Genomic DNA, 144,179 nt, shown 5'->3' with positions numbered 1-144,179 from the left:
CTTCCTGCTAGCTTGTTCTATTAAGCACCAGATTGTCATTTGTACTAAGGCCTTGTTACACCATTTTGGGAGTATACAAGGTCCTTAATGTAATTTACATAATATCCACTGAGGGACGCTTAGGGTATGTCTCTAATGCAATCACAGTTTGAGTAGACACACCTCAGCTAGCTTTAATCTAGCTAGCCTGGATTCTAGAACAGCAGCAGTGTAGGCAGTATAAGCCTAGGTATCTAAGGGTTAATTCGTGCTGAAGCAGAAACTGCTGTGGCTTCACTGCTCCAATATAGATTAAACCTACCTCAAGTATGTCTACATAAGCTGCAGTCACACTCTCTGATTGCAGTATAAACATACCCTGGCTATCAGTGTTAATATCCCCAGATATGTCCACTACCCACTGTCATTAACACACCCTAACAAAATAGATACACCAAACAAAACACAAATTCACTTGTAAAACAGGATGCCCCAATAATCCTTCCAACAAATACACTATTACAAATATTCATATATAAATTCCTGACCCCTTAGTATTTTCCATGAATTGTTTCCAGTAGTTCTCTCCTGTCTCCAATGTTAGGAGTCAATTCCAGACTGCATCTTGGGGTATGTCTACACTGCAATAAAACACCCGCAGCTGGCCCATGTCAGCTGATTTGGGCTCGTAGGGCTCAGGTTATGGGGTTGTAAAACTGCAGTGTAGATGAGCCCCTGGGATCCCGCTAATGGGGTGGTTATTTAATTGCAGTGTAAACATACCATAGCCTAGGAAGCAATTGTTATCCAGCCATTTGTCCTCTTTTTGGGAGCACTGTCCTCTCAAACCATAAATACAAATGCCTTTTTCACTGTTTATCCAATCCACAGCCAGTGTGCCTTTTTTGATTAAAAGTTCATTAGATCAGAATCCTCATTAGCGAGGATTTCTCATGAGGTATTCAACAGAATGACCATTTTTTCCCTATTACCAGATCTCACCAAGTTCAGCTTTCAAACACAGATGCATTCTGCCATTATTGGGCCTGGTCTACACTAGAAAATTAGATCAGCATAACTACATTGCTCCGGGGTGTGAAAAATCCACACTCTTGAGTGGCATAGTTAAACCGACCTAAGTCTCCGTGTAGAAAAGGCTAGGTTGACAGAAGCTACTGCCTCTAAGGGAGCTGGATTACCTATGCCAACATCCCTCCAGGACTGAAAGCTAGTTTAGTCCCTTTGCGGAGTAGCAGCCACTTGCCCTCCCTTCCAAGAAATCTTATTAATTCTTTCCTCCCCTTGCTGTGTGTGTGGGGGGAGGGGGGAGAAAGCTAGTTTAGTCCCCTTGCGGAGTAGCAGGAAATCTTATTAATTCTTTCCTCCCCCTTGCTGTGTGGTGTGTGGGGGGGGGGGGGAAACACCCTGTCACATGCCCTAATCATATATTTTCCTCCAATCATTATACTTTAATACCTTTCACACAAAATTACATAATTCACGTATGCTTGACTTTCAGATTCTCCCCATGCACCTTTACATGGATAGTAACATGTAGAGTTACACATACACCGTGTGGTGTTTGAGATGGAGGGCCTAATTAAACTCAGCTAATTTTACACCAGTGTAACGCCACTGATTGATGGGCCTCTCTGTTGAGAATGCTTGAGCTACACTCTCTGCATCTAGGTGGGGAGGCCAAGGTGGTGTCATGTCATGTCATCTTTCTAGCCCTTGCTGTTGGACTCAATTGGGAGCCAAAGGAACTTCTGTGATACCCGCCTCCCTGATGTCAGTGTAGGGGCAAGATTTGTGGGGAAGAGAGGGACATTTGCAGGACTTCCCTTTACACCACTGATTCCTGTCTACCATACTGACCATTTGGGACTACTGGCAGTGTGTCCAACTAAATTATTCCCTGTGCAAAACTGGCTGAGTTTAGGGGACTACAAAGATAGCCTTTGCATCTCCCCACCTGAGCTGTGCTGTGCACTTCAGAGCTGGAACTGCCCAACAGGACCATGATACATGTATGTTGAGTCCCCATAAAACCAGCCAACAAAAAGCTTAATTATGGAGACATTTATCTACAGAAAGCAGATTTTTAACTATCCACATTTAGCACTTGGATACGAGATTATTTGTGACATTGCAGATTACAGCTATCGTAATCCATAGCCTGTGAACTCTTGTTAGTAGTCCATAGGCAAATACGAATGTGTCAGAGTACTTTTTTTTTTTTTTTTTTTTTTTTTTTTTTAAGGTTAATGTGCTAGAGAATTGTCAACAGTTAATATCTAAATCCCTCTGCTGTTGCTGTTTCCCCTGGGTCTGCTCCTGTTCAGGTTGGCAGGAGTCTTGGTTTATTTTCAGCAGGAGAAAGTTTGAGCCCTCAAATAATGCTTTTATAAACTGCGTTGACAAGTACAAGAGTTAAGTGGAACCTTAGGCAGGTTTTATAAAAATTCCAGAGTATTTTATAAGATGAGGACCAATGGTTCTGTTTTAGGCACCTATTCTGGTGTGAAAATTTGGTGCCCATGAAATTGAAGGGTTAAAACAATGGTTACTGTGAGTTGATGGCGTCAGGCTTCCATATATGGTTTTGACAACACATGTCACTCCCAACCTGGTACCTGTCCAGTACTGATTGACTCTGATGTGGAATCTTAGAGTTGTGTTGAATTGTGTGATGGCTCTTTGATGTGATCAGATGTTCTGTAAGGATTAGGACAACATCACCAAATTCATTTCAACTCAAGAGCTGGTTACTGGTTTCTGAGTGACAAGGTGAGTGGGCTAATAAATAGGACCAACTTTTGTTGGTGAGAGAGACAAGTTTTTGAGCTTGGTTTATGAGTATAATACATTGGGGTATCCAGGCAAATCCTGCTACTAGGTGGCGGGAGTTGGTGCCCATAGACTGATTTCTGATAGCTGATCCAGTGTAAAAATACTCATTATGACAATGATGAAGTCATTTACCTGTTCACGCCATTACCATCTGTCCTGGCCTCCTTTATTTAAGAGCACAGGCTTTAACTTGACTGAGGCTATGTCTACACTGCAGCACTAATTCGAATGAGCTTAATTCGAATTACAGAAAGCGATTTATAGAAAGCGCTGCAGACTGTCCACACTACAGTGTTTGTGCTGGTTTCTTGCATCCACACTGGCCCGCCTTAATTCGAATTAGAAAGCAGTGCAATATGGGAAGCTATCCCACAGTGCAACTAACCATAGAAACTGTTGTGACGAGTGTCATCATCCCAGGATGCAGCGCTGCTTCCCCCACCCTCTTCCCCCACTCCCAAACAAACAGGAAAAGGATTTTCATGCTTTTTTTTACTCCCCCAATTGCCATTGCTGCAGGCACATGGAGCCAGCTGAACTATCCTCTCATTTTGTTCTGACAAGTCAGTCAGTATATTAATACAGTGATACAAATGTTTCCATTTCACTGGTGGAAAGCATGATATAATGTATCCACATGTAGCACTGTGAATACACTCTTAAGAAAGTATCAATTTCCATGGTTGGCCACTGAAACAATGTAGCAAAGAATTTCCTCTCACTGTAGGCATTTAAAACGCATTCACCACGCTGGGAGAGGGGTGGGTGGTGAAATCTTTCAAAGGGACAAACTTTAAAGGGCTAAACTTTCAAAGGGAAAAACTGCAAAGGGCTTGCTGGGCAGTTAAAATGCATTCATCACGCAGGGAGGGGGGTGGGTGGTGAAATCTTTCAAACCGTTAAAGAGGCATACTGCAAAGGGCTTGGTGTGTGTGTGTATGTGGGGGGGGGGGGGTGATTGCAGCTTGGATTTTAAACCCATTCACCGCAGGAAATGAAGATTTAAATCTTCCCAGGGCTGCTTTGGGGGAGGGTACTGAAATGGGGCATCATGGGATACAGTCTGGAGGCCAATTAATTCGAATTAAGTCCCATTGCGTCCACACTCACACTAATGCGAATTAACTGATGCACTTCAGGAGCTAATCCACTTGCATAGGTGGTTTTATTAATTCGATTTTAAAGGATCCTTAATTCGAATTAACAATGCGCAAGTGTAGACGCAGGAGTAATTAATTCGAATTAAGGGACTTAATTCAAATTAAGCCACTAGTGTAGACCAGGCCTATGGCTGTGTGCACATGAGCCTGCATGCACTTAGGGGTTATAAGAATACAGGTTTCAATTTTGAAAACCATGCAACTAAAATTAAGATTCTTTTCTCAGGAAATACAAAGAGTTCAATAATATGGGCAGGAGCATGCTCTTTGGTTAACCAACGAGAGTTTTACCCAGGACTTTCGTTTGACCAAGATAGGGACCAAAGTTGTAACAATTTTGAAAATGGTACTGTGTGCTTAAATTTTAATTGTATTTAATTGTAGGGGGAGATTTTCAAAAGTACCCAAGGGATTTAGGATCACCGGAGAACTAATCATGTTACATGTCATAACATTTAGTCACCATGATATATTTCCTTGAAGTGGATCAGTGACATCCCATTGTCAGAAATGATACATGTGAAAAAGCACTCAGTATAAATCTCTGAAGGACTGCACAAATTCTTTCAGAGGCAGAGGTTTTGACACAAAGTTCTTTCCCGTCAAGAAACATGTGGAGTGGTGTATAGAATGGGCAGAGAGAGAGAACTCCAAATCAAGAGTAAAAGGCATATGCTGCTGTTATAGATGTTACCTAGCTATGGCAGTATGCCACACATATGCCCTCATATAAAGATATTCTGTTTATTTGCTTAGTACAAATTTTAATGGTCATGTTAACTTTAAGATACTGAATTAATTAGTCCTAGGTTTTATTAAAATAAGTAGGAAACATACAGAATGTGCCATACACAAAAATCACTCATTTTTCAGTAAGTATTTTTAGTTCTATTAGCTTAACATAGGCTCAAGGAGAGTGCAAAATTGAATTGAATATGAGTATCTGTATACACACAGTGATATGCACAGTTCCCCTGAGCCTCAGCTTTGGCTAAAGCGTGTTCAGTGCCCCTCAGGGGGTGGTGTGACGGTGGATTGAAGCCATCTGTACGCTCGCCTAAACCCTAGGCCATTCCGGTGTTTGGTTTGCCCCTGGTGCACGTTAGCTGGTCTAGTTTCCAATAGCTGCCCAGAATCTCAAGAGGCCATTCCAGTAATGGGGGATTGCTGGGACATAAGGACACTGTGGCCGTTCCCCCTTTCATCCCAATACACCCTCTACTGCAGTGCCTGTGAAGGGGGCAGCTCAGAAGCCACTATAGTGGCTTTATGCTGCCTAAGTGTTCCTCTGTGCAGGGAGGTTCCTCCTGGGGTCTGATCAGCTGTGAGCAGCACAAAACCAGCCCCACCTGCTATGGGATTAGAGCTGTAATATGTTAATGTGAAGACTTTTTCCAAGTAATCTTTACCATCTGGTGTCTCCCACTAGTGTTAATATTAATAATTTATAGGTCTTCTCTTAATACCACAGAGGAAGCAGAATACTAAACCCTAATATAGAAACAGCAAGAGGTTTGTTTTTTAAAAAAGAAGCTGATATAACCATATGGGATAGCCTAGGAAAGGGTAATAATTGTGGATTTTTTTGTTTAGTTTTTAAAAAGCCTTCACTGAAAAAACAATGCAAGAGGCTAATATTGCTATTGTTCCTCTATTGCCTGTTTAGACTACAGAAACAAGATATGTTTGTCTATTTGGTTCACCAGTGCAGTTCATGTAAAGAACATGTACAAAGTATATGCTAACAGTATAAGTATTACAGGGAGTAGTTCTTGCTGGGCAAAAAACTAAAATCAGTCATTATCATGTGTAAGTTGCATCTGAACTGAAGTAGTATAGTAATTTTACCAATTCAAGCCAGCAGAATCTTCTCTCTATAGTTAATCTTGATTTCCTCAGAGACCAAATATGCAAATCGTCAAATGAGATCTGCAATAAACATTGCAATCATAAGGAAGCAGTAAGCTATAGTTCTAAACATTCAAATCAGCCTTTTCTGCCCATGCAGAACTTCAGTTTATTCCTTTAGTAATAGGATTAATAACATTCACCATTCACACCATCCTTTGTACTTTTCACATGAATCATTTTAGCCATTTCATAGAGGGACAAGGTGGGTTATTTGTCCTAGTCAAAAACTATGGCAATAATGCACAAAATGAACTAAGGAAAGAATTCATGATGAAAATGAACAACTGGAAGATTGCTAATCAAACAGTATGTGCTGTAGCTACAAGAAGCTAGACATATGAAGTGTGTGGGAGGCCCTGTGCTTCTAAACTGGAAAAAACCCCAAAAACTTGAGGATAAACAAGTAACAGTAAAGGAATAAGTCCCTCTCAACAGAGACTTACCAGAGGATAAACAACTAAAGGAATAAAGAACCTGTGAAGTTCAGAAATGTGTATGAACTTCATGAAACATAACTCCACTAAGAAATGCAAAGCTCTGACAGACTGCCCTTGATTTCTTTTAATAACACTTGAAGGTCAGATACATAGCTGTTCCTGGAAATCCTAAAAAGATTTCCAGGGGATGGTTCCAAAAGTTAGAAAGAAACTGCCCTATACTTTATTGCGCAACACAGATCTATTGACTAAAATATATCATATTACTTCCTACAGCTTACTCAGGCACACTTATTATAAAAGGGTTTCACATTCAAGCAAGCAGCACGTAGTAGTCATATGCAAACAGGCTTGTAGATGCTGGACACAGAACAGCCTCAGGAAGGTCACAGAGGTCAAGCTGATTACCTCCTCTGGCTTTGGCAAGCTCAGGGCTCAGCGGGGTTACCCAAGTTCACAACAGCTATTGACATTCAGCTGCATTGCTTACTCATTACCAGATCAGCAGGGGACTGTCTGGGTCTAAACTTAACCCTTTTAATGCCATGATATTTTTTTAAAGGAACACACTTTAAGGTACTTACAGCACTACAGTGCATATTTACCTGGGAGGCTAGTGCTGAAAAGAAAGCAGCAAACTGCCTGCATTGTAAGTAGCAACATATCTTTTCCCTTCAATTTGGCTCATAAGTAACACAGTCACTTCCAAGTGAAAGTTTGAAAGAAGAATGCAGGAGACATAACCAATTTAACAACAATAAGAAAACAAACCAGAAAATCAAAATTAAAACCATTTGACGTTTTCATGTTGATAAAAACATGAATAATATGAGATGCACATTTCAAGTTGAAAGAATACATCCCATCACAAAGAACAATTTCAGATGACCCTGAGCCACTGAGTGACTTAAAAGACCTGTGTCTTGTTGCTGTCCATGATTTTGCAATATCACAACTCTCTCAATATTTGGTGTTTTTCTTAAAGCCCCAACTCCTGATTAAGTGGGAACCTCAGCTTTTTTTTAAAAAAAAAAAATTAAAGTAAGTTTCTAGCCCTTATGGATGCAGAGAGAAAAACTTGAAAATGTGAACCACAAAGGCTAGGAAACCAGAAAGCAAATTAAAAATACCCCAAACTTGATTTTTAAATGAATGACATTTAAGTCATTCATGATTTTTGGGAGGGAGGTGAAGGATTAATTCCTGACATTTGGATGCTTGGGGTTGGCAATACTGCATCTACATTATCTCACTGGCATCATATAAATCCACCTCAAGGAATATTTGTTTTATACCACACTTCCTAAGAAATAAAAGTAGAATCAAAAGTAGTTCTGTAACATTGTAATAAAAAATGCTATTTCCCCTTCCCACCAAGTCAAAGACGCTTCTACAAAGAGAGGCAGGCTGTACCATTTTGTCAGAACTATGGACAGATAGTCAATAGCAGGTATGTGGAATGCGCATACTACTCATTTATTTCAGCTTTCCCTGTAACTATATTTCATATCTGATTTAATTTGGAACATTTAATTCAGATATCAGAATTCAGTGGAAATGAATTTCAAACAAAGCTTTAAATATTATCTCAGTGTTGATGGTTTTTTATATATATCCCAAAGAATGCTAAGTGCTTTACAGACACACACAAGAGACAAGGGCCTTACCCCAGCAGCTTATAATAAAAAATGAAATTGATAGGAAAGTGATGGAAGAAGGAATACAACAAAAAAGACAAGTGAAGAAGTTTAGCTTGTATGTGGTTAGTGCTGTAACTTATCTTTATTATCATTATTAATTTCTAAAGTCCAAAGAGTGGGAGGTAGAGTATATAGGTCACTTCTAAGTATTGTTTCAAGGAGGCATAGGTGAAAGCTTGCTGGACTTAGTCAAGGAACAAGTTCTAGGTTTATAGCACCTCATAGAATATAAGCAGATGAAAGTGGGAGAAGGGCACAAATGAGATGGTTAGTCAAGTGGTTTGGGCAGAGCAATGGGAAGATGAAATGAGATAGGTAGAGGTATAGCAAGAACTAAGTAATACAGGGCATTGAAGGCAATGATGAAGAACTTAAATTTGATGCGAAGGGTCAGAGAAGGGACTTGAAGAGGGACTGGGTATGACCCCAGAAGTAAGTAAAATAGGTGGTACTTTGGGTGGACTGAGGTAGAAGTGATTAGAACCTCAACAGTTGTTTGATAGAGACAATAGAGAAGAGCAGACAGATGTTGTAGAAGAGAAAGAACTGGCAAGACTTAGAGATAGTATCAACATGGAGGGGAAAAGGAGAAAGGAAGGTGGTTGAGAAGGACATTTTCACTCTTTGGTATGTTGAATTAGTATTGGCAGAGGGCCATTCAGGAAGCTTTTTCAGAGTGAGAGGCAGCTGGAGATGCAAACTGTTAGTCTGAATAGCAGGGGAGACGTGAAGATAAAGTAGTAGACTCATGAGCCATCACTTTAGAGGTTGCAGCTGAAGCTATGCAACCAGATGAGGTTGCCTAAGTATAGATAGTGGAAAGGAGAGGAAGCTCAGAGAGATACCTATGAAGAGTGGGAAGCAGGAGTGGACACTCCAAAAGAGTGGACATGAAAAAAGACAAGAAAAGTACAGGGTTTCTGAAGACTAGAGAAGAACCAGCTTGCAGGAGGAGGAGTGTGCTGTCAGACTGAGAAAGATGTAAAGGAGGCTTTCAGATTTGGCCATGGAGACATAATTGATGATTTTGGAATGAGACGTCAGTGCAGTGGAGAAGGCTGAAAGTAGAATGTGGGGGATCAAGGAGAGAGTAAGCAAATTGGGAGCAGATTGTATATTCAATATATTTGGTGGCAAGAAGAAGAAAATGTATGGGTTGGCAATGGAAGATGTAGTTGGGATCAAATGAAAGTTTTTGGATGATAGAGGAAATGATAGTGTGTTTCTAAACAAGTGAAGAGAGAGAGTAGTTGAAGATGATGGAGCGGGAGGTTGTAAGGTATTGATTTCAATGGGAGTTAGAAACTTAAATATCTCTTGAAGATCTTGTTTACACAGGGAAATTGATCAGAGTAGCTCCTCATCTGGACACTTTATTCTGGAATAAAAATCACTTTATTCCAGAATAAATACTTTACCTTGGAAGTGCACTAGTTATTCTGAAATAAAAGTGACTGACTGGTTCTAGAATAGAGTGTTCACAGAACAGCTGTTGTAGATTAGCTTTCTTTGCAGTAGTTATTGAGGTCAATTTCCCCATGTAAACCAGTCCTAAGAGAAATCAGGAGTTGGAAGAAGACAGGACAGAGGGGTTAGTGGATAACATCAGGAGAAATATGCCCCACTCTCTGGCTCTGAAGTAGGAGAAGAGAGCTCTCAGGGGAAATAAAAAGAAAGAGAAAAGAAATGCTCACATGAGTTTGTATCAATTTTCTTTGTAAAGATATAGGGAAATGATAGTAGTAATGTTCAGTGATCCTCAGACAGCTAACTCCCACAGAAAATCAATGGGAATTAGGCACCTAAAAATACTGAGGATCAAGGCCTCAGTGCTTAAATTGCTTGCAAGAGCTCTGGTTCAACTGGCTGTTTACAACAAGAGCTTTACCACGCTTTGCCCAAACTCTATCTGGGAAGTTTAGCCCTTAAAGGCACAGTCCTCAGTACCACAACAGGAAATTGGGAGAGGGTTTAAGAAGAAGCAGCAAATTTGTCAGAGCTAGAAATGGGTAACCGACTCAAAATAATTGTACAAATTCAAATTTTATAATGAATCCTGCTTTGGCCATTCTCACAACCCTTTAAGGTTCTCATCTGTGAATATCTGAGTGACCAAGTTTTACTGTATAAATGTTCAGAGAAAACAAATTTCAAGGTCACATGCACAAGAGTTCTTAGAAACTGAATTTTAAATTTTCCCACACACGTATTTGTGTGGGATGTGCTTGTGCACTCATCCAGACAAGGAATAGAAACATAGATGTGTGGCTTGTCTGACCAATCCTCTTTAAGCACACAGCTTGAATTTAGAATATTTGTGAATTAGCCATAGAATTTTAAAAAATGTTTTTTTCCTAATAAATTCGAATAATAAAAAGTTTGAGGAAATGTACAGACAGAAAATTATTCATTTGACATTAATTATAAGTCAGGACTAAATTAGGATTGTAAGCTCTTTGGGGCAGATACTGTCGCTTTGTTCTGTGTTTGTACAGTTCCTAGCACAATGGGGCGCTGGCCTTCTCCTGGAGCATTACAATACTACCAATAATGATTATTAGGCAGAAGAAGCAAAGCTGCTAGTATCACACTCTTAGAATATCACAACATAAGTTAGACATGTCATTATTTCTCCTGTGCAAACAGATTGCAGGTAGCTAAAAGGAATCACATCTATCATTGAAAGATACTACTGGACAGGGGTGTGCACACAACTCTAGTAATTAGGAAAAGGATGTCTGTTTTTCAGAGCTCCAGATATGGATAGCACTTGTAACCACAAATGGAAAGAGAAATCAAATGGAAAGAATAATTGAACTATTAAACTAGTCCTCAGTAGACACTCAGTTAACAGCCTATAGTGACAAAGTTCTGCTGTGGGCATGTAATGAATGCCCCAGCATTATTATTAATCTGGTCATAGTTGTAAGTTACTGAAGGAAAGGATAGATGGAGGAAATGGGCAGGGCTGTAATTGGGGTGATAGTTGGCCTCTTTGAAGCAAATGTTTAATTAAAGAGAATCTATTACATCGGCAAACTGAGATTTTTTTAAAAGAAATAGCTGTTTTGGATATGAAGAAACACTGTTCCCTTTTGATGCAGTGAACAGATGCCTATTCTCAAACAGCGGAAACCTGAAAGGAGCACTCTGGCTGAGATTCCAAACGTAGCCTGTTTAACATTCTGTGAAGCCTTCTTCTGCATTATTCTTTATTTCCTGAATCCTGAAGAAAACCTGTTCACAATCTACAAGGAATGCACAGCCCACTAGCTACATTTTCAGTGTTGGCAAAACACAACAAACATAGTCCAGCTGCTTCATTAAACATCCCAGAGCTGAGTCAGTTACTCCTAGGTCATCAGAAACCAGCCTGTGCCGGTTACATTCCCAGGTCTTAAATGGAGTATCTGTAATTATGATTTTTAATGTTATGTTTATGATATTAGAGTTGGTCTTACTCTCACCAAGCACATCTACACTTAGTTCATGCAAGAACCTGTCATACTACACCATTAGAATGGAGCCAGAGCCAGAGCTATGCTATAATTATAAGTGAGTCAGTTACAACAGAGTTGACTCTTGAACTGGTTGCAAAACAGTTCTTAATGTTTTTGTGTAGCTGGGATCTTAGGTATGTTCCTGAGCAATTCTAAAAACCTTAGGCATGTCTTGGTTTTAAACTACATTAATTCCTGATTAAGCTCTTTCCTTATTAGGATATATAGGAAATGGTCCAAATTTACTGTTCACTAACATAACATACATGAGGCCTACCCTAAACAAGATCTTTGAATGCCAAATAGTTCCAAACACTGTTTCACACCTGTTTGCTTTCCTTCCTTCCCCCCACCTCTTGTTTGTATGTTTGCTACTTCCTGGCATTCTTATCATGTTGTAATAAATCACCTCTCCCAGACTGGATATTATCATCTGAGTTAAGATGTTGATGCTTAGATACTGAGTTGGATAAGATTAGCCAGTCCTCGATAATCAAGCCTCTTAATAGGGAAATACATGTAAATAGGTCAGTTAATCTCACATATCAGGAGCCATCTATGCTACAATTGCAATAGAGCTACAGTCTGGGCGTGAATTGTTTTCCAAATAAAACTTCATTTAAATCACTGAAGTATTGCAATATACTTCATTACATTATACTTTAACTATTGTGCTTTAAGTTTCTAGGTTGGTTGTTTGGATTTCTTTAATTGTAATCAAATACATTTTTCTTTTGACATTATGCTGGTATAAAGTGATACTACATTTTCAGCACAAGGTGCATGGAATTAGGTGTACCATCCTATTAGAATTAAACAGGTCTGCACATCAGATCCACTGCCCACTGAGCTGAAAACGTAGCACTTATTCCTAACTTTGGCTAGGTGCCTTTCTTGATATTTAAAACGTTTTATTGGAGAAAATGTTTAAGCAAAAAACAATAAAGCAACAGTCAAGGTTTAAAAAGCGCAGTAATACAGCATCCGGGGATGATATGCAGTTTAAAATACTACAAAATGATCTGTTAGTGAGTTAATCCGATTTGAAAATAAGAAACTGCATGTGCACAGTCACAGTTTTTTCCTTCTGTTGAAGCCTTTTATGTTTTTCATTAGTTATTTATGTTACGTGAATGTCTGGAGGTCCCCGGTGACTCCCCCTTGTGCTAGGTGCCATAAAAACATATAGCATGTACAATCCCTGACCCAAAGAGATGTCAGTCTATATAGACAAAGTAGATAGGGTGGAAGGGAAAACAGACACAGAGAAATGAAGTGACTTACCCACAGTCATACAGTAGGCATGGAGCTCTTGACTTCCCGCCTAATTTCCTAACTACTAAACAACTAAACTTTGGTGCCTCTCAGTTGCTTTTGTGCCCTACAACAATGCAAAATTTTGACATCCATTACTGATTAAATACATAACATTACAATCTGGTTTTAGCAATACTTAGCTATGAACAATCTGCCTCAAAGGAAAGCCAGTGGGGCCTAATGGATTGCGCACTGGACTGCGATTTAGAAGACCCACTTCTATTACTGCCTTTGCTACTAGCCTGCTAGGTGACCTCAGGCAAGTCACTTAACTTTAGTTTCCATATCTATAAAATGGGATTAATGACAGTGACCTACTTTGTAAAGTACTTAGAGATCTAATGATGAAAAGCACTACATGAGAGCTATGAATTATGTATTATTAGTAATGTATTTTCATCAGATAACCATTTATTGACAGGGCACACATACTAGATACACATTCTCCTATGTACCTTTATTTGGCTGGTAGTCTGGAAACTGCCGGCATTTAATGGGTGAAGTCAGGGTAGTTTTTAAAGTCGCTTATTTGTATTTAGTTCAACCCAGTTATCTCTGTCACACTTCAGGGCAACTGCGCCTGTATTCCTCCTCTGTGGTCCCTCAAGGGCACCCACTCTAGGTTCTTAGCTCCTCAGCCGTTGCCTCTCTTGAGTGGAGACTCACCGCTCTGTCCCTCCTGACCAGGGTTTCTTCAGACTGCACAGTTCCCTGCCTACCTAGTGATGTTCCCATTAAGCTAGACTACCTGGACAGGCCAGCATCTGCACTTTGTTTTCCCTTCAAAAGCATATGAATAGCATAACTGCCAGCTTTGTAAGTTACCACACAGCTTTATAGAAGTAAGCACATTTATTCTTAAGGTGAAAGCATTATAGAGAAAACATTAAAAATTCCTACATGCATGCTAAAAGCTTATCAGAGCTTGATCATCAGTCTTATGGGACCGCAGTAGGCCAAAGTACTTCCAACCCATCCCAGGGGGCTTGAACAGAAGGCTCTAATTTTACTAATTTCACAGCCAGTTATTCCCTTTTGAGATACATTAGTACCATGGCAACATTGATAACACAATCGTCACAAAAGGCAAAAATCATCAGATATGTAAGGGGTTCTCATTGCTACAAGGTTATGCAGCTGATGGAATCTGTGGTGATGGTCTCCAAGCTTTTTCCTAGTCTTCCTTTTATATCTAGGACCGTTTTCAATTTTCCATGCCCCAAAGTGCAGCCCAGTCGCCAGTCAAATCTCTTATTAAAACACACTACTTTTATAAAATGTTTTGAAAGAAACTACTGTCATATATATGCATATTATAGCTATCTGTTTTAAGCACTTAAACATAGATATCAAAACTTAAATCTATGGTATATGGGATGGTGTGGTATAAGGATTTTATTGCATTACTAATGTGTTATAAAGCCATGGATTAGTAGAACTGGTTTAAAAAAGAACAGAAAAATTGTGGAAAAGTCATCATTTTTTCTTTTGTCAAATTTTTCAAAAATTTTAAATTCAGAAAAAGTTGACCGGCTCTAGTAATGAGTTATGCAGGTCAAGAAGATCTTGTCCCTTTCACCAACAGAAGTTGATCCAATAAAAGATATTACCTCACCCATCTTGTTTCTCTAATATCCTGGGACCGACACAACTACAACAACACTTCAAACAATTGAACAAGGTAAGATTTCGAATTTTGTTGTCTGAAAAGGAAACTCCACAATATCAAGAAAAAGGAAGCCAAACTAAATAGCAACATCTACTTCCTGAGCAAATGGAAAAAATAAAATGTAATCCACATATAACTCAGCATCTATAATCCCCCAGTCACTACACACAACTCTAAAACAGTTCTGCAGAAGGACTGGGAAAAAAATGAAGAATTGTCACCTGCACCTTTCATACTCCAGAAAGGACCACCTCAAATAAGAAATCATCACATATTTCCACACACTGGAAGGAAAAAAATCAGGAAACCAATCTGATGATCATGCAAGAACAATGCAAAAACAAAAAGTGAAACCAACCACAACAGCTCCATAACCCACAGACCGTCACCTCTGAGAGACACAGTGATCTCCAGACCCATCACATGGACATAACATAACTCCTTAACATCATTAAGTTATCAAGACTACTCCTAACTGGAGCTGAATGATCTGAATTATCTCTAAAAGGGACTGAACTTCTGCCTACCATGACCCCTAATACCATATTAACATGTGGAGAACCTGAAGAATTATTTCACTGACTCAAAAGAATTCTTTCACAACAAAGATGACACCACCCACTACAACCATGTCCCCACTGACAGTCATAAACAAAAAAAGAATCATTTGACTGGACACCTCACTGTGGATGAAACCACACACTTGATCATTACATTGATGGCTTCAGGGGAAAATAATCATCTGTGAAATCGTTAAAAAACCAACATAATCCAATCGTTAAAAAACCAACATAATCTCTCCACTGCTGAGAGGATAGTTATATAACATCTGTGAAATCCAGCCACCAAATAGTGATCAAACCAGCAGAGAAAGGGGAGGCCATCATAGTCCTTGGCTGTGATGACTATATAAACAAGGCCAACTGATAACTCCCCGACACTACCTACTATAAAGAACTTCAAGAAAAACTCTACACCTTCATCCCCCACAAACCCACCCGTGGAACCTTCTACGTAGAATCATAGAGGATTAGGGTTAGAAGGGACCTCAGTAGGTCACCTAGCCCAATCCCCTGCTCAAAGTAGGATCCACCCCAACTAAACCATCCCAGACAGGGTTTTGTCAAGCCAGGCCTTAAAAACCTCTAAAGATGGAGATTCCACCACCTCCCTAGGTAGCCCATTCCAGTGCTTCATCACCCTCCTAGTGAAAAACTTTTTCCTAATATCCAACCTACACCTCCCCCACTTGAGACCATTGCTCCTACTGCTGTTATCTACTATCACTGAGAACAGCCTAGTTCTATCCTCCCTGGAACCCCCTTTCAGGTAGTTAGAGGCTGCTATCAAATCCCCTCTCATTTTTCTCTTCTGCAAACTAAACAAGTCTAGTTCCCTCAGCCTCTCCTCATAAGTCCTGTGCTCCAGTCCCCTAATCATTTTTGTTGCCCTCCGCTGGACTCTTTCCAGTTTCTCCACATTCTTTCTGTAGTGAGGAGCCCAAAACTAGACATAGCACTCCAAATGAGGCCTCACCAGTGTTAAATAGAAAAGAATAATGACTTCCCTCAATCTGTTGGCAATGCTCCTATTAATGCAGCTCAATATGCCTTTAGCCTTCTTGTCAATAAGGGCACGCTGTTGACTCATATCTAGCTTCTTTTCCACTGTAACACCCAGGTCCTTTTTTACCAAACTGCTGCCTAACCAGTCGATCGTTAGTCTGTAGTAATGCACAGGATTCTTCCATCCTAAGTGCAGGACTCTGCACTTGCCCTTGTTGAACCTCATCAGATTTCTTTTGGCCCAATCCTCTAATTTGTGTAAGTCACTCTGTATCCTATCCCTGCCTTCCAGCATATCTACCACTTCCCCCCCGCCATCTTAGTGTCATCTGCAAACTTGCTGAGGGTGCAATCCACTCCATCCTTCAGATCATTAATGAAGATGTTGAACAAAACTGGCCCAGCACCGACCCCTGGGACATTCCACTTGTTACTGGCTGCCAACTAGACATCAAGCCGTTGATCACTACCCATTGAGCCCAATGATCTAGCCAGCTTTCTATCCATCTTATAGTGCATTCATCCAACCCATATTTCTTTAACTTGTTGATAAAAATACTGTGGGAGATTGTATCAAAAACTTTGCTAAAGTCAAGGTACATGCTTCAAAAATACACAAACAAGGGAGCCTATGCAGACCCATCGTATCTGGCCATGGCATTCTTACTAAAGGAATATGCAGACTCCTAGAAACCACCCTCACACCAGTCACCACACAAAGGGCCAGTTTCCTTCAGGATACAACCAACTTCCTCCAGAAACTCTGCAAAATTAACTATATCCTTCAGAACATCATCTTTGCCACATGGATGTCACCTTCCTATACACCAACATCCTTCATGATGTTGGCATCGCTGCTTGCCTCAACTATCTACACTCAACTATCAAATGTCTAATGGACACCATTTGATATCTACCCAAAACACATTGCCAAACTTATCCATTTCATCCTCATCCAGTACAATTTTACATTCAACAAAAAACACTTTGTGAAAATAATGGGAACAGTCATGGGCATCAGGTGGCTCCTCAATATGGCAACCTCTTCATGGGCCATGTTGACAAAGAATTTCTGGACAAATGCACCATGAAACTAGTGATATACCTGAGATACATCAATGATATTTTCATCCTCTAGACAGGCAACCTAAATTCCTTCACAGATTTCCATCACAACTTCAGCAACCACCACCCATCCATTAAAATCTCTCTAGAACACTCCTACATCAGCATCAACTTCTTGGACACCATGATCAGCTTCAACAATGGAACCCTACAGACAACTATATATAAGAAACACATAGATCATAGATCTAGTAATACCCCAAACACCCCAAGAAATCTGTTACGTACAGCCCACACTCAGATACCACAGAATATGTTCAGAGGAAAAAGTCCAGGATGTACACCTTAACATCCTTGGAGCCATCTTCACCAAACAAGGACACTCCACCAGAGAAGTTGATCACATTTTGGCATAGGCCACCCAAGAGAATCTGCTTCAATAAATTAAACAAAAAAAACACCAAAAATCCTCTGAATGCACACCCGACTTGCCACCGACCACCTCACACTGGAACTGATATAGGGATCATTAAACAATTACGGCCCATACTCGATGGGGACCTCATCCTGAAAGAAATGTTTCTCAACTCCCCAAGCTCATCAACAGAAGAAAGCTCCCCACAGACCAGGACACACCAAAACAAAATGGCACCAGACCCAGCCATAACAACAGATACAAAACCTACAGACATATCTCCAGTTCCACAATGATCAATACCCCCTCAATACAAGATCCATGGGTACTACGCATGCCTATCAAAACATGTGGTGTACCTAATACAGGGCATTAAAATGCCCATATAATAACTATGTGGGTGAAATGAGACAATCATTATACTCTTGGATGAATTCACATAGAAAAATGATAAAAGACAAAACACCATATCACCCATGGGAGAATAATTTTCACAGACCAATCACTTCATATCTGACCTTTTAGTTCTCATCCCCAAAGGCAACCTGCAGAACACCTTCAAAAGATGAGCCTGGGAGCTTAAATTCATAACTTTGCTAGATGCTAAAAGCCATGGACTCAATAAACATACACAATTTTTGACTCATTATATCAATTTGTAACCTACAAAACCTCCTTTGTCCAATGACTACAGAGGTGTACACTATCCACTTCACCTTGAATAGTTTCTTGCAACGTATGTTAACTCCTTACACTTAACAATCTGTTCCACCTTGTATTTAGCTGTGACACTCTGAGTACCTTTCCCAGATCTGAAAAAGAGCTCTGTGAAACTCGAAAGCTTGTCTCTTTCTCCAACAGAAGTTGATCCAATAAAAGATATTACCTCACCCACCTTGTCTATCCAAAATGATTGCCAGTAATAACTTTTATGCTGTACCATAGCATTTTGTACTATATATGCCAAAATATCAAAATATTTCAGAAGGAGTTTATTTATTTATAATATATTAATATATTTATTGGTGCTATTTTTCATATATCTTTGTGGTTAAGCCAGGCTGACTAATATCATGAATCCAATTGTAGGCAAATAACAAGTATAACTAATAATATTTTAGAAATCTGTAAGAATAAAATATTATATAAATCTATATTTTTTTCAACTTTAAGGTCTAGTAATTCGAGATCTTTCATGGTCATGAGCATTTGTTTTGCCAGAAAGCTGAGAAACTCCTCTTTCTGTTGATATGCTCTAGCTTTTTAACTGCTGCAATAAAAATGTATTCATTCAAATATACTGGGTTATAGAACCTAACTCTACTCTCCATCACAAAGTTGGAGTAACTTCACCAAAGTCAGTGGTCATTAATTATAGACACAATGTCATGACATACATATAGAATTATACCAGTATGAAAGCAACATAAGGAAGATCAGTCCCTTAATCTTGATCAAAAAAGGACCAGTACTGAAAAAATAAAGCTTTCCCTTCCCCGCCCCCATCCTATGCATCTACTCATCCTTCTCTCTTCCTAAAATATAGGAGAACAGATGGGCCTTCCTGAAAGTCAAATAACTTGGGCTTCAATGGACTGACAAGGGAAGCAAACTTAAACAGTCAAATACTGAAAACACTCTGCAATGCACAGCTTTAACATCAACTTTCCAACGTGACATTCACTAATAACTTAATGACAATTACAAGCTTAACATTATAGTTTTAGCCACTTTACATGCCGTTAGTCAAAAAAAAATTATTCAAAAGTTCTTACCTTATCAAAAGCACAAATGTTTACAATATATTTAATTATGACTTTAAAATACATACTCCACAGTGCACTACATGCTACTAAATACAGCTAAACACATATCATTTAAAGCTACCCATGAGGCCTAACCTCATAGCATCAGTATTGTTCTGAATACTGTCTATGGAAGTGAGGCTGACCAGAATAAAATAATTGGAACATGGATGGAAGTCAGTGAGACTACTTTTGTGAGTAACTTCACAAATGCATATAAGGGGTTCATAATCTGGTCCTGAAATTAGTTAAATGTATTTTCATAGGTATCTGTATAAAATGTTTTATAATATATTAATAGGTCCTCTGATGTGTGTGTTTAGGATGATAATACTATTGAACTGTGAGTGATTGTGTTAGCGTATTAGGCTCTTCTCCTGAAAAAAATCTGCCTCCAGTCAGCCCATGATGCCAGTCTCTATCACCCACTTGTTAAATTTTCAAATAAGTGCCTGCATGCTTTCTCCCATGCTGCCCCTCATGCTTGGGACGAGCTCCCCATAAACATCAGCAAAGATACCTCATTATCCTCTTTCTAATTCCTCCTCAAAACTCTTCTTTGCCATGATGCCTACAAAAAACTTGACACCAGTTAGGCCACTAGTGTATTGAGACCACTGCCTGCCATACTGACCACTATTGTCTCATTGTATTCCCCCGTGTATCTGTTTGTCTCTTGTTTTACACTTAGATTGTTAGCACTTTAGCGCAGAGACGATAGTGGTGTTTTGTGCTCATAACAGCACTTAGCACAATGGGGTCCTGGTTCATGACTAGGCCTCCTAGGAGTTACGGTAATATAAATAACAATGCATGTGCTTAACCTTATGCACGGTGACTAGGTATACTAACATCAATGAATGAAGTTAACACATGAGTTAATCTTTACAACAGTGTGGCCTTAGTGTGCTGGTGTTGAATAATGTGATGTCATGGGCTAACACTTGGAGAGAGTTGTTCACATGGGTGTGATTTCTTTCCTTTTTAGTTTTTGAATTGTGAGGAAATACACTTGTTCAACTTTATGTAAACAAAAATACTGGATAGAATCACTTTTTTGCTTTAAGTGCCTTAACTGGTATGAAGCACCAATAGTGCTACACATTTTGGAAATGTGTATAGTAAATAATAATAATTAATAATGCAATAATTTTCTCAGCAAAGTTTCCTGGTATAGTACTACAGTAAGATTTGTCAGTCTATAATTCTCAGGATCACCCTAATATCTATTTAAATTATAGATACAATATACTGTTAGCTCCCCTCCAAATCTCTCATCTAGTAGCTGTTTTGAATATAAAATTACATATGTTTAATAGCTCAGCTATTTTGTTTAGTTCCTTCAGAACTTTCAGATGAATAGCTTCCAATCACACTGATTTATTGCAAATTAATTTGTCAAGATGTTTCTGCATTTTTTTATACACTCTGACAATAGTTCACCTTCACAACTGTAAGATAGGTAGTTCTGCACTCTTTAAAATTATTTAGCATGTTTGCAATTTTTTTCTCCCCTTTGATTGGACTCTTTACTCTGCTAAACTAATAAAACCATGGACTATCCTGGGGTACCCTACTTCTTATATGCTCAAAGTATTTATTTGTTTGTCTCCTGGGGTATTTGTTCTTTAAATATCTTTTCAATCTCCATCTAATGCTGTGGTTGCCAAAATGTATGTTCTGATATATAGGTATCACTTTGAGCAGAATGAACTCCTGCACCTTGCTATTAAGCTAGAGATATTTTCCCCTCACCTTTTTGTCTCTGTTCTTTTCTTTTTGACTTGCATATACTGTGACTGTAATGACGTATGCTTAAGCATATTCCATAATAATTCAAGTGACTTTTACTTCCTAATTTTTCCCAGTGGAAAAATCCCAATTTAAAACAAAACAAAAAATGTTTAAAGTTTATTCTCACAGTACAGATTGATCTCCACTGGAAGGAGATGAGACTTATAGACCATTATCATTTGAAAGTCTAGCAGTGCTACAGGGTGAATTCTGCTGAACTCCTAACAAAAGACACTCCCAATCCCTGTAAAGGCAGTCAGACTTTCAGTGACAGAATGGAAGATTGTTTGCAGCTATGTTGGCCCTAGGATATTAGAGAGACAAGATGGGTAAAGTAATTATTTTTATAGGAGCAACTTCTCGTGGTAAAAGAAACCAGCTTTCAAGCTTTTAACTGGAGGAAGAATTCTGTGTGACAGGGACCCACTGAACTTCAACCAGTCACCCACTGAACTTCTTCTCATGGTCACTCATGCAATCTCAGCCAAACAACCCCAGCTCAGTCACCATTTCAATTATTTCACCACCCAGATTCTCCATCCCCTGTTGTTGTCCCACCTGACTGACTTGATCACGGACACTCCCCACCTGACATCCCCCAAATCACATCTTCCATCCTTCTGCTAGTGAAAGAGACAAGCTTTTGAGCTTACACTGTGTTAAGGCCTGGGTCTATATCAGATAGTAGTGGAAGTAAATTGAATGTTAACTAAAATGAAGCCTACCCTTCAGTCTGGAACAGGATCTTAGAAAGAGCTGGAGGTGTCTGTAGCACTTTCAAATTTGTCTTGAAGGAAGTGGCAGTGCAGAGGAATCAGACAGGAAAATCCTTCACACTGCTCCATGTTTTGTAGGCCCAGAGATCCAGACAACTTATTCTCTCCCTTTCCCCAATCCTCTTTCCCCACTAGACCTATCTGTCTCAACCCTGTTGACCTTTGGTGCCTCCAATTTATCACAGCCTTCTTTTCAAGCCATATGGGAAAGTACAGTGACCTAGTTGGGTACAGAGCTAGGTCACAGAATAGCCTAAACAAATTGGAGGATTGAGCCAAAAGAAATCTGATGAGGTTCAACAAAGACAAGTGCAAAGTCCTGCACTAAGGACGGAAGAATCCCATGCACAGCTACAGACTGGGGACCAACTGGCTAGGCAACAGTTCTGCACAAAAGGACCTGGGGGTTACAGTGGACAAGAAGCTGGATATGAGTTAACAGTGTGCCCTTATTGCCAAGAAGGCTAAAGGCATATTGGGCTGCATTAGTAGGAGCATTGCCAGCAGATGGAGGGAAGTGATTATTCTCCTCTGTTCGGCACCGGTGAGGCCTCATTTGGAATACTGTGTCCAGTTTTGGGGCCCCCACTACAGAAAGGATGTGGACAAATTGGAAAGAGTCCAGCGGAGGGCAACAAAAATGATTAGGGAACTGGAGCACATGATTTATGAGGAGAGGCTGAGGGAACTAGGCTTGTTTTGTCTGCGAAAGAGAAGAATGAGGGGGGTTTGATAGCAGCCTGTAACGACCTGAAAGGGAGGTTCCAGGGAGGATGGAGGTAGGTTGTTCTCAGTGGTGGCAGATGACAGAACAAGGAGTAATGGTCTCAAGTTGCAGTGGGGGGAGGTGTAGGTTGGATATTAGGAAAAAGTTTTCCACTAGGAGGGTGATGAAGCACTGGAATGGACTACCTAGGGAGGTGGTGGAATCTCCATCTTTTGAGGTTTTTAAGGCCTGACTTGACAAATCCCTGGCTGGGATGGTTTAGTTTGGGTTGGTCCTGCTTTGAGCAGAGGGTTGGACCTGATGATCTCCTGAGGTCCCTTCCAATGCTAATCTTCTATTATTCTATGATCCTAAGGTGATGGCCACAAGCACATTGTGATTGTACTCAGTTACTTTGTGAAGGAAGGGGAGCAATCCTGGGCTCCCTGCTCCCCACCTGGGCTCAGGCACAGGCTGCAAAGGCCCTCTCCTGCTGCCCTATAGTCTTCCAGGCATTGAACGTAGGTAGGAAATGGGCAAAAGAGCAGCAAAACCAGCTTCTTCCAACTATCTTGATGTGGCAGGTGGCTAGCAGGCACTGTAGAACAGCTGCTGCAGGGACTGACGAGGTAACTGTATGGAGTGCTTCTGGCTTACTCAGGAACTAGTAGGGTAACCAGATGTCCTGATTCTATATGGACAGTATTCAGGGCTTTTTCTTATATAGGTGCCTATTACCCCCTACCCCCTTTCCTGAATTTTCACAATTGCTGTCTGGTCACCCTAGGAACTAGCAGCAGTAGAGAGTGAGGCAGGGGAGTGAGATGGCATTGGAGAGGGGAAGCCTGCTATGGCCTTGTCATTGCAATGTGCCTGCTGAGAAGGGAGGAAGAATATTTTGTGGGAAAGAACATGAGGTGTGTGTGCATGTATATATAAGGCGGTGGAAGGAAGAGTCAGTGAAACTCATTTCCACTGCACACCACCTTCCATCATTCTTACATTTTGCAGTATTGCCAATATGAAGTGTTCAAAAATCATTAAACAGGCCCGCCCAGATCATGAAATTGGATTAAAAAGCTCAATTTTAAAAATAATAAATTTGGTTTCTTTTGAAACTAAACCTTCTGATGATTGACCCTTTAGGGTTTCCATTTTCAAGTTTTTTCTCTGAAACCATGAGAAACTTCACCATATAAAAAGAAACCAAAAAAAAAACCAAAACACAATTTCCATTGATGGTGATAGAAATTTATAGCTAGGTAAAATAAGAGAAGTGCTGCTGGAGAACTTATTAGAGTTTGACTTAAGGATATTTACTTTCTATATTTTGACATGGGAAGCTAACAATTGGTTCTTAAATGGCTATAAAGCTTTAACTTTTTGGATCTGTCCACTGTCATTAAATAATTGTCTGACCCCCTCCATTGTTTGATCCTCCAATAATTTCCTGTGGAAAAATTAAATAAAAATAGAAAAATGCTTAAAATCCTTACTTTTGCACAGCTATGAAAATTTAAATAGGTAAAAATGTTTTAAAATAAACATCAATGTTACCTGTCAAAATTATAAAAAATAAAAATTGAATTCTGCCAAGCCTACTGAAGTCATCACAAATATTGAGGCTTGTGACAAACTCACAAGAGTTGGCCCAGTAAATCCTGGAAGATAATTCCAAAGTTTTTAAAGTTCCTTTGTTGTTAGAAATTAAATGCAGTGAAGCCTGGGGGTTAGCACATTTGAGTGGGGCTGAGGAGACCTGGGCCCCATGGCTGGACTCAGCCATTGGCCTGCTGGGAGACCTTGGATAAGTCACTTTCTCTCTGTGCCTCATTTTTCCCATCTCAAAATGGGGATATTGGTATTTCATAAAATGTGTTGAGATCTACTGATGAAAAGTACTATATAAGAGCGAGGTGTTATTTTTTATTTATTATGTTACGGTCAGTTACCTGCATATATATGGCAAAAATGCACACCAGTGCACAGGACATCAGCACTGACTGCACCATTTCGCTAATGCTGAGAGCTGGTTTACCATGCTTTTGCATATGTGAGACTGATCTGCTGCTGCCCCTTTGTATATTTTTGCAACAGTAGGAGCTGGTTTCTTGCCTCCTATGCAATATGTAGTCTGAGGTTGGTGTATTCTTATTTTATTCCTCTCCCAACCATAGAATCAGAGCAAGATGGGTTTATTTATTTATTTATTTTGCAGGGGGGAAAGGAGCTATTATAGCCCGAGTCTGTACAACAGAAACTTGGGAAGTGTAAAATTTTCTGTTACTATAAGGTGTCAGCCCAACATCAAAGGAAGGGAGGTTTTATCATTAGAAAGATGAGCTGCAACAAATGAGACATTGTCAAAATTGTAACATTTGCTTTCAATACCATATCTAAAATCCTTCTTTGATGGACTTAAACTGTGAGAAGCAAGTGTTTATATTTTATCAGTGAAAAATACTTCTCTTATCATGAAATAGGAAAGAGCTGAACAATTTAACAGTGCTAACATAATGAATTAATTTGGTATTCATGGGAATACCACATGTGCTTTTGTAGGGGTTCTACTACCATTTTCACTTTCACTAATGGCCACTTATATGATACTGATTTTTCTCCAAAGCCACATAACGATCTATAATATTCCTGAATAATTGCACTTTAATTGGAAGTTAACAGGGTTGGCAACTCCCAGAAATATGTCAAAATAATTTTACTATTTTAAGTAGGAATTGAAATACTGTTAAAAGCCTTTAAGACACTCTAATATCTGTGTTGAAAATTCTACAAAACCAAGTTCTAAAATATATATTGCCCTCCCGCAAAAGGCAGCATGTTTTATGGTGGCTATTTCTTTGTGACCATGATTCTATTGTCTGCAGACGAATAAAGGCACCAACCAACATTAAGGAAAGGAGAAGACTCCCCCCACAAGACAGATGAACTTCCCTTTCTTTTCCAAAACTTGTGTTTTGGCTTTGTCTATATGGTGCAAAGAGACAAATATTAATTGTGGCTAATAGTGGCTTATCAGTTTGGTGGATAGCTTGAAAGAATATTCTTTATAGTAGATTTATTTATTTATTTGTTTGTTTTAAACTGCATTTATAAATTGTGGCATGAACAAAATAAGTTTAAAAATATCAAAACGGTTCCTGGAGGATAAACCCTGCTGAATTTTTCTGTAATAAGCATGCTAGATAGCCTAATATTTGCAGGATAATCCCACTTCAAGGATAGAATTAATGCATCTCACAAGGAGTTGTCATTATCCCAAGATGACTCCGGCTTTCTCTGAAGTGTGTGAGGAGCCAGCTTTGTAACACAGCGTAATGGTCCAATGGGAGACAGGCTTACCACAAAAGCCATGATTTGACCTCCTGATATGGAACTCAGCACACAGCTGGAAAGGGCTGCTTTTCTTTTACCTCCCTCTCCAGATTCAGTGGTAAAGGCTCGCTTCTGATCTCAGATCCACACTTCTGGAGCACTGTAATGTGAAACACTGGATAGATGAGGGTATGTCTACACTGCAGCTGGGAGCATGCCTCCCAGCCCAGATAGACAGACACATGCTAGCTCCACTCATGTAAGTGTGCTAAAAATAGCAGTGTGGATGTTGCAACACAGGTGGTGGCACAGGCTAGCCACCTGAGCTTGGACCCAGGGGATCAGGCAGACTTGTGTTCATGTGTCTAGCCCAAGATGCTGCCTGTGTTGCAATGCCCATACTACTATTTTTATCATGTGAACTCCAGAAGAGCTTGTGTGTGGCTGTCTACTCAGGCTGGGAGACTCATTCCCAGATGCCATATAATGTACCCTGAGTGTCAGTAGCACCAGTCCCTTTCCAGAGCTGTAGCTGTGCCAAGATACTGATATCTCTGAAGCACGCGCTGTTTATTAGGTATATGGCTGAGCTTTATATTGTCCAAACAGTCCTACATAGTATATGCAAAACTGGATTAGATGATACACATGTTTAGCCAGCTCCTTGGCCCCGTTCCGCTTGTTTTGTACTGCTTGTAAAACAAACAGCTGGAAATTCAAACTGATCTTCTCAACTGTGAATTCTCCAGGGGTGGAGTAGATCTGCATAACCATCTATGTCAGCTCTGTACTTGCATGCTGACATAAGGGGGATGGCAGAGAAAGGATGGCATGGCCAGTGCATGTCTGATTTCTAATGAGCTGCAGCTGTGAGATCAGCCCCTGAAATATGGGGCTGAAACTATTTCTTTTGTTTCACTTTTACAGTGCAAATATTTGTAATAAAAATAATATAAAGTGAGTACTGTACACTTTGTATACTGTGTTGTAATTGAAATCAATATATTTGAAAATGTAAAAAAAATCCAAAAATATTTATAATAAATTTAAATTGGTATTCTATTATTGTTTAACAGTGTGATTAAAACTGCGGTTAATCATGACTAATTTTTAAAATCTAGTTAATTTCTTTTGCATTAATTGCATGCATTAACTGCAATTAATTGACAGCCCTACTTTTCCAATGTATTAACAATAGAGCTGGGCAGGAAATGGTTTTCTCATTCTCTGAGAATTTCAGATTTCAAATATTTTCCTGTCCTGAATTGGGATGAAAAGTCAATCTTAAATTTTAACAAATCTATAACAGGAGGGGATGGGGAAAGAGGGCAATGAGTGAATCAGATCAATCAAAATGTTTGGTTTTGATTTTGACCTTTTGGTTCTTTTAACCGTCTTTAATGTAAATTAACTAACATTTTAAAATGCATACAGACTAACACGGCTATCCCTCTGAAATTTTAAAATGTAAAGTTGTTTTGAACCAAAAAAAACAAACAAACAAACCCAAAATGGGGCAATGTGACCATTTCAAAACTAAAAATGTCTAAAAAAATGTCTAATTAGGAGATTTGTCTAAAGCAACACTTTCCCATGAAAAGTTTCAGCTATATTTTTTGTCAGAAAATTCCTGACCAGTTCTAACTTATCAGCCACCAATGGTGACAAATTTTCACAGCTGCATGCAGAATATGGGAGGAAGACATAATTAATGTAACAGTCATGTAAAATATATGCTAACATCTGAAATGTAGAAAACTTATTTTGTCATTGAATGAAAAAAAAAAAAAAGGAATGTTAATGTGCTAATGGTCATTTTATTACATGGTATATTTAAATAATACCCAGAAAGGCTTGCCAAAAAAGTCACGCAATTAGTACTCAGCTCAACATTTTGAACTGAGTGCAATTTAACATTTTTTAACAAATTCAGTATTTCTTGACCTCAGGAGTTACTCTTATTGTTCTGCTTTTAACTCCTAATTAGCTTTCTCCCATAACACAGTCCTATAATAAAGCAGCAGCCATTACAGTCTCTGACAAATGATGCCGCCAGTGAAAACGAGAAAGTAGTAATAAAAAACAAGTTTAACATAACACACCAGAACTAAATCCCTAATGAAATATTACTCATAGAGATTTGTCTTATATTTCATACATCTTATGTCTCTGAGACATGTTAACTACATTCCCATGGAATTTAAAGTTGACTTCTGTTTGTTTTGTTTTAAATGAAATAACCCTACAGTTATGTGCTGAATGCTTCAAATAGCTGCAGGTAAAATGGGCATTCAGCAAAAAGCTTTCTTGAATGCAGCTAACTGTGAAGAGTAATAGGGATTAATTTAGCACTTTCTATGTATAGATCTCAAAACATCTCACAAGGGAAGAGACTTATCATTATCTCTCTTTCAGTCTGAAGCCTGACGGGGAGGGGATCCATGAAGCTGGCAGCAATTATTTTTAGCTAGCTTCTCTATTAGCTCGCTTTACAAAGGGAGATTGGAAAATGAGAAGTAATTGGTGAGACTGTTGCCATGGTGGGATGGTTTCTTTAGTACTGGATGGACTCTCTGTGTTCTAGGGAGGGTAGTAGGTTACCTTCTTCAGAGGAGGAGTTGATTGTCTATTAGCAGAGCTCCTAGATGATCCTTACTCTTTCACCATCCATCAAGGAGAAGGATCAGAGTCACAGGTGGTGATTCTGGGCACCATCAGTGCTTCCGATGCTCAGAATAGCATTTTCAGAATCTTCCTAATATTCTTAAACTCTTTCAGTACATGGGTCACCACAATTGTTGCATGCTTTTCTCCACTGGGTGCAGTCATGAGATTTGGTGCCTTAGGCCACCAGGTTCTTTCACAGAATAGACTCTGGTCATTTCAGGGTTTTCTATTCTTGGGGAAGCTACTGTAAAACAATCTAACAGATGCTGATTGATAGCCAGGTGGTGAAGATGGTTCTCCCTACTAGCTTTAACCTAAACAAGTTCAGTGCAGCCCCAGCAGCATGGGTTTGAGCAGAGATTTTTTTTCAGTTCCTTCAGGGTACTTACTTGGATGACTAGCCTGTGCTAAAGGCTAGGTTACCGTGGGCTCACTGCTACTGGTATTCATGCTAGGTAGACTAGCTGCAGTCCTCCCTCTGGTTGCAGGGAAGACATACATTTAGTATGCCTCCTGTTGGGCCTTCTATCTTTCTCTGGTAGATTGTGCCCTCAGCTCAAATTTCTGTCTTGCAAAATGAAACATTTACCCCTATAGGGTTTCAATATAGTAAACTCCAGGTATTGCTTCCTAGTGTATGCCCAACTTTTGTGTTTGTTCTGTACATGAGGTTCCCATTAACTTCAGTAGGAGTTCTGTACATAGATAGGCGGCCATTTGTCTGGTTTAAAACCAGACTGACCTGTTTTACTAATGTTTGTCCCCCATCCAGTACTGAGACAAAACCATATGTGGAAAATGGGGGATACCATAATGAAAAATGTGCTGCTCTGTCCATGCTGATGTAACCTCATGCACACCATGCATACAGGGCCATGCTGAGGGGGGCACAGTCACACCATTTCCAGAAGTACTTGAATGTCTGGTATTCCAGGAATGTGTGAGTGGCCACCCTATCCACAGATGATCTTTGGAATTGGATACTTAGGTCATATCAATATGGGGATCCTCAGGAAAATTAAGGCAAATCAACTAAAGGTACCAAGTCAATGCACATAACTTGATGCACATTAAACCCTCATATGGATTCTCCCATTCAGGAGTAAAATGGCTTCAGTTTGCTGTAATTTAATCCTCAGGATTTGGCCTATATTATAGCAAAATTACAGCAAAACTTTACAGCAAATGAACGCTTGGTCTACGGCAGCTTACATCAGCCTAACTCTGTAAGTGTCTACACTACAATGTTGCTCCTGCTGATGTAAGTTACCCACTACACAGACCTAATAACTCCACTTCCATGAGAGGCATAGTGCTTAGGTCGATGTAGCTAAGGTGACGCATTTCTTCTTCACCATTACCAACCAACTGCCACCAACTGTTCCTGGAACTGTCTGTTCAACATGATTTTCCTTATATTCTTTCAGGGGAATTACACCTAGAAAAAAAATCCTACTCACAAACCAGGTAAGTATTAATTTAATTCTCAGCAAAAGCAGGAACTGGTTCTTGTCATTTCAGGGAACATAATATTTAGCACTGAAATCTTTTACTACTGTTGTGTACATGTACAAAGCCACATTCAACCCATATTTATATTGCTGACATCTTTGGAGCAATACCAGTGAAGCCTGTGGTGTTTCTCTGGGTTGGAATTGTAAATGAGATCCAAATCTAGCCTGTATTTTAAGAGTTTATTATTATTATTAAAGTTTTTCTATTCATCTTTTAGAACCGTGTGCATTACACTAAACCATAGCAGCGCTAGGACTTGTAAAACTAGTTTTTAACTGTGAGTGTGATGGGGCATCTGCCCCACACTGGCCAGGAGTTAAAAGCAGCCCTAGGGAAGCTGCATGGGAGGCAGCCAATCGGAGAGAGGCTGGGAGGAACAGCCAATCAAAGGCCAGCAGGCCCATATAAAAAGAGCTGCAAAGCAGAGCAGAGCAGTTATTGCCTGGAGCTCAAAGAGGGAAGGCTGTGTCTCTCACAAGTTGAGAGGCCTGTGACACCTGAGACAGTGTTACTGCTAGGAGTGGGTGGTGGCAGGCAGAGAAGGTGTTAGGGCTGGGGGAAGTGGCCCAGGGAGAGAAATTTGAGGTGCAGCAGGAGGCTGCGATCCACGGGGTCCCTGGGCCAGGACTCAGAGTAGAGGGTGGGGTTGGGTCCCTTCTTTCCCCCCTCCTCCCCCTGCCCCACTTGCCACTGGGGAAGTGGTAGAATAAGTTGCTGCGGGTGCCACTGAGGAAGTGGTGAATGAGATACTACAGTAGCCACTAGGGAAAGTGGCTGGACTCTTGAGGAGCCAAACCTCCTCCAGAAGGGGGGGAATGCAGATACGGCTTGGCCAGAGGAACAAGTCATGAAGAAGATGCCGTGGGTCCTAACAGCTGCAGGAAGGGCCACAGGTGAACTGGGAAGAAGAGTGACATGTGCAGACCGGGGACATGGGCGCTGGCTCGAAGCTTAACCCCCAGACAGCTAGCAGGATGCACCAGTCTGGCGAATCACAGCGAGCCAAACCCCTACTCATGTGAGTAACCTTAAGTCATATAAATAGCACCACTTACTTCAGTGCGACTATTTCATTGGGGAGGGGTTACTTATGTATCGGGCCCTAGATCCTTCTAGGTAGAATTTTACCACCTCCCCGGGCTCTTAATGTTTTTTTGCAATGTCAGTTCTGAACAGGCTACTGCTTATCCCTGTGTCCAACATCCTGTACCTTGTGTTCCATGAGACCCAAATGCCCCTGTTTCAAAACAGAGTTCAAGCTGAGAAGTGATAACATTATCATATACAAAATGGGAGCGCTTAAAAACAAGGAAATGAATAGGCATTACAAATATTACACTGCCCACATAATAAACACATTCCTTTTAAGTACAAAAACATATTTTGTCACTGTAGTCTTAACTGACTCCCAAAACACTGTTCTTTCATCAATAAACTCAAAATATAAACACAAAACGCTTTTGTAAAACATGCATAAAATTACATGTGCAAACTAATGATCCACGTTGATCAACCTCAAGTGCAAGCCCCCATAAAATGTATACATAATTTTATCATAAACTAATAATGTTATATTTCTTCTGTTAAATTACATTTGCAGTATTAGTATCAAGAAATAATAAGTACTTCCCCAAATCTATTCTATGCTCAATTGACAAAATATACTAACATAATATTTCCCATTTAACAGTATCCATTAAAAGGAAGGACTAAGCCCACAACTGGTGTAAGTCAGCTGAATTCTGTTGAATGGAGCTATGCCTATTTACTCCAGCTGAAGTTCTGGCCCAAAATAGATACCAAAATTCAGCTAAAAATAATATATAATAAATCCAAACAATCTGAGTTAGAATTAAGTTTTTGGGGGGTTTTTTTTGTGTGGTGGACAAAATAAACATTTTGTATTTGAAAAGAATAAAGTCTGTGTATGTGGATAGCATTACAATGGTGTTTTTAATACTTTTAAGTTTTGAGTCAATTAAATAATGCAGTAAGTATACTTTTGCTAGTTAGCAACTAGAAGTTTAACTATTTGTCAGTTTTTCCAGACAGTCTGAGGAACACTTGGCTCAAGTTCAGATGGGGAGTAAAGGTGGCTTTGAGCCATCATTGTTCTCTCAGAATCCTGGGGCTGCTGACCTCTGATCTGGCCCCTGGAACTAGTAAAGCAACCTAAAGGCTGCTCTATCTTGCTTTCCCTTAAGATAGGAAAAAGAAGTCTGCCCAGGTGCCCTGGTCACACCCCATTTCCCAAGGTCATATCCCCTTTGCTAATATTTGGTAGGAGGTGTTGTGTAGGAGCTGCCAAAAATTGTCATAGGTAAGAGAATCCTCAAGTGCTTGAAGTAATCAGATCACTCCAGGGATTTGGGACTTGAGTTTTTTGGGGTGGGACTAATAATGAAAAGTTGCTTCTCAGCTGGATATTTCCATTTATTTTACACCTACTTCTGGAGTGAGAGCCAGATTAGTAGGCCCCAGGGGGGCTGAATGGAATATGAAGCTGAAGGCATTAAGTCAATTGCAAGAGTGACAACCCTCAGGGCAAGACGTAACTGATGATACATGTTGTATGTTCCTTCATCCCTGTGCTAAAATAGAGTTAATGAAAATAGTTGTTGGTTCCAAGCCCAGTAAACAAGGCTACCACATTATCCATTTCTAGACATTTTATAAATATAGGACTTGCTTAACGTAGATTGCTTGTACAGTTTTAGACATGTTCATAGGAGGGGAATTCAAGGTCAGCCGTCCTTGAAGGCTGTCCAAGTAATAAGTTGGCTATTTATAATGACTAGTCTGAGAGTTATAGTAGCCATAAGTTGTTAGACAGGTGGTTAATTGCTGCATGGCAAGGATACACCGAGGAGGTGCTGGTTCTGTAGCAGCATCTATAGAAGCAACACTATTCCCTTACTTTATATTTTATTTTATTGGCACTATTGTAGTTTCAGGCTTACCTAACAACTCCATACACTTCAAAGAAAGAAAAGAAAAATGAATTTCAATACAACTCCAGTTTTCAGAAGCTACAAAATGAATACAGTAGTTTAATATTTAATAAAACTTACTAATCAATTGACCCTCGTAGAGGTAGTGTGTTTGAAAAAGAGCAGTGTGGTGGATTTAATTGCATTGCCAGGAGTGCTACCTGCAGAAGCAATTCTTTATGCTGATACAACAAAACTAGCTTCACACTAGTTTCTTTGCATCTGTTCTTATATCTGAACATGAAAACATACAAATGTACATGGGAAGCTTATAGAAGCTGTAAGTACTGTAGACCTTTTGAGAGAATTATAACTATTTCATAAGTACAGATGTGTTGAATTCAGGCAAACTTCCCACAGGTAGAGAGAGAGAGCACCTGCTGCTCTCTTCCTCGGTAATTTTATCTATTAGTATTTAAGTTCTGTACTTCTTGTACTGTGCTGTAAGTGGATGATACAGCCTAGGATGAGGCCACTCACTCTGTGGAACAAACCTAAGGGCAGTTTCATCTCGATTTAGTATTGAAAAGTAAGCTGTGTTTGGTGAACAGAGACTCTTGGTGGTGCATGGGGAAAATTGGTTTTCTAGAGCTATTGCACATAATACTATTTACATTTTTAAACAAAACAAATCAAATGGATATCTGCAAGTTGCAGGTGACTTTAATCTATCTATGGGAAGTAGGAAAAGGGTACACTTTTTCCTTAGTTCCTATTAGGTGCCTTTCATTTCAAGAGTTCAAGACAAAATTCTGATGAGAGAAAACAATATGGAGATGAACAATAGCTGAATGTGTTACAAACATTGGCAAAAATTGAACAGTGCAAGACAGAAGTGATACAGCTCAGTGAGTAAGTCTCCTGAACAAGCTGCAGTTAATGGCAAATACCTGCTAATAGGGAATTAGAACAAGTGAGCCTTGAAGTCAGACATTGCTACGGTGTCCTAGGATAAAGTTGCAGCCTTTGTTGCAAATTGTACAAGGAAAACGAAGACCCTCAAACAAAATCTGAGTCATTACTTGTAAATGGCATGGGCATGGTGGACAGTAATACCAAGTTTCATCTTCAGAGGAGTCTCCTCAGTGCTTCTCTAAGTAATGGCTTGTTGGCTGACAAGGGTTAAACCAAACACACTTATCCTACATACTGTTCTACTCCTGTGGCTCGTTGACTGCTGTGGGATTCTAAACATTCATCTGTCTATGCAGAGCAGCTTACCTGTATGTGAGTTAACCAGGTGTTAAACTTGTAAGGATGTGTTTAGTGTTTAGACTCTGTAAAATGCTTTTAAGTTGCAGCATGTATTAATCTTACTTGTGATGTCTATACCCATGCTATATGGTAATGTCAAAGTTTTGATTTATAATTGTAAAAATGCCAGCTCTGAACTTCTGAATTCAGACAGGAGGAGAGGTTCCCCCCACCCATCCAGAAGGACTTTCAATACTAAATGGATCACTGTAGGGCAAAAAGTGTTTTGATTGCCTCTCCACCCTGAAGAAGTTATATGTGGGCACGCTCATCCCATCTGTTTGAACTCTGGGAGAAGGCCCAAGCATAGTTTTTTCAGGCCCAGTACAAACTTTTAACACGGACACTCTCCCGTAATGGGGGTTGTGGCCTGGGCCTGGTCCCCCAGGGCCTCTGGGCCCTGGTAAAGTGTACCCTTCCCCCCTCCCCATGTGGGGGTCCTGTCTTGGGGAAGAGCATATAAAGATGCTCACAAGAAGAAATAGTTATCTCTTTGCTGTTTGGACTCTTATAAGAAACAAAAGCACACATCCCCAGGGTCGACTGGGGTTAGCCCTAAGAAACATTCAATACTGACAGATTACTACATCCGTCACCTTTTGAAATCATAGACTGTAATTCATTTGTGCTTATATTTTGCCTGATTTAACCTGTAAATAACTCTCATTTCTTTTTCCTAGTTAATAAATTCTTAGTTTGTTACAAGATTGGCTACCAGCATTGTCTTTGGTGTATGGTCTAAGATACAAATTGCTCTGGAATAAGTGACTGGTCTCTTGGGCCTGGAAGCAGCCTGAATATTTTGTGATTTTTTTTTTTGGTGTAAGTGATCATTTATCACTAAGTCCATCTTGCGTGGGTGCAAGGTAGACTGGAGTGCCCAATAGGGTTTGTCTGTGACTTCAGGGTAAGACTGGTATATTGATCCAGGAGTTCACATTTGTTACTGTGTTGGTGAAATCTAATTATAAAGCACACCATCACTTTGGGGTGACTGCCCTACTTTTGACAGTCTGATTGAGGTGGACACTCATGGCCGTGAACCACTGCAGACAGCATGACAGACAGAATGGCAAAACCTGTTTGAATCTAAGGGCAAGTCCCTGACCAGTAGAGGCTAGGCATATTACAGTAGTGGTAGTATTTAGTCAGGTAAAAGACATTCTGCATATTTTAACATCATACTGGCTCATACACTCATGCATTGACTCATGCACTCAGACAATACTATCTGTCACAGTGAGTGTTGTTTAGACTCTTGGTCTGAATTATAAAGGCATTTATGGATGCATGTGTTTAGGAGAAGTTTTGACGCAGACTCAATGTCTATAGCAGAGCTCAATAATCAGAATTCTGACCAATTTAATGGACTAGACAGAGTGCAGAAGTGATGCAGTGAGACAGTGATTTAGCAGGATCCCTCTTAACATCCAAGAACACTAACATGCCTGAAAACAGGGAATACATTATTAATTAGTTAATGTTTGTAAAGCCCTTGGAAGATGGAAAGTGCCAAGTATTCTTCATTAGTTTTAGTAAATATATGCCTGGGCAGTCTGTGTAATAGAGTCAAAAGGTAGCAAGTTGACAAAATGCTTAGAAATGCTCAGTGTTTTAAAAATAGAGATATTAACAAGCAAAGAAGTGTTCGCACTGCTGGAGTAAATAGTGTGGTGATGTAGTTGGGTATCATTTGTTATCTACACAGGAACATAAAAACTTTTACAGGTATGGAAGAGTCAATGGGCCAATACAGAGCTGTCATTCAGGAGCACTAGGGATAACTTAGTGAGTAGGAGGGTTGCAAAATTGGCCTTGAGCTCCCCCTTCTATCCCCTCCAATTTGTGTTAGGCAGGCCCTCTGGTACCATTCAGAGCAGCCTAAAGGCTGCTGTAAGTTTTGCGGGGTGCCTTTGTGGTTGTAGTGAGGCTTGGGCCATACCTTCTATACCCCAAATACATCCTCTGCAGAAAGGGAAATTGATATTGGAGCTATTACTGCTGCTCCACACCACCAGAAAATCCCTGTAGGCAGGAGAAATTCTTCTATGACCAGTGTAAGGCAGCAATAGCTTTACAGTGCAAAACTACCTTTATGTAGCTGAGGCTCTGACTTTACGTCTCTGCCCTTAAAAACTTGTAGTTTAAAGGCTCCATGCAGAGGAATGGAAACAGTCATTTAAAATAGCAAGCTTTTGCCTTGTACTTATATTGCGAGAATGGGGGGAAAAGGTCCCTCCCCCTCCCCCGATCACTTCTTGCCAAGAATTGGGGGGTGAGAGGGTAGCTATCCACAGCATTGAAGGAAAAGCAGCACAAGCTGCTGTAGACTCTTGTCCTCCTTACTCATCCTCACATCCCCATCTATTCTTTTCCAGTCTCTCAAGAGGACAACAAACTGAGTTAAAGTCAAACTGTCAAACCCATATTGTTTGAGTGGGGTCAACGTCATGCCAAGAAAGTTCACCCATTCCATATTTCACTCAGTGAATGTTAATAAAATGTGCAGTTCTGCACTGATCATTAAAGATCCATGTATGGTTTAGGCAAGACTTAGAGAAACACTATTTAGGGCACTTCTACATTTTTGTAAAATTATTTTTATTGTGAGGGATTTCTTCATGCTAACAAGATCATAGCTATTTAGAAGCCCATACTCTTTTGCTCTTGCCCTTCACTTGAAGTGCAGTTCCCACTGTTTACATCATCATATTTAGACGTTTATGTTATCACATAGAGGATTGTGACTCTGGATGAGGGTTAGCCAGTAGGAGCAGAGAAGTCCACACCTATGCCAATGTCCTTGTAATCTTTAGCCATAGAAAAATTAAAAAACCACATCTATGTTTACACACCCTATTAAATTACCTCTAAGTGAAAAGGGAAAACATTTTCATACGGCATTTAGTGGGGCCAAGGCCTGTCATAAGCCATTCAAAAGGAAAGCCCATCTTATACCTTCCTAAATCATTTACTTTTTCAAAACATGACCTACTTGTGTGTCTGCCTTTTTCCACATACAGTCATTTGTATGCACAATTCTACGCTAGCCTCTGATCAAATGATAAAATAGACACAAGGCCAGATACTTAGCTGGTGTAAATTAGCTCCCTTAACTTCATTAGAGCTAAGCCATGCTGATTTACAGCAGCTGAGGATATGGCCCATACACTCCGTTTTATCTGCAAATCGAACACCAATGAATTTTGTGTCTAAATTTTATAACATGTGTAAGGGATATTGGAGTCAGTAGGAAAACACCTATTGACTTCACTGGGCTTTGGAGCAGGCCCATTGTGTGCAAATGGGAGACTGTGAGAAGTTGCATTCATACACATGAGGCCATGTCTACACTGTCGAGTGAAGTCGACTTACTTTAAGTTGACTTTCAGCAGCCGATTTTTAGAAGTCACAGCAGCGTGTATACACTACGCTGTTTGCGCAGGTCTCCTGCATTTACACTGACCCCTCTTAATTCGAATTTCAAAGCAGTGCAATGTGGGTTGCTATCCCACAGTGCAACTAGCCACGGTGGCTGTTGGGACGAGTGTCATTGTCCCATGATGCAACGCTGCTTTCCCCGCCCTTCTCCACCCCCTCCCCCAACAAATATGAAAAGGATTTTTGCGCCCTTTTTTTACTCCCCGCGCTCGCCATTGCTGCAGAAACATGGAGTCAGCTCAACTCTGCACTATTATTGTGAGCGTTACAAATACATCGCGGCTTATCATGGAGCATTTTCAAAGTAGAGCAAGAAGATGAAGCACAGACAACACTGATGCCACCGAGGCTGCCCTGCTACAAGCCATCGAGCAGAACAATTCCTGATTGCTGCAGGCTGTAACATGTCATCTGCAGCGTGTGGAGCGCCAGTTCTGGTGCAGGGAAACAAGCACAGACTGGTGGGACCGCATCGTTATGCAGCTGTGGGATGATGATCAGTGGCTGCAAACCTTTCGTATGCGAAAGGCAGCTTTCCTCGAACTGTGCTTGGAGCTGGCCCCGTCCCTGAAGCGCGTGAATATTCGCTTGAGACAAGCTCTGATGGTGGAGAAGAGAGTAGCCATTGCTCTGTGGAAGCTGGCAACCCCCGACTGTTACTGCTTGGTTGGTTATCAATTTGGAATTGGTAAATCTACAGTGGGCACCGCCGTGATTCAAATATGCAGGAGCGCTTTGCATTAGGGAAGCTTTGAAAACCAGGTTCTGCAATGAGATGCAGGACTGATTTCTGTTCCTGTATGTTGTTTGCCTTTGGTGAAACACCCCCCCTCCCCCCCGCATCGATATCTGTACCCACCAAATCCCTCCAGAACAAGATATGATTTAATAAAGAAACGTGTTGAAATGATGCAAAAGTTTATTTATGAACATTCAAGTCATGGAGAAAGGGGGAGTGTTAGCTTGCTGGCCAGCTGTCAGCGTGGCCGCTGCTGCTTTCTGCTTCCCTCCACCAGGGTGAAGGCGACCACGTACTGCAGCCTGGCCAGTCTCCTCCGAGACCAGCGGGGGAGGGGGTGGGCATCAAAGCCCTTGGTTGAGGAGCATTATGGAGCATATTTGTCCTGCCTCCACTCCTCCTGAAGCTCCACAAGCTGCCGCAGCATGTCTGCCTGGTCCCGCATGATTCGCAGCATTTCCTGCGTGGTGCTGCGATCACGCTCCATCATTTCTCTGCGACTCTCCCTGTCCATATTCTGGGACAAGGTCATCCTCCATGCTCTTTGCTGCGTCTCTGCGGCCGCTGAGGCGTTCGTGATCTCGCAAAACATGTCATCTCGTGGGGTTTTTTTCCTCTTTCTAATCTGCGTTAGTCTTTCCGCATTTCTTGAGGGTGGGGCCAAGGCCGAGGTGTCTATAGAATGAAAAAATAACAACAAGGTAGCCACTGTTAGCATAGGGAAGAAAATGATACAAGTGCAACAATGTAGACAATGATCCCCTGCTACAATATAGACAATACTCCCCAGGCAGTGCACAGGGCAAACACAGAGCCTCTTTCCATTCCTGACGTCCCAGAAGGGTCTGCTCGCTGTGCCATTACCGAGAGGATCTAAGGACAGCGTGGGGCGGGGCGGGGTGGGGGGGATACAGTCTCTGCTTAAACCAAATAAAAGGAATCAATGTGACTTGGTGGGACACTGCAATGGGGAATACAAAGGCACAGGGCATCTGCTGTATAGCTCTGGTATTTTAAACATGTGCTGTGCCCTTAGAGAGAAACTGTGGACAGGTTGGGGGGAGGGGAAGTCTCTGCAGGTATTTTAAACCCTTAGAGAGAGGAACTGCGGACAGCGTGTGGGGGCGGGGAAGTCTATGCTTAAAACAAAGATTTGCTGGACACAGCAGGGTACCAGCCGTGTTCCACCATGATGCAGGCTCCCTTGATTGCAGCAGGGCGTGGCAAAGTATCCTACCATGGAGCCCTCCCCTGAAAACTTTTCAAAGGATGGCAGATTAGATACATGAAAGTTTCCGTGAGATATCAACTGATGATAAACATAGCATTTCTCATCACATAAATAAACTGTTCCCTGGGTAACCCCGCAGTACAGTCACTGAAATGCCTGAAATCCCCTTCGTGCCCCTCCTCCCAATGTAAAAGGACAGAACTGCTCAGAAGAAAAAAAACCTCCCCAGATGTGCCTTCCCCGGGATCATTAGTGCTGTCTTGTGTGCTGCTGGACTGCTCAGGGGGTCAGGAATAAGTCCTGACTTTCAGGGAGGATGGACACCATGCTCTCATGCACCCTGCTCTCCTCAGCCGCCTCCTCCTCCTCCTCCATGGAGTCCTCATCATTGTCCATGGACTGTGACCTAGCAGAGGTATCAGTGCTGCGGTGCAGAACTGTGGTGGGATCGCCACTGAGAATTGCATGCAACTCATCATAGAAGTGGCATGTTTTGGGCGAGGAGCCAGGATGGCTGTTAGCTTTCCTGGCTTTCTGATATGACTGACGCAGATCCTTGATCTTCACGCGGCACTGCTGAACATCCCTCTGGTGTCCTTCTCCAACATGCCCTGGGATATCTTCCCATAAATGTCCAGATTCCTTTTGCTGGCTCTGAGCTGAGCCAGAATGGACTCCTCACCCCACAGCCCGATGAGATCTAAGACCTCTGGTCGACTCCATGCTGGAGCGCGTTTGGGCTTTGCAGTAGTCATGAGGAGTACAGTGACAAAGCTCTCTCCACGCTGGCAGCACAGGAAATGAAAGTTCAAATCTTCCCGTGGCTTGAGGGAAGGGGACATTTCCTGGTAGCGTGACCACAGAACAGCACAGCGCGACTGTCCAGAGCGGTCAAAACGAGGCATTGTGGGATACCTCCCGGAGGCCAATAAATTCGATTTAAGTGAAGTTGTGTCTACACTGATACTAAATCGAATTAACAAATTCAAATTAGGCGCTATGCCACTTGCAGAGGTGGTCTTATTAAGTTGATTTTCGACGCGACTAAATTCAAATTAACAGTAATGCCAGTGTAGATGCAGGTGTTAGGAGGTCGACGTAAGTGACTTTACCTCGACGTCAGTCGCCAGTGTAGACGAGGCCGAAGATTAGTTAGAGTCCCCTTTGAAAATGTGGAGCCATATCCTCAGCTGGAAGAAGTCAATGGAACTATATTGCTTTACACCCAGTGAGGATCTGGGCTCTAATATAGACCCTGATGCTTAAAGTTTCTCCATCCACGCAGACCCCTGGACCTGCACTGAGCCCCATTGACAACACTGGTGCTCTATACAGATGCAGGGAGTATGCCTGAATGGAGCTGCTTGCAGGAATGGGAGCATAATATTCACTACTGGAATGCAATCCTAAAGTTAGTCTAGTGTGGAGGACAAGCTCAGGAATAGATTTAAACAACAGAAGGTGGAAAGCTAGAGGCTTACTGAGTCTCTTTTTAGTAAAGTTACTATGTCCTTCATCACTAATTAGATCTGTTTTCAAACCATCCTTTTGCCACTATCAACACATTTTGCTTTAAAGAGATAGATATAAATATCATGACTTATTATCCTAACCCTCTGGGTTGAGAGCAAGAAATTATAAGCAAGGGAGCATTTGTCTCACTCTGGAAAGGATAAAATTAGTCCATTGTACTACTATTTGGAAACACAATTATTCATTTTATGAAGGAAAAAATTCTTTTCCAAATAGACTTAATTGCCAAAATAGCTTTATAGGAAATGATAATAACAGCCTTTAATTATGAACCCCGCTTTTAAAAGAAAGCAGTCGTGCTTTGTTTTAGGGAGGAACTTTCATCATATTTTTTGGTAACTTAGAAATAACATTTTATTTTTGATCAGAAAAAAAATATATTCATTCAAACAAAATTTAATGAGACAAACCCTTTGGCCATTTCTAGCACAAACAGGTTTGCTTCTATGGAAAAATGCAAACTGATGCTAAATGGTAGGTCACAGGTCCTTAAGTCATTCTGAAGTTTTGTTTGATTGCTTCAATGCAAAGTCAAGCTGCAGTACTTGGACTAGAGTTCATAGAGAGAGAGGTTTTTATTTATAAGTTTAACTTTGGCTACAGTTACATTGAAACACAAATCACTTTTTTTTTGCTTTTTAACCTAAAGCTGCACTGCACTTCTTCTAGGTCCCAATCCTTACATTGATAACATGTGAGCAGCCTGCTGTGATACACTGGCAACACTGGGACCTCAGATTATCATTAACTATAAATGACAAGATCGGGGTTTTATGAGACAATGTGCCTTGAAACTAAGGGGTAAAATTTTCAGATGTGCCTAAATGACCTAGAGTTCCAGAGGGGTAGCCGTGTTAGTCTGTATACAGCAAAAACAACGAGAGTTCTGTAGCACTTTAAGGACTAACAAATTTAATTTCAGCAGACATAAGCTTTCCTGAGCTTCAGCTCACTTCCTCAGATTAAATGATCATTTCTACCAACTGCATCTGAGGAAGTGAGCAAAAGCTCATGAAAGCTTATGCCTCCTGAAATTCCATTTGTTAGTCTTTAAAGTGCTACAGAACTCTCGTTGTTTTTGCTAAATGACCTAATAACGTAAGTCCTATTTTCAAAAGTGATATAGGGACTGAGGCCCAGGTTTTAATGGTATTTAAGCATTGCTGTGCTCAGCTTTGCAACACCTAAGTTTGATTTTCAAGAAGGAAAGTCAGATCCCAGACTCCGAAGTGCCCTTTTGAATATGAAATGTAGGCCCCTTTGCAGCAATGCCTAAGTACCTTTAAAAATCTGGGCCTAAGGAGCTTTTGAAATTGAAGCTTAGGCTCCTAAGCCACTTAGGTGCTTATGAAAATTTGACCTGAGTGCTTTTATCCCTTTGCATTCACCATGAAGTTGAATTGACACATTCCACTTGTGCTAAAAATGAGCCTTGAATCTCTTAACAAATTGTGGATTTTATTTGATCTTTTTTTAAAACAGACGTGGGAACCAACATATTCTGAAAAATAACGTATCCTGCAGGAATTCATTGTTCAAAACTTCTCCATGTTTTGGGTTCATGGCAGATGTACACAGAGTTGTTTATCAGCAACTCAGGTGGGTTATGCGGTGGAATGCAGAATGTAAGGTCCTTGGAGCAGAGACTGTCTTTATTCTCCATTTGTACAGTACCTTGCACGATGGGGCTCTGCTCTATGAGTGGGGCTCATAAGTGCTTTCACAATACCAATTCTAGTAATGGTATTGGTAAGGTAATTAGTAATGGTAAGACTTGAAAATAACACTAGTCTGTTCCCCACCACCACCACCAAAGACACACTCCCTCCATTCTAATCAGCTCATCGAAGGAAAAGAAGAAAGTGGGAAGGAATGGATGGTTTTTGAGCACTTTATAATCCACCACAAGGCACCCAGAGAATTTGTGTGTTTCCTTGGTTATTTCTTTTGCATGATATCTGACACATCAGAAAGAACAAAAGACATTTGTGAGCCTAAGACAAAAGTAAAATGGCACTTGAAAATGATTCCTTGTGAAGGTTTATTTTGATTTTTTTTTACACGTGAGACTAGTCAAGCAGACAGGCTTATTGTGGTTTTGTAACAAAACTCAGTGACTTGAGAAAAACCATTGTCTTCCATTATCATTCGTGCTGCCAAAATTCATTAGGCTCAGGAACATCAACCAAACCATGTCCTAGAAGAGGACGCTATCTACACTATCACTGAGGAAATGTTAGCATAATGGGCTTCATGTCAGTATGTGGCTGACCAACCATTTACACCTGGTGGCAGGAGCAACTGAAAGGCAAAGTTTGTTGAACTGCAGTCTTTCTATGGTAGGATGAGATAGTCTCTTTGTAAGGCTGTATACAGTGTCTGCAGTAAAAGATTGTGATAAGACTTTAATTCAACCCGGCACATTCATTTCCTGGCTCCTTCAAGGAGCAGTGCATTCACTAATATGCTGGTGGTTGGTTGCCAGGATTTCCATTGAACGGCACATACAGCTGAGTGTGCCCTTTTAATGGGAGCTAAAACAGGCCCCTCAATCCCACAAAGCTCAGCTGTGCAGAATGGTAGAAAAAGTCACATAAGCTGCTTCAGAAAGTTAGCTCTTGATTCTGTCCAAGCTCCGCACAGGATTTGAGGGTGAAGTTTTGAGGGTGAAGTCAAATAATTTGCACCCTCCTGATTTGCACCCAGAGGCTGCCTGGGAACAGTTTGGCCACGGACATCGATTCAACAGCCTCAGGATTGCTCTGATTTATACTGGGGCCTGCTATTGCCCCTTTGTGCCTCTTTAATGGAAAGGGGATGGAAAATTGCTTTCATAGGTAGCTGAAAATTTCCCACAAGGGAATCCCTAGTTAGCATAAAGGTAATGTAGTGAGTTCTTCACAGCCCCCTCCTCATCCCCTGACAGAGGATATATGGAGGCCATATCCCAGGTGTGGGCAGAGCATGAGGGGGTTGCATGCACTCTCCTTGACCCTCCTGATTTGCTGTGTGGTTTCTACTGAGCATGCTCACACGGACTGAGCATATTCAGTAACACTGCTGAAGCTGGCTGCCCTCACTCTGCCTCCCACCCCACTATCGGCAGGTCCAGGCCATCTCTGCCTGAGACTGCTCTGTACTGTGCTGCTGGTCCCAGTGATCAGGGAGAAGGAAAGAAGGTGACATAGTGTTTCACTTCATTGCTACACAGAGATCAAGTCGCCATGTATATAAGGCATCCATTTGTGCTGGTCTAGCTCCTGAATAGGTTTTTTACCCCTTCAGAGGGAGCACAAGTTTCACTTTACATTCTCGAATTGACTCGCTTGGGTGGGGGAGACATTGGAGAAAAAAGGATTTGCAAACTCCAGCTGGTCTCGCACCCTCAGAAAAATACCATGGTTTGTGAGGGTCCCAAGGCATCAAACTCCATGATGCTCAACCACCCCCGGGGGCACCCAGATGCTACATGATTGGTGCTTTACACCAAAGGCAGAGACGGATGCATTGTGCTCAGATTTGAAAAGATTGCTCTGTTTGCCAGGGTAACCAGTAAAAAGTTAACATTTGCCAGCAACCACTACTGTAGAGCAACCATTGCCAAATATGACTTTTTAAGTGTCCACTGTATGTAAGTGGCTGTTTATTCAAGGGACATTTTCAGCAAGCAGCTCTCTTTTGGAAATAGACTGAAACAAGATATGAAAGGATTACGTCTCAAGATTTTAAAATCTTGCTGGCTTGGCTTCTGCCATTTTACAGTAAAGGAAATGTTAATGTGTAACAGAATTAACACTTAGGAGGGGCCTAGGATACTGTGCTTCATAGCCCAAAGGTTGCTATTCAAGACAGGTGTTTTCATCGTGCAATTTAAGCCTCAATAAATTACCTATCATTACACCTAATTTAACATTCTGAAGCTAATCATACAACAAGCTATCCTTTCATAAGAGCTATGCAACCTTACTTGGGCTTTAAGTTCTAATTATAAGATGAGGGTCCAACTGAAAATTTCAGCTGTAAACTAAATGACCTTCAATGACCATAGACTGGTGACTAATCTAAATAGATTTCCAGGCAAGAAGGGGGGGGGGGGGGGAGGAAACAACACCCAGCTCTAGTTTCCAGTCCCCAGAATTATCAGAGGAATAACAAAGACAAACAGAATGTAAAAAACAAATCATGACTCCAATGACCTTCATTCCTTTATCTCAGAAAGGGCAACAATAATCATCAAAACATTACCCATAGTTCAAGTTCAGCTTTGTTCTCCCTTGATACTGGTAAAGATAAGTATTCTGTACTTGTGCTATGTAAACAATTTATTCCACTTCAGTCGTGTTTTTCAGTTTTGAAAAAGTATCACCTAGAGCTGAAATTCCCAGTAAGACAGTATTTTGCAAGAGTTGTTTTTTGAGTGCCATCCAGACCTTATGGCTAGTTTCTGATCTTGGTTTACAGTGGTAAAAATCCACAGTAACTTTGGTTCAACCAAGATCATCTGGCCCACAATATGTTGCTTTAGACATTATAAATCCATAATATGTCAAGTTTGCAGTCCAAGACAAAACTTGTAACTTATGAGGCTGAAGGGATTCTAGAGACCCTAATGCCATAAACTTGCAACAATGAGAGGAACAAACCCAGAGATGAGAAAGTTCAATAGGAACAAAGGATAGACTCTTGGTTGGAGTTTTTGTGCCTTCCCCTCCTCACTGCTTACCACAAACATCATTTGCCATGTGTATGGGCCAGTTTTGACTAAGAAAATAGGAATTGCTTTACTAGATCAGACTATCATCCAGTATCATGTCACCAACAGCAGCCAGCGTAGGGAAGGTAGAAGAACCCTAAAGTAGATCGTTATTATAGAGTAGTTAGTAGAGTAGATAGTCGAAGAAAAATTTCTCCAAACCCTCAATAATTTGTAGCTGTCTTATGCCTTAAAGCAGAAATTCCGGATTTACCATCTCTATATCACTCATTCTTTTGTATACTTAATTTGTCCCCTCTTATTCACTTCCTCTCTAAGATAATCAATCCCATTCCTTTCAATATCTCTTCATGAGAGTTTTTTCATGCCCCTCATCATTTTTACCACCCATCTCTGAACCCCTTCTATTCCACCATACACTTTTTTGAGAAGGGGTGACCAGAACTGGACATGTGTGAAGGCATATTATTGATTTATATAATGTCATTATAATATTTTCCATATTATTCTTGCATTTTATAGGAAACATTAGAAGTGACAAAAAAGGTTTTGTTTTTAAATTAAGTAAAGCACCAATAGACTCTCCTGGCTCCCCCAGCATTCTTACAAAAAAAAAAAAAAAAAAAAAATTGAACTTACCTTGAACTTTGAAAATCTCCTTCCTTCTTTTTCATTAAAATATTGAGCTGCATTTCCTATGTCTCAAAACATAATAAGATTGGACATCCTGTGATGCACTGAATCAGTAAAAAAGCAGTTCTCAATGAGGGACACATGCAACATGAACAGTTAAGGAGATATTGAAGCAGTGACAAGTGTTTTAGAAGACTGCTGGGAATTTATTTTAAAAATTGGTCGTTTTTTGAGGCTAGATTCTGATACCTTCATTCACAGTGTCCAGCTTTTTACTCCTGTTGGCTTCAGTGAGCTTATCTGCAGAGAAAAGTGTCATTCAATGTAAGAGTGCAACAGGGTGTACCTGGCCTTTGTGGCTCCCCACAGGAGACCCCGCAGTCCTAGTCCACCCAGTCCCAGGAAGCAATGATGTGGGAGGAACAGAGCAGTGGAGTTGTATCATCCAGGCCTGCCTAGAGAGGCATCTCTGGAGACCTGCTCCTCCAAGGGCTAGAAGGGCTAGCATGAGACAATCAGGGCCCTGTTGCCCAGATAAAAGGAGCTGCCTGGCATAAGCAGGTTGGTTCCTTCCTGGGAGCAGAGGAGAGAAGACGGGGGTACCTCTCTGGCCAAAGACAGACAGATTTTATGTCAGGCTGAATTTACGTAGCTGGAATTGCAGAGAGAGAGAACTTGAGGACATTGACCCTGCGATACTCCAGAGATAAAAGGGCCCATTAGGAAGAGGCCCAGGGGTATAGCAGCAGAAGATTGAAGTTGAGCAATACATGGCTGCTGTGTATAGAGTCCTGGGTTGGAACCTGGAGTACTGGGCAGGCCTGGGTTCTCCACCGGCCGCAGATAAACTGGTGTAAATCTCCAAAGGGGACAGTGCTTACTTAGGAGCTTAAACAAAGGTCTGAATTTAAAAGGGGCAGAGCTGGGCTGAAGACTGTAGTGAGAGAAAATAAATTGTTTATTTGCTGGACTCTTTAATACCCCAAAAGGATTTATTTGGACTTTGTGACCTGCCAAGATCGATTGGCAGCCTGGAGAGTGCACTGGGGACGAGAAAAGGACTGTGGTACTGCAGGCACCCACTCTTTTGGAGGAGCTCAACAGGTGAGTTTCCCCATTACAAAGGGTATCAAGACAAAGCTTTTAATCTGATTCTAATATTGTCAGTATTTGCGCATGCTAGAGGTACCCTTGGAAATAAATAAGGAGATCCCACTTGGAACGTTTTCATCTCTGAAGTGGGGAAACAATGACAGTGGCCAAACTTTTTCTATCATACATCTCACAAACCATTCAACAGCACCTCAAACACAGCCAGAGGAAAAGGTTAAGCAGTCAGCATGAGACAGAGACAAGAACTTTGCCCTTCACCCTTCCCATAGTCTCGTCACCTTTCTTGGTTGTCAGTAAAGAGGTACTCGGTATTGTACTGGTTACTTTGATTCAGGTAACAGCGTCCATACTAAAAATGCAATACAGCTCTGAAGGGTTCTGAGAAATCCCCTGGTGGACTTCATGTTGTGTGACTAGTACATGCTATGATGTAAAGCTAATAGGCATCATGCAACTACACCTTATTTCTAAATATTAGTATAGTATTAATTATGAAAATTACTTACATGTATAGTTCCATTGATCCCCTTTCCTCAGATTCACTTCATTAATAAACTAATGAAGAATAAGATAAAATAATGTCCAGTCCTAACATTGTCATCAGGCTTAGCTGCACCTAGGACTCCTTGTTTAGGATGACTCAGCCTTCCTGCTAGGTCATCTTTGCCTCAGACATCTGTCATCACAACGCAAAGCTAAAGTCTGCTTCCTCCCTTTTTATTCCCAAAAATTGCAATGCCCTGCCTCCAGGATGAATATTATTGGCAGGTGGAATGAGGTGGAGCAAGCTACAGCACAGACCATTAATCCATTCCAGCCCAGATCCAATGTAGTATTTGACCACTCCATTGTATCTACTAAGAGACAAATATGGAAACACAATGAACAACCACATAATCAGATAAGGACAAGATCAGTGACAATTTGCCACATCAGGCACAGGAACTCCAGTACCTCATATTACGTATGTCAAAGCAATGATAAATACAAAGAACCCAAACAGAAAAACCTGTGGGTTTTAGGGAATGAGGCATTGCATTAGCAAATATCCATCATGTGAAACCACTTGCAGAAACTGCAAAAGGAAGAATCACTTTGCAAATGCCTACAACTGGTGAAATTCGACCTGGCCTGGCCAAAGTAAAGAGAGTCTCAGCAATGGCTGACAAACATGGGTATCGGCAAAGGACCTTGGAGAAGGACTGAAGTTTTGTACATCAGCAGGCAGAACAACTGGCAAATGGGATCAAAACTACAGATGAAAAATATCAGTGCTGCCAGCAAAATACTAGTAGGGATCCTAGGGCTTAAGGGCATAGCAAAGGACATATTAGTAGACAAGTGCAGAGACAAAGAGGCCAAAGCGATAGCAGACTATGACTGCAACCATACTGCTCAGCTCATGTGAGACAGAAATGTGAATGCAAAACTGTACACAAAAATAAAACTGTGCCTTACTTCAACACCAATCTTAGAACACCTGTAGACTTCTCAAAGCCAATTTTAACCCTGAGAAGATAAAAACTATTGTTACCCAGTGATGGTACACAAACCCTACAGTGGGCTGGAAGGGGTTAAAGGACACTAGTGAGCCCAGATAGTCCTGCCCCACCAGTCCTGCAGAGCATGCTTCAACTAGAGAAGGGGTTGAAAAGGGAGCAATGCAGCTAGAAGTGAGAGGCTGGGGAGAGGACAGACCTACCCATTAGGCTCATGACAAGGTTGCCAGAGAAGCCACTGAGAAGAGAGTAAGACTGTATGCTGAATCTGGTTGAGGATGACAGTTTGGTTACCATTTCTTTCTTTTCTTTTTTTTTTTTTTTCCCACCTTATCTGGGACTGAAAGCTAAGGGAGGAAAGCCATGGTAAGAAGTGACCCAGGGAGGGTAACTCAGAAGACACCTTTGGGGGCCAGGCATTGTTGATCTTCCTGGGACCCTAGATCAAAGACCAGTGGAGTGGGTGGGCCTGGTCTCCCCTACCACTGCTCCCGCTACAGGACGGCCTTGGAATACTTGTACTCCTCACCTCACCTCTGAGTGAAGGAGGGCCAGGACTGTAAGACTGACCCATGGGGAGGGGCATTAACCACTAGGCCACCTCACCCACCAAAGACTCTATTACATACCGCTTTTGATCTGAACTGTTACCCATAAATGTGGGGTCTTGCAGGTTGTTCCAATTAGGTTAAATCTGTTTTTCTGCTATCTTGCTTTCCCTTGCCCCATTTTACCCAAATCGATATTAAACAAAACTCTCAGTCCACATAGCTCTAATTCCCAGGCTGACTCATCTCTGCCTCTCTTTTAGCTGGGGGCTTCTAAAAAGGAACTTAATTGTTTCTTACAGCTGTCTCGAATGAAGGATGGCAGTTACACCCAACCTCTGCAATGACATTTTGCCCAACCCACAATCCTGTTAGACAAGTGCCTGATGCAAAGCCCACTGAAAGGCTTCCATTGATTTCTGTGGGCTTTGGACCAGGCCCTAAATGCCCAAGTTCACAGATGTCAATGCAATCAGCAAGTATGGACTCATGAGCTATCTAACAGAATGCCTCCCAAATCTCTTTTGGTATATGCAAACCTATGAGATGGTTAGTAGGCAAATATGCAGTCTGGACCTGGTCATCCCAATGTGGAGAAGCCTTTGCAGCCAACCATGTACCTTGAAATAGTATTGTATGAAAAAAATGGTATTTGACAATATGTGGATGAGTCAGGACTTGGAGAAACAGTTCTACAAAAGGGGCAGTTGCTAGTGTTTGTATCAGGACTTTTTCCCCAAGTGAAAAGGAGTGTAGAGTCACACCGAGGAAGGAGGACTTGTAATTGAAACTGGTAATTGCATTGGCATGTGAAAAAAAATGTGACCTAATTAAGTAAAGCAGAGAAAACATTTAAGTAGATGGAAACACAAACCACACCCTGTCTCCCTCACCAGTCAGTTCAATGGCTAAGCCAAAGTGGCTGTCAAAATAACTTCAAAATTTTTAAAACAAACCAGAACTATCTTGTATTTCCTGAGTCATATATTTTAAAATTCTCTTTAATACATTAGTAATAAATAGCTAGATAGTAGCTGAGCAACACTCTGTATTGCAGGAATACAAGACGTGTGGCATTATGTATATTATAAGACAATGAATTGTCTCCTCTGCACAAAGTTTTATACTTTGCCTGTTGACTTGAATCAGAAGTAGAAGATTGTAACAGAACTTCTATTTATAGGGAAAATATAAACCAACTTTCCTAATACTTTACATATGGTTTTATAACTATTATTGGATATAGTTTGGTTTCATAGGAAGTGTCTGTGTTTTTTTGCATATCTAAATAGTTTTGTTAGTATTCTGCAATAGTAAGAAAAATAATATTTGCTATTATAATGAAAATAAGCAGATTTTGAATATCTTACTTAACAAAATAAAATGGAGATTAAAAACCTGCACATTTACATAAGAATGAAATCACAAAGTATTTAAATTTACCATACAGTACAGTACATTTACCAAACAAAGTATTGTAAACAGACTTCAGTTTCAAATCCAGCATTTTTTGTTATAGGGAAAGATGAAGATATGTAATTTGAAACAGAGTAAGCAGAAGAGGAGGGACAGAATTAGCATCAAAACATAATAATTCATTCACAAAGATATAAAAGTTGCTTATATCCATTACAGTCAAGGATCCAACTGGGGAAAGATTTATGCATGTAATTCTTATTGGAATTAATAGGAGTTATCCATGCAAAACATCCTCTTAATCATTGGAAATCAAACCCTTTAGAATTATCTAGAAAAAGAGAGGATAGTGATGATTGTGATCTCCCTGGATTGAAGTAAATTTAGTACAAAGTGAAATATATATATTATACAATTAAATCACTTAAAAAACCCACTAGAATCGAAAATTCTGTGCTGGAAAATAGCTTAATCCTGGCACTTCATCCTGATCCATCCTAGAAGGAACCTCATTGATTGTTCAGCAGTTGCAAAAACAAGAAACCATTACAAGAGAAAGATCAATGTTAAAAAGTTATTGGAAAGGCCATAAACATATCTGTGTTTAAGTTTTTAAAAACAAGTGATCCATTAATTCACAAATATAACCTGATTACTGATGTAACAAATTTAGTTTTGATAAATGTCCTTGTAAACATTATCAACAGCTCAAATTTGATTTTGTTTGGAAAAGGGATGAAAAAAGCTGAACATAATGACAACCTATTAGACTATGCAGGCCTTATTTGAGAAAGTGTGTAGTAAGAATGACATACACATGGACATGGAAACCAAGAAGAGAAGGTGCAGGATAATGGAGATTTGTATTTGGAGTCATAACCAAGAGAAAGCGAGCAAGAGAGAGAGAGGAGTAGTATCTAAGTATAGGACAAAGGAAATAATCATATTAATGAATGTTTCCCTACATAATCTCTCTTTCGATTCCTGTTTGTTTCTTTATTCTATTTTTGCTTAAGCTCATTTCTGTTCAGGTTCCATTAATAATAATGAGCCTTGAATTAGTTTATGTATTCATTTACAAGGAGTGCTTTGATCAGATATGTAGTTGGAGCATTATTGTATATATTACAACATTAAGTAAAATAAAAGTTTAGCATCAGTAACATCTTTGTATCATTTCTCTATGCCACAGTTTTGTCAGTTCTATATATTGGTTTTTAGTGTACAGTTGTGTATGCTCCCCCCTTTTTTTTATCCAGCTGCAGCATAGTTTTGAATTCTGATGTACTAACACAACCTGCCCCTTAGCGTCTTGTTTCTCACAAACAGCCTGCCTTTCATACAAAGTGGTCCTGAGTCTTCTCTCATTTACATTAGTTGTACACCAGTGTAACACTGTTATCTTCCAATTACTTCCCATTTTTACAAGCATATGTCAGAGGAGTATCTGGCCCAGAAAGCAGAGAAAGTATACACATTCAGGGCTTGTGGTATGTCTCCATGGCATTTTGGAGCAAGGGAGTTGATTGCATGGGTGCTACAGGGCTCAAGCACTCACTGAAAAAAATAGGGGGGCTCAGCACCCACGAATCACAATGTGGGTGGCGGGTATAAGAGGCTCGGGGATGCTAAGCCTCCCCAAATGGGACAAGAAATGCCGGATGCGGCGCACCTCCCTTTGGAAGCGCGCCAGCCCATTGCCTTTTGACCACTGCTGCCGGAAGCGCCTAAGAAAGGGGGGGCCCACCTTATGCTCCACCTTACCAGTCTCAATGGGGTTTTAACTCAACCCATAACAAGGTTTCACTCAGCTCATAGCAATATTATTAATAAAATGCAGCATAATGGCAAACCATTCCCTTCAGTCTTATTCAGTCAAACTCAAATGTCAGAAATTCATTACTGAACATGCAATTAAAGGTGATCAGACCAAGATCTAAGCAGAAATTGACTAAAAATGTGGTAAGGAACCTTTATTTTATCCCATGCATATATGCAGATGCTTATAATGATAAAAGTGAAAAATCAGTTTAGCTCTGCATAGATAAAGAGATTGCTTTTGGCAGGCTAGATTAATGTGCCTGTCTATACTAGCAGAAGGAGAAGTGAGGAAAGGAAATAGATTGTATTCTGCTACATTTGAGATAGTGGAATATGATTTCTGGGTTGGCACATGGGCTAAGAATAATAACCACTGTAACAAACCATAAGCTGTTACCGTGTGATGTACAGTACTATCTAAAAGATTGATGCTTGTTAGGAATAATTAACCTAGTTCTTCATTGCCATGCACCATGTGTAATTACTGTTGTGTAAAGTGAGAGTATTACGCAACCAAATCAGAATGTTTAACAGACACTTTGCGTTTACTTTGCACTCATGTAAACAATGCCACAAGTTGTAGGGCAATGAAGAATTAAACTCTGAATTATGGTGGTGGTGTCCCAGGGTGGCTAGCCCCTTTGAAAGGGAGATGGATGCAACCCCATGTGTGTCACAATTAGCTCACCTCCCAGGTGGAAAAAATGTGCAAAGTCACATTCCAGGCAGGACATGTGGCTAAATCAGGCCTCTGGGTTGTAAATAAAAGAGTATTGTGGAGGGTTAAAGGGATACTACAGGTAGGAAGTCCTGGGAGTTGCTGCTTGGTATGGAGAAGGATGGTGTGAGCAGTGCTACTCAAAGGGCAGGTCTACGGTTACAGTGGTGTATAGGGACAGACACTGCACGCCCAGCTAGCACAGGTATAAATAGCAGTATAGATGGTGAGGCACTGATTAGGCAAAGAGAGTGTCCGTACACAGAACTCTAGGGTGGGGGTAATCAATTATTTTTTGTCAAGATCCAAATTTCTTGATCAAATTATAGTCCAGGTCCAGACTCCAGAGAAAATAATAAAAAAAAACCCAAGGAGAAAATAAAAAGATTTCAGGGTCCGTTCAAAAGCATCTGGGAGTCCGGATTTGGCCCATGGTCAGCCTGTTGACTACTCCTGCCCCAGGATATATACTCCACACAGCTCTCTACAAGCCCAGGCAGTGCCTCTCACATCTACACTGCTATTGTTAGTAGTGTACTGTCCCTCTGCCTCCCCTCTGCTGGAGCCTTTCCCCACTGAAGTGAAAAACTCTGGCAACAAGGAAAGGATCTGGGAAGGGACAGGCAGTAGTGGAAGGTTCTGGCAGTGGAGAGCGGCTGAAGTCTTTCCCCACTGCCTCCCCATGTCAGCCATTCACTGAGGTGTGTAGCTACATGTACCCTACACATCACGGCAAGGCAAAAGACTTCTTAGCTCCCAAGCCTAGCCTGGGGATAGCAGAAAGCCAATACCAACTAGAAAGGTTGGAGTGTAGGGAAAAAGTAGATGAAGGAAAACACTCAGCTGGACATTTTTATTTTTTAATTTTAAAATTTATGTTAATAAACAGGACCCCCCAAAAGGGGCTATTATTGGACATGTGAAAACCTTTGTGAGTTATTGGGAAGCCCCCAGGGGGAAACTGAGGCTGCAGCAAGCACAATTGGTGGTGCTTGACATGTAGAGAATCCTGATGGGCTAAATTATAGTGATCTTGAACAAGGGACAAGCATAAAACCTTTGGCACAGTCTGTCATTGGCAGGGTCTCTTTTTAATATTGCTGGAGCCAAGCCTGTGGTCATTAAACTGAAGAAAGAAATCGGAATTGACAAAAAGAAACAAAATCAGATTAATTAATAAAAGTGTTAGTATGTTTGGTATAGTACATAAAAACACTAAATTATTTTTTTATTAGTAGTATTCCTCTTTAAATTAAAAACACCTGATCAAGTTTTGCCTGAAAATTGTCCCTCCTTCCCTCCCCGAAAAAACATCTGAGAACGTTTTGGTATTGGCCAACTTGTTTTAATTTTAAAAGTTATGTTTTGTTTTGTTTTGTTTGTGTTTTAATATACTGTGACTCCTCATAGCTCTACTGAGGATAAACAAGGTGAAATTATGAAGGGAATCTAATTATATGGTAAAGGTCAATGGCAAGTTGTTTTAGGGCCTGGTTCTGACAAAGAGTCCCACTCTGTATTGTCACCATGGATTAACATAACACAAACTAACCTGTCAATTGGAAGGAAAATAGAAGAGAACACAAAAATACTTGTTAAAATAAAAATGAGGTTCTGGCTTAAACTACGAAGTCAAGGAAATGTAACAACATCCTTAGCTCTGCTCCTCTTTTATACTTTTATGGCAGGGTCACTAGATGGTTCTTATTTTTTTTTTTTTCTTAGTGTGTGAGCGAGTCTTTAGTCTTGGAACAAACTATTGAGTTATTGTTAGTTCTGTGATGTGCCTTCTCTGAGAGAGGCATGGCTAGCAGCAATGGAGTTTGGTCTATACTATACTATACTATACTATACTGACTATAGTCAGTCTAACTAGAGTCAATTCTTGGACAGAATTGCTCCCTATGAACAGGGCTATACAGGACTGAGATTCCTGAATGAAGGGATTGCCTGCATGCCAGATGTAGTCTCCTCTATTCCAGGACTGGTGCATATACGTAAATAAATCAAGTTACAGTAAGAATATATCCAGATTCCACATCACTGATTTCTCCTATGACTAGAAGCCAACCTGCAAAGCCTTGGACATCTGCTACCACTCAGCAGTGGGGTGAAAAAATGGTGACTGGGTTATTTCACATACTGTATCACGAGTTGCACATGCAATACCCAGGCAAGAAAGGGCTGTGGCAGTTCTAATTTCCTGGTTGCCTTAGAAGCATAATATTACTATATCATCCTTAATATTAAGAAAGCTATGGCTGAGATGACAATCTTACAAATCACAATCAACATGCTTAGGTAGTCAAAGCTCCAGCAGTTTGCAGCAGTAATTGTTTCTGATGGGGAAAGTGATAAACATGCTCCAATAAGGCCTAAACCTACATGTTTAACCATGTACATCAGCTCAGAGCTGAGGGTACAGGACAATAAAAGCTAAGTGAAAGATCTAACTTAGTGTTAAAATAGAATCGATAGCTATTGTACAATTATTTCTGAGTGACCTTAATGTAATCATGCTGTTTGGACGGGGGAGGGGAGGGGAAAGGCGTGTTAGTTGTAGTGATTTGAATTTGTAGTGATTTGAAAACACATACTTGTGCCTGAAGTGATTTGAGATGTCCACTGGTGAGATAAAATACCGCATATATTGTGACCTTTGATCTCTGCTACATAAATTTGAAACTGAAAGATATCTGAACCACCAAGTTTAAAATACTTCCCATGCATTTTCAGCTGTTGCTACTTATAAATGGTTTGCTATTGGAAATATCTTGTATAATACTTTTCTACTTACTAATTTCTCCGTTCTGCATGCCTAGTTGAAATTATAACTGTCTCACTAATACCCTAAATGTGGCTTCATAAAACACCATGAGGTTGACAAAGAAAAAAATCAACTCTTTTCATGACCTTTAACCATGAAGTGGTTGTACATTCTGTAATGATGGTGCGTAAGGCAGCAAGTGTGTCAAGCTGCATTTTAGTGCTGATATAGATTAACAAAATGCACAGCCCCTCTTTTTTTTAACCATTTAACTTGATCAGCTGCAAGATCCCTTCACTTTTTGAATTGCAGGAATTAGTATTCCTGTACCTTTCCAGTGACAGAAAAACATTTAGAACTAGTTGAAATTCTGTAGCAGATACAATAATTCATATGCATAATTATTTCATGTCAGCAATAGTGGTCAGATCTTCAGTTACTGTAAAAGAGTGGAGCTACATAAAGAGAGCTATATTCATAGATTGATAGATTCCAAGGCCAGAAGGGCCCACTGTAATAGTCTGACCTCCTGTATAACACAGGCCATAGAACTTCCCCAAACTAATTCCTAGAGCATAGCTTTTAAATAATATCCAATCTTGATTTTTAAAATTGTCAGTGATGGAGAATATTTTTAAATTTAATCATATTAAAATGCATATTTTTTGCTTACAACCAGTTTACCAAGAAATCCAGATGTCTCTGTGTAAGTCACCTATCCTTTTCTTTATTTACCATTCCCCCAATTTTTGTGTCGTCTGCAAACTTTACTGGTAATACATTTTTCTCAGAAAATTGATAAAAATGGTAAATAGCATAAGGCCAAGAACTGATACCTGTGGGACCCCACTAGAAACAGATCTGCTCAATGGTGATTTCCTGCTTACAGTTACATTTTGAGATCTTTCAGTTAGCCATCTTTTAATCCACTTAATGTGTGCCATGTTAATTTTGTATCATTTTAGATTTTTAATCAAAATGTCATCTGGTACCAAGTGAAAAGCCTTACAGAAATCTAAGTATATTAAATCAACAATATTATCTTTATCAACCAAACTTGTAATCTCACCAGAAGATGTCAGGTTAGTTTGACAGGATCAATTTTCCATAATCCCATGTTGATTAGCATTAATGATATTACCCTCCTTTAATTTTTTATGAATCGAATCCTGTATCATCTGCTCCATTATCTTGTCTGGGATAAATGTCAGACTGACATGCCTGTAAGTATGTGGGTCATCCCATTTACCCTTTTAAAATATTGGCACAAAATTTAGCTTTCTTCCAATTTTCTGGACCTTCCCTAGTATTCCATGACTTATTGAAAATCTACAATAAGGGTCCAGCAATCTCCTCAACCAAATCTTTTAAAATTCTTGGATTCAAATTATCCAAATCTGTTCATATAGTCGCTGCTGTTTAACATCCTCCTGAGATACCAGTGAAATGGAAAGACTATTATCATGTGATGTAAGCTATGTCAGATTTTTTTCCAAATACAGACAGTAATATTTATTGAACACTTCCACCTTTATTGCATTATTTGTTATCATTCTAACATTTCCATCTAGTAATGGCCAATACCATTGCTAGGATTCTTTTTGTTCCTAATATATTTTAAAAACTCCTTATTGTTTCTCATACATTTCTCCTTGTATTCCTTTGCTTTCCATATCAATTTTCTACAAATTATATTAATTTTATTATATATATATTTTATAGCTGCCTTCATTTCCCCTCTAAACCAGGTTGTATATTTTAACCGATATAGCTTTCTTCCTCGATTTTGGTATTGTAGCTTTTTGGGCATCTAGTAAAGTGTTTTAAATAAGTCCCAATTATCATTCACATTTTTTTCTGATTAAATTCTTCCTCCCATCTGATTTGGCTCATAATTGTTTTCATCTTTGAGAAATTGGCTTTTTTAAAGCACCAAGCATGTATATTGCTGATCTGGACTTTATTCTATTTGCTTGCGTTCAAGTCATGATTACTTGTGGCTAAGTTACCATTAATTTTTGGTTCTATGATCAGTTAGTCTTTATCTGTCAAGATGTGGTCTAATACAGAATTCCTCTAGGTCAGATGCAATGTTTTTTGGGTTAGGAAATTGTCATCTAGACTATTTAAAAATTCCAAGGATGTTTTAGTACTGGCAGCATGAGACCTCCAGCACAAAATGAAGTTCCTCAGATCATGCAGCTTTTCTTCCTACACATTGTATATAGGTGTATAATGAGTCACTCATCCTGTTCCCTAGTGTGATTTAGTGGTCTGTAGAAGACACCAACTAATACCCCATGTTGTGCTCTATTGTGATATTGATCCGTAAGCATTCAGCATCATTTTCTTCTGAGTTTTCAGTGATTCAGAAACAGGAAATGCCATTTTTGACACAGTGCCATTTCTCCCTCCCCTTTTGCCCACTCAATCCATCCTAAATAGGTTATAATTACTACTTTACTCTATACAAAGATCGGGCCCTTATCTTGATATGAAGCAGTTACGTCTACCAATTATTGTGTTTTCAGTTGTATTTGATGTCAGTGGAGCTACATTGATTTATTTAACTGAGGATCTGTCCCCATACATTTAGGATTTAATTTCCTCAAAGGACTTGCAGTGCAGAATAAAGTAAGGAAGAAGTAAAATAAAATAAGACAGGTACGTGAACTCCATTATCTATCAAATCAATGTACAATAAAATGAAACCATAACACATAAAACATTACTTCAATTATTCAATCAAACATGTTTTAAATTATTTTCCCACTGTTCTGTAGAACTAACTGCACAATCAAATAGGAGCTGGCAGAGTATAATTCTCATAGTTGGAGAAAAGAAGGTTAAAAACCACACCCATCTCTGACTATCTAATCTTGGAACATTTGGTTGATAATCTGAAATAAAACATAATGCCCCAGAGGAGATACATGTGGAAGTCAGCTCATTCAGATACTGTGGAACTGTTCCAACAAAGCAATCAAATATCTAACAAAATCTATAAAAAAAATCACATCTTTTGTGTACAGACAACCAGTCTAAACTGGATAAGGGTGAAAAAGCCTAATCCCATTTTTGTAGTTGTGACAAGGAACTGCTGAATTCTCCTCCTTCTACAAACACTGAGTGCAGTTTTAACTGAAGCTTATTAAAACCGAGTTTATTTAATCCAACCATAATAAATTCATGTGTCAAGATCACAGTTCATTTGTTCATCAGAAAACATTGAGACAATATAATCCACCTTGCTGAAAATGTAATGTTTTAAGAATGTTATCAACTGCTCCAAATATTTAACTCAGAATCTTTTGCTCAACATGCTTCATAGGATATACAACATAAGAGACATTAAAGGTCTGGTTTTCATCTCTCACCTGCAAAAGGCCTCTCCTAGACTTGGATTTGAAGGTGGGTTGTTAGAAAGTGTTAGCAGAACATTCTAAAAGTCTGGTGTAAAACAAGTCAGGATAGACTTTCACACATACTAAGCTGGTTAAACCTTGGCTACCCCAGAGCCTTTAATTTAGTTTAGCATAATGGCAATGTGATTTGTCTACACTAGACTTTGAAAGTTAGTTAGACTACATCTTTAAACCCAACTCTAGGCAAAGCCTAAACATGAAGTACCTCTACTGAGGACAATGGACCATATTCTCCTTTTACTGACAATATTTTATTGCAGTGTGACTTCAGTGAAGTTATTCCTGAGTTACATCTTTGCAAGTGAAAGGAGCGTCAGGCTTAACAAAGTTAAACTGATGAAAGTAACATGAGAACCAGTTCCTGAATGTCTAACACGCCACACATTAGTCACCAGTTTATTTGAAAACTGGTTCAGAAAGTGCTATGTCCTGTAGTTTAGCATGTTACATTGTAAAAGAAAAGAATCTGATCAAAAAGAAAATACTGACACAGGATCCCAGGCTAGATCCTTGGTTCTGGCAGAGTTCAGCTCAACATAGAACGTGAAGGGATGTGGCTATATGCCATCTTTACAGCCAATCATGCCCCTCAAGGTTTGGCCACCAAGTCAACTTAAAGCAGCCTTAGAGCTGTTCTATTTCCATCTGGCTGTGCTGACCCCCAAGTTGATCCAGCAAACTGGGGATTGCCAAAGAGACAGGGCTTGAGCCATGGCCCCATCACCCAGCCATGTCCCCTAAACATAGGAAATCCTTAAGTGGCTGTTTGAGACAGCTTGAAGTCTGGTTTGTGTCACTGGAAGAGCAGAAAGAAGGCTTAGCAGGGCCAGGCATCTACTCTCCTCTATTTAGATGACTAATCAATATGCTGGCATCAATCATTAAATAGATGAAGACACAGTGCCAAATTCTCCACTGCCTTTCAACTTTTTTAGCCATTTATACCTGTTCAAAATGGATATAAATTATATGACTAGTATCAATGAGTTGATAAATCTAATTTAGTAGCTGTTTACATCCACTTTACACAGGTGTAAAAGACCCAAGATGCAAGGTTGTGAAGAATAATAAGACCCTCAAGGAACTGAATGGAAACCTCTAATCTACAGATTTCAATTCAAACAACTTTGAAAACAATAAAATACCATGTCCTCATACACAAAATATATCAGAAACATAGATACCAAATAGAGGGCTGGATCATCTCCTCCCATATTAAAACACATAGAAGAGAGCTATAGATATCCCCCCCTTAATTATTTTCTGGGTGCTGGGTTTGCCCACCCACTCTAGCAGAGGCTGTGGGGCCTGCCTTTCCATCTGCCAAATGTCAGAGATCCACTGGACAGTGTCATCCATGTGGAGTCCCCATGCCTATCCAGTGACTCTGACCATTCCCATCTTCTCTTCTTTTCTCCTTGGTCATGGCAGCCCCTGGGATCTAAGAGAGGGCAGCCCAGTCCATGGAAAATATTATTTTTCTATCTAATCAACATGGACAATGTTTTTTCCACAAACCACCTTCCAGCCAAGCTGACCCCTTCCCCAGTGCAGAACTCAAACCTGTGGAACATGCTCTGTGGGGCCCACAAAAGCAGGGAGATGGTTCAGACAGACTGGGGAGGTGAGGAAATATCCCACCCATTTAATTTTAAAGCATAGTCTTGAATCTATGGTGCAGTGCAGCAGTATCATGAACGGTGGTGATACAAGGCATCATTATGGAAGACATCACACACAACTCTGTGGATTCATCCTGCCCTCCAGTATGATTGTACTCCCCAGTATATGTTGTAAACTCAGCAATGTTTTTATAATAGTTACTCGAATCAAATCTTTAGACTTCTATAGTGCTCTATTTTATTTAAAAAATATGATTGTAGATTCATTTGTTGTCTCTTTATATCCAACATGCATTGCTGAGTGTGTGGGCAAAAGGGGGTGATGAGCCCGCAAATATGCAGTATTTTTTACAATCACAGTAAATTTTCATTTTTATAATACAAGAAATATAAAAAAAATGAAACTAAGTCTTTAGGAATAAAGATTAAACCACTTCCCAAGAGAAAACAGAGTTTAAACAGATCAAAAATACTGAGGAGAAACATGGGGTGAAATCCTGACCCACTGAAGTCAATGGGGTTTTGTCATTGACTTGAATGAAGACAAAATTTCACCTATTGTGTTTTTTAAATTAAAAAAATATTTCTCCTGTAATGAAGCAAGAATTGTGGAGGGCTGGATGGTAGTTCTTTTTGTACTGGAAATACCAAAGCACCTTTCTTGAGGTACACACTTTTAAGTCTCAAATAATGGATGGTGCTTCTGAGTACAATTAGGAATGATGGGGGTAACATGCGAGTATTACAGTAGTGTATTTAAGAAAGCAGCATTCTGTGGTACCAATAGTCTACCACCTATTGGTACAAATAAAGAAATCTGGTTCAGAGTTTGTCATCCCAAGATAAGCCCCCATTCACCAAGACACTAATCGCATGTCTAACTTCAAGCATGTGAGTCCGCAATAGGAGTGGTCTTGTGCTGAAAGTCAAGCATTGGGCATTTTGCTGAATAGGGGCCAGAGTGTAAACTTCTTTTGGTTAAAATGGAAATTAATTTTGCTTTGACGCGCATTCTCCAGATTTGTGACCACACTTGGGTGTGTTCAGGTTTCCCCGTGGAATACTGCAGGAACATCAGCATTTCTGCTTTACTGCCGAGTGCCAGAGGTGCTCAGAGCTCAGCATGAACGCTCCGGAGTGACAGATTTGTCAGTCAGAATGGGAGTGTCATTCTCGATCAGCACATTCAATTCTCATTCCCATCAAGGGAAGCTGAGTGTGGGGATCATGGCCTTTTGTGATAATGATTCAGCTCCTTTCCTTTTATCTTGAAGCTGTATATTTTCACATACAATCACGATGTATAAAGACATCATTCAGTTTAAAGAGGTACCCAAAATGGTATAGATCACATTTTTTTTAAAAAAAGGTATAATATACCTTTTATAAATAGTGTAGTAGTTTAAAACCACAATAAAATTAGCTAATTTCAAGCTACAGGCTCCAGGACATTGTGTCTTGCCTCTGTGTGGGTACACAAGTAAGGGAGAATGAAATGACTGGGCCAAAGCTAGTCACACCTCCTGCTTCCGTGAGTACAACGGCTGCTTCTGACTAGCACCACTGCCTACACCAAAGAAGTAGGGATGTGACAGGGAGTGGTACATAGCTCAGCCCTTCTCCTTGCACTAGCCAGTGGAACTGAATGGGCCCCTGGGAGCTCACACTGCACCCTCTGAAAATATGTCAGAGCATTTGAGCCCCCTGGGATGTCAGAGAGGGACAGTGACTGCCTCAGGGTGGGACTGTGTATTGCGGGCAGAATGCAATCCTTGATGTGAATGGAATTATGAACATTTCATCTGACCTTCAGCATCAGGAAAGTCAGTAGATATCAGAAATATATTAGGAGATCTACACGCTGAAGATTTCTCATCTCTCTCTGACTTCTGGAAATACTTTAAAGGGAAAATATCATAGCTTGTTACAAATTTTGTGTTCCGTTTTCAATTACAGTAGCTGACAAACATTTAAAAGCTAAAAATGAGTAACTACTTTGATATAATGTAATATTCTTTACAAAAGATCACCTCAAATCTCATTCTGCTCAGTGTAGTTATCAGTTACTCTGCATGTCTCCTACTTGGCCATTTATCTTCAGTGTCTGTGTCCCTGATCTGTCTATTGGCATGTTGACAGGTAGGACAGATGGAAAACATGAAGAAGGATAAAAAAATCAAACTATGTATAAAAACTCATTCCATTATGCCACTGCTAAAATATTTATAATAAGAGAACTAAGTCTAATGTGCTCATTTTTTTAATAATAACATTAAAGAATTCATGTTTAATTAAAAGTGATATATAAATCATACTGTTTGCTATGGCTATTGACTGTGCTGTTCTCATTCTGCCAAACTTAATACAAAATTAATTGTTAATTTTCAAGCCAGAAGCTTTCTCTTCCCCATCATATATGCTGATTGTTTAGATCTGAGTCAGTGAAATATTACCATCATAATGCATGTTTCTCCCAAGATTGCCTTATAGATATTCTCCTCAATATTTAACCCCTTTTCTCATAAAGTGATCTGCATGAAGACATTTTTGAGCTGTGAAATGGACAAGTTTGGCATACTAGAAACCAGGGGCAGACCCTCAGCTGGTGTAAATCCATTATGCTGAGAGGTTTCAATAAAGAACAGTGCACTTAAAGAGAAAGTTTAAAAAATGGGGCCAGATCTTTATCTGGTGTAAACTGAAGACAGGGGAGCCGCAGTAGAGGATCTGGCCTCCATATATTTATTCCCTTTTAGCATGCATCGTTGTACAGTGAAAAAACTAAACATAAACCACGTGTCATTTCAGAGTACAAGTATTCAAATAAATTTTATCTAGTATTAACAACTATATGGCATTCCTAAGCATAGCAAAAGAAAATAACTCTTTTACTTACTCATATACAGGCCTCTTAAATATTAAATGAGCCATGCACTAAACTTTCCTTGTGTGAACGCGCTATGATATTTTAGACCTCTTTTGGAATCTAGGTTACTCTGACCTTGCATAAATGAATCTTGCATTTCACCAATTTTTCACATGCTTGTTCTGTCTTGGACAAAATCTCAGAATCAAATAATCACCAGCTCCAAAGTAGATGATGATTAACTTAGGGAGTTCTTGGCTTCATCTTCAAGAAGGTTAACATGACCTCAAATGACAGAGGAATATTATGGTTTTGTATTGTTGTATTTTTTTGCAGAGTTTTGTTATAATGGGTTCATTTAAGTGTGTTATTTTAAAGCTTCTCCAAATAAACATTTCTCTTTCACGGCTTCCTTTAGACTTCGTTGAACCAATCTCCAATCTTGCAATAATCATTGGGTTAGCTTTCCTGTCTCCATAGCGATACTGGGCCAAATTCTGCCTTCAGGCACACATCTCATTGACTTCAGTAGGAGTTCTGTTGAAGGCAGAATCTGGCTAACTATAAATTCTGTCCCCATTTTCACTGTAATTGCACCAATAGAAAAAGGGTGTCTTTTGAAACTTAGGAAGCAAGGAAATGAAGATACAAAGCCAAATACTGTTTTCAGTTACATGTGTGGCAATATGTTAACTTCAAAAGAATTATTCCACATCCTGATATAGGATTTTATTCTGCCCCCATTGAAGTCAATAGTAAAAGTCCCCATGACTTCAGTGGAGCAGTATTAGGGCCATAGTGAAAATTAGATCAGATCTTGGCTCACATATTTCATTTAGGGCCTGATCTGATGCTTCCTGATGTCAATCAAAATACTCATTGACATCAGTGGAAGTTAGATCATGTCCTTAAATAATTTAGGCCCTGATCCAACAAAGTACTTAGCCTTTGATTTAGCTAGTTACTTAAGCACAAACCTAATTTTAAGCATGTGAGTAGTTCCACTGAAGCCAATGGGACATAGTCATACATTTAAAATCAAGCACATACTTAAGTGCTTTCCTGGATCAGCACTTCACTGAAGAAATAGGAAAAAGAATGCAAAGGCCACCAGCTGCTTTCTATACTAATGAGCTTTTTAACAAATAAACATGAAGATACATTGAGATATTAAAGGGTTTGTGAATTTTACTATCCTGTTAGGTCTTTTCTTAATTGTAAATTATATGAAGGGAACTTTATTCTGCTCTGCTCACTTTCAATGCACATATAAAAATATGCAGTATTCCCAGTTCTTGTCATCTTGGAAACTGACATTGTTTTTTCTCTTCCTTTTTTATACACTAGGAAAAAAGAATACAAAATGTGAAAATAAACCCTTGGGGAAAAAACTTAGATTGTTTGACAGCTAACAGGTGCTATTTGGATTTGCAGTGTTGTTTGTGTAATATGACTGTCTAAAAATTGTTTAGTAACGTTGAAGTGCACTGCAATCCACTAATAGAAAATTCTTACGTGTGAAATCCATTGATAGTGGAGTAAAATGAGAGTCCCAGATCATAACAATGTCTTTATTATATGCCAGTTACAATTGTGGTTAGAGCAAACCTCCATTTATAAAATAATTTCCTGAAAAAAAGATGCTATTGGGGGATTCACTGTACAGTGTAATGTGTTTCTTGAGGCATCTGTATATGCTTGAGATATCCTGTAGGTCAAGAAATTGCAAAAGTTGTCAGATTCCTCAAAAAAAACCAAACCAATTTCCTTTTTAAACTTTTGCTGATATGAAACACACAGATTTCTGCATTTTTTTTCACTTTGTTTCTACTCGGTCCAGTTTTTCAACTAAATATAAAATGAAGCTCTAGTTTATATAAGGAAAACATCCTCTCCGACCTGAAAATACTATGTTATATTGCAGTGGTTCCCAACCTGTGTCCTGCCACTCCCTTCCGCTGGCTGCAGAACAGAGCCTAAGGACCCAGGCGGAGCATGTTGCCATGGGGCTACAAGAGTGGTGGTCTCTTTGCTGCAGCCCAGGGGATGGGAGATCAGCGCTCCCCTCCCCCTGACGGAAGCAGGGAGCACGGCAAAGCGCTCTGCCTGGTTCTCTAGGCACTGGGGTCCCTGCTGGAGCCAGAGGGAGGGAAGCACTAGTCTCCCATCCCATTGGCTGCAGACGGGAACCACTGCCTAGGGACCCAGGTGGAGCACACAGGGGTACAGGATGTGTGCGGTTTCCTTGCTGCCGCCAGGGGGACGGGAGATCCGCAAGGAGGCTGAACTCCTTCCGTCTGGCTGTAGTGGGAGGGAAGGGGGCTTCTGGCAGAGCAGCCAGGACCCACCATGCTTGAGGAGGGGCAGGACTCTCAAAATCAGTACCTTCTGGTTTAGTAAGTACAGGGCACCCACTGTGACTTAGCTGCCAGGCCATGTGCTTCAGTGTGCAGTGACAGTCACTCATCTACACTAGTGCTTTGTCTGTGAGTGTGTGACATATTCTGAGTAATCTGTAGGTATCAAATAGTGAATGTAAAAATGAGCACAGTTGCATAAAAATGTTTACTTTAAATATGTAGTGATTTGTAGTCCTTAATGGTGTGTACGTCAATACATTTTTTATGAGTTGATAGACTGGTGGCCCTTCAGGGTTGTAAAAATTATATTTGTGGACCTCGAGTCAAAAAGGTTGGGAACCGCTGTGCTATAGTAGTTCCAAGGAGTATTTGCTCTACTTAAGAGTCTGACATGGTGATGATGGTTTTTGTTGTTAAATGTATTTGTAGTGTGGTAGCACTGAGGATCCCCAGTCAAGGATTGGGCCCCATTTGTGCATTAAGACCCTATTTTTAGATATCTGAAGCCACCCATTTTTTTAAAAAGACAAAACTGCTGTGGCATGTAGAATCCTTCCTTGATTAGGTATCTAAAACAAAAGAAGAAGAAAAGGTTGAAGAAGAACAAAAAACGATAAAGACTAGAAGAGAGAAAAGGAGAAGTAGTAGTGGGAGAGGGGATAGAGAAAGAGGAAAATGAAATTTAAAAAAAATCCAACTGTTCAGATAGGAATCATGAAGGAAAATCAATCTACAGGCCATTAGTGGATTTGAGCTCTAATCCAGCAAAGCACAGAAGCGTGTGTTTAAACTTGGGAGCAGTTCTGTTGAAAGCAATGGGCTTGCTCATGAGTTTGGAATTATGCATGTGCTTAAATGCATTGCTGGATTGGGACTTTAATTTCAAACTCCTTGAAAAGCACTTTGGTGCTCTGACAATAAGCGCTGTTATAAAAATGTCAATTGATAGATCAGGTACATAAATAGATGTATCAGACAAGTTAAAAGTAACCAAACACATTTTTAAGCCAAAATTTTGCTAAAATTTTTTACCGCCACAGTCACTCGCCCCAAAACACATTTGGCAATGTTGCACCAAAAAAGAGTTTATTTAAAAAAAAATGTTCATGGAGGAGTCAGGATACTATTAGACTCTGCATGCCCTGAAATTGTTTATCCCGTTAGATTACACAAATTGAAGATTGTGACATGCTATGAGAGCAGTTTTCAGGAGCAAAGTAGCCTGTAAATATTTCCAGCAAATACACTTAACAGAAGTTTGTTAGCAAAATCAGTGTTTTGGATTCACAGAAATATTGGCAAGTGCTGTAATTTTGAAATGGTTTTGAGAAATGAAATGTTGCATGTGTGTAGGATACTAATCAATAGCAGAGGCCAAGTCCTTTTGCTATTTCTCAAACGAAAATACTTACAATCTGCAACTTAAAAAGTGCCATCTGTAACTGTAGCCACTGGAGTCAGTAGATATTAACCCCATCCATGTGACAGGGTTGTATAACCTTTTGGAACTCTCACCCATCTCATTGCCTGGCACCAGAAATAACGATCAGTCTCTTATGAGCAGTTGTGCTTGTCAGCTTCTTATTCCAGCCTCCAGTGTTGAAACTGAAGATTTTGCCTGTGAATTGATTTATAAGACAATATTAATAATAGGCATAGTCAGCATACACTGTAACATGGTACTGCATCCATAAAGAAACTTTGGGTCCTTTAACATAGCACTGTGATAAATTGGTCAAAGTAGCTGCAGCAGCAGCAGCAGAACTAAAGAATCCACACAGTCTGGAGGGCTAGAGACTTTTCACAGTCAATTGACAAAGAAACAAATCTGTCTTGGCCCTTTTGTTTCCTATCACTGAAGTGACAAAGTCCACAACCCCGCAGACACTGAGGGTATGTCTATACTGATGACAGCAAAGTCGCCACCGTCAGATGGATCTTTCTTGATCGATCGAGCGGTCAGTGTAGACCCGCTCAATTGATCAGGAACTCCACGCTTGTAAACCACCCCCTCAAGCTTCTCTGCATGGCTTGCGTAACTCCTGTTAACTGCCGCCAAATCTCCAGGTAAGTATAGACCAGGACTTATGCTCACAGTTTTGCACATGCTTATGAGCAGACCCATTGGCTTCGATGGAACTCCTGCATGTGTAAAGTGAAGCAAGTGCATAAGTGTCTGTAGGGTTGGGCCCTGAGGAACTTCATAAATCGAACACAAAATAATACTAAGTCTTGCCTCATTGGGAGGCTAACACTTTGAGGTGTCTTTTTTAAAGCATTAAGTACACCATCCAATACAGTATAATAAGTTTCCTAGTCCACTGGAATGACAAGCAATGGCTGCTCCACTGTGCCTCTATAAGATGGGGAAGCTTGCTTCAACTAGGTAGGAAGATCACACATCTCGTATCCTGAAGCATTTCAATGGTCCGATGCTTTTATATCCTGCACTCCCTGGAACACAAGTGCAAGCTGCCTAGGAGGATGTTAAATTTCTGCCACGTTGCCCCTGGAGATCCATCCATAATAGATTGCAGGCATTTAGTTTTGTCAAGTAGGCACTCCTCTATGGCAATATTGGCTTCTCTGATAGGAGTATTTGGCTGTATGAATGTGGTTATGTATCCTATATTGGATAGATCCCGTGTTGTGACCTCCCTTTAAGCCAGCTTTCATTTTACCTTTCTTAACTCTGTTTATCACATGGGCTGTCATATGTAGTTACCCGGATTAGTTCAGAACAGGTTTTTCAAGAGAGGATTGATTTGTTTAAAAAAAAAAAAAGGGGGGGGGGGAAAGATAGTGCATCACAGAATGACACAATGGGCCAAAGATGCTGCCCTCATTTAGCAAAATGCTCCATGAAAAAATTGCTCCCTTTGCATAAGATAATCCTTGTGCCCTATGGCCATTTAAACTCAGTCAGGAAAAAGTGAGGAACTGGGAAATCTATTAATTTGTTTTCCCATTGAAATCAACATTTTCTTCTAACTTTAATCCTACAGGGACGCAACACCATTTAACAAACAAATCCATATTAAGTGCATTTGCTGGAAATATTTACAGCATCATTTTGTTCCTGAAAATGACACTGATAATATATCACGGAGTTCAGTTTGTGTAATCTGACTGGGGTGAAGATCTAGTACGGGCTAAGAGTATCTTCCATAATGAACATTTTTTTAAAAATAATTACCCATTTGGCCCTTTCTAAAGGCAAAAATATTTGCTCTTCCAAGGTATTTTTATGAGTCTCAGAGAAAAATCATTTCTGGCAGAGATGATTTTGCAGTATCCACAGAGGAGTGATTCCATCAGAGACAGGGTAATCACCCAAAAACTCCTTTTAATTTGGTGACAGGCTTTTGTCAAGAAACTTTCAATATGTCTTTGAGATAAGTAATGGGATGTGGACGTAACCTACAGAGCAACTTGTCTGTAGAAGTAAGGATTCAATAACATGTTCTAGTTGTATTTTGGAATCAGAGAATCTAGAATCAGTTATTATACAAAGAGGACTTTGTCAGGTCAGAAATCAAGCAAAGATATGTATTTGTTATTCCAGTAGGTATTGTTGTTATTCCAATCATTCACGTTTGTTTTTTTAGTTGTTCTTCTCCCCTAAAGTGTATCTATACAACTGTAGTTTCATATAAAATGTCAGGGGTTTGTCCAGGAAGTAAACATGTCCTGCTGGTCAAATCTGTTTTTTTTTTTTTTTTTTTTGTAATGGTAACCCCACAGGTTGTTTGCTACTAGTACAGTATTTGTGCCAAGAGTTCCTTTATTAAACAGGGAGGTTAAAAGTTAGTCTTGCCTTGCAGCTGTTTTCAGTGAGCTTTGGCAAAAGTTCATCAGTGTATCCATAAACATACAGTGGCATTGCTATATAAGAACATTAATCAATGCTAGTTGCCTCATGATGACCTCAGAACAGTTTTGCATTGTGATTGTGAAAGGAGCTGCAAAGGAGCTCACATGTTCACATTCTTTGTTGGGTACTTTAAGCAGAACAGCTGTAAACATTATTTTGCTTCAGGTTTATTTTGTAAGTTCACTTTCACACTGAACATCCATTCAGCTGAAGACCCAACAATATCCTCATGACAGTATTTCTCCTCAAGAAAGTTACATGAAATGGTGTGAGGTAATACTGATTATTTTTTCTCTGTTTTAGAGAAGTTGTTAGATTCATTTTGTTATGTAAATGTTGTCCTGATACTATTATAAGAAGTGATGGGCTTCTTGTAAATGTGCAATAAAACAAGTAAAATAAATCTTGATGTATATATTTTGTGTGGTGATTATGAATCCAGATAATTGACTGCTTTTCCCTTGCAAAATGCAGGCACAAAAACCACAAATAAAACATTAGATAGTGACTTTTAACGTGACAGTAAAATAACTCTGTGAGGGCTTTCATGGCTACCAAAACCACACATGTACTGTATGGGTCACTCTTTTATTGGTAAAATAGAAATCTAATCAGAATTTATTATATTATTACTTCAAGTTTCTAAAGAAAGCTATAATCCACTACCCAGTTAGTAAGTTGTAGTGATATATTTTGAATAAAAATGCAGTAGGTTCTCAGAATACAGGTAAGTGAAATGCAGTACCCCTTCCAAGTCATACCACAAGACATGAGGGACATATCAGTACCTAGGCAGACAGATTAGACGGACAATTTTAAAGGTGAACATATTATTATTCTGTGGTTCTGATATAGATGGATAAAATCAAACCCCCCAATTTCCTGTGAAGGTGCTATCTCATCAAATAGATTCGATGGATCAAATGCATCACTGGTAGAAGTTGCACTCATCTTATGCCAGCAGTGTGTCTTTCATAATATGCCGATAAGCATTCAAGATTTTTCTTTTTAATTATTTGAAACAAAACACTTTCAACTCATTTTTAATTGGAATTTTTCTTTCTTCTGTGTGTGAAAGTGACATTTGTGCCCTAATATCACCCTACTCCTTTGAGCTCAAAGGTAATATCTTATTAGGAACAGCCTAGAATGACTTGCAAATCAAGCTAAATCAGCCAACATCTGTTCTTGTGGCAGAGTACACTACCTGTCTGGTTTTTGTAAACCCCCAGATAATTGATACACAGTCATCCAGCTAGAGCCAAACCCCACCACTTTTCTCCTAGGGAAAAGCCAGTTTTCCTGCCAGATCTGTGACATAGGAGTTAAAGAACTGGCAAGCTGACTTCAGCTGCAGCTCATTTGAATAGCTTTCTGATATAAGAAAGAGGCAAAGGAAGGTGGGCTACTGTGTTTGGAAATGATGGCTTGGGGAAAGTAGAAGGGTCTGGTTTGTATCTGAGGTAAATGAAAACTTTGTGTTTTCTGCTTTTATTTTGAAAAAGTGAGAGGTTGTTGTTGTCAGAGGGCAAACCCTGGAAAAGCAAAGAGAACTTAGTTTTGTTTCCCTGTTGACCTATCCTTACTGCATGTGAGGGGAAGCCCTTCTGTGGCAAGTAATGAAAATGGTACTGCTGTAAAAGTCAGGATATTGGTTTTAATGAGAAATGCTTAATTATTTGAATGGAAAAAAGATCTTCATAAATCTGGCCCAGTCCTGTCCATTGTCAGCAACGCATGACAAAGTGTGCCTCCTGCTCCTTCCTGATCAATAGCTTAATTCCAGCTCAGCTTCTCTGGCCTCTGCCACAAGTGCTCATGGGCAACGGCTATCAGGGTGGATGGAATGCTTTTGGGATGAAAGCACTCCACTCGCAGGTGTCATAGACTATCACTTAACCCTACACTTCAAACTGAAGTCTTTCTGTTTGCTCCTTTTGTGTTAATTTATTTTGCTATCTTCCTATAAAAACTAATCTTTGAGTGAAAGACTTTGCTGAATGCAACTGTTTTTTGTTTTCCTTCTCTTTCCCAGCAAGGGAATGGAATGAATTGGAAGCTAGTCTAAACATCAATTTGTGACCTAACCGTAAAGGTAGGATGGCAAATGAATTATTTATTTTTGGCAGTGCATTCATAATGCTGTATTAGACATCTCCAAATCTCTCATTTTTATATTCTCAATACTCGTTTAAACCAATTTGAAATTATTACCCATTGATATAACTCTGTAACTGGCTGTTTGCTAGTTTGCTTGGTTTTTAAACAGAAGAGCCAGGATTGTTTAGAGGGCACATCCAGGACTGGCCAGATAGTCTATGGGATTACATTTAAAACCGGTTAGAACTGAGGTGACCTTATCAAAAACTATGCTGTTGAACTTAGCTGACTTGGAAGGGCATGTTTCTGCCTGTAGCACTGAGCCAATTAGAAAGGTGAGGCAATAGAAGGATGGGTATAGTGCAAGTGTTTGCACTACCCTCCAGCCACAGATGCTTAGACTTCTACAATATCCAGGATTACAAGCTGTTTATCCTTCCTACATACCAATTAGAATGACCAGATGTCCTGATTTTATAGGGACAGTCCCGACATTTGGGGATTTTTCTTATATAGGTTCCTATTCCCCCCAGCCCTGTCTTCCCTGCTGGTCCCGATTTTTCACACTTGCTATCTGGTCACCCTAGTGTGTAGTGTAGTAAATCGAACAATTAATCTCTCTCTTAATTATACAAGAATTTGGTTGAGGCAAAGACAACTCATTCCACTTATGCTCATTGAAAGTTATCTGCTGTGAAGGATTAGCTGCCACACTGAACAGTATCAAAGCTCATGTTTCCAAACAAAGAGGTTAATTAGCTTTATAGAAAATACATGCATATAGCACATAGGGCTAACATTGGTTTTGTGAAGGCCCTGTGCTAGAGAAGCTAATGTTTCCTGTTTATTAGCTGTTTGACAATAATCTGTCCTTGACCAGTAATTATACTTGCAGAGCCAGTGCTAATATGTGTCATTATTATAACTGCTTAATGTGTCATTTACACCTGCAAAGAATTGATTCTGTTACCACAGAACACTCATGTAGTTGCTGTTCAGCTTTTTCTGTGTTGGCTTTGCTCTGTTTTCTAATTTTCATCAGCACTGTCACAGAAGAATTGATGGTCTTCCAATTATATAGTCAGCATGTTTCAAATGAGTGAAGGCCTGAATTCTGCTCCTGCTGCAATCAGGAGTTTTGGCAGTAGCTTCATGAGGAGGAGAAACATCATAATATGTGTGCATGTCTATAAAAGATAAACACATACACATATATCTACTGGAACATATGAATGCTAACAAACTTGCATTCTTGGAAATTGTGTGTGTGTGTGTGTATATATGTGTGTACACACATACACATAACATAATCCTTCTTCTGAAGCTGCTGACAAAACTCTTTACATCAGGATGGCAGAAATAGCATTCCATATGTTACTCCTCACAAAAATACATTAAAAGAACATTAGGGTTACAAAGCGAGGAAATGAAAATAATCAGGAAATGACAAAATTGCTGTTACCCATGTAACCTTAACTCTGCCTTTTGTAGTGATACTGGCACAGGACCATGGGTCAAACCAAGCTGTACTCTGCACAGTGTCAGAGATGTGAGAGCACCATGGAACTTTTAATGCATGATTGCAGGGTCCACACAGTGACTTAGTGAGCAGCAGTCCGGGGTGCTTACATTTATACCCCAGCTTGCCACGCGTGAACTTTGTGTGGGCAAACCCTTAATCGACCTTTTCTGTTCAGATGGATTAAGATTGTTTATTCTCTGACTGGAAGTGCACACCTTGTCCCTTTTAGTACCCCATCAGTTCCACTGGGTGAACTTGAAGCAAATACCCAGGATCTGGATGTCTTCTCGAAGTTCAAATGCATCAACTCCCCAAAGCTCTGGAAGCTCAGTGGTAGAGGGACTGAAAGATGCCAGGCCATTTTTTTGAGGTCAGTTAAAAAGAATTGCTGCCATCAAGCAACTTAACAAGCCTACCCTGTTTTTGTAATTCCAGTCCTTGGTCTTCGTAAGAATCACATTTTTTCTAAATAACTTGGGTCCCAGACAGAGGGGATACATATAACTAGATGAAAAGAGAAAGTGAACTGACATGGCAATACACTGCAATAAGACTATTTGAATATATGTATTTTAATGACCATTCTAAACCAGCAAATATTCAGTTAAATGGCAGGTGGGGGACGGGGAGAAAAGACATTTGGTTGTGAATGGCAACTTTTTTTTGTTGCTGAGAGAGAGAGAGTGTGTGTGTGTGTCTGGTGTTTAAATATCATTGGGTAATGATTGGCACAATTTTGCAGACATTTAAAAAATATGAGCTTATGATTGGATTTTCTTTACATTCCATTATTTTCTTTTTAGATTGTTTCAGTTCCACTGAACACGTTCACTGACATTTCCCTTTATTTGTGCTCAGACTTTTTGAGAAATATTTGTCTTTGTGAAAATTAATTGATAACATCATCTTTGTTCACAGCCTGCAAACAGCTCTCAACAGGATGCCTGAGAGCAGCCTTATAAGATATCCCACTACATCTCTGGTCACATATCTAATAAAATACCTCCTTCCTTACTCAAACTCTAGCCTGCATATGCAGCGTTATACTATGAAGCACAAAATGTTCTCTTCAAATATTATTACTCTGGGAGTGTCAACAATGCAATGAGCATTTTCCACACAGAAAACAAGACACAGTCCCTGCCCCAAATAGCTCACAGTCTAATAACAGACAGGCAAGGAGACAAAGGGGACCAGAAAGATAAAGGGATCTAATAAAGATCATGATGCTCTTAAGAGCTGATGGCTTCATGTGTCCCAAAGAGGCTTGCGTTATTAAAGAAGGATTGCATTTTAAAAGCCAAGGGTTATAAGGGAATGACATACAATAGAAGAGAATAGCAGTCTTTTGTTGGAGATAGTCTTCTAAGAGCACAACAATAAAAACCCTTAATATCTACTTACATTTTTGCAATTTGGAATGTGTCTATCATTAGCTCTACACAGTCAGCTTAATCACATTAGATCAAAGCTTTGGGGCTTCTTCAATTTTCATATCTCTCAAGTGTCCTGATTTAATTGAGACAGCCTGAGCTTTCATAGTAAATAAAAGTTGCAGATGTCCCCAGACCAGCAGGCGAATTCTCACTTTCTGCTATTCTTCCAGAGGGTATAAAGAGGTCTGATGTCACAGGGACATAGAAATGTCAGATACCACTCTGTCTAAATGCAAAGATATTTTAAGCTTGGCTGCTTGGTCAGAGAGGCTTATTCATTTACATTTCTATTTTCAGTTGATCAAAAGAAAAGAAAAGATTGCTTGGACTAAAGTACGCAAGATGCAGTTAATTCATTTTACTTCTCTCCTCTTCCATTGTACATTAGCAAACAATGCTGAATTGGAAGGGAAATGGAAGAGCACACCTTGTGTTATAGTATTGTCATCTCTATTTTTATCCACAAGCCCTGACAGGGCTTTTTTAAGTTGTTTGAAGCATGGACTCTCCTTAAATTCACAGCGTAAGCAGCTTGGGACAAGGACTTTCTTTTACTGTATGTTTATACAGCTCTGAGCACAAAGAAGTCCTGGAGCTGGTTGGGGCCTGGAGGGATTATTGCCCTACTAAAAGTAATAATAAAAATTTCTGGTACAGATAGAAATGTATCCTACTATATCTACATGCAGACAGAAGAAATACAAGTAACTGATTCAAGTTTAGTCAGATGTTATAAAACATTAGGATATCTTGCTCATATGTATGTTACTTGAGACAGGTCAGAGTTCTCTCAGTCTCCACTGAACTACACAATGTGTGGTCATGTCCATCTATGCAAAATATCAGATCACAATGGTAGCATTTCACCACCCACCTTCACTTTGCGTGGGTGTAAATGATTACACAAGGTGTAATGCAGTGAATAAGCCAAAGGTGTTTTTTTAGCTGACCACTTAACATTAGGCAATGTTATTAGAAAATTATTGTTTTGATTCTTACATTATTATCTGGTTCAAAAGTTCTAAATTTAGCCTTCAGATCTTACAAGCAGTTTTCAACAGTAGTTTTACCTGTATCTAGGAGTAATCATCTGTCATTCATGGATCTATGTGACTTCAGTGTATCAGAGTTTTACCATTCACTTCAGTGGAAACACAGTAAGGCCAATTCTGAATGTTTCTGAAAATCCCACTCCAAACTTCTTGTCCTCCAATTTGATGGTCTGGATTTCCCTTGCTTGGTTTAGGATACAGACTTGGTCTCTCAAAAAGTAATCATTTCTGCAAATAAATGATCAAAGAAGTCCTCATGAGTATTGGTTGGCTTTTTCTACACAAACTAGATCTTTCTCTGTGTCCATTTGTAGCTCTATCTGTGATATTACCTTTCTTATTTAACTTAGTTCTCTAGTTGTTCCATTTGAGTACCTTTACTCACTGGTTTCTTTCATGAATAATTTTAGAATCTCCAGTTCAGGATTCAAGCTTATTTTGTTCTAATAGTCCCCATATTTTTGCCACTTGACCCTCCAGATTGGGGGGAGAGTGTTATGCATGGCCTGGTTTTTTGAACTCTAGATTAGCTGACAACCAATGTGTAATTTGTTGTAAAATATATATTTGGAAATCCTCACTTTTTAGCACTAAATAATTCAATGCATCCTATCCATTAAATAGATCTAAAAGATGGTGAAGGTGACCAGGAGCTAGACTCACCTTTCTATTCCTGTCATGTGGCTAATGAAAAGAAATCTTGCAGAGCTCTATTTATTTTTCGTGTCCTACTACTTTATACAGTGCTGCAAGGTTTGACCCAAAATAAGTTTATTTCCCTATTGAGCTAAATAATGCTTGTTTGTTTTCATCTGTGAAACGCCAGTTTAGTTGTGCTTGGCTCTCTCTTCATGTGCGCCTGAGCCTTTTTCAGTTTTCCCACCACATTCCTCAGCAATGAGTTTTGAAATAAACAAACTAGTAAAACTTTTGTGGTTAAATATATATTCAATCATATTCTCCTCAAGCACAAAGGCTTTGAATATTTGAGGTTAGAGATTAATTGCAAAAGGGAAGAATTGCTATATAAAAGGGCAAACTTAGTTTCTCTGAAGAATCAAATGTTTCTTAGGTTTAGGTGACTAGATTGCTTGGATGGCGCAGGATATCAAATAACTACAATACATGAACTACATTCAAAATAGGCCACATAGTTACTCCAGTGCGAGTATTGCCTTCCCAAATTATAAATGTATTGCTGGGCCTCCTAGGTTAAGATCCATCACTGGTTTCTATAAGAATCATATAGTCGCCCAACCAATACTAAGAAAGTTGAACCACATTTTAATGAACTACATCAGATGCCAGAAGATATATTCAGAAGATATAAATGTAAAGAAGTTGCTTAGGTAAAGCTCCCAGTTGGGAGCTAAATAAACAGTATTTATTCTGTTTTCAGTCGTCCTCTCTGAACATCATGGGTTGGTCAGTGGCACTTACTGAACTTATGCCATTTCAAGAATGTCATCACTCTTCACAGAAGACCCTATTGGTGGCATAATCTGCTTCAAACCAGTAAATGTGATGTTCTGTAGTGAGGCTAGCAACTTAAGCCCTGGGAGTGATGAGCAGTCTTAGACAGTCAGCCAAAAATCCATGGCGCTGGAGAGAGGTTGTTTCTTTCTTGGACTCAAATCAGTTTCCCCAAACCACAGCTGGACTGGATTATTCCTGACCTTCCTTAAAAGTCTGATTGATTTCTGAGTGTATCCACATCATCAAGATTTGTGAACAACGAGGAAAAGTTATTACTACACTGTGGTTCCAAAACTACAGGCTGGGATCATTTAGTAGGTCATGGAGAGTTTCTAGTAGGCTATGGCTCAGCCAAGCTACAATGTATTATTGCACAGGATATGCTCTTCCCAATGGCCACTGCACCACTGTTCCCTGACAATGTAACATTCTCCTCACCTTTCCTGCGTCAAGTAGCTGTTCTTCTGCCTAAAATGCTGTTATTTAATTTGAGCCCCATAGAACCAGTGCCACTGGCTTTTGAATAGTCCTTTTTCTTTTATGCATAACTACAGTAGTCTTCATTTGTGAAAACTGAATTTTTTTCCCCCTTAAACCTTCCATTACTTTTCCAGTATAACAGCCAGTCACTAAATAGTATGCAAAGTGTTATATAGTACACTTTTTCACTTAGAAATTCTGGAATCCATTTTCATTGCTCAGTAAGGGAAGATTGATTTAAATCATAATTTAAATCACTGATTTTAATCAGCAGACAGGAAATCTTGATTTAAATCATCAACTTTTAATCATGTTTTGCCTTTGTAGTTTAATTATTTCCTAAACAAGGGTTGATTATCATTGGTTGGTAACCATTAACATGTTGATTGGCAGGTAATTATAGCCTTTACACTAAATTTGGTGCTTCTTTTTGCTAACCAGGAGGATACACTATATATGTATGTTATTTTAATTTAAGCAGCTATATATCTTAACTTAAATTTATTCGGATTCTTATTTTTTACATTTTTCATGATGTTAGAAAATGGTGAATTATACATTTATTAACTAAAGGATGATTAATATTTTACTTCTGATTTGTATCAAGCTCTGTTTGGATGGAAATTGAATTAAAAATGCATCAGCATCTATTTCCTTTAATAAAGGGGCTACTGCTATCAAAATCTGTCTTAGCACTTGAACGGACTGGTTCCAGGTGATTAGCCAGTGACTTCCACTACTTCAGTGCTTTGCCTTCCTTTAAAACTTGGCAGCAAATGTGCTGCCTAATATTATTTTTGTATTTAATTTAAATGATTTTAATAGATTTTAAATTTAGGCCTTAACACAGGCTGTCAATTTCAAATGTAATTGTAAATAGATTTTTTAAAAATAATTTACATTTTGAAACATCCAATTTTAAATAAACAGTAAAATAACTTTAAAAAAAACCAACAACTTTGATTTGTATCCTCCTGCTTGGAAACCACACCAGGGGAACTTTGAAGATGTTATCTATTAAATGGACTAGCATTAGTCGGTCCAGTGCTGAGGACATAATTGTACCTGATCAATGCATCTTTGAGAAAGAGGGTTGGGGTTGAGTTGCACCACTACAGATCACCAGGTATATCTCTCCCTGCTTTTTTTAGGATTGATCGTGCCCTCAAAGGTGCAAGAAAGCAGCTGTCCTAGAGCTGTGGGGAGATTGACTTTGTCAGGATCCCACCTGTGGAGCACAGGTTGACACCAGCAGCCCCAGACTGCACTGGTGCTACCTCAAAGGGTCAAGTCATAGTCATTGTCCGTGCAGAGTCCAAACCCAGAGGCTCCGCCAAGATTAAGGTAGTGGAGTAGGGTGAGGGGCCAGGACTGGGGCAGGAAACACGAAGCCAGGAGCTGTGTCAGGAGATGCAGCAGGGTCTGTTTGCAGCCGCGAGTAGGGGGTCCATCTAGTTGCACTGACAGCCTCAGCTAGTTCCTGTGGGACTTAAATAGCATGACTGAGCTAATCAGGGCCTTGGTGGGCAGGGCATCCAGTGAAGCCTGAGCCTGTAGAGTTCCTAGGCTGCTGTTCCCTACTCCGGAGGAGTTGTTGAGCTGTGGTGTTGAAACAGCAGTCTCCTAAAACTCAGCAGATGCAGGGTCTAGACCCACAGATCTTTCAGAGCCTGATCATTCAATGCATAGGATGCTCAAAGGGAGAAAGCAGCCTGCATCTCTCACACATTATTGCGCACGTGCACAGCACCCAGGGAAAAACTGGCTTTATGAAAGGATCCCAATGAGCTGACATATAGTGCGGTTATATATGGCATCCTGGTCTGTCTATTTATGACTAATAATGTATGCAAGTGCATGTGGGAATGCCTACCTCCATTGGTTTCAGTTGGCCTATGATTTACATTTAGGATAATCCCCTTTCTCTTTATGTATCTACACACTGACATAGGGGCTAGAAATCATATGGGCTTGGCCTGCCTAGGAATCTGTAAAAAATGTTTTTTAGAACTGGATGGGAAATGGATTTTTTGTCCTGGGAAAAATGTTAAGATTTTTTGGGAAAAAAACCCTCAAAACTTGAACTTTCTCATGGGACTGAAATCCCACAATATTTCATTTAAAAAATATTGAAACAAGGTGTTTCTGAAATGAAATATGCTTCTTGGCTCTGGCAGGCTGCAGTAGAGCCAGGGACTCTGGGAGGCCTGGCAGCTGCTGACTGAAATTGACATCATTTTTGTCAATTTCACTGCTGCCCAAAAAAGTGTTTTGTCAGAATTTTTCTGAACAGCTCTCCGTTTTAGTAAAGACCTCCTCGTTGTATAGTTACCAGATCTCACAGCCCTCTAAGTTTAATCATTTGGCTGTCCAAAGTTAATTTAATTGCTTCTGATATTCTGCAGTAACTGTCCTAAAGCTTAATTCTGCCTCCATTATTCATACTGAGCAGTACCTTACTCTGCAAACAGTCAAATTGACTTCAGAGAGACCCGGACTATGGTTGGGAAGCCTTGCCATAGAATAATCTAATTGCTGAACTGTTAAATCTTAAAAATAACTAACTAGACCAGTTTTAGGTCTCACTGCCCTTCTGCATTCTGTGGAGTGACTTGAATGGAAAAGTGGCGGTAAAAAGAATTAACTGTATTTTAGGTCTGGTTTCTTCTTAATTGACTTTGACTCTGTGGACGATGACAGAGAAGGTTTGACCCACTCCGAGCTGTCGTTTCTGCAATTAAAAAGAAGTATTACCAAAAGAATAGATTCATTGTTCAGACTGGGATTGAATTACAGAACATGTTTAATTATCAGCCTTTCTTCCTAGTTATTTTAATGTATTATTAATTCAGTTTCTCAAAATATACCTTTCATTTACAACCACGGATGGAATAAATTGTGACACGATTTGTTTTCTCTTTTGCTAAGTAGATGATGTACTCTAACAGAGCAGGTCACCATGACCTCAGCTTTAGTTATATTATATAATAACTACAATAGGTTCCAATCAGTCCCTCCCACTCTTTTGTGTGTTAAAAAAGAAACTAATATGGGTGAGTAAACCTTAACCCTTAATAGCAAAATATATATGCAAATTTCTAGGAAGCATTTGGTTATATTTCTTCCCAGCTGAAACGACACATAGAAAAAAATTGCCCAACTTTTATAACTTGGGGCAAAAAGAGGGAAATAGATGGAAGCTGACAGTTGTTTCACTTTCAAAGTATGTAGATGTTAACACTGGGTTCCTTCATTGCCTCTCAACCTCTTTACAGTGAATGTACTTTGAGGACAGCTTTTTGGATTTTAATCACAGACTCTGCTGTTTGTTTAAACTTAACTATCCAGAATTACTGCAGACAGTCTTACTATACTAGCTGAACATAAAGGGTCAGAATTCCAGCTGGTGTAAATCAGTGTGACACCAGCAGGTGTTCTGACCCAACTTTTTAATTACATGGCAAGGAATCTCCAAATGTAAATGGACATTCCTAGTTTGGAAATTGTTCCCTGACATCAACCACACAAGATTAAAATTCCGTTTTTCAGATCAGGAGCTTGGCTATTTGAACTACTGCAGGCCATTACATATGGTGATGTCAGTCACTATGAATTATACTTCCTTTGAATGCAGTATTTTGAGGATTTGTTGTTGTTATTAGTTAAGCACCAACAGTTTCTTCAGCACGGTACATAAAGACATAGGAAGACACAGGCCATGCTCAAGGAGTTTACATTCAAACTTGGTGGTCAATTTAAGATGCCCTGGGAGATTTAGAGAATGATGCTTAGAGGTACCTTTTATTTTCTCCCCTGATCCCATTGACATGGATTAGCATTTGTGGGCCTTGGGGAAGAGTGACTCAGTTCTAGTCAATCAACCAAAATTTTAAGGGATAGCAGTTCCTGCAGCAACCTCATTCAAAATAAGCATACTTGATAGTCAACACACCCGGGAATGTAAATTTTTTTTGTAAGATGTTGGTACAATCATTTAGATTGGGTATTCTATTACTCATTCATCTCTACTTAACACTGTTAAAGTGGAATTTTCAGTTGGTTTGGGTACGAAAAGAGTACGTTGCTACAGGTATGTCTATACTGACGCCAGCAAGGTTGTCGCCATCAGATCGATCTTCCTGAATTGATTGAGCGATCAGTGTAGACCCGCTCAATCGATCAGGAAGTCGACATAGTAAATCCACCTCCTCAAGTGGCATAGCGCTGCATCAACGGGAACAGTGCAGTGAAGATGGCGCGCAGAAGGGAAGCACGGCAGTCGATGGGAGTAGCTTGCGTAACTCCTGTCGACTGTCGCCGAATTTCCAGGTAAATGTAGACCAGGCCTAAGTCTCATAGAAAAGATCAGTAGGTATTCGACATACTGGGATGCATCAACTTGCTGCGCAGTATTAATGAAGAATCTTTCACATTGCATCAATGCAATGGTATTTGTGACAAGACTGGTAGGCCTGAATGTAGATTCTTAATGTGGTCACAAGCAATTCTTTTTTAACCACATGAGAGCACAGTTGTAAGTCTCTGCAGTTTGCCCTTTTCAGGTATCTAGCCAAAGAGGAGCAACAGCATAAAGTGCCCTATCTTGCCATCCTTATTCATACTGACTAGCACTTTTATCCAAGTTCCATTAACCTCAGTGGGAAACGTGTATGAGTCAGTGCTACTCAGCATGAGTAAAGGCGGCAAAATTAATTCCCAAATGAACAAGATGTAACTGTTTATAATAATACAGAGCTTTGATGCTGTTGTGGATATTAATGATGATGCACCACCAATTAGGATTTTAGAAGCAAACTTACCTGATATTACACCACTAATCACTTTGGCTCATTGTATCTCGACTGAAGACAAATTATTTGTATTATACTAGTGACTAAGGCCTCATGTGAGATCAGGGCCCATCTTGACTGGCACTGTGCAAACACATCATATATCTCCCACCCCAGAGATCTATATCTAAATAGACAAAACAGTCAAAGGGAATTATTGTCATCATTTACCAATGGAGGCTGATTAAGCAATCACATGGGGTCTGTACTGTGACTGAGAACAGAACCCAGATCTCGTGATGCTCAGTCCAGGGATTTTACTGCAAGACTATACTTTCTCTCTAATCTCATTTACTGTGTAGAGTGAACTGGAGTTTTGTTGATTAACACTTTGATTTTGGGTGTCACAGTTTGTGATATTAAAATTGCATTGGTCTCCATATAGGGAAAGATATAAGACCTGAACTGGGTATTTACACTTTCACAGCTGCAAAAGAATTATGATTGGCCTACCATATAGGCAGTTATATGTAACACTTCCCATGGGGTTGTGAGGCACCTCACTACCACCTACCCTTACTGTGAAGAAGTTTTGTCTGTGCCAGCTATAGATAAGCGCTCTGGCTCCATCAGCCTCAGGCAACACAAGCACTGCCTTCCAAGCTCCTCTGTCTTTGTACAGGCTCACAGAAGCACACACCAACCCCCAAGGCCTCTGAGCGTTCCACTGGAGTGCTCAGCGCCTGTTAGGTTGACCAGATAGCAAGTACAAAAAATTGGGACAGGGGTGGGAGGCAATAAGTGCCTATGTAAGAAAAAGCCCTGAGTAGCGAGACTATCCCTATAAAATTGGGACAGCGGGTTATCCCAGCCCCTGTGCCACTGAATACTCACTGAACACTTATTTATTATTCACAAAGGAATAATACACCCCGTTTTACAAGATTCAATTTAAGATCCCCTTTCTATTTAACACACAGCACTTAGATTATATAGTGAAAACAAGAGTAAGTTTTTATTATTACAGAGCAGAGATTCAAGTGATAGAAAGTAAGAATATGAGAAACAAATGGTTACATATAAAACAAAACTGTAACACACTTTCTAAAGCCTAAACTTAACTCGCAAGGCATTCTACATACTCTTCTACATAATCGTTACCCAAGTCCTTGTCCCAGAGTTTTCAGCCAGGTTGGCCAATATTCCCCTTTCATGAGATCAAGCCTGCTGACAACTTGTCTTCACAGATGTGTCTCAGCACTCCCCGAATAAACCAGAACAGACTCTTGGTGTTCATGTAAAAAATAGCCCCTTCCTCCCTCCCTCCCATTTACCTCTTGCTGTTAATTTCCTTGTGAAGTCTCCACCAGCTCTTTGTTAGCTCTTTGACTTATTATGCTGATAGACTTCTATTATGAAAGCCACAATGGTCCACCAGGGAGATAAGTGTCTCCAATCTCCTGTTGGGAGAAGTTTGTCTCTAGACACACTACCTTTGAGTGACCTGCTTTGAAGTAAAAGGCCTAGAGAACGTGATTTTCACCATAAATACCTAACACCTTACATTTTTCATACATTTCACAATGGTCATGGTGACCAGTGTGACACATGCTTTCAGTAGAGACCTTGCATGATCTCACTTGGTGAACGCAGGGGGGATCCCTGTATCCTTATGTACTCTAGTGTCCTCTGCCAGTTGACATCAAGAAGTCCTTGGATCACATTATGTTCCATAAATTCATGTGAACTCTGTGCTGCTTCATAACTTAAGACTACGTTGTCTACTTCATCTGCTGTTGTTAGATGGGAGGCTCAGGGATGCCCTCTGTATCTTCACATACTAAGTTTGAGAATGATTCTTTCAATCTACCACAGACAAAACTGCTTGTCTTGTGGATTTTCAAATACTGCCAGCCCTTCTTTGTCAGGGGTGTTTAGAGAAAGGAGAATCTAGATCAGCAGATGTGGGTTTGGAAGAAGATTCTGACCTGCATCAATGCCAAGAAATAATTTAGAAGGGGCCATGATGCAGCTCAGACGTAAATGTAGGGTGTGATTTCTCCAGGGGTAATCATAGTAGGAATAGTTCTTTATGAATAAAATAGTGGGAATAACTGTGCCTGGTGCTGGAGAAACTGGCTCAGAAACAGCTCATTGTTGAAGAGCTAGATTTTCACAAGAGTTCAGCACCCAACAGCTCCAATTTAAGCACTTAAATGGTTAGGTGAGAACTGAGGACACTGAGAGCTATTGGGTGCTGAGCACTAGGTATAGATTGTATGGCCCTACGCACAGATCATCCATTTGAGACTACCAAGAAAAGTATCATTGTGTTTTACTGAATTGGAGGGGATCTTCCCTTTTCTTCCACGCTCCTCAAAACCTGAAGGGTTTATTTAGTTGGGTAGCTTGATTTCAGTTACACACTTGAAATGTTGACTTTACAGAGCACGACTGTAATTGGAAGTAGCTATATTGATTCTGCATCAGCAAGATTTGATTGATAAAATGTCAATCCAGGCTGTATAGTGGATCCAAAAGGTTTCTAAGGCTATTTAATGGATCCATGGCCAGAAAGCCCTCAATAGATCATGCTTAATGAGTCTAATCACTTAACTTTTTGCATGTATTTACAAAACCGTTAGACATTTTAAATTCAGAGCGCAATTCATTGTTACACAGCCCTGGTATAATGACATCACAGTGGAATACAAAACAATTGGTCATGCACTGTGACTTTCATGCACTGCATTCCAACACACTTTGTAATTTATCAGTACAAATTAAACCAATACTCCTGAAACTGGATGCATCTCAGAGAATTGATATGCTTTAAGTCAGACTGAAAAAGCAAGCCAATAGCTTCTCAATCTAAAATTACTTAAACTGTAAACTCTTGCAGACAGACTGTCCATTTAGTGCATTGTGCACTGCTGCCCACACATTTGTTGCTAAAAAAAAAGACACCGCTCAAATCAAAAAAGAAATATTTAAAATCTAAGATTCCCAATATCTAAATCCTGAAGACTCAAACATGTTGATCTGATCTAAGAGTCAAGTGACAATCTGCATTGTTAAATTATGGCCTGCCTGACATAGAGATTCAGGCTGTTTCTGAGTCCACAATGATGGAGTAAACCACTTGATCCAAGAGTTTAAGAGAAGCTCTGGCACTTCAGTATTTTTGCTTCAAACTCAGTCCAAAATCAGGAAATACTGAGAAGAAGACAGTTGAAAAATCAGCCTTATTTGAATTCCCAAAAAGTGTGAAATTTGAGTTAATCATCGTTTGGGAGCAAAGACTTGGGCTGGTACTTTGAAGCAAAATAGTTTCTCCATTCAGACCATAATTATTCAACACATTATAGTTTTAACTTTTCTCCATACATCAGACACAATCAAATTGCCCACAGCAACCACTTAGCTTATTCAAACTATGTTTCCTGCTTTCCTCTAGCTTAACTGACCCTGTCTGCTGTTCTCATGTTGCCACTTGACTGCATTGGCTTCATCCTCTCTAGTTAATTAATGTAAAACTGATATTTTAAATGTTTATCCTACATGATTACTACTTTATATTGAGCCCAGTAACTGACTGACTGACTAGTCCCCAGCCCAAGTTCACCCCATAAAATGATGGCTTATTTTCTCTGTTTGCTAGTTTGAAGGCCTTGAACTCAAAAATCTTTATTTCTTTTCCTTGTAAGTAACTCATGTATCTGATTTCAGGTCAACTAATTTTCATTGAAATCTCTCCTTTTTATTATGTTTTGATTGGTGGTATCATTGAAGCTCAGTCACCAGCTTGGACTCACCTTCAAACTTACTATTTCTCCCTCTGTATGCAAACCATGAGAGAACATGAGCTGATGTCATTCTGGTAGAGCCATTTCCCAGTCCGAGAATCAGCATGCTCATTCAGTTCACATTGTATTATGTGTTGGCCATATTCCCTACTTGGTCATATAGGAGGCAGTACATGACTTACACTTTTGTGGAAGAAAAAGTGGAATATTCAGCCATCTGCAGTATCTGGACTATTTACAGGACTTGGAAACTTGGATTCTGGTAAAGTTTGGCATGTATGTCATTGAGACCTCAAGACAGAGAATACACAGAGCTGCACTTTGGTTGAATAGAGCCCTAGGGAAAGTACAGAAGGACTGTTTTGGGACACTGATGAATGTTATGGAGTGGAAATTCAGTCATAAGAACTAATGACTGTCTCACTGACAGTAAAACTCTGAAATTTAAGGGCATTATTTCAAGTTTATTACAGAGGATCCAAACAATAATTCATTATCCTGTTTTTAGAATGAGCATTCCTCTTCCTGATAGATGAACAACTTCTGTGAGGTTTATGCACCTTTTCACACCCATCATTATACGAGGGGTCATAAAAAGGGATTGATGTGTAGAGAGCTTCAGACTTCAATGTTTATTAAAAAAAATACATTGTACAGGTCTATATACACACACCCTTCAGAAGGGGGGGGGGGGGACCCTTTAATTCTTAGGCCCAGCACCACTCCATTGTAAATGGACCAGATCATCAGCCAGTGTAAAATAGCTCCATTCACTTCAAAGGAACAGTGCAACTTGCACCAGTTAAGGAGCTGGCCTAGTATGTTTGACTCATATAGTAAAAAGAATTCCTCATTGTTTGTGGGTATTATTTGTCTCTGTATTTGTGGCACAGTCTTTGGAATTCTCCATGTTTTGAGCTGGGTGAAGCTGCTCTTTTCTTGTCCTCCCTTTAGTTTTCCCTTCATTCTGCTGCCTATATTAGTACAAGTCTTTGTCATTGAAAATTAACAATATTCAAGGTGGTGCCCTGACAGAATAGTGCAGATCAATGACCCAAAAGCTGCATGTTCCAGCTCAGTGGTGCACAGCTCATTTTAACTTCCACTCTCCACTGCTCGGCCTCCTACGGAGCAACCCCTTTTCCTGGTATATTAACTTCTGGAAACTCCTTATTAATCATGGTGGCTGCAGTTCATGGGCTGAGTTTTGTTGCTGAGATCTGAATGCAGTTTCTCAAGTGCAGTGGCCCTCATCTGCTAAGAAAACTTTCTCTTTTTCAAAAATATTGTGTGCTGTCAATAAAAATGAGTGGCTTTAGTGTGATGCTTCATGCTACTGTTGAAACATATTTGGCTGACAACTAATTTTATAGCATGAAAACCAAGCAAACTATTTAAAAACAGTAGACCAGATCTTCAGCTGGTGTGAATTGACATAGATTCGTTGACTTCCCTAAAGCTATGCCAGTTTTTACTAGCTGAGGATTTGGCCCAATAAATTGTAAAAGCTGCAAACAAACTCTGAGAAGCCCTCGCTCCTCTACGTATAGGGAAGGAAAAAATGTTTAGATTACATTTTACTATAAACATGAATTGATATTTGCTTCCCTTTCCAATGATGATTATAAGTAATGTAACCTTTAAATATAAGGCTGCACACTGGTGCATCGTTTTGGAAGAGACAAATAAAGCCCTGACATATTAACACAACAATATGTATGTGCGCGTGTCTGAAATCAGAATTTGGCACTGTTTGCTTATACCATCCTCCTCCTTGCTACGACTGGTAAACAGTTTTTCTCAAATGTCTGCTAAATACTGCACTTTGAATCACTATTTTCTTTGTGGTTGCTCTCGAAGGGAAGCAGTCTTCATTACATAATTCACACAAATGTAAAAGGTGGATTCATAAGCAGCTTGAGCACTGAGGCAAGTATTCTGCGGCTTGCATGTTCCAAATAGTATTTCTGACAATAAAAAGAAAATTAACAAGTTTTTTTTTTTCGGGGGGGGGGGGGGGAGGATTTTATTTTTTTTTAAAATAGTAATAACGACAGAATTCTTCACTGTAAGAGACTGTGGCTGAAGCTGGCCGGAAAATGGTCCTTTCATGGAAGATTTTGATATTTTGAAATTCTTCATGAAAGGGGAATGAAACCAGTTCTGAGACCTTCTACCAGCTGGGTTGTCCCAGAGCTATGGCCCCTGACCCAGAGCTATAGACCCAGGGGTTCCTGACTCCAAGGCAGTCCAACATGTGGGCTGCCAAGGAGCCAGTTGGGTAAGCTGGCAGGAAACAGGCAGAATTCAAAACCTGCCTGGGGTCCTTTGGACCTCTATCAAAACTCAACCGTCACCACAAACTGTTTTGGTTTCATGGAAATGGCACATTCCAACAAATGTTTTGCTGGATTTTTTCCTACCCTCTCTAACTATACCTCTTCATTCTTAATTTAAAATGCATCGGATGTGAAAAGTTAGCAGAATTCTTCATTGTAAGAAATTACAACTTGTCACAACTGTGCAAACTCTAGACACACTTCGAAAACAGGTTTATATTTTAAGGAACATTTTTTTAAAAAGTTCCTTGAGGAACTGTCACCTATTTTGTATTTTTTTTTTTCTTTTGGTGGAAAATGTAGCGTGGCTGGTTTTTTTCCTACCAGGTGAAATATGTGAAAAGTTGTAATTTCTTACAGTATAGAATTCTGCCTTTTTGTCTGTTTGTTTTGCATTTTGCATATGGTGGAATTAACTGATATTGTTAGCTGTGCCCTCCCCTCCTACACACACACTTTTCTTGTTTGTGTAGCTATAGAAACATAGCTCTGATTCTTTTTGTTGGTCTCTCTATCACAAATTCTTCATATAATTAAGGAAACACATTGACAAGCACCAAAGAAAGTCCCATCCAGCGTTTGGTGGTTAGAAGAATGGTACTGGTTTCCAATCAGTGGGCAAACGGGATTACCACATGTAAAAGGGGAGAAAACAAAAGCTTCTTAAATTTTCAAATTTGTTGCTTAAAAATTCAGGCTAATTTTTGAAAGTTTTTTTTATATGTTTAAGGTTTTACTAAAGTTCATATTACACAGCTGATTTCATGAATGACATCAGCTCCTGAAATCATTGAAGTCAGTGGGGCTTCATGTGGACACAAGAGTTCACCAGTATGGATTTGATTGTAGAACCAGGGTCTATGAATATCTAGTGTTCTGCTGAAACTCGAGGATAAAAATGATACCTTCATAAAGAAAAATGTGCTTTTCTGCAAGCTGAATCTCGGAATCCCCTGTAGGAAGACCATGACTTGCATATGACATGTTCCTCGACAATTCCTGTGGGGAAACCTCAAAGCCAATCAAGGACAGAGGAATCCATCCCTGACTTTAAACTGAGAATTTAAATAATAATCATATTTAAATAATATGTAGATAACATCCTCTGGAATGGTGGAATCAAACTGTCATTTCAATATGAAAGATGTTCTGTCACATCCAAAAACATAATTCACAATAATAAGATAGTAAGGATTTAAATGCATGTGGTTGCTTAGTATTTAATGCACCACACAGGTGTCATATTTCTTTCTTATTCTGTGCACAAATCATAGATTCTTCTTTCATGAGCTAAAATCCATGATGATAATGAATTTTCATGGCAAATAGGACAGCAACATTATACTTCCTCATTAAAGTCTTGATTCAGCAGAGTACTTAAGCACATGCTTGGCTTCATGCTTAATGTTTAGTGCATGCTTAAGTGCTTTGCTGAACTGGATCCTAAGTACTTAATCATACCCAAAGTACCTGATTTACTAGGATCATATGGAATGACAGTCTACAGTTTGTCCTTACTGAAGTTGTTGGTTAAAATGTCAGATATTTCAGTAGGTCTACATTCATAATTTTCACTATCTTTCTGAAAGAACAAACATGTTTGCTCACACAAAACAAAGACCTGAGAAATGATTAAGGGGAAAAAATAAAGCACATTGTGGGTTCAGGACATCTATAATAAACTTGAGCTTCATCAGCATTTCCAGGTTTTTTTAACCAAGAAATATTGATTTATGTTTATTATATTTTATGGCACTTGATAGCAATTTATAACACTTACATTAAGGAATAGATAGGCCAGGATAAAAGCCAATATGGGCATGAAGAAGATGAAGTATTGTCAGGAACAGCAATTTTCGAGTATCGGGTCCAGTCCTTGTTTTTACATTTTATCTCACCTATTTGATGATGGGAATTCATGATTAATTTTAAAATACAAAATCTAGAGGAAGAGACATGCTATAGAATAAGCCATCCGAGGCACATCTTTCTCAAAATGACATTACCTGAAAATAGGAAAATGAAATACATTTTCAAGGCATTTATAACTAAATAATTGTTAGCATAACTGCAGCAAGAAAAAACCATAAGAAAGGTATGGGCAATAATGGATTTTCATTTCCTTAAGGTAAGATACATAGATAAACACAACACACTTTTACCAGCAGACCCATTGTTCTTGGAAATCAAGAGGCCTTAGTTGAAACTTCAATACAGTAGGGTGTGGAGTGATTACTCATATTTGTGCACAAAATCCCTTGTTGAAATGTTAACACAGGTATTAACACAAAGATCAGATAGTTTGTTTTTTTATCTGGATGTTGGAGGCTTTCACACAAATATTCATAAACTGCCTAAGACAAAAAGCAACTGGGAATCTGTAAAAATATCCATGAATAATTTTTCCAGCTATTCACCTAGCCCTACTCCTGCCACAACTGTTTGTGACCAGTAGTCAGAGCACTTCCTTCCAGGGCCACGCTATTAGAGTTTCTCTTTCAGTGGCTGCCTTGCAAATTGTCTGTCAGCTGGTGGTAGAGAATCATGTTCTCATTAGTCCAAGGAGTGGTGCAGGCATGTGCACATTTTTTTTAGTGCACATAGCTAGAGGCCAGGCTGAGATCACTTTGCAAATGTGACCCTTTGATTCCAGTAAAAAGAGGAAAAATTCAAGCATAACTGGTTACTATAGAAAACATTTTTAAAAAACTGACATGTTACTATAGCAATAAACTAGATAAGGGTGTGGGAAGGACTGCAGTACACAGATTTTATTTCTCTTTGTTTCCCCAGTTTCTAAGAATAGAACTTCCTTTCCATGGGATACTGCACTGTGTTAATCCATGTGTATTTTGATGGCTGGCAAACTTTATAAAACTTTGTAATTGCTGTAGTTGGAAAAGGCAAATTCACTCTGGTTAATATTAGTAAAAATATGATAAAATGTGACTTGCTACTTGTGTTGTACAAAGCCTTTTTTGCCATTTGTTAGTTATTTCCCTTCTTTTGCATTCTTTTACTTTTCTCTCTCAAGGGATATTATGCTTATCCTCTTTCCCTGTACTGTGCTATCTAGATTCCTCTTCTCTTTATCTTTAATAGTTTATTGCAACCTATTTGGATAGATGGTGGTGTCTAGCATTGGAAATATTTGTTGAATTGGAGCTTTCAGGATATTTTTGGAACAGTGGTTGCTGGCTGCAACAGGACAATGGTCATATTGTGATGATAACATTTGCCAGAGATATCTGAACGTAAGGGTCAAATAATACAATTAGATGGAAAGACAAATATATGTACTGTTAGCTTACTCATGACTAATCGGTTTGGCAGCAAATCACTTGAAAGCAATGCAAGTGTTTTGAGCCTTTTCACAGATAGTTGCGAAGGACTCTTGTGGGATTTATCATAAGTGCCTTTTAGCCAATGCATCCTATTAGTGCAATGTTGGAAAACATGCTGCAGACAACACCTAGTCATATAATCTGACTACAGAACTCACTACAGAGTTCTTCTCTGATGGACTCTGAATTATGTCAACTGCATTTCTGCAATGCATTTTCCTCATCTTCATGTAGAAATTGTATTTCATAACGGCAATAAGACTAGCTGAGGCATTGCATAAAGGGTATATTTTGTACTTCCAACAAAATCTGCCTTTGATCAAATGTTTAACATTAGTGTGTGTGTGTGTGTATATATGTACATATGCACACCAATAGATGTGGATAATATTAATTACAATAATATCAAGGTATTTGAGTCAGGGTTTCCACAACAACTTTTTACTGATGACATTAAAACCTGATCAATAAATCCAGCTTGCATATTAGACAGTGCTGTATCATGGGTCTCCGGTGCCCAGGGGCCAATACTTGTATTTGTGCCCCTGACCCCCATCGGCAGTAGCGGCAGTGGCGGCAGCACTCATTTCCTGCGGGCCCATTTCCTGCTCTCCCCCACTCCTCCCCTCATTGTGGGGGCAGCAGATGAGATGGGGAGCAGGAGAGATGAGGCAGATGCCTCTGGGCCACCCGGCGGCAGGGGAGGGCTACCTGGCCCCTGCAGGGCCGGGGTCTTCACGACTCCCTTGTTGTGCCCAGCAAAGGGCAGAGGAGCCAGGAAGACAGGAGGTGAAGGAGTCATAGGGGATGTCAGTGGGGGGAGGCTCCTCTGAGAAGGGCCCGGCCAGTACCCCTCCACCGGCCAGGGGCCAGGGACATGGCCCCTTTCCATGCCCCCTTGGTATGCCACTGATATTAGAATGTACTAATAAAAGCAGGAAAGTTATTTTTACAACACAGGCTTGTGGCCTGCTGCTGCCAGCTGATCCCCATGAATGGAGCACTGGGTCCATGAGGAATCACCCTGCCTTCAGTGGGACACTGTGCAGCAGAGGGGCACATCCACGCAGATCAGATTGCAGGATTGGAGCCCCGAACTCATACCCATCTGTTCATGGTCACATGTACTAGTCTTTTAAAAAAATCTATAATTTCAGCCATCAGAAAAGCTCTTAAATCCAGATTGCATATTAAGAATACCCATAGTTTGGAAATTTACAGGGAAACATACTTTTAATGATCTTTCTGACAAATGTTTTTCCTTTTACTAATATTCAGCTTTGGATGCCTTTTTGCTGATGGATGGCAACTCAGCCTAAGGCCTGGTATAATAGCTAGAAACACACCACCTGCTGTAACCTATTGCTTTAGTATTGCACTGTTTAATAATAAAAGGATCCTAAGTGCTAGGATGACAACTGTGAAAATGGACCATAAATACTCTGCACATAAGGAAAAGCTAAAGTGTCCTGAAAAATATTGCACTTTGTGCAAAAGGCAATAGAAATACATTTAATTTGCCTAAGTATCTAACAGTGAAAAACACAGATATTTATTTTGAGGAAATACAAAGTGGATATAAAATATCCAGTGCAGATTCACTGCAGCAGAAGGAGGGTGGGGAGGGGCTTACTATGCAAACTAACATCATAGAATTTGAATCTGTGACTGTTGCATATAAAAGATCCAGTTCTGGGAGGTGCCAGGTGTTGCTTGTAAAAAGGTTGAGCTCCTGCTGATACCAGTGTATGTGGAGGGTCCTCAGCACCTGGCAAGATTGGGTCTATCTATATTTAATATGAGATGAATTCTTACCCAAACTGATTCACTTTATAAGTTGCCTTGGCAAAATTCAACTTTATTTTTTTTTAAATAATTTTGACAGATAATGTTGATGTTTCCTTATAAGCATTTTAAGATTTTTATCTATTTAAATTTCCACAGTTATAGGAAATTATGTGGTGCGGCATGTCAGACAATAATTATTTAATGACAGTAGACACTGAGATGCAAAAAGTTAAAGCTACCTAAAAGGCATCCCTGCTGGAGCTCCACTAACGCCAGCATTACAACATGGTTTATACACATTCAAGTGGACTCTAATAAATTCTCAAGCAGTATTTCTCTTACTTTGCCAATATGTACGTTTTGATTATTATTGATCAACACACTGGTTTCCAACCTTTTTGGCTTGAGGACCACAGATATCATTTTTACATCCGTGAAGGGCCACCAGTCTCTGCCAGCAGGCCCCCCCAGACTGCAGCCAGATGGAAGGAGTTCAGCAAGGAGGCTGCCTCCTCGGTGATCTCCCGTCTCCTGGGCTGCAGCAGGGAAACCGCACGTGTCCTGTAGCCCTGTGCACTCCCCGTGGGTCCCTAAGCAGCAGCTCCTTTCTGCAGCCAGAGGGATGGAAGATCAGTGCTCTCCTTCCTCTGGTTCCAGCAGGGACCCCAGCGTCTATGGACCAAAGCACAGCACTTTGCTGTGCTCCCTGCTACAGCCAGGGGAAGGGGAGAGCTGATCTCCCATCCCCTTGGTTGCGGCAAGGAGCCTGCATCGGTTTTTTAGACCCACAGAAACGCACTGTGCCTGGGTTCTTAGGCAGCGGCTCCCTTCTGCAGCCTGTGGAAGGGGAGCCATGGGCCACTTTGAAAGCGCCTGTGGGCCACTTTTGGCCCCCAGGACACAGGTTGGGAACCACCGGATTAACACACATTTTGTCTCTATGTGATCATGTGGTAAAATTGATGTTTACTGACATCTACCAATAAAAATCTAATCCTGCCAAGCCTGTTTATATTATTTATTAATCTAATCCTGATCCAGGGCTAGAAATTACGTATTTGGTTAAAGTGGTAGGAACAAAGAAAGAGGTGCTCAAATAAGCAGTGGTAATTGGTACAACACTAAATGCCTCCATCTGATCTTCAGTCCTCCCTAAGGATTCTCTCCTAGCCTGCATTCATTATGAGAAAGCATGTGACTGTTCTTGTAGCCTTTGACACCAAGCACTGACATTTCACTGGTTTGTTCATAACCTCCTGCTGACATCAAACATGCTCTTTACTGTACCTAGTCCTTTATCCACCAGACATTCGTAAACAAAACTAAATAATGTTCCTGAGCAATAACGAAAATGCATGAAAGAAAATGCATGAAAGAAACTAGTTACGTTGCTGTGAGAGATCAGTGAATAGTTCATAGGGAATAATTTATTTGACAAACGTGGCCTCTTTTTCTCTGTGAGCCAAGTACAGTTTTCTCAAATGTATTTATTTGAAAGTATTCACCCAATTTCTACAAATAAATGTTGCTCCAGAGATTATTTGCAAGCAGGCTGTCGTAAGCATTCAGTATTAGAATTGATTGGACAGATAAATCACATGGTATTTTTTCATTTCTTAATTCAAGAGTGTAACTCTTTGAACCAGGTTTCTGGTGCAAATACTTAACTTTCTGAGGTCAAAAGTTGCTGTTTCAGTATATGCTCTAAAGTAGATATAAAACTTGTTTCACAGAGTATTCATAGTAAGTACATACAGAAAGAGGACAGATGCAGCCAAAACAAACTCAATATTTTATTTTTGCAAATAGTCATGGGATAGTTTTTGAGGTATTCACCCTCAGTTATTACTAAAACTATGAGAAATGTGATGGTTGGGAGGGTATGCATATACCTACACACTTAAACATACCGGGTTTGACTTTCAAAACATAAGAAGCTCATAGATTATTTTCAAGTGCATACCAAATTTGCATTAAAGTATATTCTCTCAATGCAAATATATAATTTCTGCTGGCAATAATGGAAAATGTCCCTTCCAAACAACAGATATCTCACTGGCATAACAGAAAAGCAAAACTAAACTACAAGTATATGCAAAATCAGTGTAAAACTGGACAATTGAATATTAAAACAGTGAAATGTACAGGAACCTCTGATGCAATATATATTTATTTAATTCACAATATATTAGTACCCTACAATATACAACCTTCCATAAATGTAGAGTTCACTGGCCTGGGAAAAAATCCATCTCCCAATATACAATACTGCTGCTTCTAAGTTCCTTACCATTAATTATTTGACAGGCGGGTACTTCATTCTAGCTTACAGTATAAGTAGGAAGGAAGACTGGGTAGAATTGGGGTCAGTGCTGATTTTCATAGGTCTGCCTCATGTCCTGCAAACCCTATTTGCAAGAATCCCAAAATCTGGGGGCAAGTCTGTGCTACAAAACTAAATCAAACCAAGTAATGTCAATGCACAGCCGCTGCTGTAATTAAGTCACTTTTGCATGTCCAGACTACGCTCCTTGTGTCGATGGTACACGTCCTCACTAGCAGTGCTTGCATCAAGGCAGAGAGCAGTATGCCACGGGTAGATATCCCACTGTTCAACTTGCCACCATCTAACTCAGCGTGTTTTGAGAAGGGTTCGCAATGCCTCATGGGGGAAAACAAGTCATGCAAGGGTTACTGGGAGCATGGTTTTCTCCATCCCATGCTGCAGTTTTCTCCATCCCATAATGTTTTGTGCCTCTTTTCAAAAGCTCCGCAAACCTGCACAGCCACCATCTTTGTGAGAAGCATGGATCTCGCAAATCTCTACATTACTGTGATGAGCATTGCGAGCACAACGCACCTGATTCTGCAGTATTTGCAGAGACACCAGAAGAGCAGAGCGGTGGAACAAGATGATTCCTTGGAGGCTGCTTTGCTGTGGGACATAGAAAAAAACAATTTCAAGGTTGTTGTTGGCAGTTGCAAAGCAGCTGCAGATGGTGGAACACTGGTTCTGGGTCCGAGAAACAAGCACTGAGTTGTGGGATCGCATAGCCATGCAGGCATGGGATGATGAGCTGTGGCAGCAGAACGTTTGGATGCACAAGGGTACATTCCTGGAAGTGTGTGTGGATCTTGCCCCAGTCCTCCAGTGCAGCGACACCAAAATGAGAGCTGCACTGATTGTGGAGAAGCGAGTGGTGATTGCTGTGTGGAAGTTTGCAATGCCAGACGGCTACTGATCAGTCAGGAATCAATTTGGAATTGACACATCCACCAGGGGGATTCTTGTGATGCAAGTGTGCAGGGCCATTGATAGGGTTGTGCTACGAAGGACTGTGACTGTGGGCAATGTGCAGGACGCTGGTTAGTTTGGCAGCAATGGGGTTCCTGAACTGTAGAGGGGCAATAGATGGCAGGAATATCCCTATTTTGGCACTAGATCACCTTGCCACAGAGTCCATCAACAGAAAGGGCTACTTGTCTATGAAATTGCAAGTGCTGGTGAATCACTGGGGATGTTTTACTGACATCAACGCGGGCTGGTCAGGGAAGGTACATGATGCGCGCATCTTTAGGAACACGGGCTTATACAGAAAGTTATAAGCAGAGACTCTCTTTCCAGACCAGAGGATCACCATTGAGGATGTTGAAATGCCAGCAGTGATCCTGGGTGCCCCAGCCTATCCCTTACTCCAGGGCTTATGAAGCCGTACTCAAGTCACCTCAACAGCAGCAAGGAGCACTTCAACAACACGCTCAGCAGGTGCAGAATGACAGTTGAATGTGCCTTTGGCCATTTGAAAGGCCGCTGGAGCTGTCTACTCATGAGATTAGAGCTCAGTGAAAAAAATATCCCAATGGTTATAGCTGCCTGCTGTGCACTTCATATCTGGGAAGCAAAGGGGAGAAGTCCAGCAGGGTGGAACATGGAGGTGAAACGGCTGTCTGCTGATTTAGAGCAGCTGGGTATTAAAGCCATAAGAAGCTATTCAGCTCTTTGAAGTTATTCGGCTCAGGGAGGCTTTGAAGGACCACTTCAATAGTGAGCCACAGTAGTGTGTGTTGCTGTAGTGTACTCTGCCTGGCATTGCTTTTGTGCAACTGGTATGAACCTTATAATGAGTGTTTGTGTGTGTGTGTGCGTGTGTAGTAATATAACACTGCAAATGCTATTATCTGTGAATGGTGTCAACCCAGCCAAAATATGCTGTGAACTAATAAAGATGAATTAAGTGTCCATAACTAGACTTTTATTCCAAACTCATGCAAACAGACACATTTAGAACTGAATGAAACTTTATACATACAGGAAAAAGAACCTTGGAAGGGGACAGAGAAGTCATTTCCATTTCCCAAACATTTACACCAACCGTGTCTCTCACAGGTCAGTGTATGTGCGGCTGTGATTATCTGCATTATGCTCCGGGGTGGCATGATAAGGGTAGTGCAGTGGCCTCTGACACCCCATGGAATGTGGAGGGGGATGTGGAGGGAGGTCCCAGAATGCAGTTCTCTGTGGGCTACAGAGGAAGGCGAGCACGGGTCTGTTGAACCTGAAAGTCAACAAGAGTCTCCAGCATGTGTGTTTGCCTTTTGAGAAGCACTAGTATGTCTTTCTGCACATCTCTCTCCTTGTCTTGTACTTTTCTCTTCTCCATCCCTGTCCATTCTGTATGTGATGGTGACCCTCCCTCCAAGTCCTGCATTCAGTATCTGAATCACCAGAGGCTTGTAGGTCCTCTTGGAACATGTCGTCCTGCATCCTCTTCCATCTCCTCATCTGGCTGAGCTGCTCCACCGATGTAGATGGTGAGACCCTCAAGGTCACATTTCCAGTTTCAAAAGATACAGTGCCCAGAGATTCTGTTGTGAGTGTATTCACAAGATAAATGGAAACTTGGTATGCTGAACTCGCTCCCCTTGATCCGCACAGGCACTACATTCTCACTTCTCCTTGGGATTCATAGAGCATGGCGACAGTGCCCAGCCATAGTGAGTACAGCCCAGGGGGCGAGTTGGGACAATAACCGGCATGAGGATATGTGGGTAGGGCCATTGAACTGAATACTGGCACTGTTTTCCACAGGCAGTGATGATTTTAGCTGATCACACTCCTGAAGGTAATGGAGGCTGAAAGGGAACAGCTCCTGCACACATCCAGCCACAGCTTATGTGCTGCAATGGTGTCTGCTGAAGTAATTGCTCAGTGGCCTGGGAAAGTGTCCTACCATGGTGGAAGAAATAAGGCAGTCCATCCCAGAAACCTTCAGCAGAGGACTGTGGACAACCTTCAGGACAACATCCTAGTGCACATAAACAAACTGTTTTGCACGACCCACTCTGCTTAACTGTACAGGGGAATGAGAACCAGATAGTGATTCTACCTCTGTTGATTATTTCACTACCTCTTCCCAATTAAAAAGACTGAATGACTAAAAAAGAGTAAACAAACAGATGTCTCCCCACAATATCAAAGCAAACTGCATACTTACCAGAAGTTCCTTCCCCTGTATCAGGCTTGCCCATGCTGGACTGTAGGGACTGGCGTGACTGTTCTGAAGTCAAGAACAGATCCTGGCTTGCTGCACCACTGGATCCTCCAGTCACCTGTCCCCAATTCTTCTCCTTCTCTTCCTTATCCAACACTTCCTCCTCACTGTTCACTTTGAGGGCCTGTGACTCTTGCTCTCCCAAAGTATCCATAAGGACTCTTGGGGGTGGTTGTGGGGTCTCCACCGAGGATGGCATGCTGCTCTTTATAAAAGCGGCAATCTGTGGCTCTGCACTAGAGAAACTGTTAGACTTCCTTGCCTTCTGGTATGCCTGCCGCAGCTCCTTGACTTTCACCTGGCACTGCTGTGAATCCCTCTTCCAGCCTTTATTCCCCATGTCCTGAACAATTTGCTTGTAGATATCGACATTCCTATAGCTGGGTCGGAGCTATGTCTGCACAGCCTCTTCTCCCCACAGACCATCTCCTGTGTCATCCAGGCTAGAACGTGCCTGCAACATGGAGCCGGCATGGTCAGCTGGACAGTTGCTAAGCATGCTTGAGAGTTGCAAGGCGAGCTCTCCACACTGAGAAAACAGGAAATGGAATTTCAAAAATGTGCAGGGTTTTAAAAGGGGAGAGGCATGTACCTGTATACCTGGCCACTGGGCAGTGGAGTTCAAAACGGTGACCAGAGTGGTCACAGTGGGGCATTGTGGGATGCCTCCTGGAAGCCACTAAAGTAACGTAAGTTATGCAGTGTCCACACTGACACTGCATCACCCTAACTATGTCAACCTAAGCGCTACACCTCTTGCAGAGACGGAGCAATTAAGTTAGAGTAGCAAGTGAGTTATGTCAGCAGGAGCAACATTTTAGTGTAGACACTTTGTTGACCTAACTTTATACTGTGGACCAGACGTCAGTCTTGCAACACTGTGCCATAATGTCACACTTTAGAGACATATCTTCCTACCATAACATTGAATCAATAGTTGAAGACATTACTATGTCTTGGCACAAAGATACAAATACCATGAAGTCCTACTGCAACAGGGCAATATTCCAAGCTAAAACAAGATGATAGCTCTAAGTCACTGTCTGGACTTTCTTTACCTGTGGCTACAGGGGCTGAGAGTGTTGAGGAAACATTGAGACAATAACTGGTTTTGTTCTTTGGCCAATCTTAGAGTGGCAGTGTCCCAGTGAACTGTATTATATATCCACCACTCTCCTTTCTGCATTTCTTCTTCATTCCATCTATGTATCTTACCAAAAGAATTTCACTACCACAGTCTCCATTGTCATTGCAGATTAACTGTGACACATGGAACTAATCTTACTCTTGCTCTCTATTGCTATTTCAACGGGTACCATGCTATAGCAAATTTATATAATGGTACTGCAGCACCCTTTCCACCTCCTTTTTCTCCTCTGAGTTGTACTGCTCACTGATGAGATTTCAGATATGAGAATCATCACACTACACAGCAGTTAGGCTCACTTGAATACTGATGTCTGTAATTTAGTATCACTTCTATTTCTTGCTTGTTTCTCCTACCCCTTGCCTTTGTGTAACAAAGTTCTAGTACATTCTGTGTTGGTATTCTGTCATTGCTTTTTGTTTCTGAACAATTCTATCCTCTATGATACTTATGTGGGAAGTACATAGCAGCTCACTTGAGTTAGGAGAGAGCTCATTCCCATTATTACTTACCTAAAGTCTGCTGATGGGAACCTAGACAACTGATACCTCTTTTTCTTAGATTAAAATCAATTTATGCAAACAGAGTCTCAGGAAAAAAATGTCAATGAATAAATCTCAAACACCACGCTTTACACTGGAGTCACATATATTGGTATATACTACAACAAAAGGTAGAATTTTGGCAGAATTGTCTTGTAGATGAGCCCTCAAATATCAATATATCACCAATTTTACTTACCTTCATTTTCAAGGACTTTTTTTGAAAAAAAAAATTGTTTGGCCATTTTAAAGTTCTGAGGGGGAAAAAAATAGTACATCCTGAGTGCTTAACAAACATTTAAAAAAAACTTGCATAAATTAAAAGCGGCTTTATTTAAAAATGCATTTTTGGCTGAGATAGTTAATGTTGAAAAGTGGTTACTCAGCATGCAAAGTACCTTAAGTACCTTTTATAAAAAAAATTTATTGCATAACAATTTTTTGAAATAATTATTTACACAAGTGAACCCTAAAGGCTAGCATTGCAGCTTATCAGATCAATAATTCATGTTCTGAGAAGTCACTTAATTCAAATGTATGTAATCCACATTATAAAAAAGGTCAGAAAACATATATATTTACATCATAAAGCATAATGGCCCCTTTAAAACTATTGTAGTCTCCTATGTTTTTTCCTTATAAAAATTCCCATAAAAACAAAGGAAAATAGTGCCAAAAAGCTGTAGTTAGGAGGTAGCAGGTTATCGCTGATGAGTGCCTTTGACTGATTTTTGAATGAGACTCTGGAGAGGCCTGAGGCAGCTGGGGTGGGGTTTCCATCGGGAATTTGATGGGTGGGAACATTTTGTTTTGTATTTTTTCCTCTTCTGTTGACTGGTAGTTGTATTGGAGCAAGAGGATGTGTTGCTGCTGCTGTGCTGTGCTCCTGCTCTCGCTCTCTCTGTAATGGTTTCATTGTCTGATAGGTCTGTGAATTGTATTTTTAATTACTATCAAGAATGCCTGGAGCCTGGGAGAGGTGTCCTTTTGAAGTTTAAATTAAAAATAAATAAACACTTAAGACATTTGGATTAGTATTAGCTGTGAAGTCATGAGTGTTTGAAAATTACAGATTGCATGTTTATAGAACAAGCTCTATCAAGCTGTGAGTGAAGGATACACCCATTAACATCATAGGGAGCAGGATCTGGCCCCAAGGGATGGATGGATTGTTTTCCACTACAGGCTAGATCCTGAAACCTGTGGTTATGAGTAGTCCCATTTATTACAGTGGGGATGCTGGGGTGATTAATGATGACTTGTATAAGGCTTTCAGGCTCAGGTCCTGTTGTGAATGCCATTTAAACATCACCTCTTGCCAACAGTTATCACAGTGATATGAGATTATTACAATTTTTCCTATAAAAAGGATACCCTACATTATTTCTGTTAATGGTTGGCAAATGTTGACTTTCTAACCCTTTCTGCTGTGTATTTTTAACAGTGTAGTGAGGCACGAAGCTTTAGATACAGGCATACACATGTTGATTTAAATGTGACGTCAGTCATAGCTGTGCTAATTTTACATCTTATCAACCATGTTTGTGCAATATTATGATTGAATTTTGAAATGCACAAAAGTTTAAAAAAATAAAGAAAAGAAAAAATCCTTTCAAGTTATAGTTCCCACAGCAACTGTAACTCAATCACATTGGATCATATATAATGTCATAAATTTAGCAGCATACACAGTGAAACAGAATGCTGCACACAGACTCAATGTTGCATTAATTAAGTATTTAGCACTGCATATTTAAAAATCTGAGAAATAACACTAAGGCAGAAGTTAGATAGGGCTAAGGGGGGGCTATAATAGATAAAGAGAGAAAAGAGAAAATTATCAGCTTTATGTATGCTTCCTCCAATTAGTGTTCCACATTACTCTGAATATATACTGTATACAGTACAATAGTTTGCCCCTATGGTCATTTATATAATTACAACCTTGTCTCTCTTTTCACCTTCAAAGTGGGATATATTGTAATTCTTGTTAGTTTCAGCCAGATCCCCCACTGTTCCATGAGGAACACTTTAGATAACACAAGTATTTCTGCACTGTTAACACTTTTAAAGCTGCATTTCTTAATTTGTTTAATGTTTATAGGAAGTTCTGTTTGTCAATTGTCAAAATCTTTCATATTGCTCGCAGTTTGAAATATGGCAATTCCAGAGTCTGCCCTGCTCTTTCAGAAGTTGCTGGGAGTCTTGCTGTTGACCTGAATTAAAGGAATATTGGACTGTCAGAGCTTGAACTATGAGTGGCTAAGCACCCTTGAGTTCCCACGGAAGTCAATCAGAACTAAGGATCAGTCTCTCCGGGAGACGGTGCTCAGCACCTCACAAAATCAGCGCTTTAGTTCCTTTACCTATAATTCCACAATATTTTTCCTACTGTTTTATCTAAGTGGTAAGAGCTTATTTTTATTATTGACTAAAGCAGGAAAAGAAAAGAAGCCAGCAATGATAAGCTCTCAAGCTATCCTCCAAGACAGGTAGGAACCAAAATGGTGTGCAGTTTCACTTGAGTAGAATCAGTACTTTGTCATTTACTAAATGTATTGAGCCTGATTCTCTCACTCGTGCTAGTGTAATATGAAGTAATTGGAGTTCAACCAATATAAAACAAGTGTAAATGAATGAAGAATCAGTCACCGGGTTTTTTTTATTGCTTTGTCATGGATTCACAACCAGCACTGAATTGGGATTGATTCATTTCAATAATTTAATTTTAATTACTAATTTTCCTTAACATGAGAAGTCCAATTCAACTTTAGCCCTAGGTCAAACTCAAAAGAAGAAACCTAGTTGTAATTTTCTTCCACAGTTGTCTGTTATGCTGTATGTGATAACATGATGGGTCAAATTCTCCTTGATCATTTGTGAGAGTAATCCTGTTGAAATGAATGGGTTTATTTTGTGAATAAGTCAATCAGGAATAAGTCTACTGTGTAGTTATAGTTATTTAAGTAAGACTGGGTTCCATGGAGGACTGACAGAGGAGCGCAGAGCCTCTCATCTCTAGGCTTTTGGCTCTGTTCACACCTATGTGATAGTGACTGAAAGTCATTTCCATCTGACGCCTAGGTATATGAAATGAGTTTTGTCTCAGGTCGCTTTATGGTAGACAGGGGCCTAACTGATATATACTGACATAACACCTTAGCAAAAGAGTCTTAGCAAGGACTGAATAAGCCATGAGAATGTAGCTTCCTCGAGAGGTGTGCTCCCTTTACGACGGGGTGAAGGCTTTGGAGCATAGTGGGGAAAATTGAAATGGAACTTGTTTTGCTTATGCTGTACCTTTTGTGTGGATAATTGGAGCATTTCAGGCCATGTCTACACGATGGGCACTACAGTGCATAACTATGGTGTTGAAGCTGTGCCAGAATAATCCTGTAGCATAGACGTATACAGTGTTGGTTCTCAAACCGGAGGTCATGACTCCTCAGGGGGTTGTGACATGGATATGTGGGGGTCGCAAGCTGTGAGCCTCCCTGCTTCTTCCTGGCAGAGGAACATGTGGGGAGCAAGTGGTGACACACAAGACAAGATACAGCTCACCACCCCCATGTTTTTCTACATCCCCTAAGGGGCTGGGAGTGGGGAGCAACATCAGGGCTCCCTGTAGTCAGGTCACTTTCCCCACCTGAGCTGTGCTGTGAGGTGAGCATCAGGAGCTGCTGCTCTCTGCCCTCCCCTTACATAGCCCAGGTGGGGAAAGTGACCTGGATGCAGGAAGCCCTATGTTGCTCTTTGCTCCCTCCCACCCTCAAAGCCCCCTAAGGGTGCACAGAGGAGCAGCATTCAAGGGAGGAGGGAGCAACAATACCAGCCGCTCTGTGCATGCAGGTCATTTGCCCCATGTGGGTGCAGAAGTGGGGGGTGCAGGGGTTAGGGGCCAAGAGGGCACAGTGCAGGAGTTAGGGGTGAAGGGGGAGTCCGTAGGGGTCAGGGGGTCACACTCAGAGGCTTGCTGTGGGAAAGGGGTCACCAATACAAAAAGTTTGAGAACCTCTGAGCCACAGCAGTGGTTTTGCCATAGCTGTAGAACTCCACATCCTCAAACGTTGGTAGGGAGGTTCATGAACATATTCTTCTGTTACCTTAGCTGCGTCTATCCTGGGGGCTCGGTCGACATGATTATAGTGCTCATCGTCGGGATGGATTTTTCACACCCCTGTGCATTGTACCTATGTTGACCTAAATGTTAAGTGTGGACTAGGCCTCAGTCTCCAGAGCTGTCGGGCTGGCACATCTCATAAACACTACATTCATGTGAAAAGTTCACTTTAAATAAAACAAGAGTTATATATGCTTGTAAAGTGGCAGGGCGAGTCAGCATTAAGTAGCAAGATTTTTCAGATGAAGTAACACTTGATCAGCATAAATCAAAACAAGTAACCATAAGCATAAAAAAGGATTCCTCAACATGGGATTGATGCTGCATCTACACAGGGAGCCCTGTTTTCCCAACGGCTTTTCCCCTCTCTGTCTTCCCAGCATCCCAGATGACAGCTTTTCCCCTGAGCACCTGTACCAGAGGAGGGGAAATGGAAGCTGCAGTTAACCCCTTGCCTTCTGGGAACCAAGTAGTTCTCCTTTTCTACCCCCAGCTAATCACAGAGCTATAATACTAAAATACAATTTATGAACTGCAGAGCTCTAAAGGAACTTATTCAAGCTGGATAATAGTTTATTTACAGCAGGAGCTCAAAAGGGCATAAAAAAATAGCAGCACAACTTAAGTTCAATGTAACACTTGCATGATGCAGAAAAATAAATATCTCACAGAAAGGGATATCTGAAATTCAGGTCACATTTAGATGCAAAGAAAGATGTGAACAGTGGTAGGGGGCCTATAGTATTCCAATTAGATATTTTGGCTCGCAGAAACCAGTCTTGGATTGAAAATAATCATATGATTTACAGGAAAAAAATACAGGCCAACTGAGCAATGCAAGTCAATTGAGACAGAGGGGGAAATGATAATAGCAAATTTTTGAGAAGGCTCTTGCTGAAAAAGAAAAAATGTCATTTTAGATCAACATGATGCCAGTTATCGATAGGTTCCACCCAGTTCTGCTTTTATAGACCAATTATCTCTCTCCACAAACAACTGAAGGTCACTGACCTAAATGTTCAAAGATGTCTAGTGATTTTGAGTGCCACAAATTATGTGCCTTAATCATGTTCATCATTATGAAAGTCCTTAATGGGCATTGGCAATGGGTTAGTTGACTGTTATTGGTTACAGGCACCCTGACATCAGATCGGGGCGTAGGATACAAATAAGTGTGTAACCATTTCTCAGTCTAGTTCCCATCTGTGCACCTCCTAAATACATACCACACTTCAGCCATGAATATCATTCTCTCTGCCAAAGAGAATTCTGGCCTTGACTGGCATTGCAGGGATGTACTATGTCAGGCTTAAAATGTTTTGGCAGATCCGTGAAGGGAAGTTAGCATGGCAACTGCTTGAACTATATCTTGTTTGTACACTGCTACTAGTAAGAGCTGCACAAAATATTTTACATGAACCTTTTATTTTTGCTCAGAAATGCAGATTCAGGTGGAATTCATTTTGTGAATCTGGGCAAATTCGCCGAATTGTTTCAGTCAAACCCCTTCCCCCCGCATTGCCATATCAAAATGTTTCTAGTCAACATTTTGTAAATGAAAATGTTTTTTAATTTTATTTAGTTTGCAACTACTTGTCATTTAGAGTTGTACTTCAAGTTTATTTTAATTAAAAGAACAACAGAAAATAGGGTTAAGCTCAATGTTTCATTTGGTCTAGAACAATTTTTTGGTTCAGCCATTGATCTGAAATGTCAGTTATCCATGCAGCTCTACTGTTAGTCCTTCACTTTCATGAGTACCCAAATCATTCATCAATTTATTTTCATTTTAAAAAGGGCTGGTCTTGGAAATCTAATGCCAGAGGATACAAGACTTTAAAAATAACCAACAGTATCGGAATATTAGTGTTACCGACAGTCCAGATTTCTCTATGCCAGGCGTGGCTTTCTGCCTTGCATCCAGGCCAGCTGCTAGTGGCTACTGCTCCTGCCAGCTCCCACAGATTAGCTGTACTGCTGGTTTCACTGTGTCTCTACTTCCACTGCAGACTGTGCCGCTCCTGCTCTGCTTGCCTCTCGCTGAAGCAGAGCTGAGGAGGCAGTGCAAGGGGCCAGGAGGGGGAGACATGACAGCCACCAGTGCATGATCTGTCACTTAACAGTGACAGATTTTCAATATTCCCACTCCCCCAAAAGGGGATGGGGAGAAAGAAGTAGCTATTGGGGAGGGTAAAGACAAAGAGAACATAAAGGGAAAGAAGAAAGGGCACTGCCAGGCAATAGAGACATGAAGGCAGAGTGAAGGGGGAGACGGTCCACAAAAATGCTGTAGAAACAGGCCTCCCATCTATCCCATGAGTCACGAGAGGCTGCAGGCTTGCTGGCTACTCCTTGTACCTCAAACACCCTTCAAGGGAGCAACAACTCACTTGTCTTTCCCCGAGGACGATAAGAGACAGTCAAGATCCAGAGCCTCTCTGGGGATTGGGTGGTTGTGGGAGGACAGCTTCAGGGTCTGGAAAGGAGACCATAAGAAGTTCTTGTTTACATCTGGGGCTGATTCTCCAGTTATGCTATGATCCCTGTATGCTGCTCTGGATAAAGGCTTTGTTCTGGCCCTGCTCCCAGCCAAGTTGCCCAGGGTCCAGGGGATTGTGCTAAAAGAATGTAAGTCCTTTGTGGAATACACACCCAAAGAATAGTGATGGGAAACTCCACCTCTATCACTAGAGCCCTCACTAGTCTAGTCCCACATGAATCAATTCTCTCTCCAGTGCTATTCAACATCTACAATACAGCCACTGTGTGAAATGGTCAGATAGCAGGGATTCAAGTACTAGCAATAGCAGATTACACATAGCTCTACTTATCCTTTACCACACATGATCACATCATTACCACCAACATGGCCCAGTCCATGGAAGAGACCAACTCATGGATGAAGAAGGTGACCTGAGCAAGATAGAGATGATGCTGATGGTCTGAGGAACATGCTTGGAAGGGTTTCCTTTGGTTGAAGGAACACACACAATGTGTTTGTAATTGCAGAGTATTTCTGGATTACTTGCAGATGCTGCAGCTGTCACATAGCAGGATAACTCCTTCTACCTTGTCCAATTAGGCATGGGACTCAGTCCCATCCTAACACACAAAACCTGGCCTCAGTTAATCATGCCTTCGTTACATCCTGGCTGGACTACAGCAATCAGATAGACCTGGGCACAAAGACTTCAGCCTGTAGGAAGGAAAATCCAACTAGTATAGATGACCTCAATGCATCTCCTCACCAATGCAGCATACTGCGAGCACATCAGTCTGTTCTCCACTCACTACACTGGCTTCCCATAGAATACTGAGTCAAGTTCAAGGTCTTGGTCCTTATCTTTGAGGTAACTCAAAGGCCTGCAGCCAGGATACTTGAAAGACCACCTAAAGCTTCAGGATGAAAACCGTGGCTGATAACTTGTCTCTTCAGGAACAATGGCACTTCCCAGTTTTTAATGAGGAGGGGCTGGCACATTGCCTTACTTTTGCCCCAGCCAGAAACACTTGCTCTGGTGCCTGAGCTCTGGGCACATGAACCAGAGCTTCTAGAGCACTCTCCCTTCCTCCAGAGCTCCATGAAGTGGGAAGCATAATTTAGTTGTTAATTAATTTTTAGATTCATAATGGGAAATAACGTATTCATAGTCAAAAAGTGTCTAGAGCAACTGTCTGGGCCTAGCGCTGCTCCATAAATGCCCTAAACCCTGACCTGATGTCACCATCCTTTCTCCAAGTAAGGAATGATTAAATATTCATGCTGGTTAAATCCTGGATAAACTGTTAATTGCCATGACCATCTCCAGCACAAAAGTGGTTTATTCCTTTCCTCCTCCCACCCTCTGCAGTTTAAAATGTTTGCTATACGCAATGTAAGCATGTCTCATCTGCTCTGAAATTAAAGCTTACTTCTTACAAAAACATTTCACATAGCAAGTTTTTTTTTTGAAAGAATATTGGAAGTTTTCCATTTGAAACCCAAATCGCAACAACTTACCTGACTGATCATTGCTATTAACATGTATTTTTGTATTTATCTTCTATCCATACCAACTGCACCTCTATTAGTTAAAAATATCCATTGGAATTCAGAAATACTGGGGATGGGAAGGCTGAGTCACTCCTAAACCATAGAATGACTTTGTCAAACTTTCTGAATTTTGCACATAGATGAAGCCTGGAAGGGGCTGAAATCTTTTTCTCCCTCCCTCTCCTCCTCCCCCTCCATTGCTCCCATCTCTAGCTCATCAAATGATCTTTTAAGGGAGCAATATGAACAAGAAATTAAAAATTGATTTGATTGAACAGCTTCATGCTTAGAGAAGAAATATACACCCCACCACCTAAGCATAGCAATATGCTGAACAAGCACCTAGTGCAGACCAATAAATGAAAGGAAACTGAAAGGTCACTAGAGGTCATTATTTTCACATACCTTTGAATAATGAGAGCATCACATGTCAGCAAGAGAACAAAATGTCACATTCTTTAGCTAAAGGTCATCACTAGTCATAGGTCACTGAAGGGAGGCCAGGAAATAACCTAAGAGGTTAGGATGAGTGCACAAAGAAAGGTCAACAAATGTCAATGAAAGCATGCAGCTGTTTTGAGATGAAACAACTGAGGCACCCTTTTGAGCTGACATGGACTTAAAAAAAAGTCTTTGCTGACATTTTTTTTAAACTGTCAGTTTTATAGAACATTGACATTAATATACCCAACCCTGAATTACCCTTTTTAAAAGCAACAGTTTTGAAGTTAAGTGCAGCAGTTTCCAAAGTATCATAACCATGACATTTTTATTTCAAATGATTGATATTGCAGTAGACTTCTAGCACCAGATTCAAGCTTCTATCTTAGTCCTTGCATCTTTGCAATGTGATGATAATCAGAAACAAATCTAAACGACAGTCACCAATGCACCAAGGCCTTCTGAAATTCTTGTCCCCTTAACTAACTGCCACCCAGAACTATCACTTCACATGCAAAATGCAGTGGTGCGTTTTTTGTTTTAATGGAATCATTTTCTAAAGTGGTGACTTTAAATCTGCCCCAACAATGACAACCAAGCTCTCTTGGGGAAATAATATATTAAAAATATAATCAATAGTTTGGGAAATTTTGGAAATCTATCCAAACATGGAGGCACCTGTCACTTCCCCATTAGGAGTTGCATCTTTTGTTATCTGACTTTTGCCTTCTCACCTGAATAGCTGCACAACACCATTTTCTCTGATGTTATCCCTAGTGTAGCCCTGACAATAGTATTTCAAGAAATAGCACAGTGATGGCAGGAATACATATTGGCTGAAGCAGTGAGATACTCCTGAAACTAGTTGTTTTAGGGACAGTATTTTCTGGAAGGACATCAGAGAAAAAGGCTACCATTGGTATCCACAATAGGTCAGACAGTTGTGCAGTATCTATTAGCAAGCTTGTAGACTGAACGCTCAGTTCTTTTAAAGAGTTACTCATGAGAACATTATATAAAGGAGAAGGAGTGTGATCTAGTGATTAGAAAGCAATAAACAGGGAGTCCTAGATTAAATTTCCAGCTCTGCCAGTTAGTCAACCCATGACATAGGGTAGATCAATTAACTTCTCTGTGCTTCAGTTTTGCCATGTGACAAATGGATGTAATAATACCTACCTGCCCAGAGTTGTTGTGTGACTTAATTGGTAGTGGCACACATTAAGATTTTGGGGTGATAATTAATTAATGATATTGCTGATCTAGCAGTAAGAGCTGTTTCAGAGATAACACTTGAGTAGTCTGTTTCCCAATTAACTAATTAATTAATAGGTTTATTAAAATTCTTCCCAGCCCATCACTCACTAACTTCCTCTTCATTAGGCCTTGGCCAATTATCTGTAGTGAGCAGTTTATCTGAGCTTAGCCCTATATTTTTGACTGGGAATGTTCCATGAGGAGCCGTTTTGGATTTTTTTTAAAGAGTTTGGCATTGATCCTGCAAAGACTTAAACACCTACCTTGACACTTAACTTCACACAGTGTGGTTGAAATCCTGGCTTCCCTGAACTTAATGGGAGTTTTGCCATAGATTTCATTGACTTCAAAAGAACTACTCACAGTACTTCAAGTTAAGCACTTGTACAAAACTTTGCAGAATTGAGTTCTAAATTCATAATTGTTTCATCATTTCACGTGACCATATTCTGTCTTACGAAATGCTTACAAGCTATTCATTTTCATTGTCTTTGACTAATCTAAATCTGCTATGCTGTTCAAACTGCAGCATAGCAGATTTAAATTAAATCTCAGAAAAAACTTCCTAACTGTGAGAACTGTAGGACAATGGAACAAATTGCCTAGGGGAGTTGTGGAAGCTCCTTCACTACAGGTTTTCAAAAAGAGGCTGGATAACCATCTGTCTTGGATGGTCTAAACACAACCAATCCTGCATCTTGGCAGAGGGTTAGACTAGATGACTCTAGGGTCCCTTCTAACCTTAGGATTCTATTCATTGTTCCTTGTTTGTGGTATTTAACTGATCACCTAAGAGAGGTGGCATTCTTTCTGCTGCCAAATGGGGATATCTGGATTTTAAATAGGGCAAACACATAGAGCCCAAGCATCAAATAAACTACTACCATGTTTACATGAGTATTGGCATTTGGAATAGCCTTTGAAATGAAGTCTATTCTAATTAGAGTTGATAGAAAAGTGAATAAGAAGAATTTGAACATGGCCAAATCAAAAAAAGTTTGTTTGCAAAGATGGCCACAAATCATTTTTTGCCCATGACTCCTAGTTCTAATTCTACCCTTACTAAAATCAGGGCATCTAGATTTATTGTTTTGAATATCTACAGAATTTTATACACTTCTGGCAAAAAAAGTGTCCCCTTTTCATTCACAGTTGCATTTTTATTTTCCTTTTCTATTCTATCCCACTCTTGTAAATCACTTTAAACAAACCAATTAAAAAACTATAAGCAAATCTTATGATGCTCATAACTTTTTAAACCTCTCAAATCAAAACATTTTAAATTAAATGTAGCCAGTGAATTCTGTGAGATCTCGATTCAGTTCTGCAGATACAAGACCTACCAAGCATAAGTCTTATTCAACAGCATTTTAAAAATGGAAGATGTCTTCAGGTTGCAGAATGTTTATACTGTTATGTTGCTCTGCTGCATTCAGCCACCCAAAGGGCAAAAGCTAATGCCCTCTCATTGTCATTACTGATGTTATGGTGACTCTAATGTGCACCCAGGGATAAGTTCTATCTGGCAGGTTACTCATGATTGTACAATAAATATTGTAGCTTAAGCACTGCAGTGCCTTTGCACTTGCATGTAAATTATATAATACTATATATAGGGAACTGGACAGTATAAATAAAGTCAGTGACTTGAATGTGTCATACCCAATCTATATGGAGGTCCCTGAACTTTCTTCAAAAAGTCATTTTTATGCCTGCTGTATTTCTCATGATTTTTGTACCCCTGAACCCTTATAAAATGGTTGTGTATTCAGCCCTGAACCTATCACATTTGTGATGAATGAGAAATGTCTAAGGTCCAATTGCACAAAGAATTCATAAGGAAAGCAGCAGGCATGAAAGAGACTTTTTAAAAGAGTTCATAAGCCTCCCTATGAATTGAGCATGTTATATTCATGTTTCTGACTTCATTTATTTAATATGGCTCCAAATAATTGATACTAGTACAGCAATAAAAGTACGGAGATTCTACTGCCAGAATTACAATCATGAAAAGCCTCCCCTGCTGATTTAATCATGGGGCTCTTCGTCTGTTTGGAGAGAGCTTTGATGAAAAACAAACTGCAGCAAATGCCAATAAGATCATCAAAAACCCGTGAAGACCATTGGTTGAGGGCAGCATGGTCAGGAGTGACTTTGGGGTGGGAAGTAGATCACAAACCAGGTTCCTCCCACAAACCAAAAAGTTGTGAGGATGTTTAGAGTGATGTGCTGAATTCCAGACCATGCTTGGTGAAGTTTCTGAGTCACATGGATTCAGGGTTAACCAGCTGGTATGCTGAGTCTGCCACTTACCATACTGAACATTGTGCATGCTCGCTGTTTGTCTTCCCCCACCACCAGTTTGTTCTCACCATCTGCTGTTTTATCATATCTTTAGACTGCAAGCTTTTTAGGGCAAGGACAGTCTTTTTATTACATGTATATACAGTGCCTACCACTATGAGGCTCTGATTGGGGCTTCTAGGCCCCACTGCAATATACATTAGTAATAATGTAGGCTAAAGACAGCCATGCAGGTGGAGAAATGGTGGTGGTGGGGTGGGTCCTAGTAAGCAATAGATTGTTAAAGCGGATATACAATCCGTTCTAGGACAGATATAAATCCCATTGCTGGCCCCAATCATGTAATTAACCTTATAACAGGTGTGCCAGTGTTTCACTAAAATTCACAATGGTACAGGAGATTTATGTGTTGATTAGATGCACATTGGCTTTTTTTACTCCCCCAGACACATTGGAGGCAGAAGCCTACTACTGGAGAATTGGTTTGAGTGCAGATTATTGAGATGTTAGCATGGCAGATGGTATAGATTCTCTCAAGGCAGTGAAAGAAGGGTCAGAACAACAAGATAAAAGAGAACACTCGCTTGAAAACACTTCTGATCTGCTTACTGTTTTATGAGAACAAAAGGTATAAGATTTGAATCCTATGAGCTTTAAGTCAGTTCTTCAAGCATCCAACAAAAAGCAGTGGCCAAATGAGGAAAGATTCACATCAAATGTTGTATTTGTTTTATGGGAACTGTGGGTTGTAGAACTGAATGGTTCAGTTCAGGAATGAAGGATGAAGACCATTTTGGAAACTGACATGTAGGATAATTTAGTTCTTAAATGGCACTTCTTTATTTAATGTTCCATTGACAGATGGACTGAATCACCATACAGAAAATTACATATTGCTATCTGCAGTTATACCCTGTGATGAGCTGGTTTTCCACATGCTCTAAAACAGTCCTTACCCCCTTCCTGAAGTATTATCTTTTTAGCAAACGAGGCAAAAGTCCTGTCCAAACCTTCTTCCCAGGGTTAGATTAATAGATTATAAAGCCAGAAGGGACCATTGTGATAATCTAGTCAGACCTTCTGAGTAACACAGGGCACAGAATTTTTCCCAGTAATCTGTGCTTCAAGTCTATAACTTCTGTTTGACGTATATATCCTTTAGAAGGATATCCAGTGCTGGCTTCAAAACTTCAAATGGTGGCCATATCTCAGTAAGTTACTCCAATGATTAATTACTGTCTTTGTTAAAAATGTATGCCTTATTTCTAGTCTGAATTGTCCTAGCCTCAGCTTCCAGCCATTGAATCTCAGTGTGCTTTTTTTTTTTTTTTTTGGCTGTATTAAAGAGTTCGCTACTATTAGAAATGTTGTAAGAGATGTTCCCCATGTTGTAGGCATTGCAGATGCTGATCAAGTCACTTCTTAACCATCTCTTGGATAAATTAGCCACTCCTAGGTCCTATGTACTTCAGACTCCAGATCTCTGTCCTAGAGCAGCCCTGCTTTCCTCATTTTATTCCCACCCCTCCAGACTTGATGGCATGTTTTTAACTTCAATGTCTGTCTTCAGCAGCATTTGTCTACTATATAAAACCTTCTTTGCCCATAGCTACACACGACACTTTATGTTGTAGGATAAATTCTGGCAGAAACGTGGAGAAAATTTTCTCAGTCAGTAGTTGCATTTCTATGGCACAGCTCTGAGAACCATCCCCTCCACACCAGCTTACACTTTAAAAAAAGGAAGTTTGTACATTTAATTCTGTGTGAAACGGTGCTACACACATAATATATCTCCCATAAAAGCAAGAAAATAAAAAGTTAGCCGCTGAACAGTACATGTCCTGCACCTTATCACTACCGAATACTATCAGCATAACCTTAACTCTGCTGTAAGGGATGCCAATCTTCCATTACTGCATTTACCGAACTGCTCCTCCCAACACACCAGATTATTACACTAAACATTGATAACTAATAGAATTGTGAGGGGATAGTTTGGTAAAAATGTGTGTGGAAAAGGCTGGTATCCTACAATAAACAGCTGCTGCCCCACAATGCACAGCAAACATTTCCCATTAGGTAGTACACCAGAAGGTGGCACAGAGGACTTTACAATGCCTTCCCACAGTGCAACATACATTTTTTGATGCAATCTCATGTTGTGGGAACACAGTATCACAGCACAAACAGCCAAGTGTGCACTATGCTGGCAGAACTGTTGTCAGTAAAACCTCCTAGTGAAGACAAGATCAAAGTTTGTGGGGAGTTCTGTGTATTTATATATGTATATTGATATAGCTGTGTTTACATTCATTCTTTGGTGTGGGAGGGAAAGAGGTATATACTTTCCCCCCCGCTTTTTAAAGTATGTTTTCTTCAAGCCAAAGTATGTGTAGAAAAGTTTGTAGCAATGTAAGTAGGGGATTGAGGACAAAGTGTCTCAGGGCCCAATTCAAACTCTGTTTAAGCTAATGGAAAGACTCCCATTCATTCGATAAGTTTTGGATGAGGGCTTCAATCATCAGTGAAAAGTATACTAAAAGAATGAGTTCAAGATGAGATGAAATAAAAATAAAGCCTATTGCCCTTGCAAGTGCCAACAGAATACTAGTAGCGATCGACACCTATTCTTTCAACAGTCATTACAGCTGCAATGGTTGGTTGACTTTTGCATGCTGTTGAAATGTTTTCTCAGCTTGTTGCTCCATTTTCATAAGACAGCTCAGCTATAGTACTCTTCAGTCTTCAAAGTCCCTTACAAATATGAGCTAATTTCAACATCCTGTGAGGTATGAGTCATTTATGCTTCCCCAAATAGAGGAGTTGCAAAAATATATGATAGAGGCAAAAACAGAATAACTTCTGAATGGTTTCCCTATGGCAAGTTCTTGGCCATAGGTCCATGCCTACTCAATTCTTGAATGAATAGCAGTCAGCAGAACAGCTAGCCTCTGAGGAATTCACTATCTGTATCAATAGGAGGGCTAACCTCAAGAAAGTACAATAGAAATCTAAGATCTAATAGATGCAATTTCAGCATGAAAATGAGGGAAGTTAGGTTTGGAGTTATTGCTCTGGAAAGCAGATGTCCAGCTAAAACAGGCTACAGTGCCAGTAATGTATTGATTCAGAATGCCAGCTACAGCATTGATTATCTTCTGTCAGCTTCAAGCTTCTGATTTCTAACTCCTGGAAGTGCAGAAAGGCCTCTGTCATGCTAGGACATTTCCCTTCTCCCCTCCCTCCCCCGAACTCCAACCTGTTCTGAAACATTTAATTGTAATTGGGACAAACACAAAGGTATAGCCTATTGGAATTTTAACCTCTCTGGGCAGCATCTTGTCTGTTTAATCCACTGCCCTTTTCCCATTAGTAACAAAGGCAGTTGTACTAAAGGAAATTTGTTTTAATTTCTTCTGCATTATGCATTTTTACCTCCTGATGTTCCTATACATTAGACTGGCAGTCCATGAATGCAGTAGTTATATCATTTTTAAAAGGCTAATTGTATTGCTCATGTTAATGAATTATTCATGACATAATCATATAAATCCACTCTCCACGCAGATGTTTTATTTTGTATACTAATCTGAACATTTTGAATTTTTTCATGTTTTGATCTGCGGATGATCTTTGATATTGACCTGTTTGTGGCTATTAGGGTTGATGTTGCTCTCAATGTTCCTGTTTTTAAACACTGCTAAATAGTGTATGTTTCATTGGTATACTAAAAGTCAGGATCTGACTAATGATTTCTTTTACAAACCCTGCAATTATTGTTTATTAGCAGCTTCCAAGATAACTTTTGAGAACTAGCCTGTATAGATTTGTAATCTCACAAGCTAGACAGTAATCCTATGCAGTGGTTCTCAAGCAGAGCTCTTCCAGGGGGTACATCAACGCACCTCGATATTTCCTTAGTTTTACAACAGGCTACATAAAAAGGACTAGTGAAGTCAATACAAACTAAAATTTCATACAGACAATGACTTATTTCTATTGCTCTGTATACTATACACTGAAATGCAAGTACAATATTTATATTCCAAAGGATTTATTTCATAATTATGTGGTCAAAATGAGAAAATAAGTAATTTTTCAGTAATAGTGTGCTGTGACACTTTTGTATTTTTATGTCTGATTTTGTAAGAAAATAGTTTTTAAGTGAAGTGAATATTGGGGGTACGCAAGATAAATCAGACTCTTGAAAGGGGTACAGTAGTCTGGAAAGATTGAGAGTCACTGTTCCTATGTATCCAGATCTATTGTATCATGTAGTCGTCTAATCTCACTAGGTCTCTTTGCCTCAGGGTACAAAATGATGCATCTGAAGGAGCCAGAAGGGAATTTCTATATACACATTATAACCCGTACTGCACAACTAGTCAGGTGCATAATGGGAGCAAGAGGGTGTTACCTTCATCTCAAGAACAAAGTATTAGCAACTTGTGAGACAGTCACAACATCACACTACTGATGCAACATATGCTATTGTTATGTCCAACACTTTTTCTTTGCCATAAGTCATTCGCTATTTCATAGTATTTATCATCTTAAATAAGTTTAACTGGAAATAGTTTAACATTCAAATGGCAAAAGTTGAGTCATTTAAAATTTAATTTCATACTAGTTTTTCTGGTGTGCTTTTTAGGGTTTTGTGGAGTTGAGAGAGGTAGAATTTGCATTGAAAGTGAGAGACTTATGAACACACACACACACACACACACACACAAATTGAGGGTTTGTAAGATTTTTCCAGGAGTTTAAGTAAGCCTTGTGTGAGGTCCCCTGACTCTCTCACTTGCAAACCTAGGTCCCAATCCTGTAAACACCTCTGTTTACCTTTATGCATGTGAGTAATCCCATTGGAATTACTTATGTGGGTAAGTGTTCACTAGATCAGGTTCTTAAGAGACACTCTGGAGTTTACACTCACCATAGAGTATACACATGCATCATGAAACCCTGCTTTCCTGACAGATCAATGGTTCTCAACAGAATGGAGATAGGGATTTTTTTTAAAAGCATAAACCTGTGAAAATTTAAGTGGCAGAGCAGTGAGACCCTAGGATGAGTTTACTGGATCTTGTTGTAACAGCAGGAAAGGTGGCCACCAAGTCACCCCAGAAGTTCAGGTATGAAAGCATTGGTGAGAAGAAGCAAGTGGCCCAGCAGGACCCTACCTGAGAGACCTGGGGTGAAATCCTAGCCCTGGTATAGTTAATAGGAGTTTTGCCTTTTACTTTGGCCAGTCTCAGAGCAGATCGCTTTCTTTCCTGTGGAAAGGGAGATATTAATACTAGACTGAGGGAATGGCAAGCAACTGAGCTTTCCCTCCTCAGAAAGCTAGTTAGTGGGGAAAGGGCAGTTATGGGAGAATATGAAGATCTGATGGACTTCTTAGCCACAACCTTGGAGGTTTGCCCATTATTACTCTCAATCCTTTTTCTTGTTTTCACAAACAAATCCTTCATGCTTCAGAGTATCTGCAAGTGCCAGGAAGGAATTTCTACCTCTGTGCACATGAGAAATAGTATTGCACAATTGGCAAGATGCATAGAGCCTGATCCAAAGTCCACTGAGAGCCATGAAAAATTCCCCTTGATTTCAATGGACTTTGGATCAGGCCCATAACAAAGAGGGGAGAGGGAGTGCTAACAATCTGAAGAAGAAAATATTGGTAACTACCAGAGGCAGGCTGCCAGGCATTGCTATCTCCTATGTTCTAATTTGGAAGCTGGATATCCCAGCATAGACCGCTTTTGTGATTATTATCCTGTAAGTGCCTCAGGGGTCCTTTAAACATGATCAAAGACAAATGCAGTTCCCATAATAATGTTGTTAGTTAAAGCAAGGTTCTGTTTTGAAACAGTGACTGTAAAATTGGCATTGTGAGCATCCATGCCTTTGTCTCAGTAATTCCCTGAATTTTACTTAATTTATAAGGAAAATACTGTAATTTTTAGTGACAAATTTGCAAACAACCTGGACTTTGAAAGACAGTCTGAATTCTTCCCTCCTTATTCATCATCATAAATAATAGGGTATACAGGTGAACCTGTTTTATGAAAATGAGGTTGCACTTTTGTGACTGTGGGGATAATTTGGCTTATAGCATCTTTGTTACAGGCGATAATGCATGAGAAGAAAAGAACCCAGCTTGACTTTCAGAACCCAAAGTGAGTTTCAAGGGCAAGCAGTTGAAGGAAAAAAATCTTGTAAACTGAGAATTTGATACAAATTTGTCACCTTAAAAGACAATAAACAGAATCCCAATGTAATTTTAAATCGCTTTTCAGAAAAGAGCAGCTTTCTAATTCCTACTAAATTGGTTCTTAGTTTTACTATTTGGAGAGTTAATTCACCAGCAGCATTTAAATAGTGGAATCAATCATTTAAACAATAATATCTCCCTGATCAGTGAAGAAGCAAATTAACCAAGATCATTTTCTACTTAATTTTTATTCCCATTTTTCAGCTGTTTAACCTTCCTAATCCTGCACCTTTCCAGCACTAACATCTGTTTGTTTGAGAGCAGCACAAATCACCCCCTGCAGATCTATGCAGTTTAGATGCAGAGGATTATCTCCTGAAATACTTGTCAGATTAGTAGGGGCACAATTATTTTGTGTTTCACTTGTATATATTTGTGTATGTGAATTTTAATTTAATAAATTATCAGAATACATTGTTTTATTTCCTAATTTTACATAATAGACCTAAATATCTGGGGATTAGTCTATTATCTAATCAAATGGTCTATCATTTTAATAGGTGAGAAGAGTCATATGTTAAATTTACATCTGTCATTTAAGGGGGCTTCTTTAGAGGATTTACAGAGGTAGAATGAAGGGATATGCAATCAATGGCTTTATAGCTGACTCACCATGAGGTCACTATTGGACAGATAAATGATGAATTTTTAAGGGTGATTTTTTTTTTCTGTAACCTTTTGACCTTTGGAAAAAACCAAGTAACAGGCAGTTGGTCCTGAGTTTCTTCAAATAAGTGAAATGTGAAAAACAGCAAACAAGGCTTGTTGTATGACCTGCCTATTAGGAGTCCCTTTCCTGTGCACAGATGGCTTAAGTGAATCCTTAAAATGGGACTGTTGTTTTCTAACTAGCATCATTAAATAAGGCCTGCGTCATGCTGAGCTCATCCTAATGAGTAGGATTCTTTATCTAAAAACTGTGCTGTTTGACCAGGAAGCTGTCCATGAGGTAATGTGCAGTAAATAGAGCAAGATTTTAGAGGAAAGAGATCTTACGACAGGAATAATGTGATTCAGCCTTTAATGACTTAGGGGTTTATGGAGTGTTTTTGAGGAGACTTCAATTTACAGTACTCTGATCAGTGTGGAACAACTGCTCTGCTTTTCACCCCTAGCAGCTGAAAGCCATTTTCTTATATCCTCCTAAAAGAACATCTTGCCAGAAAGAAATGTGTAAAGCACTTTGCTAAGAGTGGTACATTTTCATGTACATACAAAACCCCCACACCTCAGACTTCGTAGCTGCAGTTCCTCAAGCAACCCTAGGCCCCAGAAAGTGCTGGGTTGCTCCTCTAATGCAGCTGCAGGAGTCACATTCCCTGGCAGAGCTGGGGGCTGATCAAAAAACCTTATTTAGTAACAGGACTAGAATGGTGATAGGCTAGGAAGAAAGCTTGGTGTATGGGAGTTTGGCGGTGCAGGTTCTAATCCCCAGTCTGTTTTGACTCTTGTAATATTGGGGATGTCATCTAGCCAAAAGTTTCAAAAGTGGCTACTGATGTTTGGGTGTCCAATTTTGGGGGTACTTAGTGCTGGATTTTCTTTGCTAGAAGTGCAGAGCATCTGCAGTTCCCATTGACTTCATTGGGAGTTATGGGTTGTCACATCTCCAAAAATCAGTCTCTGGTTAGAACAAAAAAGAAAGAGCCAAGCTGCTTTGGAGGATAGAACAGTCCTGGACTCTCAGGTTGACTCAGGTTGGGATCCAAAACATGGTCCATCCACAGTCAGTGACCACTGTTGGAAATTTTGACCTCAGTGTGTTTGTGCTTCAATTTCCTATGTCTAAAGCGTGCACTTAGCATGGGGTGTTGTAAGTCTCAGTTTATTAATCATCGTAAAACATATTTTAAAATAAGCAGATGGAATGTGCTACAGATGTGCAAAGTATTGTTTCCATTATGCTAAGGCAAGGACAGGAGTTGCATAGTTTTCAATGTTCTGTGAAGTCCAAGCAGCTGCTTGCTTGGATTGTGCTTCATTTGGGCCCTGCACTTCACTGTTATCTTAGGCTTTGTCTGCAACACTGTAAGCACTACAGTGACACAATTCACTTACTGTTAAGTTCTGTGGGTGTTGCATGGTACTTCTTGTGTCTTTTCAGAAAATCCTTAATGTCATTTGTATATGTGCGAATGACTCTTCCCATGTTTTTAGTCTTCTCTTCTTCACTGGATTTGTTCCACTAAAATCCAGCTAGGTTAGTGGACACATGACAGCCCAATAGGCTACCACTCTATCCTCAGGAGCAGATTATTCTTTCTCTTCTGTCTTTAAGAGCATAGTGTCTGTTTCACAGCTGGTAGGAGACACTCTGCTTTGCAGGAAAAGTCTGTAATTATAATCCTTTTACTGAACCAAACCATTGTCCCCCTCAAACTAAAATTTGTTAATTTCAAGCTCTCTGCTGTGTTGATGAGAAGGGCTATTACTGGTTACTCACAAACATGCGGCTTCACAGAGCATTCAGTCAAAGAAAGAGGAAAACCCTACAATACCTATTACTAATAAATCTGGCCAATTCTGCATTGTAATTATTTGCTTGTACATGATGTCTATTTCCCGGGTCCTGATGTTTGTGTTTTTAGATCATACACCCAACAGGGAAGTGATTGTCTCTCTTCTGTATCTGTACCGCACCCAGCGCAATGGGGTCCCAATCCTGATGGATTGCTATCATAAATATTGGGCACTATCATAAATATTTATTACTATTGCTGCTAAAAATAGTCTTACTTTTATTTCTATCAGCATCAGTTCTATAAACACTTTAGGTTCCACACATTGCTATTAGATAGCTACGCCATCAGTTTTGCATCCAATCATTAGACAGCAACAACATCTTACTTCCTTCTTCAAAATGACTTGCAGTCTGCTCAGACCTTTGGGGTTTGGTTTTTGGCCTCCCCAAAAATATTTTTTCAGGTTAGAGGATACAAACGGCCCAGCACCAACAGGCTAGAATTAAAGTATGTTTTCCAAATTATTCGATATGTAGGGTCCAATTATACAAATGTAGGGTCAACTAGAGCTTTATGGTTCATTATACTGCATACCATGGGCACTTTAATACTTGGCAGTGGGTATGGAATTCAGATTCTCCTTTTAAAAAAGCATGGGTTCCTGGCACTTGAACTAAAGGAGAATCTCCACTGGCTGTAAGAGCCCAGACTGCTTTGACTGGCTGCTGAGAATGTCTGATTTCACCTGGTAGAGGACAGCGGTGCATTTACAGTACATGGCAATATTAATATCAGGAAGGCATGGAATTCTGTAGTATTTGCAGCTAGTTTCCTCAGATTCTGAGTGGGCTACTATTTTTTGGGCAGGCCCCAAAAATCTGCTTGTATAAGTATTGGTACATTTTGCCATCTCTTACTCATGTCTGTATTGGAGATAAAGTAGTTCTCTGTGAGCCTTCACTGCTGCCAAAAAGCAGTGCATCATAATGCAGAACAAATACTGCTGCAAGTTTTATATCCCCTTTATCTATTTTTAGCTTTTAACCTGCTCATGGGTTGTGCTTGGGAGTAAAGGAAGTCTGCAACATCCCAATTTTTCTAGGTACTTCTGCTACCCATTTGTGTCAAAGGCTAAGGGGACAGACAGACTAAGCAAACCCCTGCTGAATTCATTCATTTTTAGCACAGTGTATTGGAGCAGTACTTTGACATGGTGGCAAATAATACGTAGCAAAATAAAATGCATTGACTGTATGAATGGCTGAACTCAAAAGATTGGTTGTTTAGGCAAACCTTAATTGAACCTCTGACTCTTTGAGACAAAACTGCATTCCTCTAGAATCCTGTAGGCAATCTGCCCATAAAAATCCAGCATATTCCAGTTTCCTCCCTCCCTTCAAACTCCCATAAGCACCCCCTAGTTCCCCAAATCACTTACTTGCAAAAAATCTGGTGTCCTGCCCACAGTCCTTAAAGAAGAGGGAAGAGGTTGTGGGGAGTTGTAGACTGGCAAAAAACAAAAATTGAACCAAGTCTCTGAGGGATGCATTTTAATCACTGTTTTACCAAAGCTGCTGCACCCAGTTTACAGCAGATCCCTGCATCTTTTTCAGACCACTTCAAGCTCTGACTACAGGTATGGAAACCTACCTGAAGGGTCTCAGGTTGCTGCATCAGTCAACTTTCCCAGCATTTGAATGTTTCCTCCTCCCTCTTGTAACCAAGAGTGAATGACAAACTAATGCCCACGAGAGAGAGCAGTGCTTACTCCCCTCATATAGATCACAGAATATTAGAGTTGGAAGGGACTTCAAGAGATCATCAAGTCCAACACCCTGCTCAGAGCAAGACAAACTAGAGGTGGTGGGGATTCAACCCACAGCCTCATACATACAAAGCATGCGCTCAAACCACTCTTTCCCTCTTTGAATGAGCCCGAAAACATTGGGAAGCATGAATTAAGTAACAGCACATGGCTCAGCAGAAAATTGTAAGATCTGCTAGTCATTATGGATCTTCAGAAGTGAGGTTTGGCAAAAAGCAGAGATTGGATCCCCTGGTGCACTGTGGTCCTACAAACTGACATGATGGGTGGCCACTGGTCAGAGACTGGATCACATAGAAATGGAAAGGAGGGAGGGTTCAGATTGTGTTGTGTTTTGGGAATTGAAAGGCAGGGTGATGGGCGGGGGGCCTAGTATCAGGATGGGGTAAAACTAGGTCCTCTATTAAAAAGAGGATAGAGAAAGGTAGTAGGAAGAAGAGACAGAGACAGAATCAGACCTTGGAGCTGGAAGTAGTAATAGCAGGGAGTGGAGTTAAGGTACTGTGGTTGGGGGAGATTTATCCAAATGGATCCATCCCCTTTGGGTTCAGTTTAGGGGAACAGGCAAAGCTTCAGGCCAATTCTTTCTTGGGCCGGTTTGCTTTTCCTAATTAGAAGCTAGGCTAAGTTATCTTTTCATTGCAGCAATTAGCACTTGTGGTTACTGCCAGACAATTTTGTAATGATTCAGGAAGATCGTCCAACTCTGAAGAAGGCTGGAGTGTTCCAGTATCTCTTTGTCATCGATGAAAGTTCATGTTTCAGCAAGGAACAAATTGCTCTAAAATGCCATTAGAGTAGCACTATACACAGTACATATTGTGCAGTATTTTAATGTTCTAGCAATAAATAAAATATGAAGTTTATTCCATCCATCTGATTTATATACTGTGTATGTGTGTATATATACTCGTATGTATACACTACACACATAGATTATGCATGTGCGAGCATGCAGAGGAATATCACCATAGCAAATGAGGAAAATAGAATATTATGATTTAACTCTGTGAATATAGGTCTTTGTTATAATAAGCTGTTCATGGCAGTGAAACTCACACATTCAGCAACTGGGAAGAAGCCCATGGCCTGCTCCAAGCTGCTATATTGAGTTGGAGGCTGTAAGAACGATCTATACAATACCAATGAACAGCTTTGGTTTATTAGCAGAAGTCTGCCAGAGCAGATTCTACACACTGGTATTTTTGTTGCTTTAGTACCTGGGTAACAAAGGATGATGCTGACAGGGCCACACTGAGCACGGTTCTGCTTTCCTGCAGTCTTATGTAAGTGGCTATTGGAGTATTGTAACAGAAGTGGAGGTGCTAAGGAAGCAATAGTACATCACCTTAACCAGCTAATGTCTGCATATTTTATAATGCATTTGAAACCCCATATTGCCCTTTCACTAGAAAAATTATATGATGTTTTAGATGGCAACATTTTAGAGGCTGATACCCGCAGTGTTGCCTCAATTTCTCACTGGTACGCTATATTAACAAACAGTCATTTTACAACAGATATGCTTTTGGTGCATTAGCTTTTGCCTTAAAGTTGTAGAAAGGAAATATTTCATCCCAAATGCTTCACGTGTTAGGAAAAGGGAAAACCAGATACAGAGGGAAATGAATTTTGCATTGATTTAAACATATGGTGTGATTTTAAAATGACTTAGTTAAATCAGGGTTTAAACCAGGCTTTGTGGACGCTCATTTCTGTTAAAACCAGGCTTGTTATGGTTTAGCTAAATTGATTAGAATTTGGCTTAAACTAAACCAAATTAATGTGAAATAAGAGTGTTTAAGCAGGGGTTTGCACTGATTTAACTACATCTTTCTAAAATCACACCACAAGTTTAAACCAGTGCAACTTTCCTGTATAGACAAGGCTTCAGTTAATGCTGTGAAATCCCACTGAAGACTGTGGACATAACTGTGGGTGGGATTTAGCTTGCGACACTGTACCTAGAAAAGGAATGTCTGTTTAAGTAGATTTTGCTGAGACTGAAAAAAAAATCTTTAGGCAAAAATAAGCATAGAAAATTTTTGCTTCAAAGACAAATGTTTTGGAAAGTGCGGTGTGTGTGAAAACAGGGGTTTAATGGACATTATTCTGCAACTTTAACTGCTGCTGCTGCTGGCAACTACTAATATATTAAGTTTAATCATGTAAAGTGACAAATTCTGAAGTTCTAGGACTTTAACAAAAATAAATTCAGAATTCAGGGATGGGACAAGACAAAGGTGCGAACCCAGGACTCATGGTAAAGTTCTAGCAGCTTCCATCAAAGAAATCCTGTTTAAAGGAAGAGCCAAAAGACCTCACAGATAAGTGGAAGCCAAGCTACACAAAGTGAGTCTCACAAGATCTTAAAATCAGCCCACTGCTTTGAATGGGAGCCGGTGAAGGGAAGCAGTGTGCTGTAGGTACTACTTAGACCTCTAAGTAGCTAGATTGTGTCCCAAATGCAAATAGTAGAGAGCGATAACAGGAGGATTGGCATACAAAGAATTGCAGTAGTCTTGTCTGACACAAAATATGGAATAAAGTTTTAGCAAGTGGGCTAGGAACAGCATAGATCTCAGTCTGGCTAGATTCCAAAGACAGTAGTAAGACATTTTAATTACATGATTGATGTGGACTTCAAAAGAAAGCACAGAATCCACAATGACCCCCAAGGTCACAAGAATTATCTGAGGGATAAGAAGAACTACCACAAATGGAAATTGCCATAGATGACACCTGAGACCTCTGCATCAGTGAACTAATCAATAGCAACTCAGTTTTGCCTGTGTTAAGTTTAACAAAATTTGAAGCTATCCATGATTGAATATCATAGAGGCAATTATACAGAACATCAAACTTCTTTGTAGGATCTACAGGGACCGAGAGGATATCCAAGTATTGTCTGCATACAAATGGCGCTGCAAACCATGAGGTTGAATAATGAACTCCCAGTGCATACGTGGAATTTATCAACACGTGTAAAAACAATACTAGACGAACCAGTGCAAACTTCCACATAAAATTAAGGAAGGCCTGCTAAATATTCACTAAACTGTAGATTCAATAATTCTCACAAAGAAATGTGCTGTGAGGGCCTGATTCTGAATCCTTTATTTAAGTACTTCTTTAACAGGCAGGTAGTCCTATTCAAATCATTGGGATATTTGAGATGTGTAAAGGCATCAAAATCTAGCCCTTTGTTAATAAACACAGGTGTCATTACTGAGTTGGAGAGATGTGATAATATCACAGGATGACCATATCCAGTTAGAATTAATTACATAGTATGATGAAATGTAAGGTGCAAATAAATTTTAAAAGCTGCACTATAAGGGCTTCCAACCTCTCGTCTACCTTTAGGAATTAAAATAAGGCTTTCTTCTAAGACATAGACTTACAATTTAGTTAAGTCTCTTGTTAAAAGAATAAGAGTAATTATGTGTATCTTCAAGCCAGATGGAAGCTCACCTTGAAAGGCAAAGAACAGAAAAGAAGGAATAATCAGACAGACAGACCTCCACAAGTGGGAGAACTTCCAGCCAAAACATTAGTGAGAGCCAAAAAATCTAGGCCATTTCCAAAAACTAACTTGAGAATTAATGGTGATTTATTACTGAGAGAGGTGACATTAATTAAAGCAAATTTAGCAGTATCCTTATCACTTTGAGTTGATGTTATTACAGCTAGTTGGAAACAGAATACAAATTACTTAGGACAGGACCTTTAGTTCACCAAGTTTTTCTAGCATATTTACGTCTCCTGACCATCTGAATACAGAACTTGAGTAAAATATGAATCACCGCATGAAAACAGGCAGAGGTTTTCAAACTGGGGCTTGGGACCCCAAAGTGGGTCGCGACCCTGTATTAATGGGGTTGCCAGGGCTGGCATTAGACTTGCTGGGGCCCGGGGCTGAAGTCAAAGCCTGAGGGCTTCAGCCTTGGGTGGCAGGGCTCAAGTTACAGCCCCCTCCCTCCTCACCCGGGGCTGAAGCCCTCAGGCTTTTGGCTTCAGCTCCCTTCCCCGCCCAGGGGTCATGTAGTAGTTTTGTTGTCAGAAGGAGGCCGCAGTGCAATGAAGTTTGAGAACTGCTGCCATATTGGGATGAATAATCACCAAATTCCAAAGGCCCTACAGGGAAGAATGAACAAGAGAGGGCACCAGTGACTAAATGGCATCCAACTGCACCAGCACTTAAAAATAAGAATGGGGAATGTGTAATGTCAGACAGCGAAAATGAAAATGCACATAAAATACATCAGTAGTAAAGCTTAATTCACCTTCCCAGTGATCAAACCTCAGTTCCCAATCCAATGGACCCTGACTCCCCAGATAACACCACAATGCAAAAAGCACACTCATGCCCAAAACTGCAGTCCCTTTCTTCCAATAAATCTTGGGCAAAAAAAAAAGAAAGAAAAAGAAAGAAAATCAAAACCACAGAATCTCACTTCTGCAATCCTGCTTAGTTTCAAGACATGACCCCTGCAATGTAGTGCACTGCCCAGGTACTGTGTATGCTTACATAACTAAAGCTGCTAGTCGTACAGCAGTATAATGCAATTTTAGTATACAGCACAGACTTCTACATTTGAGTTATTGCTCATTACTGATGTTGGATCCAGGGTTAGGCCCAAGCTGTGAAATTTAGATCCAGATTTGAGGGGTGGTTCAGTTGCAGGGTTTTGGTTCAGGTTTTGAACCCTTCCCAAAGCGTGGGCATGGGGAGAATTGAAGTCTGGCCCCATTTCTAAGCAGAATAGTTGTGCTAGCAGAGTTGGAGGGCATCACACCAGTAAAATGCCAGGCATAGTGCTTGAGCAAGCCTCCTAGAAGAGAGTGTTTCTGCATCTGAAATCAACTCTGGACCTTCTCTGGGCTCAATATGGGGTAACTGGGTGAAACGTAATGGCCTGTGATACACAGGAGGTCAGACTACAATGATCAAATAATTCCTTCTAGCCTTAAACTCTGAATTATTCTATAACCTATAATGTAGCTGCATTTCAGCGATTCTCTCACTGTAAAACTGAAAGGTACATGTGATAGTCACTTAGAACAGAAGGTTATATTTAAGGTAGGCTTTCATACAAGATATATTGCATTTTTAGCTGAAACCACACACTTTATTTTTCTGCCTTTGGGCTTCTTGATTTACACTTTTGTGTCTCCATCTCCTTACCCAGATTTGCATATATTAATGAATGACTACTTGGAAGGAGGGGAAGGCTCGAGCAAATGTTGCAAAATAAGGCAAAACAGCATGGCTAGGAAACATCATCAAAAAACAGAAGATCTGCTCCATTTGAGATTTCTGCTTCTTCAAGGTACCAGTAGCGCTTTAACTATTCTATATTTTTAATGATACACTTTGATATAGCTTTTTATCATTTTATTTTGTGTAGTCTTCTGTGGCTTTTTGTATCAGACATAAAAACCTATAGTAAATAAAACAAAGAATTGGGCTGTAAACATTGCTGGCGAGATTCTGTGATGGGCATCTGAAAGGAGCAGCAGAGAATTCACAGCTCAAGGGCAATAGCGGCTTTAAGTAATCTTAGGGTATGTCTATACTGACGGCGGCAAAGTCGCCGCCATCAGATCGATCTTTCTGGATTGATTGAGCGGTCAGTGTAGACCCACTCGATCAGGAAGTCGACACATTAAATCCACCCCCTCAAGTGGCATAGCGCTGCATCGATGGGAACGCGGTTCCTGTCGGTGCAGTGCAGTGAAGACAGCACGCGGAAGGGAAGTACAGCAGTCGACGGGAGTTAGGCAAGCTACTCTGCGTAGCTTGTGTAGCTCACGTTGACTGCCGCCGAATCTCCAGGTAAGTGTAGACCAGGGCTTAGTCTGCCAGATCATGAGCTGCTCTGGAGGCTGGAGAATAATTTAATCAGTCCTATCTGAATTATACCAGTCACATGGGCTGCAGCACTGTCCACAATCTCAGCAGGGCTGTGTGCTGAGCTCCTCACTCACCAGTGCCTCCAGCCACATCCTGGCACTCTCCATGTGCGTGCCACAGGTTCCTTGGGAATCAGCCTTACAGCTCCCCTCTGCATGCCTGCACTAGGGAAATTCTCGCCTGGGGAAAAGCAAGACTTTTAGGGCCTGTAAGCTGTTGCCTTACCTCGCCAGCTCAGGAAGGACCCAAAGCCACATTGAGTCTGTTTCCCGGCCCTTACCTCAGGGCACAATTTATTGGTTAAACAGAACACTCAGGAGTAGACATGGATGGGAATTTTCTTTTTGGAATGATTTTCAGATGGAAAATGTAGTTTACACAAAATTCAAGTTTTCCAAACTTTCCATATTCTTCCAGGAAAATCAAAACAAAATATTTTGGTTTGGTTTGTCTAAATCAGAAAGTTTCAGGTCAGTTCAACATCAAACTGCTTTTTCCTATTGTGGTGGAAGCCTCATGGGATTGTCGTTTGGGTGCCCATTCTCTCCTGAGGGCTGATCTCCGTGGAGGACTAAATCCCCCAAAAAGCAATGCAGATTCCTCTCTGACCAAGCAGTATGATGCATCATGGGAAACGTAGTGTGACCAAGGAGAGCAGGGGCAGCTGGCTCCTGAACTACAACGTCTGAGGCAATGCAGTTTAATGTTTAACTTAAATTAAATATCAACATTTTTCAGAATATTTTGTTCTATGACAAATGTATTTATTTCATTTTTTCATCCCAATTTGGAATGAAAACAAATACTGCACCCCGTGCGCACGCCTATGGGTGTAAGTGTAGGTACTTCATTCCTCTGAGAGGCAGTAGCTATGTTGATGGAAGAAATCCTCCTGTTGTAACATAGCATTGTCTACACGGGGGATTAGGTCGGTATAGCTAGGTTGCTCAGAGGTGTGGATTTTTCATAAAATCCTAGTAAATTTAGAACATTAATAAACATAAGCTCCTAGTGTAGACCAAGCCTAAGACAGAAACTGTTAAAGATCACCATTTCTGTTTTTTTTTCTCACATTCCTCAGTTACACCTAATAGAATTTGATTTTACCCTTTCTTTAAAGAAAACCGTAGGAAATTAAATACAAAAAAGTATACTTAAAGAATGTTAAGGTTCTAAAATCAAACATTCAAAAATTAGGAAGAATTAAGGTTACCTGTACAACCTTAATGAGCCCCCTTTGTGTGTCTATATTACAATACAGTCCTTAATTACATGGTCACCTACTTTTTTTTCCTTTTTGCCAGAGGACCCTATGTCCTTTAGTCCACAGAAAGAATACACAAGAGGGCAAAGAGATTTATGGTTGCCCAAACAACCTTCAATCTCTTCCTATGTTTTGAGTGTTTGCTTTTGCAACCTAAATGTAATTCTTTTAATAGAGGTTTATGTTTGTAATATTAAACTACTTTGTTTGGGGATACAATAGCACTATAAGCATCAGCTTTGAAACACCTAGGTGCCATGGACCCACAGGTTCAAATCCCTGCAAGGCTGTCTCCTCCTCCCAAGTTAGGTAAACTGAGTTCTGTGCACATATTTTTCAGGCAAAATATTTTAAAAGTGACATCTTGCACCTACTGTCTGTGGATTTTAGATATCATGTCACTTTTAGTAAAAATAGAGGTTTTCCCCACCATCACTGGCCAAAATATACCCGTATTTCCCCATGTATAAGACGCTCCCATGTATAAGATGCACCTTAATTTTGGGGCCCGAAATTTGAAAAAAAATGTATTACATAAAGTTATTGAACTCAAGTTTTATTCATCATAAATGCAAGTAAAAAAATCTACAACCACTGTATAAGACGCACCCAGTTTTTAGACCCCAAATTTTTCGAAAAAGGGTGCGTCTTATACATGGGGAAATACGGTATCTCTCATGGTGTTCTGTGCCAATTTGATTACAGTTGGCTGCATTTCAATGGTGCACTATGCATCATTATTTTGTTTTAGAAGATTTTGTGTGCACCTATCCTCCTGATGTTTGGATCCAGGACAGCACTATCCATGGCTAATGAAGAACCCAAGTAAGTACAAAGGGGAATTCGCTGTAGTAGCCAAAACAAATTGCCGTGATCTACATTTGTTATGTTCATAGATTTTTGTTAAGGTGATGGTCTCTTAAGCCAGACTTGCTGGCTAAATACTTGACAGGTATCAAGTATTTTATAGGCATGGCAAAAGTGCTTGCAAGGAAATGGATCAAGACGCTGAATAAAAAATAACTGACGACCCTGAAGAAATCCCTGTGGAGCTTCAGCTTCACAGTTGTAAGCCTGTGTATAATAGCCTTTCATTTATTTTTAAAACTCTCTTAGGTCTATGAACTCAGACTGGTTAAAAAAGGATGTCCTATGTAGATAGTTTAGAAGTATTATGCACAGCAAGCCAATCTGAGAAGTAAATGCAGGAGTAAAGATATTATATTTTCAAATACAAAAAGCCAGGATACCTTTGTGGTGACATTTTTTAGGGTTATGAAATGTCACACAAGGCTACTTTAAAAAAATTGTGCAAGTGTTTCTGCTGCCAACTTGTGATCCATGAGGAACACGGACCTGTTTCTCAGAGTGAAGGATTTAAGCCACTTTCCACTCACTTTATTCTGGGACTATGTTGAGGCCTGCCCTGCTCCTGGGGTAAATTGGAGCCACCTCAGAACTCTGACTTTCATGGCCCCTGTGGGCCCTGGGAAGCAAAAAAACAGCCATAGTGCAGCAAACTCTTGCCACCTCCATTTCTTTCCCCTTTACAGCTAGAGCTGGGAGTAGTCTTTATACCAGTTCTACACCACCAAAGAGGCTTTTTGTCCAGGAGTTATCACAAAATATCAAAATATACAGTACAATCCTTTGATGGATTTAGGAGAACTATTGAGGATAGATGAGAGATTTGGATTTGCACTGACAACTACATGGGTGGTTCCTTGATCAGTTAGCTTCAGTTGGAGCACTGTGCAGGTACAAGGCTTGACTTTGTGGTGCTTTTTTGCAAGACCAGGGACTTGGGTAGTAAATATTTAAAGTGAACCAGGAAAGTGTGGGCTGCTACTGTACATCTGGGGAAAGATCATCTGAAAGACAGATAGATATTTAATGGCAGGGAGATGATTGGAAAGCAATATTGTCAAAAGAGAACTGAGAATAATAGCGGATGGCAAAAGCTTTTTAGCATGTCTTCACATGCTGTTTACATAATATTAAATCACTAGGAGCCCACTCAAAATGTTAAATAACCATGTAGCAAGGGCCAGCCTTTGAGTCCTGCAAATCCATAGGAAACCCCCTCCCACCCATAATTGTTCTAGGACTCCTGAGTCCTGACCCATCTGTGGCTTCAGCTCCTACCTGTGAAACTCTTGACTCTGTGAGAGCCACCATTCATCCCACTAACCCACTGGTTGATAACATCATTGAGCTGCGTAAGTTGCCATTACAGACTCTAATGAGCAAAGAGCAGGGGCAGAGTAGATGAGTGGAGGAACCACCACATACAGCTTGCCCAAGGAACCCTGCACAGGCAGCTCCACTGACAGCCAAAGGTCAGTGGCCTTGAATATCAAGCTCATCCCCTCTTGACTTTCCAGGAGACCAGTGTGGTGAAAAATCCTGTGAAGAAAACTAGATTTGCACTACAAAGGAAAGAGACTTTAAGTTACAGAGAGAGAGTAGGGGAGCAAAGGAAAGAATGTAACATTTGTAAAATGAGAATAAAAGCATTTCCCTTCTTCATAGGGCTGTGATGAGTATAAATTCATTAATCTGGCATGGCGCTCAGGTACTATTAATGTCAGCATTAAAAATAGATGGGGAGAAAATAGTAGAGGGAAAATGACTGAACGAGAGGTAAAGTAGAGTGAGGAGTGAGAATGGGGGAGCTCTAGGAGGGAAAGAACAGAAAATAGTATACAAGTTAGAAATGACATGGTGATAAAACTACATCAGAAGGAAAGAGAAGATGGAATGGAGACATGAAAGTGGGAGGTAGAAAAGAAAAAAGAAAGGACTAAAGATAAGGAAAAATCCAGTGGAGACAAATGCAATGGAGCTCATTAAATTATATTTATTTTTAGTTTAACTGTGTTCCTACAGTTATTTTCTGTAGGAGAATGGGCTTTTGCATTGCAGTTCAAGGTCTCCTTGTCCTGATTTTTGTGCCAATAAGGAAACAGCCAGCAGCATCACCATTAGACAGTGTCATGATGTGAAGTCATAAACACTGTGTGATGGCACAAGGTATCCTACCACAATTTGAGGTCTCCTACAACTAACCTTGCTCCTCTTCCCCAAATCCTAAAGCCATTCCTGACCACGAGTGTATGGACTAACAGGACAGGGATGTGACAGATCCACTGTCTGGGGACTGACAGATGCTACATATGAGCGGCTTCTTTTTCTGCTGGATAATTGGTATGGATCTGAATAATCATGTCATGATCTCATGTGAATTCAATGTTGCAACCAAATTCAAAATATAAACAGTGTGTATTGGGGGCCGGGAGCAGGGAGCAAAAGCGAGAGTGCATTAATTTTGCATCCGCATTGAGAGAGGTATTTCAAGACCGTTAAAAAGTTTGGGGAGACAAATCTCCTTTACTCCCTCATAAGTGGCTGCATAAATGGGTTAATTAGCAATAAGTCACACTAATGCAGAGCACAAGATATGCTTCCAGCTTATGTTTATATATGAACAAATAATAAAATATTAAACCTGCAGGAACAGAAGATAGAGGGTTTACAGTTATTCTAATGAGGATTACTGAATGATTGTTTTGAGGAAAACGCCACTTTCTAAATCTAAGTTCCTATAAACATAGCAACTTAATTTAACATATGAAACTTGAAAAGTACCTACTTGTTCTTCCTGTGAATCTGGAGACGTAAAAAAGATCTGGAGGAAAGAATAGGACAACGGGTGCCTCCAGGATGACTTGTACAACAGAGAGTTTGAGTTAGTGCTGCTTGAACCAGCATTAACCTGCAGAGCCTTTTACTTTGCAAGGTACATGGTTCTTATAAGAGAGTATATCATTTGGTACTCTCCTTCCTGGTGCCAACAGCCCCTATTGATTCATGGTCAGTCTGTGTGAATCTTTTGCAGGAGGTCGTCAGGTTGGCTATGGGGGGGGGAGCATCTTGCATAGTCACTTCTCTATTCAGTGCAGTCTGTGTATGTCACCCCCTCCCTACACACACACATACACACTCCCCTGACAATTATGTCACCTACTGCTTTGTTAAGCAGAGCAAGTAGTTTTAAGGACATTACCGAACGCAAAATAATGCCCTACTCAGTAAGTAGCTAAGGGTTTGGGTGTGGTAGAGTAACTGGCCAGATCATCATTGCAGGAGTTTATTGCCTCCATATTCACTATACCAAAAAGCATAGGCTGGTATCACTTCTCTTCCTAACAACTGCGCTTTTTTTTTGTTTTTTGGTAATGGCCTCGTAAAATCCCTCCTCTCTAAACTTCAGGAGGATGCGTCTCATGTCCTCAGTCACCTTCCCTTCTTAACGATGTTTTTCTGAATTCCACTCAAGATAGCTCTCCTGCCTTTACAGATTCCATTGACTTCTCCATTTTAACACTGACATGTTTTCCACCTCATGCCTGTGTTTTTGGCCTGCTCTCTTACCTATGCCTCTCCAAAGCTGTCAGTCATTCTCTCTCTCTGCAATCTTGCCCCACCCCCCAAAAACCTCTGTGTCACTTTAGATCTTAAGTAAAACACTGGACCCAATTCACTGTTGTCCTGCACCTTGTGGAGTCATTTGCACCAGTGTCAAGAGGGTGCAAAATGAGGCTTAGAAATTGTGTAAATGACTCCACAAGATACAGGACACTGATGACTCTAGTTGTCTCTGTATAAGGGTTTTGTATTGCTGTACATGAAAGATGCTATAAAAATAGTCATTGCATTTTTCTTGTTCAGCTCACTTTCTTTTTCCTTTCACTTGTCCGCTAATGAGGAGAGAGGGAGCAGTCAGATCCATCCTGTATTTATATAATCACCTTGGAAAATGGGAAAATCTAGTATTCAGAGCTATAAAATAGTTAACATTGCAGACCCTAATGAACTAATCAGATAAAAAAGCTTCTATATGTTGGTTTACCATCCCATGCTTAAAGAAAGACAAGGTGGGTGAAATAGTATCTTTTATTGGACAAACTTCTGTTGGTGAGAGAGACAAGCTTTTGAGCTTCACAGAGCTCTTCATCAGGTCTGGGGAAGGTACTCAGAGTGTCACAGCTAAATATGAGATCGAACAGATAGTTTAGCATAAGTAGTTAGCACATATTCTAAGGGAGCATTCAAGGTGATGTGGCCCGTTAACACCCCTGTAGTCATAGGACAAAAAAGGAGAGGTTAGTGGATTACAGATTGTTGTAATAAGCCATAAATCCAGTGTCTTTATTAAGACCATGATTTTTAATGTCTAGCAACATTGAGTTTAAGCTCCCAAGCTCATCTTTTGAAAGTGTTGTGCAGGTTTCATTTGAGGATGAGGACTGTTAGGTCACATATAGAGTGACCACTTTGTGAAGTGTTCACCCACAGACATTGGATTTATGGTTTATTAGCACAATCTGTAACCCACTAACCCACCCTCCCTTTTTTGTCCTATGATTACAGGGGTGTTATCAGGCCACTTCACCTTGAATGGTCCCATAGGATATATGCTAACATTCTGGGTACCTTTCCCAGACCTGAAGAAGAGCTCTGTGTGGCTCAAAAGCTTGTCTCTCTCGCCAACAGAAGTTCATCCAGTAAAAGATTTTACCTCACTCACCTTGCCTTTATAACACCCTCAGACTGACACTGCATACATCCCACACCCACTCCTTCTGTAGGCTGATTATGGTGGCAAAGTAAAAGTCAAAGGAGATGGACAGTATGTGACAATGAGAAAATTGTAGGCAACTTCTAGTCAGTTCCTTAGGGTGCACCTGGACTTACTAGTCATGGGATGTAATGGTTTCTCTATGCAATTACTGCTGACTTCACATTTATCCTTCAGTCAATATATGCAACCCTTAAATGGCAAAATGAGGGCTTACCTGATATGAGTGTTGGACACCTCTCTTTCTATATCTTCCTTTTTATTGGCCTAAAATCTTGCAGTCATAGGAAGCCACTGTATTTGCTTTTTGCTATAGTAATCTAATTTCTGGAAACAATCATAATTTGGCAATTGTAAGTTTTATGTAATTAGTAATTTATGATCTCTAATTTTCTCAAAGCACTTTTCGCAGGCTGGAACTGCAAATGATGATATGCCAAAACCCAACCTCTGATGCAGACTTATGTAAAAGGACAAAAATGGTACATATTTAAGACATTTATTCTTCAAGCAAGTGTTTATTAAGAGAGGTTTCCATGTAAATAAAGCACTGACATAAATTAGGACATAGCAGATTTAATCATTGATGAGGTTATTTTATTATACCCATTAGATGATCATTATACTATATTTCATCAATTGATCTATGTGTGTTTTTCAAGCAATAGCTGCATTGGATATCAGGTGTGTTTCTGAAATGACTGCATTTGCAGGCTTGGTAGAGAGGATTTCATAAATAATATCTCTTAAAAGTAAAGTTTTACCTTCCTTACCAGCAACTGTTTGCAAGTCGCATTAGGCTATACATATACCCAAACTTGAATATGTGGAAACCCCTAGCCATAGGATCTTTGATTCCAATTATTAACATAAAGAGCAATTTGTTTCATGTTTCCCTTTGTTTTGTTCTGCTTTAAGTGTCCTAACATTGCACCAGGTTTAAAGGCAAAAATTAACCCCATATTAATGGGGCTAATGTGTGGTCATAGTCTGCATAGTCCACCCCGCTCCCACAAAAAGAGCATTTGGCATTATACTACTAGTATCACTAGCTCACGGCTCTGGAAAAAGAACACTAACAAACTTACATAAAATTAGAGTACTGTATTATTTGTCAGTAGCATGTCATATTGTCCAAATAGCTGCATTTCATTTGTACTTCCAGGTGTCCTGCAGCTTCACTGGGGTGAGAAACCTACATTTAATTTGTGAGGTCTGCAAAAATAACACTGACTATTACAGTGTTAGCACTTTGCACTCTCTGGGCTGATTCCCCCCCAGCCCACTCCAGCTTTATCCCAGCTGACTTCAATAGTACTAGATCATGTCTACATTGCAAAATTATGTTGACCTAACTTTCATCGGCATGCAGCCACTGCAGTGTGCAAGTGCACACTTGCCTCCTTGTGTCGGCGGTGCACGTCCTCACCAGCATCACTTGTATCAACTGTATTGTCAGTGTAGGGCATTGTGAGATGGCTCCTGAAAGCCAGAAACAGTCGACATAAGCAACACTGTGTCTACACTGACACTGTGTTGACCTAATTACATCGACGGTGACTCTACATCTCTCAGAGAGGTGGTGTTAATAAATCGGCATAGAGAGGCACTTACGTCGGTGGGAGCCAAATTTAATACAAGACACTTCCACAGCTAGATTGACACATGGCAGATTATGTCAACCTAACCCTGTAGTGCAGACCAGGTCTTAGAGTGTCTTAAGAGGAGTCAATGCAGCTATGAATCAAGCCCTCTGTCTCCAGTTTCTAGCAACATACAGCAATTAATCTGCTAGATACTTTATAAAGAGATCTTGATTATTCCTTATGACGTGATACAGCGGGTGATACCGAGAGGAGGAAAGAAATCGAAAGGAAGGTAACGTCCAACTGGCTATATAAGAAGAACGAGTGTAGGTTTGTAGCCAGCTTTCTCCTTCCCAGGAAAGCTCCTTTGTACTAACATTGTGTGATTTGGGGTCTGTGGGCTAGAGTGGGGATATATGGGTCTGTGTATGTACTGAGGTGAACAGGAAAGGAGCCACTGTGTGGCATGATCCCCTGGCAACTCATTTAAATACCATCTAAATAACAAGTGAAAATTCACACGACTAGTAGAATTCTTTAATTTCCACTCAGTGATGTTTTTTGCTCTGAGGAGAGGGAAGGGTTTAGAATGCAAATATGGTGTTGGGACTCATTTGGAGACAGCTGTCCAAGGCATAGAACTGGGAGTAACTTAGATGGAAATGTCACGGAAATTAGCTTTTCTCATGGATCCTTAGGTTCTACGGAGATAAAAGGCATTCCTCTGACCTTCCCCACCCAGAATTTCCTGACTCTTTTTTCCACCTCCTTTCCAGTCAAATTCCTAGTATCGTTTGGCTCAAGTCTTTTTCTGGGAAAAAGTCACTTGTATATAATACTCATGGTAAAAGATTGTTCTGAAGCAGCTGATACGTGTTTATTAAAACTTGGCTTGCCCTCACCTAGTTAATTTGTTGCAGTCAGTTCTAACATGAATCATTCTGGAGAAAGGTGATCTTGTGGTTAAGGCACTGGATTAAGAAGTAGGAGAGCGGGGGTCTGTGCCAGCTGTGCCATAGAACTCCTCTGTGAGGTGAGGTATTTAACCCCCCTGCACCTCTCTGACCATAGTTGCTGAAGGGGCCACACTGATAATGCTATATCAGGGTAAACTGCAAAGAATACGGCAAACAATCCACAAAACTGGTGGTTTAGTCTTATAATTAGAGTCATCAAGCCAGTAACAAAACAGCTTCTGTAGTATCTCACTGGTTACCAAGAAGTTAAAATACGGTTTCCGTTAAGCAATCCGGTCTTTGGCTCCCACCCAGACAGCCAAGTCTATATAATGAGGATTACTTAAAATCTTATTCACCATATATAAAGTTCTCCCAATCCCAAGAGATCGGATACATTACCTACCAGGTCAATGTATATTTCAGATCTTACCCAAATACATGCTTACAGCCAATTCTTGTTAACTAATCTAAGATTTATTTAAAAAGAAAAGAAAGAGAGTTTCTGGTTAAATATTGTTATTCATACAGATATCAGTGAAGTTCTTAGATGAGTTTCATAGTAGAGATGGTGAGGCTGTTGGTTTATAAAAGACCTTCTAGAATCAATTTCACAGGTTATAGTCCAATAGGCAGTCTATGTGCAGAGTTTGTTCAAATTCTTCCATGAAAATTTGTAGGGGTAATCCAGAGTCACCCTGGAGACCTTAGTCCTTAAAGCTTGGAACTTTCTCTGATAAAGTTTAAGCACATCTGAGATAAAACAGGATCAGGCCCGAAGCTTCCTTTATAGTTGAAGTTCAGCTGATAAACCTCTTGGCAGCAAGTGTTCACAGCAGGCATTCTTTGAATGAAGAATAGGTAATATACATTTGTTGCTTTGAAATAAATCTCTATTTCTTAGGCATACACCAATGACTAGTTGCATTGAAGCAATTAACCATTCAAATGGTTCATAGGTAGTTTACTGCAAATTCAAAGAGAAATAAAGATAATGATATTATTACACCACAAGTTTCATCTAAATGTTAATACCTCTTTTGATCTCTGAATCAATAGAATCTAGTAATGAAATACTACAGACAGGAACCAAAGTTTAGTATCTACAGGCTAATTAGATCACTTTGTTAAACTTCTAATAAGATATAGATAAACACAGACAAATACAATTTACTTCTAATTCTGTAACAATCCAGGTTTACATTTCAAGAGTACAGTCTGTTTAACATGACTTTGCTAAGGATCTGCAAGGAATGGTCCTGTTTACCATTTCAATACTTTTCTAATATGTCCTTAAAGATTGATTTTCAGTCACCCCACTTGCTGGCTGCTTAACCCTCGTAGACTCAGCATCACAGCCTTAGTTACCCCATTTGTAAAATGGGATACTTGCATTCCTCATGGAGCTATTGTGAGGCTAATGCAATGTCTACAAAGTCTTTAAGATGTTCAGATGAAAGGTGTTATGTTGTTAGTACAAGGGTAGATGGTGTATTTGGTTAATGCACTAACCCTCACTTCTGAAGATCTGAATTTTAATGTTAGCTCAGAGCACAAGCAAAAATTAGATGAGCTCAGTCTAGTCCGTACTAGATGTTTTTTGTCCTTAGTACAATATCATTAACACATGGAAAAGTGTTGGGCAACCTTAGTAGGCACTTTATTTTATTTATATATGAAGTGGGACAGGTAGCACTGCCTATTAACATTTTCCATTATAGCATCCTGTTTTCGGTTGCTTTTAACATTGCTACACTTTAACCATTTGGAGTGAAATTTTCCATGCTGGCTGTCTGTTTCAGGCTGAATTAGTTTGGAAAATTTCAGCCAAATCGTTCAGGACAAGGCCAGGGAAAAATACATTATTTTGCCCAAACTCACGTGCTTAAGTGTTTGCAGGGTTGGATCATTATGTTAAGAAATGCACAATATCATCTCCACTACCAAAATGTTTTTCCCAGAGTTTCTAAATCTTACTCTTTTCCAAGGACAGTAAACAGCATGGATCAGAAGTCAGTGAGGTAGACTCAGATAAATTATCTGGTAGACTCAGATAAATTCTTCTTTCTCCATGACACAGGTTTTAAGCCAGCACTGTTAATTCATCCCATTCATAAGCACTGCATTTACACTAAGGGTTTGTCTACACAGGACATTACTATGCAGCAAGCTAGTGGGCTGTAGATTCATAGCCTAGCTTACCATACAGAAACTTGCCATTTAGACAAGCCCTAAGTTTAAAAGTGAGGCAGGGACTGCCATTTACTATTTGTTTGGGCAACTTATAGCACAATGGGTGGCTCAAACTGGTTGGAATCTATGTGTTAACATTTATATTGTAGTAAATATTGACCAATATTTTCAAAAATGACTAGTCATTTGGGATACTCTATTTTTGTATGCTCAGTACGAGGTGCCTTAAAGGAGCCTGATATCCAAAGATTGAGCACTCAGCACTTTCTGGAAAAAAAGACCCCCTTTAAGACCTCTCAGAATTGGCACTCAAAATCACCAGTCACTTCTGAACATCTGGGCCAATCGTTTTAGTTGTTCCCTGTATGAAAACAACCTCTCTGGCCTGCCACTGCTAGCTATTGAGCCTGCAGTGCTGTAATCCTGTTAGAAGTGAGTAAATTGTTATAAATGGTTCAGAACATTCTTTAAGCCAATGTTTGCTCAATTCATAGGCTTGAAAAAGAAGTGGAAAATGAAATCAGAATCCCTGAGACCATTCCCAGCAGATGATGGAAGTGGAGAGAGCTTCTTTCCACTTTGAGTTTCCAAGCCTACCTGGAGGTACATTTGTAAAGCCCTGGGATCTCATTAACAACTGAGAATAGCAGCAGTTGCTGCAGCTAACGGAACTACAGGCTTTGCAGAAGGTGCTGGCAGGACTTTATTAAACAATGCAAGATTGCATTGTCTTCAAAAGACAGATGGGGGTCTGTGGAAATGATGCGATAATATATTTTAAATACCTGAGTCAATTAATTCAAAAAATACACATTGGCAGGAGGAGGGGAAGTAGTTTAATAATTTTAATGGTTATCACTTAAGAAAAGAAAAGATTAAAGGTCTAATACATTAAAAAGGAAACTCTGCTGATGGTAATCAATTTTGCTGCTTTTATGTATTGTTTTGTTCTGGAGAGAGGGTGAAATCATAAGACTTGGAGAGATTCTTGCTTTCATGAAGGTGTCTCATCACACATTGGCAATTCTGGATTTAACTGGAAAATCCAATTGTGGAAAAAGGGTGAAACAATCTGTTTTTTTCCTATAATCAATCATGAGATTACAGGATGTATTAAAATAAATGTGTAATGACCATTCTTCTTCCTTTCTGCTCCCACATATCAATGCTGATGCTGTGCTCTTCCTTCAACCTTTTGTTTACAAAAAATATGATAAGTGTAAGGACAAGAAAAATGTCTCAAAGTAAATGAAGTGTTTTAATAGGTACTGCTAAAATATTGTCAAAATTATGATAAATCAGTTGAAATATTGGTAAACTTCTTAGAAAGGAAGCACCAGTAACGCAAATGTTTTCGTACACTTCGCTGTTCGGTGCCCATTTTCTTGTTTTAATAGCTTTTGTTACTGAAATCTCTATCTCCAAAGGTGGTGATTATTATTGTTATTTTGGACCAGCAACTGCTTTGTGATATTTAGCAAATAATTGCCAAAATAAAGACTAATATTTTCCTACCAGTACAGAATGCAGAATAACGTCTTTATAAATATTCCCCATGCCAGAATAAATATTGGTGGCAAGAAGTCACAATATCCATAATCCTCACTTGACTACATCTCACTTTCCTTTCCTCTCACCTGAAGTGTAGATTTTTACATAGCTTTGTATAAATGTGTGTTCTATTGTCCTGGGGGCAGCTGTCCTAATGGGTACCATGCAGTAATCAGATGGACTAGAATTGTATCCTCTTTCCCCCAACATTCAACACATTCCAAATTTACATCAGATGCAAGATAGG

At 40.0% G+C, this 144,179-nt stretch overlaps 1 long non-coding RNA gene across 1 annotated transcript; it reads left to right on the top strand.

Moving 5' to 3' along the window:
- Window positions 1–70,940: 70,940 nt before the first annotated feature.
- Window positions 70,941–143,924, top strand: LOC137149422 (uncharacterized). The gene is made up of 4 exons (XR_010918776.1): window positions 70,941–71,004; window positions 72,767–72,826; window positions 130,017–130,157; window positions 142,876–143,924. It is a non-coding gene; the product is annotated as an uncharacterized lncRNA (long non-coding RNA).
- Window positions 143,925–144,179: the final 255 nt, after the last annotated feature.

Source organism: Emydura macquarii, unplaced genomic scaffold (genome assembly GCF_026122565.2).
Source record: "Emydura macquarii macquarii isolate MOO-44397 ecotype Brisbane River unplaced genomic scaffold, CSIRO-AGI_Emac_v2 contig_75, whole genome shotgun sequence".
Classification (NCBI taxonomy): Eukaryota; Metazoa; Chordata; order Testudines; family Chelidae; genus Emydura; species Emydura macquarii.
Note: the sequence above shows the minus strand (reverse complement) of the source record. Positions and strands in the feature narration are given on the sequence as shown.